Raw genomic sequence first — 144,179 nt, forward strand, 5'->3', positions numbered from 1 at the left:
AAGGCACATTATTATGTGCCTAACATTAGAGAATAAGGATAAAATTTTATATACTACCAGAGAAAAATAACAGCTCACATTTAGAGGCACCCAATCCAGATCTCAGCTGCTTTCTCAACCCAAACCCTCAAAGCTAGGAGGTCTTGGAGTAATATACATCAAGTTATGAAAGAAAATGAATACCAGCCAAGAATACTATACCCTGCAAAATTAAGCTTAGAATTGATGATGAAATAAAAACCTTCCATGATAAACAAGAGTTAAAAGACTTCACAACTAGAAAGCCTGCTTTACAAAACATCCTCAATAAAATAGATCATGAAAAATAAAAGTAAAAACCAGCAAAGGGAAAAACTACACTAGAAGAATAGTCAAGCAAAGAAGAAGCTAATTAAAATTAAAAATCAGAAATGACAGGGAAAAAAAACTATTTCTCAATAATAACATTGAATGTAAATGGCCTGGTAGATACAGACTGATAGATTGGATCAAAAAACAAGACCCAACAATATGCTGTCTCCAAGACACTCACCACATAGGCAAAGACATCCATAGACTGAAGGAAAAGTATGAGAAAACATATCGTTCACATGGATCTCATAAACAAGCAGAGGTTTCCACCCTCATATCAGATAAAGTGGACTTCAAGCAAAAGTTAATCAGAATGGTAAAAGAAAAGGAAGGGAATTATATACCAACAAGACAAACAATCATAAATATTAATGCCCTAAACAATGGAGCATCTATAGACATCAAACAAACCTTTCTTAATTTCAAGAATCAAATAGATCACATCACAATGATACTGGGAGACTTTCACACACCTGTTTCACCACTGGCTAAGTCTTCCAAACAAAAACTAAATAAAGAAGCTATAGAATTTTTTTAAATACCTTAATAATTCAGACTTAACAAACATAGATACACCATTTCATCCATCAATGACTGAAGACACTTTCTTCTCAGCAGTACATGGGTCCTTCTCTAAAACAGACCACATCTTAGGACACAACACAATTCTTAGCAAGTACATTACATTCTATGAGATCATAGTGGAATGAAATTAGAAATCAATGACAAAATAAAAAATAGAATCTACTCTTATACCTGGAGACTAAATATACACTATTGAATGACCAATGGCTAGCAGAAGAAATCAAGGATGAAATTAAAAAAATACTTAGAGATAAATGAGAATAGCAGTACAACATATCAAGGTCTCTGGGACACTACAAAGGCAGTGCTAAGAGGAAAATTCATTGCATTGAGATCATTCACTGAAAGGATAAAAAATCAAAAATAAACCACCTAACATTATATCTCAAAGCCCTAGAAAAAGAAGCACAAACCAACACCAAAAAGCAGTAGAAGATAGGAAATAATTAAAATCAGAGCTGAAATCAATGGAATTGAAACAAAAAAGATCCAAAAAATTGATGAAACAAAATATTACTTGTTTGAAAAATAAATAAAATTGATAAACTCTTAGCCAAGCTAACAAAGAAAAAGAGACAAATTACTAAAATTTGTTATGAAAAAGGAAATATCACAATGTACACTGCTGAAATATAGCAGATAATCAGAAAATATATTGATAATTTATACTCTAATAAAATACAAAATCTTGAAAACATTGACAAATTTCTAGAGACATATGATCTAGGAAATGGAAAGAACTCCCTTGTTCTTAGATAGGCAGAATTAATATTATCAAAATGGCCATACTACCAAAATACTATTCAGATTTAATGCAATTAATCAGGCGGACATAGAAAATTTAAATAGATTAATTCCAAGCAATGAAATTGAGGATGTCATCAAAAGCCTACCAACAAAGAAAAACCCAGGACCAGATGAATTCTCAGCCTCGTTCTAATAGACCCTCAAAGAAAAACTAACACCAATCCTCCAAAAATTATTCCATGAAATAGAAAGGGAAGGAACCCTTCCAAAATCATTTTATGAAGCTAGTATCACTTTGATACCAAAACCAGAAAAGACACATATGAGATACAGTTATCTCATACTAAACAAAACTTCCGACCAACATTCCTCATGAACATAAACACAAAAAATCTTAATAAAATACTGGAAAATCCCATACAAAACATACTTAAAAGATAGTGTACCATGATCAAGTGGGGTTAATCCTAGGGATGCAAGGTTGGTTCAACATACAGAAATCAATAAACATGATTTATCACATTAATAGACTTAAAGATAAGAATCATATGAGCATCTCAATAGATGCAGAAAAAGCATTTGACAAAATACAGTGGCCTTCATGTTCAAAACACTAGAAAAATTAGACATGGTATGTGCATACCTCAGCATTATAAAAGCTATATACACTAAACCCAAGGACAATATCATTCTAAAGATAAAAAACTGAAAGCATTTCCTCTAAAACTGGAACAAGACAAAAATGTCTCTTTCACCACTTTTGTTCAATATAATCCTTGAAAATCTAGCCAGAGCAATTAGACAAAAGAAAGAAAGTAAAGGGATACAAATAGAAAAAGAAGAACTCAAACTATCTCTATTTGCTGATGACATGACTCTATATTTAGAAGACCCAAAAAAACTCCACCATAAAACTACTAGAACTCATAAATGAATTCAGTAAAGTAACAACACATAAAATTCACACCCATAAATTGATTGAGTTCCTTCCTACACATCAGTGAAGAATCAACTGAAATAGAAATTAGGAAAACTACCCTAATACAATATCCTCAAAAGAAAATAAAACCCTTGGGAATCAATATAACAAAACAGGGGAAAGACCTCCACAATGAAAACTACATAATACTAAAGAAAGAAATTGAAGAAGACCTTTGAAAATGGAAAGATCTCCCTTGTTCTTGAAAAGGCAGAATTAATATTATCAAAATGGCCATACTACCAAAAGTGCTATTCAGATTTAATGCAATTCCTATTAAGTTTCCAATGATGTTCTACACAGAAATAGAAAAAGAAATCATAAAAATCATTTGGAAAAGTAAGAAGCCAAGAATAGCCAAAGCAATCCTTAGTGAAAAAAGTGAAGCAGGAGGCATCACAATACCAGAACTTAAATTATACTACAGAGCTACAGTAATAAAAATGACATGGTATTGGCACCAAAACAGACATGAAGACCAATGGTATAGAATAGAGGACATACAGAAAGACCCACATAAATACAGTTATCTCATACTAAACGAAAAGAAAGCCTCTTCAACAAATGGAGCCGGGAAAACTGGAAATCCATATGTAGCAAAATGAAATTAAATCTCTATCTCTCACCCTACATAAAAACTCAACTCAAAATGGATTGAGGACCTAGGCATTATATCAGAGACACTGCACCTACTAGAAGAAAAAGTAGGTCAAACTTTCCATCATGTCAGCTTAGGAACTGACTTCATCAACAAGATTCCTAAAATTTAAAAACTAAAATCAAGAATCAATAAATGGAATGGTATCAACCTAAACAGTTTCTTCACAGCAAAGGAAACAATAATGTAAAGAGAAAGCCAACAGAATGGGAGAAAATTTTTGCATGTACACTTCAGAAATAGCATTAATCTTCAGGATATATAAAGAACACAAAAACTAAACACAAAAAAACAAATAACCCAATCAACAAATGGGCAAAGGAACTGAACAGGTACTTCATAGAAGAAGTACAAATTGTCAACAAATATATGAAAAAAATGTTCAACACCTCTAGCAATTGTAGAAATGCAAATTAAAACTATACTGAGATCTCACTCCAGTCAGAATGGCCATTATCAAGACTACAAGTAACAATAAATGTTGGCAAGGATGTGGAGGAAAATGTACACTCATATGTTGCTGGTGGGACTGCAAATTGGTGCAACCACTCTAGAAATTAGTATGGAGATTCCTCAGAAAACTTGGAATGGAATCACCATTTGATCCAGTTATCCCACTTCTTGATTTATACCCAAAGGACTTAAAATCAGGATAATATAGTGACACAGCTACATTACTGTCTATAGCAGCTTAATTCACAATAGCTAAGCTATGGAACCAACCTAGGTGTCCTTCAATGATGAATGGATAAAATGTGGCATATATATTACTAAGCCCTAAAGAAAAATGAAATTATGGCATTTGCCAGTAAATGATGGAACTGGATACTATTATGCTAAGTGAAATAAGCCAATCCCAAAGAACCAAAGGCCAAATGTTCTCTCTGAATTGCAGCTGCTAACACACAATAATGGGGTGGAGGTAGGGAAGAATAGAAGTAATAGTAATTTGGATTAGACAAAGGCGAATGAAGGGAAGGGAGTGGAGATGGGATTAGGAACCAAAGGCCAAATGTTCTCTCTGAATTGCAGCTGCTAACACACAATAATGGGGTGGAGGTAGGGAAGAATAGAAGTAATAGTAATTTGGATTAGACAAAGGCGAATGAAGGGAAGGGAGTGGAGATGGGATTAGGAAAGACAGTAGAATTAATCAGACATAACTTTCCTACATTAATACTTGAATACATGCCATGTCATGTACAATCACAAAAAAATGAAAAGTTATATTCCATGTATGTATAATATGCAAAATACATTCTACTGCCATGTCTAACTAAAAAATAAAAATAAAAATTTTAAAAAGAGCTGGGGTCCCCACAAGGAAGGCCCATGTGGACAGAAACTGAACCCCCACCAGCCTTTAGTCAGCATCAACTGGCAGACATGCAAATGAACATGCGCTGGTCTTAGGGTCTCACATACATTATGGAGCAGGCACAAGCCACACCTCCCACCCTTTCCAAATTCCTGACCCAAAGAATCTATATGTACAGCAAACTTTAATGTCACTAAGTTTGGGGAAAATATCATATGTAGTGATAGTAACTAAACCACACATAAGAAGAAAGTATTATGGTGAAACAAATTGATCAAAACAAACTATTATTAAGGCCTTTGAAAGGGTATGTGGGAGTGTTTTTATTATTAAATTTTTATTATTAAATTAATTATTTTATTATTAACTTTCTAGACACTTGCATTTTTATGAAAATTGAAACTTACTAAAAGACAGACAGAAAGACAAAGTGACCAGAATTTCTAAACAGTTGCAATGGAAGAGAATGAAATTATATCTTCAAAGTTTGAGCCGATAAAAACACAAAACACTGAGCAAGACACTTATACCCAGCCAAACCACATTTTAAGAATAAAAAAGTATGTTTTACAAAAAAAAATTATGAAATATAGTTTAGTAAGGAAAATTGTAAAGGATATACTTCAAGAAAAAAGATGATTCCAGAAGAAGGGATGAAAAGAAATGGTAAGCAGGAAAAAAAAAGATAGAAAAAAATATCTGGTGGACATGGTGATAAAGGGCCGGCCGACCCAGCAGTCAGCATCATCCATGACCAAGTGGTATCAAAATAATTGAGTAAAAATATTCATAAATAACATTAGAAATGCAAAAAGAAATGAAACTATATACATAGGAAATATATTTGAAAATGTAATAAAATACTCTATGCCACCACTTTAATATGTCATCTTTTGAATAATTTTCTGAATAAATACATATTGTCAAAGTTACTTCAATCTAAGGAAGAAATTCTGACTTTGTTGATAATCACATTCTAAAGACCACTAATGAGGCAAGATGCTTTGCATCAGTGAAAAAGAATTCAAGGAAGATCTATATGCATTTTATGAAAAAATCTCCAAGATATTTTAAGTGAAAAAAGAAGATAAACAGATTTTACAAATGTCTTTTGAAAAATTGCAATAAGTGTTAATGTGTGCAAGCAAATACATGTAAATAGAAAATGAACTGGAAAAATGTATACCATCAAGTGGTGCTTGCTTTTGGAAGAGAAAATGGTATTCAAGCAGGGAGAAAATACTCTCAGCTTTTTATTTCCTTTTCCTATAATGTTTAAAATTTTAATCATGGGAATTTGTTTATTTTGGAGTTCAAATAAAATAAACAAGAAATAAAAACCTTGGGTTATGTAATTTTTAATTTGTGTGTCATTTTAGTGTCTTTTATAGATACATTTTCCTCTGATTAACTTCTTTAGCTCAAATGATTTCTGTGAATTATAAAAAAATATTCTTCCAATAACAGAACACCAGCAGGTCCATTTAATTTTCACTCCTTAACTTCACACAGTTGATTTGATGGCCAAACAAGGTCACCTGTGCAAAAGTCCCATATTGTTTATAAATCACTCTAAAAAATCAATTAAGTGTAGTAGCCATATTTTTACCAGCTAAAATAGTATGGAAAGACAAAAAAAAAACTCAAAGAAATAAATTTCACCAAAAACAGGTCAAAACTTTTTAAAAATAAAATATTTATGCTATTCCTTGTATTTCTAAATCAATGAAACAGACATCCTGTCTTTTTATTTATATTGTTACTTGTCAGTATGTAAAAGTTTTATACAGAGTACACATATTTCATGTTCCAAGTGAAATCTGCTATGTAATGAGAATTTTGAATTTACAAACTTTTTAATTTTCCAAATTCGATTATGTATCATATTACAACACAAGGGGGCAGTATTTCTTTTAAAAAATTCCTGTCGTAAGAGCAATGTAATTCACTGAGGTGCTGCAATAGAAGAGCATCTTTTAATATATCAAGATTAAAACAATTTAGCATCCATGTCTAGTCTAACTCACAACCATCAGGGGGGAAATCATGGTGCTACATATCGGAAAATACTCAAATAATTCCCTAAACAAGAAGTTCTTGGGTCAATACAGCTGTAGGGATGGAACATTGCCAACCAGAAGTGAAAAAAAAAAAAAAAAATCCACCGTTCTGGTGCCAGCTGCTCAAGCTGTCTTCATCCTAGAAGCAGGTTAGGGAGCAAGCTGCTGTTTCAACAACAGCAGCAATTAGTAGGTGCAAAAGAACAAAATCAAGCGTTACTTCACCATCCTAATAGAGTCCATTTGGGAAATGTCAAATAAGCTAAATTGTTGTTTCCCTGGAAACAGGCAGCAGGAATCCTTCCAAAGAATTTCTCTACCACAAGCTTAATGTGCTGACTTATAGGAAGTTCAGACTGATATATAAAAGTACCAGAGATATATAGCCCAATACTTCTTTTTATGATGGCACTAATGGCATTTTATTCATGGGTCAAGCCAGTAAATTAATGGGAATAACCTCTCTAATGGGCTGAAAAAGTAGAATACATAATGCTACAGCAGGACCTGAAACAACTAAAAGCTGAAATGATTCCAAATACATGTCACATGGCAGAGCAGCCCAGCCTCCTCAAGACCACCTGGTGTTACTAACGTTTCTTGAGTTCTTTCCTTGCCAGACCACCTTAAGCTCCATTTTGCTCATTTGCTCTTCTCATCAAGACTGCAAAAACAGTACTGGCACTGAGACACAGGTTAAGCCAAAAGCAAAGACTGACTGGAGTCCAAACTAAACCCAGAGGGCCACTCCAGAGCCTGGGCATGCAATGGCTACATGACACCTTGCTCTTCACCAGTTAAGTTCTGGGCTAGAATCTGGCAGCATGGATTCCAATCCCCCACCACACTGATGAGGCTGGAGAAACTGTGACATTCCTGAACCTCAGGATTCCCTACATTCTAACCTACAGCCCATCACCATCACCTCTAAAAGTAAAAGAACAGGGCTAGATAATACACAAAGCTTCTTTTCAGCTCAGTAAACCTTGACAATATCATGAAGGCAACCATGGTTGGAGCAAAGCATAGTATCTTTTCATGGTTCTAGACACCTGCCCTCAGTGATCACTGATAGCAGCAAAGAAAACTTAAAATAACTCAGCCAGAGATGTACAGTAAATCACTAATTTACTTGTTTAAATAAATGTATGGCTATTACAAATGCATACGGTTACAGAGGGATGCATGTGAGCACTGTATGTCAATAACTAAAAGTGGAATGGGGGTTCTGCCACCAGAAGGTGGAAAGGACATCAAATATGCAAGTTCTGGGCAGTAAGTATGAATTTCATCTACTATGCTTCATGCTTTGACTTTGGCTCCAACATTCCCATGTAACTTTAAAAGGATGACAGTTTTGAGAAGCTACTCAGCAAAATAAATCATATGTTGCTTTAAAAAGATATTCTGACTACAATTGCTGACCTTCCAATAAAATTCCCTGAAATTTAATGCAAAAGACTGAGATCTTACTAGGTAATCATATAATCATTTGAAGAGGTCTCTGGACATTCTAATAAAATGTCAATATAACATTAAATTATACTGCTTCACATTCATCATGAGTATTAAAATTATATCTTACAAGCATGATTTCAAACTGGATATGTATACATATTGAAGGAAATACTTCATTCATTGAGTGCATTTTTCATTTCTGAGTATCATCCATTTATTTCTGCCACATTCCTCTTCTTGTTAGAGATGTTGCCAGAGGCTTTTCTGAAAAGCAATAATATTATTTTAAAATATAAAAAAAATAAAATTTAGAACACTACTAAGTCTTAAAAGTACCAAATTTTCAGAGTTGAAATAAATCCTGGTGGTTAAAAAAAAACCCACAGAGTAGTTTTTTAATGAAATTTAAAAGTCTGGCAACCCTACAAGTATAGGAGAATATCCAACACAATTTTAGTTATCTTAAAGATTTATATGGGTATTAGTCTCTTTATTTATTATTTATTTTGAGTAATATAGAACTAAAATAATCGTCAAAACATTCACTGAATTCTTCCCTAAAATGCACTTGAGTCTACTAGTTCTCAAAAAGCCCATTAGACCAGACCAAAAAGCTTTTCCCAGTCATAAACTAAACTAAAAAAACAGAATCCCAGACAGTGATAACATAACGAGCAAACTAACTCTATTTGTGCCAAAATTAATTGAAAAAGTTCTTTGGATTGATTCTTAGCTTGATTTGAGCTACATTTAAACAAAAAAAAAATCAAAAATATACCTAAGCAAGAGTAATCAACTTCAATAAACTTTAAAAGCCATTTTGAATTTTATTACCTTATTCTCATCTTGTGGATTGTGCTATATTTTTTTTCCTAAGTTGTCACGTTTGAAAGGAGAAAACTAGCTAACGTTATTATGTTTCAGCAAAGTGCCAAAAACTGTGAATTATCTAGTTTAACAGTCATAACATCCCTGCAAGGAATATGTCATTTTTCAAAGATTTCTGATGAGGGACTTCAAATCTGAAAATAATGGAGCTACTCTGTCTATTGATGCAACTAAAAAGACTGACCTGGGAGCAACAATCCTTCCGAGAGCATATTTTTGAAACTCTTTATGTGGAAGCAAATGCCTGAACCAGGTGATTCATTCAGACTTTAGGAGCCATGATGAGATTAGTTGGTGAGAACTCACCATTGGATGCATGTGTGCTAACAGCCCATAGAGGACTGGACTGGGAACCAGGACAGAAGGTAACCAGTGTCTCCTCCCTTAAGACACTTATAACTTAGGACATGTGTAGAGGATTCCTTAAGAGTATAGCATTTACTTAGGTTTCCATACAAATCTCATCCCAGATAGGTCCTCTTTCTAACTCAAATTTCTCCCAAATGCCTTCTAACTACAGATAACTACAACAAAGCTCACTTTTTTTTTTTTCTGGTAAATCTCCATGCCAGTGTAAATAGACCCCTCTTGGAGCATTGTGTTGTTCCTTCATGACTGCAGAGGCTCCTGGACCTCTTCCCCAATTACAGGAGGACACGATGCAGTTATCTGAAATCAAGAATCTCCGGACTGGGCTGGGGATGTGGCTCAAGAGGTAGGGTGCTCTCCTGGCATGCGTGCGACCTGGGTTCGATCCTCAGCACCACATACAAACAAAGATGTTGTGTCCGCTGAGAACTAAAAAATAAATATTGAAAAAATTCAAAAAAAAAAAAAAAGAAGAAGAATCTCTGGACTGACAGCAAGAAAGTGTCGAGAGCCGATCATGGGCTGTGTGTGTGAGTTATGCACATTTGAGCACATGAGGGGACTGGACTGACGTTACTGCTCTGGCTGGGCTGTGCAACATATGTGTCCTTTTCTCTCTCTGCCTATGATCCCGCACAGCACCTGAGATGGGTGTGGCTTTCCAAGATGTCAGTCAATCTGCTGACCACAAGACATCACCAAGCAACCCCCTGAAACTCAACCTTGCCTAATTTGGGTGGAACTTTCTTAAATGTCTTCCCCCCCACACAATAAACAGAAGGGTTTCAGGTATGCTCTCTCTCTCTCTGTCTCTCTTGCCTCCTTTGTGGGAAATGAGGCCAAGGAGACATCACTGACCCCCCCCCCAAAGGTATTTTCTGTCCCTGTGTGGTTATTTAGTAACCAGCCTAACTCACCTGGAATGACCCTGACTGATTTGGTCATGTATCACAGCAAGAAAGCTTGGTCCTGCTGCCAGTATGACACACACCTTGGAGATTATATGGTTTGGTGGCTCTGTGGGATCATCTGAAGAATACCAGAACTACAGCTGCAGCCGTGCCTTTCATCTGGTCTAGAACAGAGATGCAAACACATGGAAGATGCTCATTCTCCTATGCCACAGCAGGCATCAGTTATTGACAGCAGTAATATCTCCAGTTGAGTGACAACACCACCTTTGGATGCTTCCCAATTCAGCATTACATCTGTCTACTGAAGGAGGCTCCCAGGCACATCCTAATGTAGAGACTACCTACTCACCAGCCCCAGCTAAGAGCCCTCTCAATATGCAAATATCCAAACTGGCCTGGAAACACACACCTGTAATCCCAGAGAGTTGGGAGGCTGAGGCAGGAGGATAGAAAGCACAAGGCCAACCTCAGCAACTTAAGAGACCCTGACTCAAAATCAAAATTTAAAGGGGGGGGGGCTGGGGTTATAGCTCAGTGGCACAGCACCCTGGGTTTAATTCCCAGTAACACAAACACACACACACACACACACACACACACACACACACACAGAGCAAATATCCAAATCCAAAAGGAAATTACCATACTAAATCCCAAATAAGGACAGTGTTGCCAGTTATAGAAAGAGGGTACTGCCCAGCTAACTCTAGATGGACACATGCCAGCAGAACCTGAGGTTCATTCTCTGACCAGCTCCCTCACTCAATTGGAGCTCCAGTCTGACGTAAGTAAGCACCACCAGCTCAGAATCTGGAGGTGAGGACAATTTGGGGCAGCTTTGGGGCACAAAGATGAAGAACCAATTCCAGAGAGAGCAATGGGCGTCAGCATAGGAGCAGCAGAGGAAGAGACCTCATTTGCCATAACCATGACCAACGGGTTCTACTGTGACCTCTGGCAACAGACGGCTCCAGTGCTGTTTCACTCTACTCTCTTGGCAAGAAAATCTTTAATCCAACAAATAAAGATCTTAAAAATGTAAAATTTACTCTGTTTTTGGACTACAATTTTCACTAGAAAGCTATAAAATCTTCTCTGATTTTAATCCCTAATCAATTTTAAGTCCTTGTAATAGAAATCTCCATGTATAGATAAGAAAATCTGAAACTAGCATATGAACAACTTCAGTAAATGAAAACCAAGCTATTGCTTTTGGGGCACATCTCCTCACCTCTTCTTCACATTCTTTGCTCTAGCAATAGTGTTCTTGCTGTCATTCTACATGATAGACACCCTCATGCCATAAGGACTTGGTTCCTCTAGAGAACAGAGTCTTTAGCTACCCACATGGCCCACTGCCTCACCTTCATGCCTCAGCTCAAACATTACCTGCTCAAGGAAGCCCTTTCTGACAAACAGTTGGAAACTAGAACCTATTTCTTATTGTCTCCCTACCTGGCCTCGGCCATTCACCTTAATCTGCTTAGATTTTTTTTCAGGGCACTTATCATGTTACGTGAAAACTACAATATTTAATTATTTATTATTATGTAGGAAAGAGTTAACAAACCTGGTGTTGCTCCTTAGAATGGCCTACCTGAAGGACTGACCCTTGGCTGCACCTGGGAATTTGAATTTTGGAATTATCTAGTTTACTAACTGACTAGGTTGTTTTGTATGCCTGGAGCACAAAGCTCTGCTTGCCTAGATGTTCATGAAAACAAAGTGACTTATAGTAAACACCTGCTTTGTTTTGGGGAGTCTGAAATCTCAGTAATTGTTGCTCAGGAAGAATGCTTATAGGACCAGCAGCTAATAAAAACTCTGGACTCTGAGTCTCAAATGGGATTCCTTGGGAAGAAACATGACTATTTTGCCCAAATAGCTGCCTTTCACTGCTGCAAGATGAAGAAAGTTCTATGGGACACCTTGTACTTCCCACCTACCCTGGCCTCCCAACAGACAATTCTGGAAGAGAGAATTCCTAAAAGCTATTCTTTGGCTCCTCCAAACTCTGCCTAGTGTCTTTTTTCTTGGCAGATCCTGATGTGTGTCCAGAGTACAAGCATGTCTGAGTCCCATGGGTCCTTTCAGCAGATCATGATACCCTCAGAAAACTATGTTCATTGCTTATCATGTTTGTTTCCCGCATTAGCATGTAAGCTCCTCCAGGCAAGGATTTAAAAAATCTCTTTAGCTCATTGATATACAACATAGCAATAAAAAATATATCAAATAAAATCTCTTTGGTTCATTGATATATCTCAGGTGCCTGGAAAAATGTCTACCATATAATGAGCATTCAATAAACACTTGTGGAATGAATGAATGAGAAATAAAGCCAATATTCTCCAATGAAACATTTATTTTAACAATAAATAAAATATAAATTTATGTTCACAAAGGTCTTTAAAAATGTATTTTTTTCATAACAAGAGAATATTTCTATTAGAAAAAAAAATTGCTTTTAAATGAAAAGAAAGAGTCAAACTACAAGCATTATGGTGACAAATACATACTGCAGAAATACCACAAACATGAATGAGATTGACTTGAGAAATTTTCTTCAAACTCAGAAAAAAAAAACATAAAAAGACAAACATAACAGGTAAAAAAAATTTCAACAATCAAAAATCTAAGGAGCAGAAATCCAGTTTTTACATGAGTAGGCTTGTGATAAGTAATTGTTCCATAAATTGAGTGAAATAAGAAATTTTCAGATTCGCATCATATCTCCTCCCAAAACAGAAAAGCAAAGAACTCAATAGCCAAGTAGATGAGATGTGAAGGCAAGAAAAAGACATTTCCAGATATTTAGTAATATAGCAAGTCTAACAATTACGAAGAAGGCCCATGTATAAGCACCAGATATCATATGACTAAACAATTAGAAGTTACAAATTTATCGAAAACGATGCTAATTGAAGTGTTTTACTCATGAGTGAAGTCACTGTCTTAGGGTGCTTCCTAACACAGCTTTCTAGTTCATCCATGGTCTAGAACCAGTTTCTTGGTTTCACCTACTTACCATCTCTGATGCTTCCAAAAAAGTAGCATGTGGAAATCAATGAGTTTATTACTTAACTTTCATCAAAATATCAAAGACTGCTGGATTTCATTAGTAATGCACCTGTTTTGGCATTATGTTTATGGGATGGAAACATGTGAATAAGTAATAAAATAAAGATGTACACAATTGATAAATTATTATAGATCTATTCCATAACTTTATTCTCTTAATTTCAGTGAGATCACTTAACTACACTGTTGTGATCCAGACTTTCATATAGTTTGCATTCTATTAAGAGTAACACCAAATTGGACAACCTTCCTTGAGTCATTGTAACTCTTAGGTCATCCTTAACAATTCCACTTGTAGAAACTTCATTGTGCTATGACAAGAGAAACCGGAAGTGTCAATAAAAATCTTAAAGTAATGTTTAGACTCAGAAATATCCAGAAATTCTCCACATAATTTTCAAACAGTGTAATGGGTCACATATTTCAAACTATCATAACAGAAAATACAACAAAATAATTATTTTTTTAAATATTTGTTTTTAAGTTGTAGTTGGACATAATACCTTTATTTTATTTATTTATTTTTATGTGGTGCTGAGGATTAAACCCAGGGCCTCATACATGCTAGGTGAGCATTCTACCACTAAGCCACAACCACAGCCCACAAAATAATCATTTACATTATGGCAATTTATAACTCATTGCAATTTTTACCATCTTTAAAGCAATATCAGATGCAAAGATTATGTTTGTTTTCATAGGTCATATGTAGATCTACCTATATACCAAATTTAGAATCACATGAATTGTTTCAAACTGTAAAATATTCCTCAGCTGCTATGTGCAACTGTTGCAAACTTTGTGCTAATTTGTAAATTGATCCAGAATTATGAATTAGAATATACAGGGAAACAAGAAAATGAATGCTCAGCATGAGAAATAAAAATAGAATACACAAAATTTAATTACACCCGTGTTACAATGGAAAAAAAAAGATTATTTTAGCTAATTAATGTATCTTTCATGACCAAGAGCCTACCTTGTTCAAAGCCTCCTTTCCTTCTAAAGCACTGTCCATCACCAAGGTTGGCAATGGCATAAACCTTAAACCTTCACAATGGCACAAACCCAGAAGATCTTGTTGACTTTTGTTTCAAGGACATCAAGCAGATGTTGGAGAAAAGCATTTCTCATTTATACTCCCGGGGCCTGAGCAGCATTAGTCAGAAAACTAGGCATTTAAATTTACAGATCATACTATATCAGCATTGAGTTCAGAGTTATTTAATAAATTTATTATTGTGCATCTAAGATAAGCAGGGCCATCTAAAGGATAAATCTCAAGAACAGCACCTCTTGGGCGGTGCTAACCAGTGTATCTAAACTTGGAAAACTCAGAGTTATAAATTTTGGAAAGAAGAAAGAGTGCATATGATTTTCTGCCTAGAAAATACAATTATATTGTTGGAAAGGCTATGATAATTATTTAAATAACCTGCCTAGTTATAAATGTACTCTGAAAAGCGTTACATAACAAGCAAAAAATATGAAAAAAATATCATTGACGAAAGCAATAAAGATAACAAAACCACATGAAACACACATGACTAAAATACAGAGTTATATAAACTAACTTATAAAACAGCACTGAATGGTATAAAAGGAGACGTGAATGAATAGAGAAATAAACAACAGTCTTGAATAGTGTGCTGAACCATTCTATTTTCAACTTGGTTAAACTAGAGCAGTGTTCCCAGATGCCTCTTCTCTGTATGGTTCTGCATTAGAATTGGTTAAAAGAGGTATTTATATGGAACTTGGGAGGTGTAAGTGAAGCAGGAGCTGTTGCTGTTTGAAGCTGTTCATAGTTCTTTGCAGTGATAGACACAAAGTTTTGATGAGCTCCAGAGTATCCTCACTCTCTTCTGCTCCATGCATAGCTCCTTTCCTAATTGTTGACCATGCTGACCAGTGTTCGTCCCAGCCCATAACTGGATGCTTGGATGTTCTCTCTCTGCTTAGCTCATGAAATTTACTTCCTTTGCTGGGAGAAAGACTCATTTCTTGAGGTAAAGAGAAGATCTTCTATGTTCATAAATTCAAACTGACAAAAAGCTGTTGAGATCAAATAGCGATACAGTTATTTCACAGATGAAGGAACAGATGCCCAGTGCATCATGTGTCTCACTCAGGTTCATGTATCACGGCCAGACTGTCCTCAGGACCCTAAATCCCATGCTTTCCCAGAGTTATTCCTTATCTATGCCCTTTCTATACAACACCTACTTGAGATTCAGCCTCTCTCTCTCCAGCTGCTGAAACTTGAGGTTTGTGAACCAATAGCAGCTTAAAGAAGGAAGACGCAAAACCAGGGTCTTGTTCCCATTGTCTCTTAGCACCTGGTAGTTTTCCTCCCCATAGAACACATGCAAGAAGTATTGATCAAGGGAAGGAAGGGAAATGCTTTTAGTCAACAGTTATCCTCATCCTACTCAGTAAAGGCAAGCATTTCATAAAATTAATTTTGTTGAATATGTCAATCATCTTTAATGCACAAATATTGATTCCTAGCTATGCTAATAAGTTGTAAGACAAGATAATCTTATTCTTCAAAATTAAAGATTCATTTTCCAGTATAATTGCGTTTTTTTTTCTTTCACAATTGAGATAGTGATTAAATACAAAGAATTTCTTCTTTTGATGAATCACCAAGAGGCCAAGGTGTTTACTTATAATTAATGATTAAAATGCTTGGATGTGGGCAGCCTGCACTTTGCCTGAAGTGCCATTTCATCTGCAGGAATGTTACTCCCAGTTCATGAAGCCACATTAAAACCATATGTTTCTTTATTTAGAAACACCTGTTCACAAAAGGCAATGCCAGCATAAAATTAAAATTCAAGCCATCAGAATGCATTACTAACAAAAGGGTACTTCAAGGTCACGGTATTTTTTTAACTTCCTGAACAATGAAAATTCCCCTTGAAGACTTCAAACTGGTCAAAATATGCACCATGTCATAATAATTTCTTCTCTAAATATGTATGCTCCTTGCGCTTTTAGGAATTGTTCTGTCCTTGGTGTCACAGTGTCATTGAAGTGTAGAGTCTCAGACGTTCCTTAACCTTCCTTGGCATTCTGGGCAGACAGCATCTATCAGTGTTTCCCATCAGTGGCACTTGCATTATTCAGTGAGGAAAATGCTTTACTATTCAGGACTGTCCCATGAATGACTGGCTACTTCATGTCACAGCATCCTTAGTCATAGAGACAACTGAAAATGTCCTCATTTCTCAGCCCAGGGAATCTGCCAAGCTTCACCTGGGTCCCCCAACCCTGACGGTGTGCTATGGTCTGCACACTCTTCCAAGGAAGTAAGTTGAAGCAATTGTAGGACTCACCCCATTTATCTCCTGTTTCTTTGGGACTACTGTCTTTTATCATCTGATATCTTCAAAATCATTGTTTCATATATTTTGTCCAGTTTTCTATTTTTTTTTATTTCAGTCAAAATGATAACTCTCATCTCTCTTAACTTCATCTTGGCTGTAAGCAAAAGTCAGTAGTTATTTTTTAACTTAATATGATTATGACCTTGATGTTTTGAAAAAAAACAAGATACATATTTTTGGGGGGACGAGGAAGGAAGGAAACCTGAACCTAGATTGAATAAGAGGGACAAGTATTAGGGGTAGAAAGAAAGAACAGGAAGGCATCACTACTCACCTGCTCTACCTCGCAATATTTTATGGGGATGGCTTGAAAAATAGAGTTCAAGAATTTCAGGGTTGTATCTAAGATCATATTTGTGATTCAGCATTCATAATAATTAAAAAGGGAATTCCACAAAAAGACTACTATAAGTACCTTCTACTATACAAATAGGAAACATACCCAAGCCTCCTTCTTTACTACTAGTGTTTTTGTACACTGTCCTGAGATCTATACCTGTAAACAGGCAGCTCTCTGCAAGGTGTCCATATTCAAACAGGGATCAGCTCCCATAATAGAATAAATGTATTTCTGAACCTTGACCCCACCACCTCCTCCCACCATCCTCCTCAATATCCTTCTGATCGCACATCAGGTAATCTTACTGACCAAAATCAAACCCTGGAAGATGATTGTCATTCTAGTACCTATAGCTTCTTCTATTTCATTACCTTAGAGGATGAAACAGGTGTATGGAAGAGTTTGAACATACTTAGAGATTCCAAAACTGCAGTAAACAGAAGGGACACTTAATGAAGTTTTTAATTAGTTGTGTGCAATCTCCCAATAATAAGAAACACAGTATTATTTACCCCTCCTGTGATGTTTTCTCTATAAGGATACCAGGACCTTGGCCTAAATGCCTTGGGAGGCTAAATGAAAAACCTTTGGTAAAATAACAGACACTGATTCAGTCCAGTGAGAGGTGAGTCTTCTCCAGTGCTTGCCCATGAACCGGTCCTTATCTCCTTATTTGAATAAAAAGCACATTTCTGTCATCTGAATGTTAATCCATGCAAATCTCACAGCTGTTATTTGAATGAACAGGAAACTGTCGGCATGGTTCCATTTAAACAGCATGTTGCTTGGACTTTTGTGCATGAGAGAGCAGGGCTGAAATGTGGCAGGTGTGGATATGCCAGATGACACACTAAGACAGACTGTGCTCAGGAGAATGGGTCTGATGATGCAATCCTTTAAAAGAGAAAGAAAAAAAAAACTACCAGATAATAAAAATGTCTTCCTTGAAGCACAGGCTTATTCGCTGACTTACAGGAGAAAAATAAATCCAGGCCCAAGAACTGGTTGATACAAAGTATGTACAGGGAAACAGCAGAACATAAGGAGCTCTTCTCTGCTCTTCACTAAAAACAGCAGTGTATAAGATACCAGTTCTGTACAAAGTGACTTTATGTGTGGCCTTCTATATAAGGAGTAAATGCTACACACATAGCTTTTCTATAACTGAGTACAAGTTTATATCCAGAAATAAAATAAATGCACAAGTACCATTAACTCTTTACCATAGTCAACTATGGTCTCTGAAACTTTTTACCTAGTGGTCTGAACTTAGAAATTACTACAACAATTATAAGCAGGACACGAAGTATGAAAATTTTCCTTGATGCTTGTAAATTTAGTTTGCTGCTAAAATATGATGTTTAGTAAGCATAGTCTTTAGCTCCAGTGGGCCCTGCAAATAGCAATATTCTCCAAATCCCTACCAGGTTAGCCTAAGCTAGAAGATTTGCCTCAATTCTTGCTTGATAGTCCAATCTGTTATTAGGGCTGTCCTGTTCAGTAGGGATCATAAACCTGGTTAACTATTTGAAGCTGCTTACATATGGAGAGATGGAGACCTGCCCCCCTGTACTCTCAGCTCCAGTCTGATGTCTGGTGAAGAATAATGAGATGCTTTGGAGAATGTGTTATGATCCCTGCACAGCAATGCATGACAGGACTCCTCTCCTGCTGTTGTCTGCCATCTTTTAGTCTGGACCATCATTGAGCCAAAATATACATGGGGCACTGGATTACTGATAACTTAACTTTAAGGAAATCCCCAGAGCAAATGTCTTCTCTAGGTCCACAGAACTTTAAATAGCTGTGGATGAGTTTCAGGCAATCTGTGAACCCCAAAACTTAATTTGATGTTGGAATTTTAAACATATGCATATTCATTTCCATCAAAATCTCTGTAGCCCCAAAGAAGTTTCAGATCACCTTCAAAAGAGAGGCCCATTTTAACTCTTCTTGCCCTCCTAATTTTTCTTCTCATTAAAGAGGGCTGCTAAAATCCTAAAAAGTACTATTGTATTTATGAGCTAGACAGAATTACAGAAACCTCAGAAAAGTCCCCTCACTCCCATTTCTTCTTCACATTTACCACTGTGGTTAAGAAAAATCAGCCACTGCCATTATTTAATGATACAATATTCTGAAACAGCTCCTTAATGGATGATCGATTGATTTGCACCCAAATAAAGAATTTGCTTTCAAATTACACAGGATGTTAGTGGAGGGTATCAATTTCCAAGAGTATTATACCTCTTCTTCGACTTTCCGGTGCTTTAAAGCTATCATAGTCTAAAAGGGAGAAATGTCCAAACTTAACAGCAGTTAGCATGGAAGAATGTTAACAAATGCTAATTAGCATCTTTATTCAAACAGCCATCCTCAGATTGAATATGTGATCTTCAAAAAGGAAAGTTCTCCTGTCAACTCACAATTGAAGATTAGTCTCAGTTATTACTGATTTCTAATGGTTATCATTCACAGGCACAACAACTCACAGCTCAAATAATAAACTGTGTTTTCCCCAACTGGAGTAAAATTGATAAATAAAACTATATACATTTAACATGTATGTAAAATGAAATAGCTTAATATATGTATATATGTAAATTGATTACAACAATCAAGCTAATTAACATGTCCATCACCTCATATACTTATTCCTTTTTTATGGGGTAAGACATTTAAGTTACTCTCTTAGCAGATTTCAAGTATACATACATTATTATTAACTGTAGTCCCATGCCATACTTGAGTTCTCTGGAAGTTATCTATCTTATAACTGAAATTTTGTATCCTTTGAGTAAAATCACCCTCATTTCCCAACCACTCCCCAGCCCTTAGCAACCACCGTTCTATTCTTTTTCTGTAGGTTTCACTCCTTTGTATTCCATATAGAAATGAGATCATGTAATATTTACCTTTCTGTGTCTGGCTTATTTTATTTAGTATACTGTCCTCTAGGTTGTTCCATATTGTCGCAGATGGTAGAACTTCCTTCTATTTTAAGGCTAAATAATTTACCATTCTGTGTTGGGAGCTAGTTAGCCATCAGTAAAAGGAAAATAAGGTACTGTAAGAATGAGGTTAAGGTTTTAAATTCCATAAAGAAATACTTTTCTGTTTTATTATATTAAAGTTATTGATAATTTATTAAGAAAATGGTATTTCTTTGAAACCTTAAGTAACATATATTATTTTTTTTCCTTCTACCAAAACACAAATGAATAAATTAAAATTTTCAACCAAGTTTCTTTTCAGCTATTTTTCTGGATGAAAAAAAATCACAAAGGTCAACAATATGTGAGGATGTATGTCAGAATTTGTACTGCTCTATTTTCTTCTTAATTTATATATATAAATATATATATAAATTTATATACATAAATTTTTATATATATATTTATAGATTTTATATATTTTCTTCTTTAATTTATATATATAAATTTATTTATTTATTTATTTATTTATCTAGCAATAGTTTCCTCTTATTTTCTGCCTTTATAGCATAGTTTGGTTGCCATAAGATTCTAGACTCAAATAACTATATATGTAAATTTATATATATAAATATATATTTAATATATATTTTTATATTTTTTTCATATATATATATATATATATATACATACATACATACATATATATTTAACATTTGCTTTCAAATTACACAGGATGTCTGTAGAGGGTATCAATTTCCAAGAAAATTCTCTGCCACAAGTTTCATTTTATATATATCCTTATATGTGATGATATGTATATGTATATATACATACACACATATACATATATATACACAAACACACATATACATATTTGTATATGCATTTATTTTTTAAGCCTTGTAGTGTCAGAGAATGAGCGATGGATGAGGCAGTTTTGAACAAGCAAAAGAAAAAAAATGGCACAGGGGAGACAATATTTTAGGCTGGAGAAAGAAGAAAAGTTGAAGCCTGAGCGGAGGGGACCACGTCTGTGCAGTCTCTCTGATGAATAGGAGATTCATCAACCATTCAGGCCAAAGTCAGTGTCAGCCACACAAATATGTCATGGTCCCTCACCCATATTCATGGTGAATAAACACCACTGCAGTGATGTTAACTAAGCATCTTCAATAATACTCATACTTAGACCCTCCTTTAGCAATAGTTTCCTCTTATTTTCTGCCATTATAGCATAGTTTGGTTGCCATAAAATTCTAGACTCAAATAACTAAGAATAACATTTGAAATGTTCATTTGCCTTCAAACACAAGGCAAGGCACATATGTGTGTTTATTCTGGCTGTTCTATGTCACTAAAGTAGAATTTTTTTTTCTGTATTTCTTTTAAAAACAGTGTAATGATTGAAAGGCAAAAATTTTGTTACCAAATCAATCTAAGGAAGTAAGAATAAAAAGAGGGCAGGGATTAGACTGTAGCATTCATTTCTATAAAACAAACCAGACCATATTAACTGGAACCAATGACCTTTACTATGTCAACAGGAAAAGGGAAGTCAACATCTCAGACGGACAATTTTCCTTGGAAACCTCTCCTAGTAATTTTTAACTTGGTACAAATATATTCTGCCAATTAAAATTATGTAATATTCTCAAAGATTAAAATATTCTCAGCAACCACATCTTGAAAAAATAAAATTATGGGTTTTTTAAAGTGTTTAAGAATATCTTAAGTAGGTCCAACTACTAAATACACATTTTAAGTATATCATAAACATCATCTAAATTATTATTAAAGAACATTGAGAAAGAAGACCAAAAATTTTTTCCACCATCAAAACATAAAACATATGAAATAGTTCTTTATTGTCTACTACATAATAATTTCATAAGCCTGAGCATTTCTATAAATCATTAAGGTCATTTCATGTTGCTCCACTACAAGTTGGTCATTTGATGTACTACAAGTCTAAAAGGCATTGGAAACACAATCAAAAACCTTCACTCTTAGGGAATAAAATGTCATCAAGTTGTTATGTAAGTAACAGAAGAACAAAGTCAAAGGGACAGGAAACACACCAAAAAATCACAAATCATGGTTCTTAAGATCACAGAGCTCTGGACTAAGGTGATCTAACTTCAAGCTCAGATTATCTGTCCCAGCTGACCTCAACAGGTCACTGATCTCTCTATGCCTCATTTTCATCTGCAATATGAGGATGAATACATAGCACCTCACAGGGATACTGTCAGAGTAAAGGACGCAATTCACAAAAGGGATTTAGCAACTAATTGCCATGGAATATGCATTCAGACGTGTCAATTATTGCTGTTATAAGGTCTACTCAACCTCATTATTAATTAGGAAACTACATAATAAAATGAGATTTTATTTTGCCAAATTAAAGTGGCAAGATTAGACAAATAGTACCAAGTATTGGCCAAAACAAAAGCAAAGAAATTGATACACAAATGTACAATCGGTGGAAATACATGTTGGTTCTGCCTCTCTGAAAAGCAATTTCTGATTAGGGAAGGGAGTCAATTGTAGGAATGAAGAGAGAAAAAATACACACTTACAGACTTCCCAAATTCTCAACAGGGCATATTTTTTCAACATCATCATTTGTTATAATCTACTCTTTGCAAACCATTTACTAAAGTTTCTCATTTAAGTATCATATTTGTAAAACCAAGATAAGATCAAAGCAAATGGAATACAAAAAGACATACTATCTTTTTATCAAGGATCTTTGTTAATCCAATAACAGATACCACATTCCTTTCAGTAAATCCCTAGAGACATTTAAAGTTAATCTATATTTAATAAAACAATTATGTCGAATCTATTATAAGTGTCTTTGATATATAGTACTTATCTACATTTTTTCCTCTCCTTCTTTTTCTTTCTCTCCTTTTTATATTGGGAAATTTTCCCAAGACTTCGTTCCTCTGACTTGAATCAGACTAACTTCATACATGACGATGAGGAAATTTCCTTGGCCATAGACTTTGAAAAAAAATAAATACGACACAAAAATAATAAAATGTTAAGTAGTAGTCAAGGAAGAGTGAAAAGAAAACTACTCCAGTCAGAATCCTGAGTTGTACCATTTTGAGGTCTCAGGCAAACCTTGAAATCTCATTAGGACTCAATTTTCTCATCTTTAAATAATAGGAAAATGGTTTACTGGGCAAAAACATATCATGTCCAAGTTACTATTTTAAATTTTGAAACAATTTTCCCTTTCCCACAGTTTCTATGACCATAGAGATACTGACCTTGCAGAATCTTCCACCCATCCCTCTCCAAATCTAAGAAAGAAAAGACATCTAATGGATTTATGTTGAAATGGCATCCTCCAGTATTATATCATTGTGGGGAAAGGCTAGTAGGGAAGAAAGGGCTGAAGGAGGGAAGAAGGTATGATTTTTAAAGGGAATCAAAATTCTTTCCTCCATTGAACCTTTACAAGGAGAAACAAAGAGATTATATATTAAGCCAGAGGGATCAAGTTTCTGTTTGTTTGGTTTTGGTTTTGACTTTTTGCTTTCATTTTACACAGTTTGTTGTTGTTACTTTTGGTTTTTACCACCCCTGGAAAAAATGACATCCAGAGGAATCAAGGAGAGATGATGGGGAGAAATGATGGTTGGAATGGGAAACGGAAGAGAGCTCAGTCCTAAATCTATATCCCAGATCTAAATCTAGTAATTTAGGTCTAATCCTCCAAGTCTCTGATTTGGGGAATAGGAACTAAGCACTGCAGTGGTTGAAGTGGTGGAAATTCTCTGTTCTTATTCTTGGTTCTCTCAGCACTATTCCAAGTGACTCAAACAAAATTCAATGATTATGACAAAGACTTGGCTTTAACTTGCTATATAAAAGTTTCAAGCAATGAATGAAGTCAAGCAAGATCTAGAATTGACCCCTCCTTTCTTCCCTCCTTGCTGTTCCCTTCCAACACCTGTAAGGTTCCACATATGCTTCCTGGGGTAATCTTTAACTCCATCAGTCTTAATGAAGACTTGAAGACCAATACCCAGAAATCTGGTCTTCAATTCTTTGTTTGTCAAGATGTGGGACAAACTGTTTTAGGAAAATTCAGAGCTTCAGGAACAGAGCATTTAGGTATTATTTTTACCTCTTATGATCCATATCACCTGTCCTGTGATTACTTCAGTCAAGATACTAAAAGTTTCTAACAATTCTAAGTTTCTAACGAGTGTTTTTCCAACCAGATAGTCCTAGAAGCAACTTAAAAGTGAATATTGCATAGAATCCCTCTATCCCCAAGGACTTATTCTGAGTAACCCAGGGAAGCCACATGAGGAGTACATGAGTGCTCATTTGGATCACTAAGAGTGATAAATTTCCCCTGTTACTTGTTTTTATGGATGATGCAATCTGAGAAATTGTCCAAAAGTAGTAAATGGTGTTATTTAAAAATTAATTAGCTAATATAACATTTTGACTTCTATGTCTTGAGATCCAGAATTCGGTGACGGCCAGTTTGATGTCAACAGGGCAGAGCTGGCTGTAGGCAAATTTATGAAGAAGTGAAAGTTTTCTTTGGCCTCTCATAACATCATTTACTTCATGTTTTGTCTCCCCATAAAGACTCCCAGCACTCAAATCTCCTCACTGTGTCTTGGGATGGGTGCTCCTATGTGGTGTCTTCCTCCGACTGGCCCACCCTGAACACTGCTTCATTACTTACTTTGCACTGACTTCTAATCAAAAGCTTAACTTGTCATGTGGTCTACTATTATTAGATTCTCTTTTTCTTGGCTTAAAATGACTTATTGTGAAGCTAAAGTCCATTCCTCAGTGATTCTACTATTAAACACTAATATAGTCTTTATTTATTTATTTTTATGCGGTGCTGAGGATCGAACCTAGTGCTTCATGCATGCTAGGCAAGTGCTGTACCACTGAGCCACAACCCCAGCCCCACACTAATATATTAAAAGCAAATGTATACTATTCGCAGTACTTCTCCATAAGACCATTTTCCAAGTTAGTGAGCAAGCAATCTTTAGCAGTGCTCCTCCTTCTAAAGCAAAGGGTTTGTAATGTATCAAGGCACGATGTGATGAGCATAGATATGCCACCACGAAACAATGCCCTGAACTCACTCCTTTCCCCAACACAAACAAATGGAATGTTTTAGGGGTTAAATTAAAGGATTATAAGGGACTGATGTTACATCCTGTAATTTTCTTCTCCTTTGGTAAACTTTGGTGATTTTCCTTCAAAGCACCTCTAACTATATAGTCAGCTGAAGGGACAATATATTGGTAGGTTCACACCTGACTCTTAAGGAAACTTTAAGGGCTTGTTGTAAATGAGGTGTTTGTGTTTACCTCATCTGGGAAAGTAACATTAAAAAAATATTCAAGATAGAAATCCTGCAAAGGAATTGACTAGAGGAATTTTTATTATTAGATTTCTTGAGAATCTAAGTATAGCAATAATGACAAGAGGGTCTATAAGTTCCATAACAGCAAATAAGCTTTTTAATGAATTACCCAATTATCCTCTCTAATAATAAATTACATTATTTCATAACTGTCTCTTATTCTTCCTCGTTTTGTTGCTTCAACACACCATATCTAAGCAGTAAATATCTCTTTTTACTTCCATTTACAAACAGACTATCTTCCTGTTTTAAGTTTTGGTAAGCTGGGAAAATAAAAGTTTTCTTTCTCTTCTCCTTGCAACCAAAATTCTGGGCTACCATTTGATCATGGGAAATGAGATCACCAGAAGCCCAGAGGTTTTGGGAGCAATAAGATTTACAGAATAAGTTCATGTACTTTGCAACACAGAGACCTGCTCAGAAAGAAAGCTTTTATCTTGTGCCATTTTCCCATTAGGCAGCACAAACACAGTGACCATGACCAGTGATATGTGAGGATCTAAAAACATTGAGAATGTGAAAGAGTTATTAACTGACAGATATAAAGAAACAGTAGACAATTCAATAGCAATTGTTGAAGACTTTAGTACTCGACCTTGCAAAATGCACAGAACAACTACACAGATTAACAGGAAAACAGAATATTAGAACTAGTGTACCCACTGGACCTAACAGGTATCTATACAATACTTCATCCAGCAATAACAGAATATGCATTCTTCTCAAGTACACATGGGACTTTCTTCTGTAAAACTAAACTCAAAAATCATCAAAGGGCAAATATAATACAGAGATAATCTCCTATCAAACTGGAATGACAGAAAATATCAGTAACAGAAAAAAGGAAAAAATCACAAATGTATGAAAATTAAACAGCATGGTTCTAAATAACCAATGGGTCAATAAAGAAAAGAAAGGGAAATCATAAAATACTTTGAGATGAATGAAAATGAACGCAACATACCAAAACTATGGCATGTAGCTAAACCAGTGTTTGTATAGAAAGGTTTACCTGCAAAGCCTATATTAAGAAAGAAGAAATTTTTTAAAAAGAGAAATAATATATCAAAGCAAAACCCTAACATTTTCTTAAAATCCAGGAAAGAGAATAAAAAGTAAATTTGTAGCCAGCAGAGGAAGGAAATAAAAAAGACTTAGGGCAAAAAATGATAAAGACAATTAATGATACCAAAAATCAGGTTTTTAGTAAATATCAACAAAACTGAAAAAATTTTGGATACATCAATCAAGAAAAAAGGAGAACTCATATTACTAGAATCATAAATGAAAGAGGAGACAGACATTACTACCACAGAGACAAAATGCATTATGGTGGAGTACTAAGATGACAAAAATGACATTTATGCTACGTGTACCAAAAAAGTGATGAAAAGGGAAAATTCCTAAAAAGACATAAACCAGTGGAACCAACTCAAAAAGAAAGAGTTTGAATGGACTTATAACAAGTGAAGAGAATGAATTAGTATCAAAAACCTCACATAAAAGAAAGCCAAGGCTCAGATAGTTTCATTGGTGAATTCTATTAAACACAGAAAAATTACTACTAATTTCTCATAAACTTTTCTAAAAAATAGAAAATGATAGAATACATTCCAACTCATTCTACAAGGCCAATATTACCTGATTCCAAAGTCACGCAAAGATAGTATAAGAAAAAAACACCATAGGCCAATATCTCTTATGAATACAGATGCAAATATCCTCAAAATATTCAAAAGCTGAACCTAATAACTAACAAAATCATATATCATAACCTAGTAGAATCCACCTCAGGAATAAAAGTCGGTTTAATATTTGAAGACCAATTAATGTAATACATTGCATCAGCAGAATTTTTTGAATATCAGGAATGTCTCAGCAAATACAGAAGATCATTTGACAAAATTCAAGGTTGTTTTGTGAAAAGACAATTAGCAAACATGGAATGGAAGGTGACTTCCTTGACTTGATAAAGGGCATCTGTGAAAAATATATAACGTATGTCCTACATAATAGTGGAGAACTAGGTGTCTTCCCCCTAAGATTAATGTAAAGGATAACAAAACCCAAAGTATTTTTCCTGCTTCTCACCACAGAATATAATATTCCGGTCACCAAAATGTGTGTGAGTTTACTCTCACCAAACAACCAGTTTCCTAGCAGACAGCAACTGAGTATTCTTTAGTTGAACTCAATTTTGACACCATCTACCTAGAGGTAGCATCAAATCCCCCAGGTAAAGGGCTTAGTCTCAGGGGCCAATTGCAAGTAGTTGGTTGCTACCTATTTTTCTGACTGTGTGGCTATATAAATTGGGGGTTCCCACAACCTCCTCTTTGGGTTTAATTAATTTTCTAAAATGGCTCACAGAACTCACTTATATTATAAGATGCACTTATATTTGTGTTTATTGTAAAGGGTATTAGAAAGAATAAATATGAACAGCCAGATGGAAAAAAAATGTATAGGATGAGGGATTGAGAGGTGGAAGAACGTAGGGTTTCCAAGGCCTCTTTGAGCACACTATCCTCCAGCACCTCCACGTGTTCAGCCGTCCAGAAGCTTTTCAAATATGCTCCTTTTGCATTTTGATGGAAGCTTCATTATATTGGTGGGACACCAAGCTGTATTCAAACCATAGCAGCACATTTCCCCAATTCCTAACTGTATCCACAAATTCCATATAAGGTGACCTCTCCTTGGTTTCCTGGTTTTGCACACCAGCTTGCCTATTTACTGGCTGGAACTCTTGGCTGAGATCCTTCTTCCTTCCTAAGCCTTAGGCAATTTTTCTTCCCAGAAACTGATGGTCATTCCCTGACATCAAGCTTATGATTGCAGCACAGTTTGTCCCGGGCTTCCCATGAGTCCTCCCACTCACCTATCTCTTAGAAATGTTCCCACAAGAGGTTGTTGTAGCCACACGCCAAGACTAACTGACTTTCCTCCAGTAAAGATGGCATCCTTGAGTTTCCTTTGGGGGTACTGAGAATTGTCCCCATGAGTTGTCCCTCCTCTCTGTGAAGGGCTATCTACGCGGTACACTTAATCCTTCCCACATCACATTGTCTCTGCTGATCCAGTGTCCTCTCCGCTATGCCACACATGTCTGGATCTCTCAGATAATGACAGTCTGCTTAGGAATTAGAATTGTATACCCTCTAAGACATGTAATCATCTTCTTATCCTTCTCTGCAGATAGAAGCAAAGAGATTCTTGGGTGACAAGGGGTGATGGTAAGATGTTAAACTACAGAATGGAGAATTAAGATAATACCCTGTTCGAGAAATTGACATCCCCAAACTAATAAAGTAAAATGAAGTGAGGTTCATTTTGTTTATAGTCACTAACATTGGGTTTTATATTAGTTTTGTCACCAAATGAGTGGTTCCTAAATATTTTGTGAGTCAGGGTTGTTTTAATCTTATGAAATGCTGAAGTCACCATGGCTAGGTATCGGGAGGATGCTGGCAGTGAAGTGGGTGCACAGCAGAGGAGCACCTCCCTGTGCATCTCACTCGGCCTCAAATCACATCTCACTCTGCCTCAAATCACGTAAACCTAGCAAAGAAGGGGAAATCCTCACAAGGAGAAGGGTAGCTAATGGAAAAGATTCTATTTGATGTAACAATGAACAACCCCCCAAAATTAAGAAAATTATTTCAAAATAAAAAATATTTAGAAATAAGTGTTACAAGGAGATGAAAGACTCAAAACTTTGAAAACTAAACACATCATTAAAACATATTAAAGAAAACACAAGGAGGTGGCGCATGCCTGTAATCCCAGTGGCTCAGGAGGCTGAGACAGGAGGATCGCAAGTTCAAAGCCAGCCTAAACAAAAGCGAGGCCCTGGGGCTGGGGTTGTCACTCATTTGTAGAGTGCTCGCTAAGCACATGCAAGGCACTGGGTTTGATTCTCAGCACCACATAAAAACCAAATAAATATAATAAAGATATTTTTTGAAATGAGGCTCTAAACAACTCAGTGAGACCCTGTCTCTAAATAAAATACAAAATAGGGCTGGGGATGTGGCTCAGTGGTCGAGTGGCCCTGAGTTCAATCCCCACTACAAAAAAAAAAAAAAAAAAAAAATATATATATATATATATATATATATATATATATATATATATATATTCATACTACTTAAAGCAATCTACAGATTCAACTCAATCTATACTAAAATTTCAATGATATTTTTGGGAGAAATAGAAAAAAAATCATCCTGTACTTCATCTAGATTATTAAAGGAACTTGAATAGCCAAAACAACATTTGGGGGGAAAAATCTTTGGAGGACTTACACTTCCTGTTTTCAAAATCTTTGTGATATTACAAAGTCACAGTAATCAAAATCGTGATAACTGGTATAAAAACAAATATACCAACAAAATAGAATAAAGAGAACAGAAATAATCCCTTGTAATATATACAATCTAATGATTTTCAACAAGCGTGCCAAGACCACTCAGTGAGGAATAGGTAGGCTTATCAACACATGGTGTTGGGGGAAACTAGACATCTGCAGGCAAAAGAAGGAATGTGGATCCTTCTGTTACACCAACAAAAACCAATTAACTAAAATGGATTAAAGAGCTAAATGTAAAAGCCTTAACTATAAGAGTTCTAAAAGAAAATATAGGGGAAAGCTTCATGACTTTGGACTTGACAATGATTTTTTTGGCTCTGGCACCAAAATTACAGACAACAAAAGCAAAAACAGACAAATGGGATGACAGTTATTTGATGTTATACATGGATCCATGAGAGATTGGTTCCATAGGAGAAGATAACAAGTTCAAGGCCAGCCTCAGAAATTTTACCATTGGCCACTTAGTAAAACCTGCTTTAAAATAAAAAGCTTAGTGGTATAGCACCCTGGGTTCAATCCCCAGCACCAAAAAATTAAATTAAATTGTCAGAGAATTTGCTTATACTCTATGGACATCTTCCCTAACTATCTCTAGATCATTTAGAAAATCTACTACAATATAAAAGCTATGTAAATATTTTTTATCCTGTATTGTTTAGAGGAAATGACAACGGGAAAAAGTCTAGTATGTTTAGTACAGACACATTTTTTTTCAAATGTTTTTAATGTGTAGTTGGATGAATCCATGGATATAGAACACGCAGATATGGAGTATATAGACTATATATCAAACTTAAAGAACTTTTGTGCATCAAAGTTCACAATCAACAAAGTGAAAAGGTAACCTATAGGAAGAAAATATTTGCAAGTCACATATTCTGTCAAGGAGTGAAAATATAAAATACTTTTTAAAAACTCCTGCAATTTTATGACAAAAAAATCAACCTGGTGAAAAATTGAGCAAAGGACTTGAGAAGGCATTTCTCCAAATATATCCAAATGACCAAGAAACATATGGAAAATATTCAACTTCACTAATCACAAGGGAAATACAAATCAAAACCATAATGAGATGTTACACCACACCTATTAGCCACTATTTTTTTTAAAAAAAGCACAAAAAAATTTCAAATGTTAAAGAGGATGTTGAGAAATTGGTACCTCTGGTGAAATTTTAAAATGGTGCAACTAGTAGAGAAAACAGTATGGGGTTTCCACAAAAAGTTAAAACAGAACTATCATGTGATCTAGCAATTTCACTTCTTAGAGTATATTAAAAAGACTTGAAGGCAAGGTCTCATAGAGATATCTGTACAGCAACCCAAATGTCCATTGGCAGATGAATGGATACACAAAATATGATATATAGATACAGTAGAATATCACTTACCCTCAGAAAGAAAATACTGCTATGTGCTACACCATGGATGAACTATGAGAACATTATATTAGGATAATAAGGCAGTCACAAAAAAAAGACAAATATTGGATGATTCTACTTATATGAAAATCTAAACTAGTAAAATTCATAAAATAGTAGAACACTGGTTACCAATGGCTGATGTGAGGGAAAGAGAAACAGGCATTATTTAATACATGTGGTTTCAGGTTTGAAGATGAAAGAGTTCTGGTGATCTGTTTCATAACAATATGATTATATTCAATACTACAGAATTGTACATTTAAAAATGGTTACAATGACAATTTTTTATTATTAAGTATTTTAAGCCTCAGTGTAAGAATTTAAAATTTATCAAGTGATTTTTCAAGATCCACTCTGATATATTCTGAATACATTCTGATATATTGGTTGAGCATATGCCACAAATCATTTCACAAATCCTTCACAAAGGTGAAGATCACCTTTGTCTAGTATGAATTATCTGTATTTATGTGGGTCTGTCACTGTGTCTTCAATTCTGTTCCATTGGTCTATGTATCTGTTTTGGTGCCAATACCATGCCATTTTTGTTATTATGGCTCTGTAGTATAATTTAAGGCCTGGTGTTGTGATGCTTCCTGCTTCATTTTTCTTGGTAAGGATTGCTTTACCTATTTTGGGTCTCTTATTTTTCCAAATGAATTTCATGATTGCTTTTTCTAATTCTATAAAGAGTATCATTGGGATTTTAATTGGAATTGCATTAAATCTGCATAATGCTTTTGGTAGTATGGCCATTTTGACAATGTTAATTCTTCCTATCCAAGAACAAGGCAGATCTTTCCATTTTCTAAGGTCTTCTTCAATTTCTTTCTTTAGTATTATGTAGTGTTCATTGTGGAGGTCTTTCAACTGTTTTGTTAGATTGATTCCCAAGGATTTTATTTTCCTTTGAGGCTGTTGTAAATGGGGTAGTTTTCCTAATTTCTTTTCAGTTGATTCTTCACTGATGAACACAATCAATTTATTTGGTGTTAATTTTATGTGTTGCTACCTTACTGAATTCATTTATGAGTTCTAGAATGTTTCTGGTGAAATTTTTTGGATCTTCTAAACATAGAATCTTGTCATCAGCAGATTGTGATAGTTTGAGTTCATCTTTTCCTATTAGTATCGCTTTAGTTTCTTTATTCTAATTGCTCTGGCTAGAGTTTCAAGAACTATGTTGAATAAAAGTGGGGAAAGAGGGCATCCTTGTCTTGTGCCAGTTCTTAGAGGGAATGCTTTCAATTTTTCTTCATTAACAATGATGTAGGCAACAAGTACATGAAAAAATGCTCACCATCTCTAGCAGTCAGAGAAATGCAAATCAAAACCACTCTAAGATAACATCTCACTCCAGTAAGATTGGCAGCCATTAGGAAGTCAAACAACAATAAGTGCTGGCGAGGATGTGGGGTACATTGCTGGTGGGACTGCAAATTGGTGCAGCCAATTTGGAAAGCAGTATGGAGATTCCTTGAAAAGCTTGGAATGGAACCACCATTTGACCCAGCTATTCCCCTTCTTGGACTATTCCCTAAAGACCTTAAAAGAGCATACTATAGGGATACTGCTACATCAATGTTCATAGCAGCACAATTCACAATAGCTAGACTGTGGAACCAACCTAGATGCCCTTCAATAGATGAATGGATTAAAAAATGTGGCATTTATACACAATGGAGTATTACTCTGCACTAAAAAATGACAAAACCATGGAATTTGCAGGGAAATGGATGGCACTAGAGCAGATTATGCTAAGTGAAGCTAGCCAATCCCTAAAAAACAAATGCCAAATGTCTTCTTTGATATAAGGAGAACAACTAAGAACAGAGCAGGGAGGAAGAGCATGAGAAGAAGATTAACATTAAACAGGGACGAGAGGTGGGAGGGAAAGGGAGAGAGAGGGGAAATTGCATGGAAATGGAAGGAGACCCTCATTGTTATACAAAATTACATATAAGAGGAAGTGAGGGGAAAGGGGAAAAAAACAAGGGGGAGAAATGAATTACAGTAGATGGGGTAGAGAGAGAAGATGGGAGGGGAGGGGAGGGAAGGGGGATAGTAGAGGATAGGAAAGGCAACAGAATACAACAGACACTAGTATGGCAATATGTAAAACAGTGGATGTGTAACTGATATGATTCTGCAATCTGTATATGGGGTAAAAATGGGAGTTCATAACCCACTTGAATCAAATGTATGAAATATGATATGTCAAGAACTATGTAATGTTTTGAACAACCAATAATAAAAATTAAAAAAAAAGAATGATGTAGGCCTTGAGTTTAGCATAGATAGCTTTTACAATGTTGAAGTATGTTCCTACTAGCCCTAGGTTTTCTAGTGTTTTGAATGTGAAGAGGTGCTACATTTTGTCAAATGCTTTCTCTAAGTTGCCAAAAACACATATTGGAGAAAAGAGCCTCATCAGCAAATTGTGCTGGGAAACAGTTAAATCCATATGTAGCAAAAATCCCTATCTCTCACCCTGTACAAAACTCAACTCAAACTGGATCAAAGACTTAGGCACTAGATCAGAGACCCTGCACCTAAAAGAATAAGAAGTAGACCCAAATCCCTACCATGTCAGCTTAGGACCCGACTTCCTCAACAAGATTCCTAAAGCACAAGAAGTAAAATCAAGAATCAATAAATGGGATGGAATCAAACTAAAAAGCTTTCACAGCAAAAGAAACAATCAATAACGTGAAGAGAGAGCCTACAGAAAGGGAAAAAAATCTTTACCACGTGTACATCAGATAGAGCATTAATCTCCAGGATGTATAAAGAACTCAAAAAATTTAACACCAAAAAAATAAATAGCCCAATCAATAAATGGGCAAAGGAACTGAACAGACACTTCACAGAAGAAGAAATACAATTGATCAACAAATATAAGAAAAGATGTTCACTATCGCTAGCAATTAGAGAAATGCAAATCAAAACTACTCTGAGATTTTATCTCACTCCAGTCAGAATAGCAATTATCAAGAATACAAGCAGCAACAAATGTTGACAAGGATGTGGGGGAAAAAGGTACACTCATACATTGCTGGTGGGACTGCAAATTGGTACAACCACTCTGGAAAGCAATATGGAGATTCCTCAGAAAACTTGGAATGGAACCATCATTTACGCAGTCATCTCACTCCTCAGTTTATACCCAAAGGATTTCAAATTAGCATACTATAGTGTCACAGTCACATCAATGTTTTTAGCAGCTCAACTTACAATAGATAAACTATGGAACCAGCCTAGGTGCTCTTTAACAGATGAGTGGATAAAGAAAATGTGATATATATACACAATGAAATATTACTCAGCCTTAAAGAAGAATGAAATTATGGCATTTACAGGTAAATGAATGGAACTGGAGAATATTATGCTAAGTGAAATAAGCCAATCCCAAAGAACCAAAAGCTGAATGTTTTCTCTGACATGTGGGTTCTAATTTACAATAAGGGGGTAGGAAATAGAGGTATTTTGGACTAGACAGAAGGGGGTGAAAGGAGGGGAGAGGGCATGTGGGAAGGAATCATAATAGAATAAATCAAACATTATTATTCTATATATGCATATATGATAACATGACCTGTGTAACTCTGCATCGTGTACAACCAGAAAAGTGAGAAGTTATACTCCATTTTGATGTATCAAAATGCATTCTACTATCATGTATAACTAATTGGAACAAATAAAAAAATTTTTAAAAACACCTTCAAAACTTTATCTGATTCCTTCCTCCTCTAATAGGAAGTATATGATCCTTAATGACAGAAGGAAAAATAAAAATGTAAACAAGAAAGCCCATTCCTCTTCCACATGGTCTATTTCCAGATTACTTTAGAAACTGACTTAACTGACTTGACTAAATCAATCCCCTATTCTCCCAGATTCCAGCTCCTGTAAGCTTATCTTTGGGAGGGCACAGGGTAGGTGTCTCTACACTATATCAGAAATTTCCTCTCTAGGTGTTAGCATTTATGAGTACAAGTTAGCTTCATACAGTTGATACTTGACTGGAAAATAAGGAACAGAAAGAAAAGCAAGTTGAGAAACAAAACCACATTGGCATTATGTAAACATTCAGAAGTCTTCTCTCAACTATTCTACTAACATGGGTCTTGATCTCACTCAAACTGCGTTTTCTTTATTCCACACCTAAAGTTAACTTGGTCTTATTTGTTTCCTACTTTATTTCTTTTCTGCTTTGTTTATTTATTCTTCCAATAGTCATTGGGTATCTATAATCAGATATGAGTTTCCATAAGATCTTTAATTCTTACAGCATTTCTGTGACGTAAGGCAGTCTGTTGATTCAGTGCTACACCAGAGAGGAAAAAATGACTAGAGACATTACTACTAGCAAAATTGTTGCCTATTTATCATCAATTATAATTCCAGTGACTGCCCTTCTCTTGAGTCTATTCTTCTCAATTTGCACAGGGATCTACACTAGAACAATTCATTGGATGTTGTAAAGGGTTAGAAAGCAGGAAGGAGAGGGTACACATGTAGTCTACTATTACTGTGTAGTCTACCCCTGGTATTCAGAACAGAGTAAGTGTGCTTAGTTACTAGGAACCAAGCTGCATTTATTGAATGGCCCAATGGTATCATTAATAATGTTGTCATATGGATTTTAGAATATTAAGGTACACAAGTTTTTTGATTATCTACTATTGTTAGGCATATTTTTGTTTTTCTTTATTATATTGTATGTATAACTTTTGTCATATTTTATGAATTTTAGGACTGAGATTCAAAACCTTAGGCAACTTGTTCAAATTACATAACCAGTAAATAAAAGATGAGGAATCTAAACCTAGAACCTTCTGTCTCCAAAATCTGTCCTAGCTTTCTATCTTAATGAAGGGCCAAATTAAAAATACTAAAAAGCTATAATTTGGCCTTAATAATTTTATATCCTCTCTAATTGCTCAGGCATCCATAGATTCGTCCTTTAACTATTCTTTCCTGACAGAAAGACAGGTTCTCTTAATAAGGACATCTACATGAAAATGAGCTGATTTCTCATTGGTTTATCAGTTTATTCTTTTTCCTTATTTCTTATATGAAAGTACAAACCTCGGAGTGTGACTGATTCCAAATAAAGAATTACTGATCAAAACCTGGAGGAGAAAGCTGGAACTGAGAGCCCTAGAAATCAAAGTATAAGTCAAGAGGAATGATGTTGAAATCAGAAAGAGTTTTTTCTTTTTTTTTTTTTTAACTGTCAAGCAGAATGTCTGGACATGTGCCTGTGGGGAAAGACCAGAAAAGCAGAAACATTACAAAACACAGCTAACTCCCAACACTTGCTTTTAGAAATCCTGTTTCACATTACATCAAACTCTCTTAAATATACCCACATGCCACATTAAGTAAAATATCTTTGCAGTGAACAGAATGAAAATGCTTTTTATAGTTTTGTTTTTGAAATTATTTAATTTATGGTTAGCTCCAGTTTCTAAAGAATTATTGTGCTTACCAGGGAATTATCTTAAAATGAAATGATCTAACCTATGAATTTCTCTCCAGGGTAATGAAATTGTTATTAGTATTAAATTTTATGATTAATGAAACAAACATAACATTCCTTTTGTAGATATTTAATTATTTTGTTTTGTGTTTAGAGCCAATAACTTTTGTTTTTTAAAATAGAGCGGTGATTTTTATAAAACAGCTTTGTTGAGATATCAATCACACACCACACAACTCATTTTAAGTGTACAATTCAATGGTTTCTAGTGCATTAAATGACATATGTGACCATCAAAACAGTGTTAGAAATGTTTTAATCAACTCAGAAGGAAACCCTATGTGCTTTAGCTATTTTCTCTCCTACCCTCCACCCCATCTCCAGCCCTATACAATCACTGATCTCTATAGATTTTCTCACTTCAGATATTTTACATGAATAGCATAATATAACATGTGGTCTTCATTACTGACTTCTATCATTTAGTTAAACGTGTTTAAAAATCATCCACAATGTAGAATGTATCAGTGGCTCATTACTTATAATGGTTGAATAATGTTCCACTCTATGAATATATGACATTTTATTTTTCCATTCATGAGTTGATAGACACTTGGGTTATTTCTACCTTTTAGTTATTGTGAATTGTGCTGCAAATATGTCTGTAAAGAACTATTTGAATTCATGTTTTTATATTTTGGGAGGTGGGGAGGGTGGGTGGGTATGAACAAAAAATGTAATTGCTGTGTCATGTGGTAACTCTTATGTTTGAAGAAATGCTGGATTCTTTCTAAGGTGGCTGTACAATTTTACACTCTTACCAGCAATGTATAATAGTATGATTTCTCCACATCCTTGACAACACTTGTTATATTTGGCTTTTAATTCTAATCTTTCAGCGAATGTAAATTGATATCTCATTGTGGTTTTGATTTGCATTTCCCTGATGACTAATGTGGTTGTGCAGGTTTCGAGTGCTTATTGAACATTTGTACCCTTCCTTGGAAAAAAAAAATGTCTATTCGGATCTTTTGCCTATTACTAAGTTAGGTTGTTAGTTTCTTTTTTGAGTTGTAAAAGTTCTTTGCATATTTGATACCCAACTCCTTTAATAGGTATCTGACTTGCAAATATTTTCCCTTTACTGTGGGTTGTCTTTTCACTTTCTCAATGACAGTCTTTGAAGCACAAAAGTTTCTATATTTGATGAAGTCCACTTTATTTTTCCTTTTGTTGCTTGTGCATTTGATGTCACAGCCAAGAATCATTTGCCAAATTCAAGGACATGAGATTTACCCTTTAGTTTCTTCTAACAGTTTTATACTGTTAGCTCTCATATTTAAATCTTTGATCCATTTTGAGTTACTTTTTGTATATGAAGGGAAGGATCCAGCTTCACATGTAGCTAATCAATACCCCCAGCACCATCTACTGAGAATGCTCTACATTAAATGATCTTGGTAACCTTGTTGAAAACCATTTGACTTTACACATAATTTTATTTGGGGACCCTCAATTCTATTCCACTTCTCTCTGTGTCTATGTGTTTGCCAGTTCCCTACGATATTGATTACCATCACTTGGTAGAAAGTTTTGAAAATGCAAAGTGTGAATATTCCTACTTGGTTTTTCTTTCTCAAGATTGTTTTTTTGGATCACAAGCAATTCTTTATGAATTTTAGAATCACCTTGTCAGTTTCTAAAGAAGTCATCTGGAATTTTCACAGGGATTGTATTGATCAAATTGGTAAATAATGCCATAAGAGCAATATAAAGTTTTCCTATTCATCATCATTGATGTTTCCTATTTATTTATATACTTAATTTCTTTTAACTATATATCATAGATTTCAAAGCTTAAGTTTAGCACTTCTTTTGTTTAGTTTATTCCTAAATATTTTATTCTTTTTTGATGCTATTGGGAATGTAATTGTTTTCTTATTTTTATTTTTGGTGTATTCATTATTAATATGTAGAAATAATATTGACTTTTTTATATTGATTCATATCCTGCAATCCTTGCTGAACTAATTTATTATAGAATGCTGAGATCTGAACTAAGGTTCACCCTAGACACAGCAGAACTACAACAAAGAATTCTATTCAGAGACAATATGCAAATAAGCCCCAACCATCACAAAAGATGCTGGGAATAAACACACTATCCATTTCTACCCATAAATATACCTTCAAGGTAGAATATCTTCAGTCCAAAATAATTGAAAATCCCAATCCAAATCTAAAAAATTAAGTATTTCTTAATGAAAAGCATTCTATTAGCATTTTGGCTAGAACAATTTTTTCTTATTCATAACTACTCTTTATACTTAAAAAAAAATGTTTACCATTCTTGATCTTAGGAGCTAACTGCTGATGGTAGTAGCTCATAATCCCTCACAACAAAGGATGCTCCCACATTTCCTCCTGTAGTGAATGATACAAACCTTGGTTTAGAAATTCTGCTGAATAGTTCAACAGTAAGCTTCAGATTAGGGTTAATCTAGACATTGTAAAGTCAATAATACATTGGGTTTCTTGTTTGTTCAACTGTTCCCTCCTTCACGGGCCTGTATTCTCAGTTGGATCCCCATTGCAAGAATGGCTGCAGCAATTTCAGATTTCACATTCCTATGACATAATCCAAAAAAAAAAAAAAAAATAGTATCTTTGTCCTAGCATTCCCATCCAAAGTCCCAGGGTTCCTTGTAACTTAATTTTTTAACTTTATTTACTACTAGAAAGTTTAAAACTAAATTTGTGATTTGTATTACATTTTGTTGTATACAGTTTGGTAAAGGGTCTCCAGCTACTATAGTCCACAGTAACAACCTGATCATTAACACCATTACTGAGTTTCCTTCATTTCCCAACTCTCACTCTGCTTCCAAAGATCACAGAAACCACATCCTTATCTAATCATTTGAATCTGGAGGACCCAAGCTAATACAGTGATATTGTTTAAGATTCCTTATGATAGGAATTGGAGTGCAGTACTGAGAATGGTGTGTTTTGCTACTGGGTGAGTGAAAAAATGTTTAGAAGCTTCTCTCTTAGCTAACAGGATCTACCTGGTACTCTGAAATCACCCAATTTTTAAGAGGTAAACTGAATAGGAAAGACCCACAAGTCTTTTCAGATCATTTTAATTTTGATATCTTTTTCAATAAGCCTGAAACTTCCCCAAAACACTTTTAAAGACAGATACACAAATGAATGATACATTTCCTCAATTGATGAATGTCTATCAGTGCCTTTTTGTTGTCATTTAATAATAATACAACTTGAACTGATAGGAACTTGCAGAATCCTAACATTTCTTCTTGAGAGTCCTAAGATGTCACTTCACTGTCTCTTTGCATTTAGTCTCACAGAGAAGAGTCAGCTATACTTTGTGCTCTTTGTAGCCAACTCACTTTTTCTAGGCTGTACTTCTTGGGTTTTTCTCTTTATCTTCTTGTGGTATGGTAGAAAGATATCTGGTTTTTGTCCCCTGCTCCCAGAACAGAACTCCTTCGCAATCTCTGGAGTGAAGAGTGTGCCCTGTGTGCTAATGAGACACCTGGCAGTAGGGCACCAGATATATTCAGGATCTGGCTGGATCACGCAGACCTGAATCAGAAGTTTGGAACTTTCAACATCATCCCCCAACCTCCGAGGAGAGGAGATGAAAGTAAATCATCAATGGCCAATGATTTAACCAATGATGGCTACATAGGGAAGACTGGATAAATACCCCCAAGCAAATGGAGTGCAGAGAACTTCCAGGTTGGTGAATGCATTGAAGGGCTTCTGCCTGTCTTCTCTTTGACTGTTCCAGAGTTGTAACCCTTATAATAAGAAAGAAATAGTACAGCACTTTCCTGAGTTCTGTGGAGTCATTCTAAGTGAATCATCAAAACTGAGGAAGGGAGGGTCATGGATCACTCAGGAGAAAACAACAACAACACAGAAGAATCCAGACCCCTCAATGATCTGATTATGTATAGTCACCCCACCAGCCTGGATCAGTCAATTTGTTCCATGAAAAAGAAGTAAACTATCTGAGTTAAGCCAATGCGTGTTTTAGATCTTTCTGTTACAATTGCTTAGCTTATATCCTACCTAATACAAAACGGGAACTTATTATAAGGAACAAGGAGGCTCATCTCGAATTAAAACTAGGAAGTCATCAACAACTAAGCTTCTGTCTGTCTTTCTCTGTTTTATTCTCTTTTTCACATGTGGTACTTTGTCTCTATTTCTTTTTGCATATCTATTTCCTTCTGCTCCTCAGGAAATTGGTTTTTCATCTTAAGCAACCCATGGGAAAATGACAACCTCCGATCCCCACGTTTGCATGTTTCTCTGAGCCTAACTAGTTTTCCCTCCAGTTCAGTTCCAAGCACTTTTCTCTATTTGGATCTGGTATTTTCCCCAGTCTCAAACTATCACCCCAAACACACAGTCATACATTTTATATATGGTCATTGATGGGTATGAAGAACAGAGTTATTATAGAAATCATCAGGTCATTGTGACCTTGATCACTTATTTTAAAAGTATAAAATCTGTCTTTCCATGTTTTCTTGATCATTTGCAAAAAGCTTCAATATACAAACTGCCAGCTTCCAACTACCATACTCACGATGCTATAGGTAAACCAGGACTGGGCTATCAAAACTGATAAAATTATTCCCCTCATACCTTTCCGCTTCTAGCCATATGGAAGAGATCCTCTCTAAATACCCTTAAGATATTAATGGGTAAACCTAGTTTACCTAGTTTGGAGTGAATTTCCCAGCTCCCAGTAAAGTAGAGATGCCAGATTAAATACACTCAGTTAAATTACAATCTCAGGTACAGTGAATAATTTTCATTATCAACATGTTACAAATATTGCATGGAATATATTTATACTAAACATTATAAAACATTTTTATTATTTATATGAAATTAAAATTTAGCTGGATGCCTATATTTTTATTTGTCAAGCCTGACAACACGGATCTATAGAAATTGTTCTTTTTCCTCAACTGCCCAAACTACCTTTTGCTCATTGCTCTTCAGTGATACTATTCTTTTCACCTTATTCCAGGAGATTTGGATATTCCACAGGCTCAAATGCTGCCCCATCTGGAAAACAAGTTGTAGAAGGAAAGCTGCTTTCTCCATGTGTTGAGGTACAACCACCAAACTTCTACCTGAGACAAGAGATTACAACACACTAGACTAAAGAGGTTACCATCTCGGCAGGCCAACTTTGACTTCTCAGCTCTGTTCAACTAGGAGCTTAGTTGCAATGGTGGAAATCCCTGGCTTACTTCCCTGGGATTACAGGATTTTACATAGCTGGGCACTGCACTGTGGGGAGCCCCCTATCGCCACTGGGCCGAGCTTGCTCCTCCTGCCTTCAGCAGTGGGGTATGGGTTTGGCACATGTGTAAAAGCTGTGCAAATCAAGTGGTCTTTACCGTCACTCAGCAGCAGAGCCTGCTTCGAGCCCTATCTCGGCGTTATCTAATGGGGATGGGCAACCCCCTGAAACCCTATCCCTTGCCTCATTTGGGTAGAACTTTCTCGAATGTCCTTCCCCCCAATAAATAGAAGGTTTCAGGCATGCTCGCTCTCTTGCTCCTTCCCAGCACTGGAGCTGACCCTTGGGTCACGGAACCATCCCGTCTTAGAAACTTATGTTTGTGTGCTGCATGGTTTCTTTGCCATTTTCTTAGTTATTGATACAGCTAGCCCCTTTGAACCCAGTTCATTTCACCAGTCCAGCCAGCCATACTGCACCACAGTTCAGTTATCTCTAGTGAAGTTCCCCAACATAACCTCAGCATCATGTTCCTCTTTCTAGAATGGAAGCACCACCCATAGAAAAATAAATGGAGAACCAGTAAAATGTTCAATCGATGTTATACTTCAACTCAAACAACAAACTCTAACTCACCTACAGTCCAGGAGTCGGTGGAACTGAAGAGAGGTTTTCCTCATCTATTCCATATAATAAAGAAAGAGAAGATGTTTAATCAGGAGCACAGACTAGTTTAAAGAGGCAATGATAACTGATAAGCTTCAGATATCAGACAAGCTATACCATATGAAAAGAGACCTGGACTTGATAGAGGATAGACATTACTGAGATATGGATTTTGATTCATTATCTTGGAAATGAATAACACCATGGAAGGTAGAAACACTAATTCAGGAATTATGACAGAGTCTATAAAAAAAGTTTGTTGGGTGGAGTTTGGCAGAGACAAAATCAGACTGAAAATTTTAACCTATGTTCTAAGGATGGAAAAAAATTTATTTTGGAGGAAAGACAACTCTTCAGTTTAAATGCATTTTTTTATGGGCCATTAGATTAGGAAAAGCAAAGGAGAAACCAAGAATGGAGATGCTTGAAAAAAGAGGAAAAGAATCTCTTGTGTTTTTTTCCCCTAGTGAACAAGTGTTATCTTTGAAGAGATTATGAAGTTGGCTGGTTTTGGGAGATCCTAGACCCTGAAAGGGTAGGGTTGATGCAAAAATAAACCAAGCCCCAGACCCTGACATCAAAGCAGAGAACAGTATAGAGATGGCTTTCTGGGGAGTCTCCTGGAAGAACACACATACACACACACACACACACAAAAAAAAAAAAAAAGATTCTAGAAGGAAGGGCACCTAATGCTTTGTAGATTTTCCATTTCTGAATTATAGCCTTATACATACTTATGCATGCATATATTGCTTCCTATATATTTCAGTAAAGTGTTATAAAATGCTACAGCTGTGTTTTGGGACAATTATGTGTTAGGAAGGCTCTTTGAGGCATATGTGGGAAGAAAACAGTAACTACATGAAGGATTAATAACATGGCACTAGGTAAAAAGCAGAAAAGCCTGAGCAGTCATTTTGTGGAGAAAAATTAGCAACACCCAGTGTGTTCATCAGCTTTTCATTGCTGTGACCAAAATACTTGACAAGATCAACTTAGAAGAGGAAAAGTTTATTTTGAGCCGATAGTTTCAAAGGTTCAGTCCATAGCTGGCCAACTCCATTGCTCTGGGACCAAGGTGAAGCAGGACATAATGGCAGAGGACAGAGCAGAGGAAAGTTGCTCAGTTCATCGTGGCTAAAAAGCAGAGAGCAAGCAAGTTTCCACGAATAAAATATAATCCCCAAGGGCATGCCCCCTGACCTACTTCCTCCAGCCATGCCCCACCTGCCTATATTACTATCCAGCAATTCACTCAATTAATCTATCAAATAAATTAATCCACTGATGAGATCACAGCTCTCATAACCTAATGATTTCAACTCTGAAACTTTCTGCTTTCTGGAGGATATCTCATATTCAAACTATAACAACCATAAGTGGATATCTCATATTCAAATGTATAATAACCATATGTTCACTAGTCCATTCACTTTTGCACTAATAGTTTTAAGAATTTTCACCAAGTATCTCATTTGATTCTCATAATAACCATGTAACCTAAGTAATATTATTATTCCTGCTTTATAAGTAGGAAAACTGAGGTACAGAGATGCTACAAAACTTAATCAAGATCAAACAGGAGGTAGCAGGGGTAGGGTATAAATTCTGACAGCTTTGCCTCAGGCCACTAACCTCAACCACTCTGATATCCTGTCTCTCAGGACAGGTTTGTGGAACAAGTTTCTATTCTATGCAGATTTTTAAAAATCAGAAGGAAAGCTAATAAAAGAATAGAATGTCAACTCAGGTCCTTCACTTCAGGAAAGCTCCCAGCTAGGCAAAAAATTTAGAGGAGAGATCAATTTCCTCACAATGCCTCTGTGCCCTATGCCTGGTAATAATTCCCCTTTTCTGATCAAAAACATTAATGTAAGAAATGTGTTTCCTTATCCCAAAATGTCCCAATATCAATATCAATATATTAGGGCATCTCAGGAAAAAAAAATAAAAATAAAAGCCAAAAGCTTTTCCTAGAGCCAGTCTGATTGACAGACTATTTGTCATATTTTAATATAGTATTAAATAATTTGCTGACTACAGATACATGACTTTTAAAATACTATCAAGTGATATTAAATTTTAATTCAGTCTAAGTCTAAACCAGGTAGCAAAATCCCCATGATTGCTTTTTCAGGGCACTTTCATTCTGACTTAATCTAAGGATTACAGAACACATGCAGCAGGGATCAAATGAGATTGTAGAGACCTTCCTATTTGATAAAGTCAAGCCATTTTCCTTCACTGGATTGCTTACTGAAATGCCCATAATTTTCACCATATTGTTTTCAAAAGAAATGGGAAACAAAGATTTTTTTGGGGGGGTGGGGGGATGTATATTATACCTGAATTGAACAAACATTCAGCATTCACCCAACTCTTCTTCCTGGGGCTTGTTCTTACCTGCTGTTTTCTCTAAATATTTGGTCTCCACCCCAGAATTCCTAGTTCCATAAAGATTTAAGATTTTCTGGAAACTAAATCAGGTAAATCAGATAAAACCAGTAGGCCCTCAGTTTCTGTCCTATCTCTCTTCTAGGAAATAAGCAAAAGAAACTGATTGCATCAAAGGAAAAGAAAGTCCCCAAGAGGAAAAAATGCCAAATACGTTTAAAATGTCCTATGTACGGACCATGCTCAGAATTTTAGATATATTACCTTAACTCTACTATTTTTTTTTTTTATTGTTTAACTTTGTAAGTGCTATTATTTACTCTCATTTTAGAGAATGTGTTACCCCGCTGTGGTTATGAAGCATTCTCTGAGATGACCTTCTGGTATTCACACCCTTGGATTCATCATTCCCTCCCACTGAGCAATAGGTTGACCCTAGTGACTTGGTTCTGTCAAGAGAAAATTATAACAAGTTTAAAGATCTTAATTGGCTTTACTTGCAATTTTAAAATGTAGCAACACCTCATTTCATAAAGTAGGTGAGTGCTTTAATGAGCTGAACAGAGAGGTTGGAATCATAATTGAAAAGAGGTGAAGAAAGCAGAATCAAAGAACAAAAAGCAGATTGGTCATTTCAAAGGTACTTTCCTTGGAAGGCTGGAACATAGAGACAGAACAATATAAAAACTACTTGACTAGCTAACATCAGGATACTTCAGGTTACCTTGAAATCGGCCTTTTTGGGACATTTGACTCTCTCTTCTTAAGGCCAATTAACAATTCAGTTTGGGTTTGTTGACATGGAATCTCAGCATGAGTGACTCGGTTTTGATCTTCCTTCCTTCCTTTCTTTCTCTCTTCCTCCCCCACCCCCTTTGTGTCCTTGTGGATTAAACCCAGGCCCTTGGTAGGTACTAGGTAAGTACCCTACCACTGAGCAACATGACTAGTCTTCCTTTCTGATTTTTCACTAGGTTTGTTGGAGCCTAGTGAAGGAGTTCAGGCCAAAACAACAGCATCCTTTCATTTTTATTTAATACTGGGGTTCAGCAACTATGACCAAAGACTGGCACCTAGACATGCTGAGAGGCCTTAAAAGCTGCTTCAAAAATCAGTCCATCTAACTTTATCTTTTTCTTCCCCTGAATTATAGGGAAGGACTCTCTCTCTGAAATCCTCTTATGTAACTGAGGAAAGATTCTTCCAAAGCTAAAGCAAACAAAATAATAATAATAATGTAAAATATGATAAAAACACTTTAAAATGTTTTAAACAAAGAAAAGCAATTATCTTAAACCTCCTCTCTAAGAACTTTATCAAATAACCAGGAAAGATAAACCAGAGAAAGAAGAAACTGTAAGTCTCTGCCCAGGATACTTCCCCTGGAGAGACTTTTCATCCATTCTTCTAAGAGTTGACCTAAGAGGCTGTAGACCCAGGCGACCTTTGTTCCACCAAGTACTGCTTCTCTCACCCCTCCCATGGCTTATCAACACCCCAACCCCTACACAGTACTCCAATCCCCTCTCTATCCAAGCTTTAGCTCCTTTCTGCCGCTGGGAAGTTATTTAAGCCTCATCCATCTGGCCCTCGGATTCTAACTCAGCATATGATTCCCGGACTGTGATTTTTTTTTCCTCCTGTGGATGTTGACAAACTAGTATGCCATTTTCTCCTACCAATCTGCCTAATATCAGTTCATTTCAGTGAACCTTCAGAGGGTCAGGGGAGGCCTTTCCTTTTACCATATGTCAATAATTTTAACAAGGGGAATATTACAAAAGAGATGAATGTCACTTTCGAGATTATGCTAGGCCCTCTCCCATCCTTTCCCACTAGGTCACTCTGAGGGAAGCCCGCTGCTGCTGTTTTGAGCTGTCTGAGGGAGAGGTCTACATCAGTAGCAAGGAGCTCATGTCTCTGGGCGACAGCCAGTGAGGACCTGAGGCCTGCCTGTGACCACATAAGTGAGCCTGGAAGCTATCTTAGTCTCTTTGGTCTGCCAAAACAAAAATACGGCAAACTGGGTGGCTTCTAAGTGGAAAAAAACGTAAAGCAAGAGAAAAACAATCAACATTTGTTTCTCACAGTTCTGAAGGCTGGGCAGTTCAAGATCAAAGTGCTGGCAGATTTGATGTCTACTGAGGGCCCATTCCTCATTGATGGCAACTTCCAGCTGTGTCCTCCAGGCCAGGGAAAACAAGCTTCCTTGGACCTCTTTTACACAGGCTCTCCTCACATTATTGAGGGCTGTTCCCTATGACCTAGTCATCGCCCCAAATGCCCCACCTTCTAATACCATTGCTTATTGTGGGATAGGATTTCAGCAGCTGGATTTTAGGGAGATATAAACATTCACCTCATATCAGAAGCAATTCTCCTATCAAGGCCTGTCACGACCAAAGCCCTAATTGATACACTGACGGCAACCTGTGAAAGACCAAGAGCCAGAGGACCCAGCTCAGCTGTACCTAGGTTCCTGCCAGCTCAGCTGTACCTAGGTTCCTGACCCACAGAAACTGAGATCATAAATATTTCAGTGTGCTATGTGGAAACAAATAACTAATTTAGCTGATACATTCAAACTCAATCTGGCCCCAGAAACCATCATTTAACCACCATGCTCTACTTAGGATTGATCCTTTAAGCTTCCTTCTCAGAAGCCAAATGTTCTGCCCATTCCCTGCTGCTTCCCCATGGCTGGGGTAATGCTGGGATTCTGGCACGGAGCATGTATCATATCAACTTTTTCTCAATTGCTAAAGAAGATTCCTGTCCACTTGCCTGAACCACAGGGTCATTGCTGATTATTCCAGATGGATTATGACTTCAAGCTGTCACCTCCTATGTCATTTCATTTATTTCTTTTTCTCTGCTTTCTCTTTTTTCACTGCTTTTTGCTCCATTTGCTGTTCTCCATTCAGACTCCATTTTCCTCTTCATCTCTACTTTCTCTGTCCCATAAAGTGTTTTCTCCTGCCTCTCCTGTCACTTACAGAAGCTGGCACTGTTTACTTTCTGGAAACATTAACATTTGTCTGCAAATAAGAGCTTTCTGGAAAAAGCCTCAGAAAGAAAAACACAGGTGGGGGGTGGGCTTGGAGGGGTGCAAAAGAACCCTCTCTAGTAGGTTGTTTTTGTTTCCACCCACCTTCCATATCAAAACATCCCCTGAGGCAGTTAAAAGCTGTTGGCTACCCCAATTAAAGTGTTTTTGTAGGATCTGTCAGAAATAGTTCCAAGAGCACTTTTAAGTTATTGCATGTGGGTTACATAAGCACTAGGGACTTGTTAAAACATTCAACACGTGATAGGAATTGAGTCACCAACAGTGAGTCAAATCTTTAGCTTTTCAGTGTGACTAACATGATCATCTGAGATTCAGGCACCCAGCAAAAATACCTTATAAAAATCGATTAAAGAATATCATTTGTTCCTTCTGGGAATCTATACTCTTAGATTTTAAAAATATGAGCATGATTATCTTATATTTGGATTAACTGTACTTTTAAAGACAGGTGTAATTGGACTAATCACATTAGAAATTGCAGATGGGAACAAAGGTAATTTTTCATGTGCTTTAAACTTATCTGATCTTCCTCAAGAGCCCCACTCATCAGGTTGTGCAAAATAAAAAAAAAAATACTATTAATCTACTCCCCTAAACCAAAATTATGGTATGATATAAACTACACATTTTCATATTTCTCATGATAATTCAATAGTTCTTTGCCCACTCCCTGTCCCTTCCTCCTTCCCCTACAAAATGCCAGAAGCCACCATCTGGCATGGGGACAACTTCAACACACTTATACAATTCCAAACAGCCCTTCTGGGTTAGTGCTGTTGTCACCAGCAAACGAAAGTCCTAAGTAACACTCAGGTATTTAAGGAGACTGTCGACTATGTCTAGCTCATCCATCCTCACCTCCCCTCCACACTGGTATCTGGGCTTTATAGGAAAAAGGATTAGTGAGGATCCTTACATCAGATTAATGTCCCTAGGTCCTTTGGTCTCCAAAGCAATGGTCATTACTCAGCTGGCTGACCTTCACAGTCAATGTTAACAGCTAGTGTCATTCATGAGCTGCTCTTCACATATAAAGTCAACCCTTGTTGGTACTTGCTTCAGTGAGAAATCTTTCCAAATGTGACACTTCATATAAATGTTTATTATAAAATGATTTGCCCAATTATATCTTGGTAAAAAGGAAAAAATATATTCTTTTGGGTTTTATGCAAAATTTATATTGATATGAAAGTAAGAAAATTGGTAAAAATAGTTGTTACTTAATCCTAAGATATAATTTAGAAGTAGATCCCAAAGGCATAGCCTACTAAACTTAGATTTTGAAATAGTTTCCAAAGAAAAAGAAAGGGTGGTCTTGTTTATCTGCAAAAAAAAAAAAAAAAAAAAAAATAGAGCAGTAAAACATAATCACATTATAACTTCCTTCAATAGTTTATTAAATCCAATGTAATTAATTCTCCTTCCACAGGAGCATGGATCAAGCAGTTGGATTTGATGAAATGTCTACTTCTCTTCTGTTCTGGACAGAACAGACTTGGAAATCCTGACTTAGTCTACTGGTAAAGCCTGGAATTTTCTAAGCAAACTTATCATGGAAGAATGTACCCAGAGTCTCTTCTTACTCTTCTTAATTCAGAGTACCTAGTAGTGTTTTTTGTTTTTTTAAAACAAAACAAAAAAAAACACAAAAAAACAGGGCTCTGAGACTGTCTTTCACGAAGACATAAAGACTAGCTTATTGTCTAAACTAGAGTTTTCATTCAAAAAAAAAAAGAGGGAAGCAGAAATCTATTTGGTAATGAGGTTGAATGGCAATGGCCAATTTATTATAGCACCAATAATATCACAATGAAGGAGTGTAAAATTCTCTGTTAGCTATTTCATAAGGGTTTGACCAGTGCTTCCCATGAAGGAAGAACTTAGGCCAGTGAGGACAGTGACAAATCTTTAGGACTTTCCCTTAAAATCTGCAATCTCTGAAATTTTTGTATTGACTTAGTCTAGGCAAGGTTGAACATCTCTCTGACTTGACCATTCTTCCTAATAGTGTTGAGCTAAGTAAGAAATCTGGAGCATACTAAACAAACCTAATTATTTATAGCATGTCCCTACTGCCAGTACCTATTGGCTTAGATATAGAAACACAAATTTTGGATGTTCAGAATTTGACCTGTAGGTGTTTACTCCTTCAGGGTTTCCTTAGGATACAAGTCCTGCCTTTCTTAAGGTGGCCCTTGCCAATGCCCAAGTAAGACTGTGGTATAAGGTCCTACAAGACTCTTCCAATAGGCATTCTTGCTCTGAACCTCTCAGTTGCACTTAAAGAGATATATCAAACTTGTATCATGTCCCTACTTGCCTTGCCTTTCACAGATGTTCATCCCTAAAAAAATTTTTATGTCAGTGCCTGCTCACCCAACTCACATGGCATCAAGAATTATGAAAAAAAAATACACTGTAATTTGAGATTCTCAGATTGGACATTTCATTGCCTGAATGGCAAAGAGCCTGTCCTCCATGATTTAAAGAGCCTGACTAGTCCCTGACCCACCACAGTAGCTCAAATGCTAAAAGTTCACTGGCAGAGAACACTGGAACATGATAGTAGATAAGGGAGAGTTTGTTGACTTTGGGATACTCTCTTGGAATACAGAATTAAGCATCCTGTAAACGATCCCAAGGAATTGGCAGCAAGGGGGACTCTAAACACCTGAGAAAATGATGGCCTATGAGGAAAATTGAAATGCATAAATTGCCATAGCTGACCATGGGGGAAAGAAAGCAAAAATCCTAGGAAAGTGGACATGCTGAGTGGATTGGAGGGCATAAAATCTTCCAGAAAATTATTTTCCATAAAAGGACAGAGGACTCATCATTCCCTATGACTACTGGGAAGGTGCTGATAAGTGGGGCATCAACATCACCAAGACACCCAGTGCTAGTTCTTCCCCACAGTTCGGAGATAGGTTGTCAAAGAAACTGGATCATTAGCAACCATTGTTATTAATGGATGTTGGGGCCCAGAGACAAGAAAGGTCCGGGCAACACGCAACCCCCAAGCTAGGGATCACAATTATAGTGACCAGCAAAATCAGAGCAGCAGCCAAGAGGGAGTCGTGAAGATGGTTTAATGGAACATGGTATCACTAAGAGCAAAATATATGAGCATTCAATGAGGAATGGATGAGCAGGAGTTGAGAATGTGACCCCAATAAAAGTTGCAATCTATTCTTCAGTTTCTGGACCTGTGCCAATTTTAAAGCCATTGACTGAGACTTCGTTGGGTCTTAGAAAGAAACATCCTGCAACAACACATCAAGTATATGCTGTAATGATTCCTCTGATTTCTTTTCAAAGAAATTCACTTCCATGACTATATACTAGAGAAGGGAAAGTACCCATACATCTTGGGAATTATTACATTCAGGGTCAGAGCAGACATTGGTACCTGAATGTCTGAAGCAACATCATAGTTCTCTTGTTGGAAAAAGTCATATGGAGCCCATGGAGTCCAGGCCAGAGTCTGGCTCACAATAGGTCCACTGGATTCAAAGACCAACCCAATGATCATTTACCCAATACTCAAGTGTATAACTAGAACTGACCCACTTCATAGTTGGAGTAATTTCCATACATTGACTTTGACAGTTGGACTAAGAGCTATCATAAAGGGGAAGACTAAGAAGTCTAAAACTACAATGATCATTTACCCAATACTTAAGTGTATGACTAGAATTGATACACTTCGCAGTTGGAGTAATTTCCTTACATTGACTTTGACAGTTGGACTAAGAGCTATCATAATGAGGAAGACTAAGAAGAAGTCTAAAACTACCTCCCTTGGCCAAGAGATTAAATCTAAAATAATATCATACATCAAAGGGAATGGTAGAGATTTACGATATCCATAGAAATGCAAAGATGTAGCGGTTACAACCATCGTCACATCTCTACTTAGACTGTGCAGAAACCAGGTGAATTATAATAATTGTAGATTACCACAAGCACAACCAAGTAACATCGATTACATCAATGACATCATTATGCTGAACAGAAAGACTGAGCAAAAAGTGGCTAATAAACAGAAGGTTTGAGTTCCAAGGAGTGAGATATGACCCCTCAGAATCACCAATTCCTTGTCTTTTTATAAAAGTGTGGGTGTGTTTTTGCTTATTTGTTTTTAGTGTTGATACTGAGGTCTGGACCCAGGAGCATTTTACCATTGAGCCACATGCCAGTCCTTTTTATTTTTTATTTTGGGACAGGGTTTTACTAAGCTGCCAAGGCTGTCCTCAAACTTGCAATCCTTCTGCCTCAGTCTCCCAAGTTGCTTGAATTATAGATGTGCACCACTGAACCTGGCTTAGTTAAAGATCCTAAGGGACAGTATTCAGGACAAGGCTAAGATGTCCCCTTAAAAGTAAAAGACACATTGCTACATCCTACATCCCCTATAAAAAAGGAGAAAGCACAGCACAGTGCTTACAGGCTGTGTTGGATTTTATAGGCACCATAATCCACACCGAGTAATATTTTTTTTAAATCTGGCCCATAAACCAGGTGACAAAAAGAGCTACCAGCTGGCACAGCTACATCCTGACACAGGAAGGAATCTGAAATGTGCCTGAGCTATAATATAAGCTGCCTAGACACTTGGGCTATGTTTTAGTCAGTTTTCACATCACTGTGACAAGAACAATTAGAGGACAAAAAGCTTATTTTGGCTCATGGTTTCAGGGGTTTAGTCTATGATTAGCTGACTCCAAGTTCTGGGCCTGAGGTAAGGCAGAACATCATGGTAGAAGGGTGTGGTAGAGGAAGCAGCTCAGGACATGGGAACCAGGAAGCAGAGAGAAAGACAGCTCTGCTCACCAGGGACAAAATACAAACCTCAAAGATAAGCCCCCAGTGACCTGCTTCCTTCAGTCATACCCTGCCTGCCTATAGTTACCATTCAGACATTCTTGCTTGTCTCACCCATGAGCTTTTGGGGTACACTCCATATAGAAACCAGAAAAGACTAGATCCTACCCTGTTGTAAATGTCAACAGTAGAAAAAGATGTAGCATGGAGTTCATGGAAATCTCAATGGAAGAATAATAGGTCAGGTGCTTGGAGGGTCTGGAGCAGGGTTGCAGGTCATTTGAAAAATAGCTTTTTGGAAATGCAAATCAAAACCACCCTAAGATACCATCTCACTCCAGTAAGATTGGCAGCCATTATGAAGTCAAACAACAAGTGCTGGTGAGGATGTGGGGAAAAGGGTACACTTGTACATTGCTGGTGGGACTGCAAATTGGTGCAGCCAATTTGGAAAGCAGTATGGAGATTCCTGGGAAAGCTGGGAATGGAACCACCATTTGACCCAGCTATTGCCCTTCTCGGACTATTCCCTAAAGACCTTAAAAGAGCATACTATAGGGATACTGCTATAGCAGCACAATTCACAATAGCTAGACTGTGGAACCAACCTAGATGTCCTTCAATAGACGAATGGATAAAAAAAAAAATGTGGCATTTATACACAATGGAGTATTACTCAGCACTAAAAAATGACAAAATCATGGAATTTGCAGGGAAATGGATGGAATTAGAGCAGATTATGCTAAGTGAAGCTAGCCAATCCCTAAAAAACAAATGCCAAATGTCTTCTTTGATATGAGGAGAGCAACTAAGAACAGAGCAGGGAGGTAGAGCATGAGAAAAAGATTAACATTAAACAGGGATGAGAGGTGGGAGAGAAAGGGAGAGAGAAGGGAAATTGCATGGAAATGGAAGGAGACCCTCAGGGGTATACAAAATTACATTTAAGAGGATGTGAGGGGAAAGGGGAAAAAACAAGGGAGAGAAATGAATTACAGTAGATGGGGTAGAGAGAGAAGATGGGAGGGGAGGGGGGATAGTAGAGGATAGGAAAGGCAGCAGAATACAACAGTTACTAATATGGCATTATGTAAAAATGTGGATGTGTAAGCGATGTGATTCTGCAATTTGTATACGGGGTAAAAATGGGAGTTCATAACCCACTTGAATCGAATGTATGAAATATGATATGTCAAGAGCTTTGTAAGGTTTTGAACAACCAATAAAAAAAAAAGAAAAATAGCTCTTTGATGAGCAAATCTGGGTTCAATCCTCAGCAACACACACACACACACACACACACACACACACACAGGGTCAGGAGGAAAGTTTGCTACTTATAAAGAAGGAGTGTCTGACTATAGAACACTAAGTGACATAAATTAAAATGTGCTTTATAAAGCAGAGCAAGATAGCAGCTGAGTGAGATCTTCTAGCAATCATCTTCCCATAATCAAACTACCTTCATCAGAGCTATGAAAATCAGATGAGAGACCATTCTGCCTGCTTTTAGTATTTAAAAAAAATGAAAAGGTGCATTGAAGAAGGCAGGAAGGAAGGAGGTGGCTTGGCCATTCTTACTCCAAGCAGTGCAGAGTGGGAAGAGATGACTCCCACATGAGAAAGAAGAGGAAATTAAGCCCAGGCCTTACACCTGAAACCCATCAACAGATCTGCCACAGTGAAACCCAGTGTCGGGCAGTGCCCCATGATTGCTACCTCAGGCCCAAACCAGCAGACTGAGCTCCTGGAACTGCAGTAGCCGGACAGCAAAGACACAGCTCCACTCCTTCAACTTCAGGTAACAGAGGGAAGAGCAAGATTCCACTATATAGGGAGCAGGGAATAAAACCAGTAGAGGATTCTATTCCAGAGCTCAGTGCCACGCCCAATGCAGTGAAATCTCAAACCAGACAGAAGCCAAAGGACCTATTCCCAACCAGAGCCCACATACAGAGCCTTTAGACCTGCCCTAACAGCACACAGAGACCTGCACCACTATAGCCCAGACTCAAGTTTGGTCTACAATATGGCCAACCTTAATAGTGGGTCTAGGGCACACACTCAATGCACACGGAGATAGACAGGTCCTTGTGACCATGACTCAGGTATAATACAGCTTAGCATCAATTTTTGAGGCCAAGAGATTGTATCCACCAGTTGTTCCCCAACCTTGGAAGGCACAGTACTTTCTAGAGCAATGCTCACAGAGCCTCTAGACTTGCCCAGCACCAGGCAGAGACCGGAGCCCTGGTAGGACAGACTTGTGTTTCATCCTGCATTACCACCAGCTACAGTATGGGCCTCAGTGCACCCCTGAGAGTATACAGATCCTTGCAGCTGTGAGATTTACACATGAGCCAGTTTGGCATCAGACTGAGTGACCAAGAGACTGTCTTCCCCAATATTATGCCAACCTTGGGCAGTGAAGTATGGAGTAAGATCTCAACCACTGAGAATAGGACAGGGCAGTAAGAACAGGACTTTGCTCTAGAATTTAATGCTGGGCTGGTGAAACCAACACTGGATAGGTCCTAATGGCTCCTATTTCAGGGCCTGCCCAGAGGTGGAGCCTCTGGAATAACATTGGTGCCAAAGGAAGGCACACAGCCTCAGTCTATCAGACTTCTATTCTGGCCAACACCACCTGCGACTGGTTGCAGCTCTCTTAGGCCATGAGTGCAGTTCAGCAGAAAGTAGCTTGTGATCCTTGGTCTTCCCCCAGTGTGGTAATCTTCGTGGCAGACTGAGAGCTCAGGGCATGAAGCAGTTTGGTGACTTTGGTGGGCACAGGCATGGCACAGGAGCCTGAAACTGGTCCATTCAAGATGATTCTGCCCAGAGTCAGACAGAAGCCTGCAGTGCTTGACCCATAAGTCACTGATTGTGTCAATGGTATCTGTACCTATCCCAGCTCCAGGGAGAAGCTTGTGAGGACAGACAAACTTTTCAAGGTGTTCTTATGATTCATTATATACAACACACAAACTGCAGGTTTGGAACAAACCTGTATTTGGATTGGTATAGAAAAAATTAATCTCAACATAATAAAGGCTACATATAATAAGCAACAACTAACATAACACAGAGTAGAAAAAAATATGAAAGCTTTTCTCTAATATCTGAAACAAGACAATGATTCCCACTCTCACCACTATCATTTAATATTGCAACAGAAGTCCAAGGCAGAGAAATCAGGCAAGAGAAAGAAATAAAGGGAAACAAAATTGGAAAACAGGAAATCAAGTTGTCATTGTCTAAAGGTGACATGATCTTATACTCAGGAAACTTGAAAGACTCTACAAAAAAAACTAAAAGTTTTAATATACAAACTCAGTAAAGTTGCAGAATACAGAACTATTATATAAAAATCAGTAACTTTTTTAAAGACACCAATAGTGAATTATCTGCACTTGAAACCAAGAAAGCAATCCCACTTACAATAATTACAAGAAAATACCTAGGGATAAATTTAACTGAAGAGGTGAAAGGTCTCAAGGTCTCTGTAATGAAAGATATAAAACTCTGAAGAAAAAATTGAAGAGGATATAAAAATTAGAAAGACATCCTGTGTTCATGGGTTGGCAGAGTCAATATTATTAAAATGCCCTACTACACAAGGTGATCTACAGGTTCAAGGTAAACCCTACCAAAATACCAATAACATTCTTAACAGAATTAGAAAACACAAACCTAAAATTTGTACGAAACCATACACATACACACAAAAAAAAAAAAAGAAAAGAAAACCCACCAAATAGCCAAAACCAACTTGAGCAAAAAGAAGAAAGCAGGAAGTACTATGTTACCTGATTTCAGACAAGATCAGAAGCATTCAAGGTGGTATGGCCATAGACATTTTACCTGATTTCAAAATACACTACAAAGCTGTAGTGATGAAAGCATCATAGTATATTTGATAAACCAATGGGCAATACCGAGTCTAGAAGTAAACCGACACATCTACAGCCAAATGATTTTTTTCCCCCAAAGGACCAAAGGACACACATTTGAGAAAGTATAATCTTCTCAGTAAGTTAGTCCTAGGAAAATTAGATGTTCCCTTGCAAAAGAATGAAACTAGATCTCTCTCACCAGTGACAAAAAATTAACTAAAATTAGATTAAAGACAATGTAAAATGCAAAATTGTGACACTAATAGAAAAAACATAAGAGAAATGCTTCAAGACATTGCAATAGGCAAGGAATTTTTGAGCAACACTCCCAAAGCCCACAAAACAAAAGCAAAAACAGACAAGCAGGGTTTCATCAAACTAAATGCCTTCTGCACAGCAAAAGAAAACAATTAACAATGAGAGACCTACAGGTTGGGAGGAAATATTTGCAAACTGTGACAAGAGGAGATATCCAGAATATATAAGGAACTCCAAAGTCACAATAACACTAAACAAAAATTCATCTGAACCAAAACAAAGAAAAACCCCGATTAAAAATGGGCAAAAGGCCTCAATAGACATTTCTCAAAAGAAGATATACGAATGGCCAGCAAGAATATGAGGGAAAAAAAAAAAAAACTCAACGTCACTCATCATCAGGGAAGTGAAAATTAAAACACAATGAGAGTTCACCGCACAATAGTAAGAAGGTTATTATCAAAAAGACTAAAAATTATCGGTGCTGCTAAGGATGTGAGAAAAGGAAATTCCTGAATACTTTTGATGGGAATGTACATTAGTGCAGCCATTATGGAAAACAGCATGGAGGTTCCTCAACACATTAAAAGTAGAACAATCTTATGATCCAGCAATTCAACCACCAGGTATATATCCAGGGGAAATTAAATCAGTATGTGGAACAGATGTCTGTACTCCCATGTTTATTGCAGGACTATTCACAAGAGCCAAAAAATGAAAACATCTTAAGTGTCTGTCAACTGATGAATCAGTAAAAAATGTGGGACATATACACAATAGAATACTATTCAGCCATAAAAGAAGGCTACTCAATAATTTGCAACATGGATGGAACTATAGGTCATTATGCCAACTAAAATAAGCCAGACACAGAAAGACATAATGCCACTCTTATGAGAAATCTAAAAAAGGTGATTTCACATAGAAGTTAAAAGTATGAGGTGATTACCAGAGGCTGCAGAAGTAGAGGGAGGACTGATGGGAACAAATTGATCAATAGGGATTAAATTACAGTCAAATAGTAGTATGAAATTCCAGTGTGCCAAAACTCAACTCAAAGTGGATCAAAGATAAAGGAATTAGACCAGAAACCCTGTACATACTAGAAGAAAATGTATACCCAACATTCCAATATGTTGACTCTGGAACTGACTTCCATAATAAGACACCTAAAGCACAAGTAGTAAAATAAAAAATCAATAAATGGGATGGCATCAAACTAAAAAGCTCTTCACAGCAAATGAAACAATCAAGAATATAAAGAGAGAACCTACAGAATGGGAGAAAATCTTTGCCACCGGCACATCAGATAGAGCATTAATTTCCAGGATATATAAAGAACTCAAAAAACTTAACACACCTACAAAGAAAATGAATAACCCAATCAATAAATGGGTAAAGGAACTAAACAGACACTTCTCAAAAGAAAAAAAAATATGTGAAAAAATATATGAAAAAGAAGAAATATATGAAAAAAATGTTCAACATCTCTGGCACTTAGAGAAATGAAAATTAAAACTACACTGAGGGCTGGAGTTGGCTCAGCCTTCCAAGCTACTGGGATTACAGATGTGCATCACCACAAAGGCATCCTAATTCTATCTTGTTATCTACTTCCTGAAGGACCAAACTGACAAACCTAGTATTTCCCAGCTCCATTCAGCTCCTGGAGGCTCAACCCTAACTTTCCTTTTTCCACTGATAATTGTATAGGTATTGTGTATGTGTTTTGTTGTTGTTGTTGTTGTTTTCTTTTTTTCAGGTATAGATACAAATGTTTGCCAGATTCATCTTCTGTGAACTGTATTGGTACAACTTTTTGAGGATGGCCTTAGGCCTGAGCCTAAGCAACTCAATTTTTAAAACTCCAGTTTGAAACCTGCAGTCTCACCAGGCACTCCCACAGAGCACTCCAGTATGGCCTCAAACAAGTTATTTCCCCTCACCCTGAAAAACAGTGAAGCCCCTGGCAGGCTGTTTCCCGCCTGATGAGAGGGAAAGGTGAGAAGATCAGGGTGGAAACCACCAGGCCAGATGTTTCTGACCCCAGGCTAAATGATGTCATGGAGAAATCTGGTGGTACTGATAAGGATTGAAAGAGGGGGTCAAAAGCCCCAAAATTTAGTATAAATAATAGAGCTGATGGACAGGGATTCAGCCAGCCAAAACAAGGATGTACTTGAGCTGGAGAACCTGATGAGGACTTAACATCCCATCACTTGTCATTGTTTCTGATCCTCTGTGTGATCCTCACCACTCTCAAACTCTACCGCCTCGTCTGGACCTTGGTGAGAGCCCCAACCTCTCCCTGTGAACCTCTCCTCAACCATTTGTTCACTCCACAACAGGAAAAGCCTGCTTTGGTTCTGGATCTGGTCACTGCAGTCTGAGTGAGTGTGCATCTGCTGGACATAAAGCCTAAGGCTTAAGACTTTTGAACTTAGCATGCAGAGGGAATGTCTGTCATTAGCCTGTCATGATTAAGTGTGTTTTGCAGTGCCTAGAATTAATCTAGAATTGTTTGCTGCGAATTGATTAATCTAGAATTGTTTGCTGTGAATTGATTATTTCTATCACAATGCCTAGCATTAAGAATGGTCGTTTTCTTGATCAAGAACCTATAGAGTGAAATTGTATTGAGTAATTGGAGTGAATAAAGCATTAAAAGGGTCAGAAGCTCATGGACAATCTTTATTTCTCCCCCTTGCAATTTTGCCCCCTCACAACAAACTGGAATGTATTCACTTAAATATTTTAAATTGCCAAAATGGACCTTTAACAATAGCCAAATATCTTGAATATGAAAATAATAACTGTTATATACTAGTGATCATCTAACATGCACCATGTGTATCAACTAATTCAATTCTTAAAACTGTGGTATAAGTGGCTATTACTATTATTCTTATTTAACAGGCAAAGAACGTGAAGAAATTTGTCCAACATCAATAGTGGATAAATCAAAGGGCACATGATTCAAGCACAAATAGTCTAGGTTCAGTTTTTAATTTTAATCATTATCTTCTTTCAGAAAGGGCTGAAAGCACGAGAACCTTAAATTGAGGAGTTTTAATAAAGAAGCCAGACCCGGTTTATAAAAGGTTGGGGAACACAAAGATAGCTTTGTTTTAAGCAAAAAAGAAGAAGAAGAAAAAAAAAAAAATCCCACGACAGTAAAGTTTAAGGAAACAGTTTGATTGATGCCCTATGGTTGAACTCTTTACAGACTGCTATTTCCAACTCTGCTAGATAATCACCTCCTTATCCTCACAATGTCTTAATATTTGGCACCGTCGCTTAAAACAGAAGAATCATATGCTACGGAATTAGCTTCTCGTTATTTCATTTTATTTGTAGTCCGGCTTTCATTTACTTAGTCTTAAAATCTTGGAACGTAATAAGTACTAAACATTTGGTAATATTTTGGACGAACTATTGCAAAAAGTTTAAAAACGGGTTTATATTTTCTGTGAATATTTTCAGAAAGGGCTAAGGTTCATCTTAGTGGTAGAGTGCTTGCCAAGCTTGTGTGAGGTCCTGGGTTTGATCCCCAAGACCAGAAGAAATTATTTTCACGGAAATGTGACCACAAAGGACTTTTTTTTTTTTTTTTTTTTTTTTGTAATGTTATAAAAGCAGTTTTGGATTAAAGTCAGCACCATTTATCAAGTCCAGAATGGGCAACCTGCAAGTGCTTTTTTTCCGCGTATGTTTAAAAACTACAATTCCCACGGTGCCCTGAGGCCTTCTCACGCCCAAACCACAATTGCATTCGTCATTTCCGCCCGCGCAGCCGGTGGATGCTGGGCTTTGTAGTTCCTATCCACTTTTCTTTTGTCGCCGAGTTGGTACGGAAGGCGTGTGGCCAGATCAACTGCTTTGAATCTGGTATTACTTCATGTTATCAAACTTAATTTAATGGGTTGATGTCCCATAGCCTACTGCGTCAGGTTTGCGTTACGGTCCGCCTTCCTCCTGCTGCCAGTCTGTGGGAAGGGGAAGTGATGTACATCCGGTGTAATGGCGGCGCGGTGGAGCTTTAGGTAATTATGGAACTCCGTAGACTGGCCACGAGCAGCGACCCAGAGTGGGGGTGGCGGATGGCTGGGTGGGGTGGCTAGTGAATGAAGGGCTTACGAGGGGTGTCGGCGGCGGTACGACCTTGGGTGGCACTGGGCCACTCTAGCCCTGTGGGCCCGCGAGGTCGGGATGTGAGAGCCGGTTGGGCCGGGGAGTCCAGAGAGGGAGGGGAATGGGCGGCCGTGAACTGGCTTTCCGCCTGCGCGTTCGGACCCTGCTTGCTAGTGTGGTTTCTGGGTTTCCTTTCGCAGCGTCTTTGTTGCTGAAATCCAGCACCAGCGTTGGCTGCTTCCTCCATGGTGTGCAGCGTGTTTCAGACGCGGATCACCGGAGCCTCTCGAGCCGAAAGGCTCACCAGTGCCCCTTCCTAGTGCCTGGGTCCCGGGACCAAGGGGGTGGGATCAATGAACTGTGGTTAATCAACCTTGTGGAAGCTTCGCTCTTGCCTTTTCCCAACGGAATATCCCTGTGGGTGGTTTTGTTTTGTTTTGTTTTTGTTTGTTTTATTTCACTAGATGTTTCTTTCTCGCTGTCTTGCCGGGTAAATACTGACCCTTCAGAGGGGACGCTGGTTTTCATTGTGTGGTGTTCCTCTGTGGACCCTTGTCCCTCCGTAGTGATACCTCAATAATGCGGTAACTCCTAAACTTGGGTCGCAGTCTCCACCTCTCCACCGAGCTGGTTCTACAATACGCTTTTATAATGGCAACACCATAGTTATTTTCACTGAGTCTAACTGCAGTAATCCCTTCATCACTTAATCCTCACAGTTTTCTGAGGTAAGTGAAAAAGGGAAGATTTGAGAAAAGGCTAAATTTTAGGTACAAGAATTAGGTGATTTACATTTCAGTAAGAGGTCTTGGATGTACCTCATTGTAGCATGCATGAGGCCCTGTGGTTCCATGTCTAAAAACAAAAACCCAAACCAACAATTTTAAAAAGGTGGGGTAAGAGTTTCCCTTGCATGTCTGTAGACTAGAAATAGCAGGTAAACATGGAAGCTTGGTCTTCAGATCAGTTAATCTGCCTCTTCCTTAGTCTGTTTTATCTGTATTTAAATTTATCTGCCTTGTTTTAGGATTTCCTGTGAATGCAGGAGTTAACAACATAAGTTATTATCCTATTATGAAAAGACACATTTAGAATTGGCACTGAAAGTGTGGTTTTGACCAGGAGATACATTGCTACAGGCAGCACATGTAGGAAGAGGAAACCCAGTTTTGATGGGCCACCAAGCCAAGATTTCAGTCTTGGTGAAGCATATTCACATATTCACTCTAACACTTGGGAGCAAGTTACCCAACATTCTAGTCTTCTCTTCCTGATGTGGAAAAAAAACATAAGGCAAAAGGCCTGTATAAAGCATTAGTGATTATTGTTTTTACTATTGCAGTGCATTTGATGCATTCTTTGTGCACAAGTTCTTATTGTTTAGTTCTGAATATTGCCCTTCTACTTTTAAGTGTCCTTGGCACCCTCATGGAATCTTTTCCAACTCATTTGGCTGGGGTTTCAAGACTGTTCTTGGTCATATTTGAGAAGCTAAGAAGCTTGATCTAATACCCTTTCTTCAGAGTTCCAAAATGTGCTCTCCTAAACCAACACTATCAGTATCCCCTGGGAATTTATGAGCAATGTAAACTATTAGACTTTATGCCAGTCCTATTGAATCAGAAACTGGGGAATGTGGGCTCATAAAACTTCTCTTACCAAAACATCCAAGTGGTTGTCATGCCAGTTAATTTGAGAAGCACTACTCTAGCCCATTCCCTAGTGCTATGCTATGGTCCTTTCCACTCCCCAGTCTGAGTTTCTGCCCTCCTTGATTTGAAGTATTTGATCAATGGCCAGCTGGTTTTTCCCTATTTTGCTACCACATCATTCCCCACTTTGGAGAATTTAGCTGCAATCATTTTTGGAGTTCTGACATTTCCTAGACTACTTAACTGTTTTTTTCTAAGCCAGCTTTCTTAGCTCTGTCAGTTCTGCCAGAGTCTTCAGAGGCTGGCTCTTCTCGCTAATAATTGTATGTAGCCAAGTGACCTACAGTTAGTTCCATCTGAAACTACCAAAAGAGGACATAGTGACACTTTGTGTATTTGTAATACTGTGTCCTAATTTGAATTCGTATTTTCTGTTTATCATGTACTAATGTATAGACTAATTTTGTACTACCTAGAATACCCATGACTTGTTTATGGCTGGCCTAGAGCTAGTAGAAAGAAATGGTTATTAGTAATACAGCTAATCCCAATTGATAACTTTGAGGGTTTCCCTTTCAATTTTCCCTACTTTTCTGTTTAAATCTGGAACTCCTAGCATGAGAGGGTAATGGAACAATAAGGCTTCTGGCATACGAATTTCACCAGTCCCCCAGAGTTATGCTTTTTTCTCAGTATATACATTTCCCAGTTGGACAGTGGAAGAGACATTTAAATGTTCACAAGAGAGTGCAAACTTTCAAAGCATTTTCTTCAAAAATAGTATATGAAGAGAGGAATGGATTGTCACCAGGTATGGTGGCACATACATATAATCCTAGCAACTCAGGAATCTGAGGCAGGAGGATTGTAAGTTACAGCCTTAGTGAGTCCCTGTCTCAAAATGAAAAAGGGACTGGAAATATAGCTCAGTGGTACAGTACCCCTGGATTCAGTCCTCAGTACAAAAAAAAAAAGAGAGAGAGAGAGAGAAGGGAATGGATTAAATTAAACTTTCTCTCTTTGTAGCCAGGCTAATAAGTCTTTCCAAGTGAACAGATAGCAGAAAGGCAATATGGGCTGCCCTGGGTACACACTAAAGGCTTCTGTGATTAAAGAATGGATTAGTTAATGGAAGATAGAATGTGTGCACTTGAGCCAGTCAATGTCAACTCAGGTTTAACCTGTCTTTGAGCCTAACTCATGAATGGATTGAGCTGGACAGTATAGTACTTCCACCTGAAATGGTACCCTGTGAGTTCTTACCTGAATTAGTTTATTAGACAGCTTCATTCTAGATCTGGTGACAAGAGCTTCTGCAGTAAGATGTAGTACTGTGAGCTAAGAGGCTACTTCATAAATTTCTCTATAGAGCTCAGTCCTCCAAATTTTTTTTAATCCTGATTATGGTTTACTAAATGGCTCTCTGATAATCAGAAAGGTTGTTTTCAAAGCTGTTCTGTGAGAGTTGGCAGAATGTATTCAACCCATATAGTTAATTAGGCAAACTGAAAAACAGACTTGGTGGGTGGGGAGGAGATAAGGTAGGATGAAGGTCAGATGAAGGCATAAGGCATTGCTATTACTTAGATATGTTTTTGTGAGGTTGAAAGAATTCCTTTAGGGTCACAATTCCTTTTGCAATGCTTGCAATGGAACTGATATTTTTTTCATCTCGCCCAATAGGGAAATTTATTCAAGCTGCTCTCCAGGTTAACATGAGTGAAGACAAATAGAAAATGTCATCTCATAGTGCTTCCTTGAAGCAGTTACTACAAAGCTTGGTGGTTCCAAAAGGAGTTAATAGTTGAAATTAGACTGCCAACGTATTCCTTGATAAGAAAATTATCAAAATAGCATTATAGAATTTTCTGTGTAGGAAGAAATGGGGAATAATCATCAAAAAGGCACACTCCCCTTTTTTAAAATTTAAGTGTGTCAGGTACTCTCCTAGCTTCTGGGTATGCAGCAATAGCTAAGAACTTCAAGGATTCAGTGAGTTCACACAAAGCCTTTCACACCTCAGTTTCATGTTCCATCTCATTTGTTCAGTTCTCTACATGTGTCCTGCGCTCTACTCTTAACAACGTGGAATTGCCTAAACTCTTTATTGTCTGTCTTTACACATACTGATTTTATTTCCTGAATGACCTCTTCCTCCTTTCCATGTGAATAATTCCTACTTATCCTTCAGAAATCAGCCTTAGACCTGCTTCTTTTTTCATGTTCCAGACCCACTGGTTGTACTTCCTCTTCCGGCAGTGCAGTGTTTACAGCATAGCTATACCACTTAACATTTCCTACTCCACCTGAGGATAGGAACGTTTACCAGTGTGCTGTTAACATTATGTATCACCACAGTATACGTAGGCACTTCCTTTACTAAAAAACCTTGACCATACTTCTTTCTGTTAGCTTTGTATTTCCTTGTTTCTTCTGGAAGTACTTTTCTGAGCCACAATATAATATAATTATCATTTATGGCTCCAGCTTCATTGTTTTCTGGTCCTGTTTTTTAATACAGTTTTCACATGTTATTTCACAAAGAGACTCTTTGCACAAACTAGCCTGAAGAAGGAAACATTCAGTGGGTGATTAGAATTATTAGAGCTCTTTCTTTACCACAAGGCATTCACTAAGTAGAGTGATGAGAGTTGTGATACAGGTTTGAAATTTAATGTTTTGTTTTGTCTTTCTTATCATGAAAATAGGTATATATTTAGCTTAATCATTAGACCAAGAAAAACCATACTGACACCATCTCAGTGAATGAGATGCTCAGGTTTATCAGGCTGCCAACCAAGCTGTTAACCAAAGGACGTAGGGGGAAAGTAAGACAAGAGGAGGAAGTCTTAGGAGCATTTGTCAGTGCAAATGATTGAGAGTATAGTAGCAGGAAGGGTGTTCTTTAGGATTTATTTTATTTAGGAGCTGGACTGGTATTGAGGAACTGTTTTTGTTATGAAATAATATATGCGGAAACATTGTTGAAGCCATGAAGACAATTTCTGTTTTACATAGGACATTTTGAAAATATGACGTATCAAATATTTAGAAATGGAATAAACTTTTATAAAAGCCTGGGTTTCCTGTGAGCAGCTTTATAAATATTTTTAAAAATCTTTTTACTCTATACAATGGAATACCAGTTAGTAGCATACACAGGGATATAAGTTATTACAACCTACAGATAAAGACCTTGTGAGAAAAATTTGTAGGGAGGTCAAAACCAATATGTTTTTAAGACGAAACTGTTATAGTCTCATTATGCTATCTTCCCTGAATGGAGCCTTTTTCTAAGCTCTTGTATACAGAAAGAATGCAGTAAAATCAGGAGCAAATTTATTTCTAAGCTTTCTATGACATAGGATTTGGAACCTTATAGAGACTATTGAGCTGGAGTGAAAAGTTGTTCTCACATATGGGTTGAAGCTATGAGATTACAGATGGTCTTCCAGGGAGAACATGGAGAAAGAAAAAGTCGAGGCTCTTCATTTGTTAATCTAACATATGTGTTGAGAGCCCCCAGTGTTGAGAATATAGCAATGAACAAAACACAAAAATACCAAAGGAATGGACCAAGAAGAGAGGAGGAAAACCAAATGAAGGTAATGTGTAGGTCAAGAAGTGAGAGCTTCAAGAAAAGGGGGAATAGCAATATCAAATATTAGAGCAGTGTCTGATAAGAGGAAAGTTGCCTCTGGATTTACCAACCAGGAGGTCATTCTTTAGGTCTACAGTTCTTTATTTGTAATTCTTGGAATTAAAACTGTTTCAACACTCAGAATTGTTCAGAATTTAGAAAAGAAATACAGTGCATGTAATATTTATTGAGTATTCCCTTTTGGGCTCCCAGTCAGTATCCTTTAATCAAACACATTTGTATTCCTGCATTGTTTCAAGGGTTTATGGGTTAAGTCTCAAGTTGATGCATGTCAGGGTTCTGTTGTTGTTTTTTGTTTTGTGTGGTGCTGAGGATCAAACCCAGGGCCTCTCACATGCTAGGCAAGCAGTCTACCACTGAACTACATCCCCAGCCTCACATGTCAGGTTTTTTTATTTATTTATTTTTTTCTTTAAACCTTTATTTCATTTTTATGTGGTGCTGAGAATCGAACCCAGTGCCTCACACATGCTAGGCAAGTGCTCTACCACTGAGCCACAACCCCAACCCTTGTCAGGTTTTGCTGCTAAATATTTTCATATTTCAGAATTACAGATAAAGGATTGTCAACCTGTACCTGGTGACTCTTCTGAAAAGGCAACAGGAATGTTGACCTTTTTTTTCTCTTGAAATCGTGAGTCTACACTGAAATCAAATTTCACATCACTTTTTTTTAATGTGGCATATCATGAGCAAATTTCTCCTTAGTATATAAACTACAAAAAAAGAGTAAGATACATTTTCCAAAACAAAGAAATTTTCTTTCAGTACAGATATAGAAATTACATAGCAATCTTGTCAGATTTTGCTTAAGAACTATGGCCAATTAGTTATTCCTTTTTGTTCCCTGAGAAGGAAAAACAATATTTGGAAATGATGGAGGCTTGGCTTCTGTTGGGGGATTTTCCAGAGAGTCCTGTCATTTTCCCTTCATTACATTTTGGCATTTAGAACCAATTTAAGCAATTTTAAAATTTTGAATATTGTTACATATCATTTTCCCCATTGGGTAACCAAGAGTTTTTTTGTTGTTTTGTTTTGGTTTTTAACACAGAGATGTTTGAAATTCACCAAGCCTCTATCAGTCTTTAGAATGAATAGACTAAACTAAAGGAAATTCACTTTGTTGATTTCCCTTTTCTTTCTTTCTTTTTTTTTTTTTAAAAAGAGAGAGAGAGTTTTTTAATATTTATTTTTTTTAGTTTTCGGCAGGCACAACATCTTTGTTTGTATGTGGTGCTGAGGATCGAACCCGGGCCGCACGCATGCCAGGCGAGCATGCTACCACTTGAGCCACATCCCCAGCCCCAATTCCCCCTTTCTTTAGCAGTTTTATCATATTACATTTCAGTGAGTTTTTCTAACATGAATGGAAGACCCCAAGTAACGGGTAGAAGTGTTCTGTTTTTGGAATGAACTAGAAAACAGTGTATTCTAGCCATCCGTTTGTTTTCTCATGTTCTAAATTTTTTACAAAATTGCAGAATTTACAATTTCATAGCTTATAGTTAGCAGTCTGAAGTATTTCTTAGAAATGTTATTAAATATTTTGCCTTCTGATGCTTGCTGAAGCTGATAGAAAATCTTCATCGTGTTAAAACTAGTGCTCCCAGGAGTGCTACATCTCCTGTTGCAAAATACCCTACTTGCTCAGGGAAGCAGGAATGGTTTTGCTGATTTGCTTACTTGTGACAAGGGGAGAAATTTAATAATTCATCATAAAATCCACAATGATGCTAAGAAGAGCAGAGAGAACTATAAACTCTAGATAAATTACTCTCATTTCAGGAATTTCCAATTAGTCTAAATATCAAGCATGCACATGTTGAGCTTCCAGAATTTCCCTACAGGCATATTCTGTATAAATCTGGACAGTTATAGTACTATATGCATTTTTTGTTACAACTGAAGTAAGAGTCTACTTTTATAATATTATCGATTTTACTCTTAACATTTTGAGGCATGGACATGTAACAGACTATACTTGGTTGCCAGAAATTATTTGCTGCTGAAGGTTGAATAGTAGAAAGGGGGGGAAAAAAAACACTGATCAGAAAGAAAACTCATTAAATTTAAATAAGTAAGGCAATTTGAAATAAAATACATAGAAAATTGGGAAGAGAAAATGGGTTTCATAACCCAGAGGGAAAGTAAAAGAAAATACTTAATCTTCCACGATAAAGTGATTTATTCACTTATACTGTACTTGGTCACAGTGAAGCATAGGTGTGCTAATTAAGTAAAGGAATCCTTAAAATTATTATGCATGTTCCAAAAGTAGTGCTTCATTATATTAGCACTACAGTCTTTGTTATCTGAAAGGAATGGATGCATTTAGGATAAGGAAGTTTTCTGGGTAGTACAGACTGTACCTGTTTGCATTTTATAATTTATCAATTTGACATCAATTTATTATTTGAGATCCTTTGAGATGCAATATTAAATGATATAAGCATCTGATACACCTAGGTTTGAATTTTAGCTCTATCATTTACTAGCCATGGTTTACTTGGATAGATTGTTTCAACTCTCAGTAACTTAGTTCTGCCATTGAAAAATAAGGCCACCAATCAAGGTAATTATGAGGACTGAATAAGATTATAAAAGTGATCATAAATTACAGCGTGATTTCTCAATTATAAAAATTACCGATACACATATTCTTATTTTTTAATATTTATTTATTTCTTAGGTGTAGATGGACACAACACAATGCCTTTATTTTTATGTGGTGCTGAGGATCGAGCCCGGGTCCTGCCCTGCTAGGCGAGCGCTCTACCTCTGAGCCACAATCCCAGCCCCACTGATACACATATTCTTTTACATATATCTGCAGACTTCTTACCAGTGAATTGGTAAAGATAATACATTTGAAACTTGGATGTTTCTTTCCAGTTAGCTTATGACTAAGTTTCTTACTATAAAGGAGTTAGACTGTGGGGGCCCTGTGTTATACCTAAGTGGTTCATGGCCTAAGAAAATTGCGAAACTGTGTGCTTTTGATTCAGAATTGTAGAGCTGAAGAGACTTGGGGATGAGTTGGATATTGGAATTATCTTGGGAATGTTTTCATAAAACAAGTAGGCCTGAGCCTTCTCTTCTCCCATCCCCTGTCTTCTGATTTAGTATATTAGATGGGCTCCAATACACGTACAAGTAATTCCCCTATCGTGTAAGTTTCATCATTCAAATTGTTTTTTAACATAGTGACTTAGCAGACCAGTTTTGGAATATTAAGTAATGATCTGAAACTGACATGTAGAAAAAAGTACAACCTGCCACTTTACTTGAGGTTTTAGGTGTTTCACTTATTGTGAATTTGCTTTTGACACCTATAATATAGCGTGATATAAGCAGGAGAATTTGTTAGGATTATTCTTTGTTATCACCCATTACCTACAAAGGTTCTTGGCAAATACTAGAGGCGCAGTAAATATTTTTTGTGGTTGCATGACTTATGTGTTAATACATAATAAAGGTATTAAGAATATAGAAATGACCCAGTGATTATGCTGATACAGATAGAAAAAAATCCTTTGCTTTTGGGCAGAATTTAGTTAAGTTTCTAGTTTATAGCTCTATCTATAGCTTTAAAGCCATAAAAACAGGACTTTTGAAGGGAGTCGTACTACTTGTGTATGGCACAGAGTCTTCTTGTTGAGGCAAGTGGAGCCTAAAATCCAGCCAAGATAAGCATTGTCCCTGCAGAGTTGTGTCTACCCAATGTGAGAGAGAAGTAGCTTTTGTTAACTGGAAAGATTCGTTCATTTGTATTTTATATAACAAGTTAGCTGTAATTCATATTGGTTTTTAACATGGTGACTGAGCACACCATTTTTACAATATTAAGAATGACTATAATTTGAATTATATGTGATGTGTTGATTTTTTTTTTTTTCTTCTTACTAAGGATTTTCTCATTATCTTTGATCCTCAACAGTTTGACTCCAGATTGAAGATCCTTTTTCTGAAATGCTTGAGATCAGAAGTGTTTTAAAGTTTGGATTTTTTTTTTGGTTTTTAATATTTGTATAGAATATTTGCATTTTACTGTTCTACCATCCCTAATCTGAAAATCTGAAACCTGCAAAGCTCCAAAATATGAAAGTTTCTGATTGCTCAAAAATTCTTTTGAACATTTTTTATTTTTAGATTATGGATGCTTTGTCTATATTGATTTATGTTGATGAATATGTGTGTGATTGTAGTTTTCTTTATATTTATCCTATCCTACGTTCTCTGAGCTTTTACAATCTGTAAATTTAGGTTTGTCCAACAAATTTGGGGAAAATTTGCCTGCTGTTTCTCAAAATAAAATTCCTTATTCTTTCTCTCTTTTGCTTCATGGACTTTTTATTTACACATATGAGGATCCTTTCAATATTGTCCCACATTTCTATAAATATTTTCTCTCTGTTCTTTAGATTGAATTTATCTTCAAGTCCCCTGACTTTTTGTTATTTTCATTCATCTATTCTAAGCATATCCAGTAAATTTTATATTTCATATATTTTTCAATTCTTGAGTTTATTTGGTTCATTTATTTTTCTTTGCTGGAATTCCCCCAGGCAGTTTTTCCCTCTATTGTATCTTTCCATATGTTTTCAAAACCCTGCTTTTAGAACCTTCTATACTAACCCCAGTATCTGTATCATTTCAGCATTGGTTTCCTCTGATTGTCTTTTGAAACTGAGCTACTTTCTTTAATAAGTTGTTTTTAATAATATCCTGGATACTGTTACTTATAGAGACTTTGAATTCTGTTAAATTCTGAGAAGTGGTGACTTTTTAAGCAGTTGACTTAGTTGGACTAAATTGCACATTCTAGTCTCCTGAGCTGGTTCAGTAGTAATCTTCCTTCTTCATGTTTTGGTTCAGAGGCAGATAGAGATTTGGGGAGAGTTTATACCATGCCACTGGAGGCTTCCCTTTTCTGGCTGTCTCCCCTCTGATTCCTCCTTGCTTTCCAACAATTGTGGTTACCTCAGACTGTTCTTCAAATGAGAATGACTGCAGTTTTTCTATTGGTTTTTGGCTGCCATGCTTGGTACAGATTGCAGCTTGCACTCAAGTTTACATTCATAACATGGAAGATAATTTCCTCATGTTCCTTTCTCCTAGGCATCTACTCCTGTCCACAATTAGCCTGTTTTTGTTTGTTCTCTGTAGTGCCTTCAGATTGTAGTGTATTTTGTGAAGAGTTTATAGTTGTTATCTTTGAAAGGTTTGGCACCAGTAGGAACTACATAGCCATTTTTAAATTGAAAGTACAGGTACCCTTTTTAAAAATTTGCACAAAACATGCCAAATAAGGCTGGGGTTGTGGCTCAGTGGCAGAGCGTTCGCCTAGCATGCTCAAGGCACTGGGTTTCAGCACCGCATAAATGTAAAATAAAGATATTATGTCCACCTAAAACATGCCAAATAAGCTACAGTGGTCTTGGAAATCAAAACACCTTTAGTATTTAGATTCTTATAACAAAATAGTGTTTTGTTATTATTACTATTATTTGTATTGTTGGACGTGAACTCAGGACCTCACACATGCGGCAAGTGCTCTACCATTGACTACATCCCCAGCCCCCCAAATAGTGTAATTATTATTTGCCTGAATTTTCTTAGTCTCTACATTCCTTTTTCCCCGTTGAAACTTTCTTTCTTTCTTGAACTCAAGGCCTCATGCATGCTAGGCAAGCAGTCTAATACTGAGCTACATCCTCAGCCCTTATTTTTATAATCTGATTTGTTAACACAGGTTTATTAAGATTGTAATTCTTGCATTATATTAAATAGGCTATTTAAGGAAGGGGAGCATATTTCTCCTCTCCATACTACTACCACCAAATTTGATTTTATAACGTGTAATGTAACTTATTGTGAGATTTTTTTTTTCAGTTGTCTACCTGAGGTATAGACTCTAGTAGGAAAAGTTACTCTGAAACTGAGTTTAAACAATAATGTTATGGTCATGGGCATAATAAGGTACTAGATAGACTGGTGGCTGATGTAGTTGTTAAGATTTAAGATTATAGTCATTCCTTGAAGAAAAATACAAAGATTTGGGACATCTTGCCAGCCAAAAAATAAAACTAAGCTTTGCCCACAATTGTAAATTGTGGCAAATTTTTTCTAGTCAAAAGAAAGAGGCTTCATATGAACTCATTATGTACAGTTAGGCACGTTAATCTGTTTAGCTGTAGCTGTAGATACATAAGTGGTAATATGCTTTTAGATTTCAATGATATTTCATAGATTAATAAGTTTGTAAAGAATTATGTGTATATTGCTTTTATTAACCTGGATTCCATGCTGACCATTTGACTTAATGATTTGTGTACATCCCCATAAATGATAGTAGCTGTTTTTCATTTACAGTGTCAAAATTATTCATGTGTGAAAAGAATGTATAACTAGGTGTCATTAGCCTGGGTTTCTACTTATAGGTCCACCACTAACTGAAGTTATCATTTAGAATGTTGAAATGACTTGTCTGACTTTTAGTGTTCTAATCTTTAAAAAGAAGAAAATAGACCAGATAATAGCTTTTCTAGTCCTCAAATTAAAAATCTTTTTCCTAGTTATTCAGTTACTTTGGTATTGAACACAGTCCTTTCTCTGTATTCTGTATATGTGTTAATTCTACTTAATTTTATTTTTATACTTTCTTTACCTCACACCATAAATCATTTGAGTTTGTAATTCCAATAAAATGCTTAAATGGCAGTTTTATGCGAATATAACATAGCATTTTGCAGAAATTGCTAAAATTTATTTTATAGAAAGACATTTTAGCATTTAATGATGAGTAGGTTTATTTGGAGCCAAATATTTAGTTCTCAAATGTGCATATTTATCTGAAGTATTACTAGATCACATTGAGGCAATTATTTTAGTTTAGTACCTTATATATCTTATGGAGTCAGTTTATTTCTGAATGATTATCATTGCCTGAGCATCAGTTACTTCATTCTTAGTTTATGTAGAAACATTGGCTATTTTATACTCCCTTTATGTTGTTTTTCTATGACTGTTTCCTCAGTTCATTTTTTATAATACTACGGTACTATTACATCATATAGGTAATCCTCACTGAGAGCATATTTAATAAAGTTATAAGACTTCTATTTTTAAATTAATTTGTTCTTTCTTTATAATAAAGCCTATGTGCTCTTTTGTTTGTGGCATCTTTTTCAGTAATATGTGCTAGGTATACATTGTTTTGTGGAACTATTTAGGGATTTAAATTTGTTATTATTGATTATGTCTGTGCTTATTGATTAAGAAAAATTAGGTGTTCAAATGTCTAATATGTGGAAAGAATATATCATTATTTTATACACAATTTATCATTGTTAACAAAGCTTTCTTTGCTCTATTTTATAGGTGATGTTTGCAGACAGAAAAAGTAAACTGTCCAGCAATCCAAACTATTGTGTACTTACTACTTGGACCAACTTGAGGAACGATTCTTTGATCAGACTAGTTGGCAATAGAAAATGAAAAGTAGTGTGGCACAGATAAAAGTAAGTGTTTGAAACTCTTGATAGAAGATGCAAACTTATAGTTAGTTACCTATTCTTTAAACAACAGTGCATTTATATAACTGGGGCATTAGAATTAGATAGTAGAGTGATATTATACGTGCTTCAAACTCCACACAATTTTAAAGGTAGCTACTTGGCCAGATGAGAGTAACTGTGTGCAAAAGAATATATGAAATGTTTTCTTTGTGTGTGTTTGTGTGTGTGCATACATCAGTGTGTCTACAAATCATGTGTGAGCACATGCAAAAGAAAATATGTACCAAATGACAAAGGAGATTCCACCATCATTCTTAAGGAATTTGCTTCCCTGAATGAGTGTGACATGGAAGGCAGGTATTTCCTTCCTTCAGTGGTGTAGGTCCCTGTATATCTTTCTCATAATGTGAGCTTCTTGCTGCATATTTGATATGTATATGCTATATTTGTTCAACAAATGTATATTGAATTCTTATAATGTTGCAGTGACGCTTTTTAACCTATTGAGCAAAATAGTGAACTAAACAAATCCTTGTTTTCATGGAGTTTATATTCTAGTGTGAGGATACAGAAAATAAACCATAAACTTAATACATAGATAAGTTATATGGTATGTTAGAGTTTTAAGAACTTGATTTCTGCTGTGGAGAAAAGAAATAAGCTAGGGTATGGATATTTGTGGCATTAAGAAATTACAGCTTATAATAGGCAGGTTAGTGTAGAGGCCCATTGAAAAGAAAGGTAGCCATTTGAGCAGAGGCATGTGCTCTGAGGGAAGAGTGTGTCAGGAAGAGAGAACAGCAAGTATAAAGGCAAAGAGTTTATTGTGGCTGGAACTTCTCTGGGTTGGGAAGAGTTGTAGAAAGAGTTGCAGAACAGTACCAGGGAGAGTAACTCCATGTGCTTTCAAAACTCTCCTGCCTGTGAGTGGTCTTGGCAGGAAGGCAAACTAGTCAACCTCCTCCTCTTTTCAATTGTAACATTTCTTGGGCTCAGAGTCAGTAAAGAGAGGGTATATTTTCATAAAAAATCAATACTCCTCCCTTCCTCTCCTCCACTAGCTCTGTACCCTAAACTTACTTCTTTAAAGAGAACCAGCAGACTACAAGCTCCTTGGCAGCAGGAAGTAGGGACAAGGTCTGGGACGTGGAAAGTGCCTATGCTGCCATCTTTTTCATCCTGTTATGTATTAAGAGAACAACCTTTAGCCTCCATGGTATGTAGACATCCAGCCTGTGCTTTCATATCACCACTGGCATGGGGCTAACTGACTTCCTTTGCTTTTGGAAACCTCTTCCCTGAGCCTGTTGGATGCTCACAGCCACTGGACTTAGGCTCTTATTCCACTTGCCTCTTCACACTGCTCACTACATTGCTAGAGACCATGAGTGACTGCATAGTGTCATCATATTTGTTTTCCTTAATGAACAATTTGCAGAATTTTAAAGGTAATTTTGACTGTTTTCATTAACTATTATTCTAACTTATAAGCTAAACTTATAAGGGAAGTAGGGAAATTCAGATTCTTAATATTTGAATTATTTCACTAAGTTAAAAATCATAATAATTATATTATGATTATAATTATATTATGATTTTTAACTTAGTGAAATCCTATTCATTCATCAAAGCTGAAGTCAAGTCCTACTGTAATTGCTCTGTGCTATGTGCCCCAGTGATTATTTCCTACTCAAGGTCTCTTGTTACAGTACTTACTGTCTGTGCCTTTTTACTTGATCATGTTGAAGAAATTCTTCTCTTTCAGTGTTTTTGGTTCTTCCCTCTTATTCACAACAGATGTTGCAGAGATATGTTAAAAATCATTACCACAGAATTGATGCCTTCTCCCTAATGTAGTCAAAATAATTGGCTGTGTAAAAGAAAAACTAGATAATGCAGTTTAATTATTCTCTCTCTTTTTCTGGAATATCTAAAGAATATATTTACTTGTGGAAATCTTATAGATCATAAGCTCCTTTAGAATATCTACACAGGAAGGGCTATGTTACCCCTGAATGGGATGGATTTTTTGTTCTATATTTGGCTTAGGATTTTTTTCCCCTGTATTGGGTGTTGGGGCTTGTACACAAGGCCTCATGCATACTAAGCATGTGCCCTACTACTGACAGCCCTTGGCTTAGGATCTTGATGTAAAGTTTTATAAAAACCTATGTCGTTAAACAGTTCTACTTTATTGTGGTAATAAGTAAATTAAAAACTTCGTTAGGGGGGTGTGTGTGTATTCAATAATATTACCATTATTGATCACCATGCATCATATTCAGATCTTATGATGCTTGCGTTTAGTGTAAAATAATAGCAAAACTCTGGCTACTTTAAATTATTATTTCATGTTTCTTCATAGATTAGTCTAGTTAGCGTACATTATTCAAAAATTCAATAGTTGATGAGATCGGCCATTTACTTGTGATAATATTAGATTCATACTGCTGTTAACTTGATAATCACAAAATCAGAGGAAGTTGGAGCTTGTTTGCATTTCCATTCAGAACAAGTTTCTATTTTTAAATGTATCTTTTTCTCATTAAAGAGGCAAGCATGTAAGTTTACACAACTCATTGTTTGATATGTTCTGTTTTTAGATTTCAAGATCAATTGTTTAACAAAATCTTTTTTTCTTCAAGTTAAGATTTATTAAAATTATTTGAGGGGCTGGGATATAGCTCAGTTGGTAGAGTGCTTACCTCCCATGCTCAAGGGCCTAGGTTTAATCCCCAGCACTACCAAAAAAGAATTATTTGAATTTTTTTAAAAAAGCTTGTCAATACCAATGTTGGCTAGTTGTATAAAAAATTTCGCATGTATGTCTGAGTAAAAATAAGTATTTTGGCCTCTTAATGTATTTGGATTTTTTAATTAGGATATGTGTTGAAACTGAATTGGTTTATATCTGTCTCATATCACATGTCCTGTCAGTCCTAAGTTACATGAAGTTATTTATTTGTATGTTAGTTCTTTTTCAGAGGATTTGGCATAGGATGTTTTTCTTAAGAGTCGAGTTGTTGTTGTTTTAAATTCCTTAGTGTCTGACATGGTACTACACATTTGGATGCTCAAATAATGTTTATTGAAAAAAAAAGAATTTTTATAAATATAGAGTTAGAGTTTGTTTCTCCTAGCTCTTTATTTTACCCATCTACAGTAATCTTTCCTATTTGTGTTTTTCATATAGGGAAGATTGGGGTAAAAGCAGTAATATAAGACTTGAATATAACCAAAAATGTGAGCCAAAGTACTTGCAATTTTCTGAGACATGTTTTTCATTATCTATATACTTTTTAACATATATTTTTTAAAAAATGTTTGCTTCTCCTTTCTTTTTCCTTTGAAAGCATTCTTCTGGTCATGACAGAAGGGAAAACTATAATTCATATCAGAGGACCTCTTCTCCAGAAGACAGGTAAATAAGCTTTATATGTTCTAAGTGTAATTTAAATTTTTTATAATAAATTTGCAATAATTTAGCGCTTAGCTTCCTAATTTTAGGGTGGATGTTGAAATACTGGTTTTGGTGTTTACTGCTGTCATTTCTATTTTACATAGCTCTGTATAGTTTACAAAATGTCTTTATATACATTATATCATCTTATTATAATTAAGATTTAACAAGAGACCCTGTCTCAAAGTACAAAAGCATAAAAAGGCCTGGGAATGTAGCTCAGTGGTAATGTGCCCCTGGGTTCAGTTCCCAGTACAAAAAAATTAAAGGAAAACATTTCTGGAAGGAAAAGCATCCTTAATCTCTATATACTTTATTCTTATTCTACTTTGCTAAATCTCTCAAAAAGTTTTCATTATAAACACCAAGTTTATTTCCCTGGTTTATGGATTACTCACTGTCTTCCACCTATCACGTATTCTATACTCCATATATACTCATTCACACATCCTTATACATAGATATTTATTTCTGTCTCTACACACACACACAAATAATATACATGTATGCATATCTTAATTGTAGATGCGTATATAAAATATGAAATATGTTAATATCCATATTTATAATGTATATAACTTCTCATAAAATTCTCTGGTTTTATTGACATCAAAGATTCACATAATGGATCTAAAGCAATGAACCCTTGTTTGCTAATAATTTCCATCCTTTCTCACTATTATCTAGTTATGCAATTTCAAGAATAAAATATAGTCTTTTGCAGTAGAGTTGAGCCTTATGGAGACCCAACTAATGACATTGGTCTTATTTGTTCAGTGCTTTGATAAATGAACCAGGTAAGTAAAAGAAATTATTTGTAGGATAGTCTTTTTCCTGACAATTATAATTGATTTCCCCATAAATTTCTCTCAGGACAATGTGAAACAAGATGAACAAGTTTGGTTAAGTGAATTCCAGGCAGTTTTCTATATATAAGCTGAAAGTTTGTAATTCTGACTGAATGGGTGTTAGCAAAATAAATTGTTACTTAAAACTAGTTTGAGAATATGGGCAATCATAAATGTGGTTTAGCTACTCTCCTAAATATTTATAAGGTAATTGTTTTCAACTTACAACTTTGGCTTTCTTATTTTATATGTTAGATATGCAGAACAAGAAAGGTCTCCTCGGGATAGAGATTACTTTGATTATAGCAGGTCAGACTATGAGCATTCAAGAAAAGGACATTCTTATGATGCTGGCATGGAATCACGGTTAGTATTGGGAATTTTAACTATAGAAAAATTGGTTTAATTTTATTTATTTTATGATAAAAACAATAATAATAGCAACTAGCATTAATTGGATGTCTTTGTGTGCCAGGCTTTCTAATAAGGACTTCATGTAAATTAACTCCTTACTATAGTCAGTTGGAAAGTAAGAACTGTTATGTTTGCTTTATAGCTAATGAAACTGAGGCCTAGAGAAGTAGCAGTTTGTATTTCAGAAACAGTAGTGGCAAACACTAGATCTGACATAAGGCCTAAGTTTTATTCATTATATTATACAGCAAGAAGGATTATTTTATGTGATTGTTTTAGGGAGTCTTTTTACTAAATCAAATACATTTATGTTATGACAGTGATCTAAATTTTCTTTCGTGCCCATGCCTTAGGAATATTGAGAATGAAGGTACTAATTTGTAGACTTTTTTTTTTCTAAATGTATATGATTTTTACTTGAGTTTTGGAGAACTTGGCTACCTACCTGTATGTTCATCTAGCAACAGGACCTACAAATGAGTGTTTGGAATCTTCTAGGAGTGGTATTTAAGAGACAAACCTATGTACCATTCATGTTGCATTCAAAACTAAGCAGACTATTATAATCTGTGTTGTTAATTTTTGTTTTAATTCTTTTTCTCTCGGAGAAATTAGTAAGAATTTTTATAATGAATATTTGACAGGAGTCAGCATTTGAGAATTCACTTTGAAAACATGAGTAAAAATTCTTTGTATTTGCTCAAGAGAAAACATAATATAGAAAAAAAAGTTACTTAATGCATCTGGGGAAAGAAATCCTCAATTAGAAGTAATAGGTGCCACAAAGAAAGTCAGCAGGTACTGGGGATGCTCAGTATAAGGAAAAAAGCTTAACTGAAACTCTGCAGAAGGTGGGAATATTCTCAACTTCTTGAAACAGAAGTCACTTTGTAGATACTCAAATATACTACTCAGTTTAATTTACACATACCCATACTTATGAGAGAAGTAGTAATGTGGACAATTTAGTCATTTGAAATTGACTTTGGGATGTCTGTGTCTTATTCTATTTAATGAGGCAGTGTTACGTATAGATTTCATAGTCATACGTATTCAGATCTTAACTCTAGTTATACAAATTTATTAGTTTCTTACCAACTTCCTTCTGATCCTCAGATTCCTCTTGTATAAAATTAATGTGATGACATGACTTTTCTGGTGTTTTAGGTTTAAAAATAATTTGTCACCTACTACCATGTCTGAACATAGTAAATACTCAGAAAATGATAACTTTAAAAATGTTTTTTTAGCATATCTATTTGAGTAGTGATAAGCAGTGAACCATTTGCACTTTGAGTAGCATATAGAAAGTAGTGGAATGGGGATGTGGCTCAGTGGTAAAGCACTGGGTGTGTGAGGTACTGGATTTGATCCTTAGTACCACTAAAAACAGTGGGGAAAAAAAGTGGAACAATTCAGATTTACTAATGTAAAAAGTGATGGTTGATAAATTTTATTATTATTTTAGTATTAAGAACTGTCCTCATATTCCATGTTTTTCTCCAACAACTATTTTCATATCACTATGTGCTATTTATAGACCTTTGTTATCATTTTCATAAAACCAGCTGTCCTGATTTTTCTGTTTGCCTTGTTCTCCAGTTTCAAAAACTTTTCTGCCGTGTTTTTTGTTCACTAAGGTGTGTGCCCTTTGTGATCTATCTCTTACTATCCATTCCATAACCACCAGGACTAACCAACTCACCACTAGAATTTTGATCAAATTCTTCTGCAATTTGGAGCTAAGTACATTATTGAATATCTGCAGTCAAAATATCCTTCTCATTACATTCTAATTTATACCCAATCTTAAAATGTCAGATTAAATTAGCCTCCAAAAGCCAGGCCTATCAGCTATTACGTTAATGACAATAAAAGCAACCACTCCAACATAATTGTTAAGCTAAGGATTTTGCATACTTTCTCATACTGTCAAAACTCATACAAACTTAATACTGTTTTTTTCTAAAAATTACAAATAAGGAATTGGATTTGAAGTAATTAAGTAACAACCACAGTTGCAGTTACCCATCTCGTAGATATAGACACTAGGACTGGAACTCAATTCTGACTCCAGAGCCCATGTCTTTTTGCAACATTTGAGTGTACTTCTCTAGTGTAACTCCTTATGTGTGGTCCAATGTATGAACATAAAGTCTCATGTGACCCACAGTCACATTGTGAAACAAGCAGGCTAAAATATGAGGGCTAACACACCAGAAACATATGAAGATTACAGGTATTTCTATTTAGACTAAGAATATTCTATTCCTTCTGCACTATAAAAGAACAAACACAATAATTGTAAGGGTGTGATAGCTAGCCATCTGAAGTGGTGTTTCTCAGAAGAACAATTCACAGTAAGAAGCAACTCAGTTGCAAATCAATGGATAGAATTTGGAGCATCTATATTTGTGTCTAATTGGGATTTATATTTGAAACCACTTTTCTCCCCTTTTGACTCAGCTTTAGTGTATACTGTCTCTGTCCTTATTGGCAGTCACTCAAAACTCTTCCTTCATAGCAGCCTGGATAGGTGATTGCTTTTTCTCTCTCCATGTAAATTGAAATTATTTCAGAACAAATCATCTCAAACATATCCTCTTGATTTATCTAAAGTCTGGAATTTTTCAGTGATGCTGTGATGATATGAAACTCACTTTTATTTATGTATGTATAGCTTATTGTGTAAAGCAGGAACAAAATTATCTGAGTTTCTAAGACAATTTATTAAAAAAACAGCTAAGTGTACTAACTCATCTCTGGGGGGAAATAATAAAAAGTCAAGACTGTTTTGTGAGTTCTTGATGGTTTCAGAGAAAATAGCAATCTGATTGTTTTTTAAGTGTTAAGAAAGGATAATTACTTACATTAAAGGGAAGCATAATTTTGGCTAGAAAAATTATTTTTTCCCCACATTGCCTCAAACAATCAGATGCTTTTGAGGCTTCTAATAAAAATATGAATTCTATCAAAGAGCAATTTCAAGTATTACTTTTTTTTTTAGCAGTCTTACACTTAAATTTGCCATTATTGAAAATAAAACTGAGTTTTCTTTATCCAGTTTATCATATATACCATAGGTCAGTTTGTTGTCTTTTTTTCATGTCACACTCTCACTTGGAAGCTTTTCATGATTCCTCTTCATCTCCAATATAAAAAACTTAAAATCTTGGTTGTCTTTAAGGTTTCATAATCTGACTCAAACTCGTCTTTCAAACTATTATCATGCATGATTCTTTATTGTTTATTGGTCTTCCCATTCTAGCTTCAATATTCATGCTCAGTTATTCAGTTGTTATTCTCTCTTCTACCAGTTGCAGATGTCATTCTCCTTTCTGTCCTCCTTCCCCACATATTCCCAGTCTAAATACTGTGATGCCTTTGAAGCCCTAATATAAGTTACATTTTCTTTGTGAAGCATACTTCACCATCCTAAACCACTTTTATATATAGAAAATATAATATATATATATATTATATATATAAATTTTTTTTAACAGAAGCAGGGATCGAGAAAAACGCAGAGAGAGAGAAAGAGATATGGATCGGAAAAGGTCCCGAAAATCCCCATCTCCTGGGAGAAGAAGCCCAGAACCATCAGTAATCCAGAGTTCTTCCCAGGATGAACCTACTGCAAAGAAGAAGAAGGATGAATTGGACCCTCTTCTTACTCGCACTGGTGGAGCATATATTCCTCCTGCGAAGCTCAGAATGATGCAAGAACAGATTACAGATAAGAACAGGTATGTTGAGGTACTAGGTCTGCCCAGGCAGAGATATGTCAAAAAATCAACCATGATCTAGTCAACCTTGGTTACTGAGACTTTGCATTGGTCCACAACAATAGAGATCTCAAATTAGAGACCTTTTTACTTCTTTATTCCACACTCTGAACAAGAACATTATGTATAATTTACCTGGATATTAATTCATAACTTTATTATTTTTTAATGAATTAATTTAAAATTTTGAGAAAAAGTTATTCATCTTTTATTTTAATATTTTTTAAAACTGTGGTTGTGTACATTTTTTTATATATAATCAAGAATACCACTGGTATTTTGATCTAAAATGAATCTTTTGAGTTGTATTAAACTAGGAGTCAGCAAACCTATAAAACGCCACAGGACAAATATTTTAGGTTGTGAGTCATTCTGTCTGTATTGTAGCTATTTAACATCATTATAATTTGAAAACTGTCTTAGGTAATATGTAAACAAATGAGTGTAGACATGTTCCAATAAAACTTTATTTACAAAAAGAAGTGGACAGCTTTTAGCTTAGGGGTATAGTTTGCCAATCCCTCTATAAATCTATGAAGATGACAGTTTTCTCCTTTTCTTGCTTTTATTTAGACTATAATAGACTATTTTTCTGCTACTCAAAGGTAAACAAACAAAATTCATATATGAACATTTATACAGAAATACCCCCTCCGTTTTCACAGTAATTGAAATGGTGAAAAGTGTTTTAGGAAAGTACAGCTAAGTTTTCAAGACTTTTTCTCCAGTGGAATGAGATGGTAATTGGAAAAGTATGGTCCCGGAATGAAGTCATAACTCAGTTGCCAGGAAGTTAGTAAAAAGATTAGGTTAAAAGGTAGCCACACTTGTAAGAAAAACAGATTCAAGGTGAACCAACAAGGAATGTCCCTATACCTTTTCATGTGTGTCTTAATGACAACTTGCAAAATACTTGAGAGGCTTAGATAAATAAAATATAAAGTATTTCAATTAGCTTGAAATAGAAATGTCACATAAAATAAACCCATGAAGATTGTGAAATAAATTAAAACCTTAAGAACTAGAAAGGAGTATTAAATGACATTAAATTCAAACCAACAAATTCCTCTTTGTGTGCCATATTCCAGGTGTGGTTGTCGTATTTGGACTATTAAGGAGGAATTTGGGGATGGCTTATTAATGGGAGCTTAATGATTATCTAGACATTCTCTTGCAGAAGGCAGAAGGGGTAGTATTAATGAAAAGTATTCATTTTCTCCAATTCACTCCAATGCATTTTATCCTCATTGTGAAAGACTAGAAACATCATTGTCATCTAAGTCCTGCTTCCCTTTAAGTACAGTACAAAGGGGAGAATCAGCAGTATATGCAACTTTAAGAAGATTCCTGGAAAGTACTTTTACAGTTGAAGTCTATTCAGAGCTGAAAAAGGGACAATGAGAATTAGATATCTGAAGAGAAGTCTGAAGTCTTAGTCTTTTGTTTCAGTAGATAATTGGGTGAATTGCAGGCTTCCTACTTAGGAAATATAATAATACTTGATATAATTTTTTGATCGATTTAATGGGAGAGGTTGTAATTAGATACCAGGAGTATCTTATTGATTCGGCTAGTTGTTGAGCCACAGGTCTCATTTCTCTAGAAATAGGGCATACAAAAGGGTTGGAGTTGTGGGACAGGGAAGTATTCCACCTGGGAAGCAGGCAGTAGAGGGTAGATGTAGAGAACTTAGAAACAAAAATTAGATGAACTGCAAGTCAGTCTGTCTTCTAGCCTCACCATCTACTGATAATTTAAACAGTCACTGATTAAATATTCTTGCTCATCAGGCACCATTTTTGACCCTCTTTGGTATACTACTTCAAGCAGATTTTTCATATAGAATTTCAAAAGGTCAATGGATAGGCAATCAATCCATGAATGTGAATGGAAAAAAGTTGTATTTGTTATTACTAATCTCACTAAAATTTAATGTTTCTTTCTGTTAGGAATATAGGCCACAGACTATAACCTTAACAGTCTGTTGCAGATATCTTTAATATGGTTTTTGGCTATGACAAAAGTTGTTACTTGGCCTACTGTCACTTCATTATTGAATATGTTAAGGAGCTCATAGATTACTATATCAAACTTAAATTTTCTATGTTTTAAAGACTATATTTCAATATTCTTTGTAATTCTGTATTTCTAGAAGCCTCTGTCTTCATCAGACTTCCAGAGAACAGTCTAAAAAGAAAAAGGTTAAGACTTCTGCAGCTGGAATCAAATTCCAGATAATAGTTATAAAATCTGTAGAATTTTAAAAAAGTTAAGACATTATAAATTTTAGTTTAACCCAATGAAACCTTTGGGGCTAAATAATTGAAAGTCTGTAGCCATCTATCATTTAGCTGGTGTATATAGCTGTAGGACTACTGCTTCAGCAGATGTAGTCTTTAAAATCCTTAGAACAATGTTCCATGTGACTTTCCCTTTTTCTGTAATTATTACCATTTCTTTAAAAAATTAAAACATTTAATTTTGTTGTCTCTCTGATACTTTTATGGGTAGAGTCATAATAAAATTTCCTTTCTGTGGCCTGTATTTGGGTTATTTTCATTGTGGTTTCAAATTTTTTAAATTGCATTTATTTTAAAAGGTTTCCACAAAAGACAAGTTTAAGTGAAGCAATATAATACAAAATAAGCAGGCATTGAATTTCACTAAAAAATTGTTTTTTTAGTGAACATGGACAGAAGAACAAAATATCCTTACTTATTTTTACATAATCTTACCATATACTGAAGGGAAATGGTTTGTACTTTGGTATTATATGTACAGTAAATCAAATATGATTTAATATAATCTGTTTAATCCTATGAATATATTTTACTATACTTAAAACTCATTTTGTGAAAACAGTGTTAATAAAAAACTACTTAAGAGCCTGTTGTTATTGTAATTGTTGACAAAGTTTTAATTTTTATTGAAATTCTTTTTAGCTTAGCATACCAAAGGATGAGCTGGGAGGCCCTAAAGAAGTCAATCAATGGTCTTATCAATAAAGTCAACATTTCTAATATAAGTATTATTATTCAAGAGCTTCTTCAGGAAAATATAGTTAGAGGAAGGTAAGTTAATTATTTTATTTGTAGTATTTCATAGTAATTTTTTCAAAGGAACATAATATCTGTTATGTCCCATAATTATTGGTGTATTATGCTGATTCATTTTAATAGTAGTTGAAAATATTTAATTAAAATATAGTTCTTGGGGCTGGGGATGTGGCTCAAGTGGTAGCGCGCTCGCCTGGCATGCGTGCGGCCCAGGTTCGATCCTCAGCACCACATACAAACAAAGATGTTATGTCCACCAAAAACTAAAAAATAAATATTAAAAAAATTAAAAAAAAAAAATATAGTTCTTACTGAGCACAGTAGTTCATACCTTTAATCCCAGAGGCTCAAGAAGCTGAGGGTGGAGGATTGCAAGTTCAAGGCCAGCCTCAGCAATTTAGTGAGATCCTGCCTCAAAATTAAAAAAAATAAAAAGGGCTGGTGGTTCAGTGGTTAAGCACCCCTGGGTTCAATCTCAGTACCAAAAAAAAAAAAAAAAAGTACAGCTCTTATAAAAATATAAGCTACTAAAAAATTACTTATACCCCACTGTTAACGGTCTTATGGAATTTTTTCTTTTTTGAGAAACTTTTGTATTACATGATTTCTGCACAAATATTTGTTTACTGAATGTCTTCAATAATTTAAACTCGTGAGAATAATGAATATTACAACATACTACCTCAAGCCAGTTTAATTTCTTTTTTTTTTTTTTTTAGTCAACAGGTAGAAATTGTATTTGTCATAAATGACAATGTTTTAATGTATATATTGTGAAATGGCTACATCAGCGTATTTAACATATGCATTAGTTACTTTTTTTTTTTCTTTCATAGGGCTAGGGATTGAACCGAGGGTCTTGTGCAGGAGAGGCAAGCATTCTACCAGCTGAGCTACATACCCAGCCCACCTTAGTTACCTTTTTTTGTAGTGAGAACATGTAAAATCTACTCTAAGTAATTTGCAATTATATATTATTATTAACTATAGTCACTTTAATATATAGTAATTTTCTTGAACATATTCCTTCTGTCTGACCAAAATTTTGTATATGTTCATCTCCTTGATCTTCCTACCTTCAATCTCTGGAAACCACCATTTTATTCTATTTATATGAGTGCCACTTTTTTAGATTCCACATATAAGTGAGTTCACATCATATTTGTCCTTCTGTGCCTGACTTCTATCTCTTTTCATTAATGTCCTCTTGATTCATTCATGTTGTCAAAATGATAGGATTGCCTTCTTTCTTAAGACTGAGTAGTATTTCATTATGTGTGAGTGTGTATGTGTACGAATGTACACACATGTATGTGTATATATGTATACACACCCATCTTTTCCTGTCTATTCATCATAGACATCTTGGCTATTGTAAATAATGCTACCATGAATGTGGGAATGCAGATATATCTTTGACATAATGTTTACGGATTCTTTGTAGTGGGGAATGCCGAATCATATGGTAGTTCCATTTTTCATTTTTTGGGAGAACGTCCATACTTTTTTCTGGCTAGACTATTTTACATTCCCAATAACAATTTACAAGAGTTCCCTCTTCTGTAAGCTTTGGCAACACTTATATTCATTTCCCTGATAATTGGTGATGTTAAACGTTTCATTTATCTTTTGGCTATTTGTATGTTTTCTCTTGAGAGTGTCTATTCAGGTCCTTTGTCCATTTTTAAAATCGAGTTCTGTGCTTTTTTATGATTGATTTGAGTTCCTTATTTATTTTGGATATTAGCCCCTGATGAGTTGATGGTTTACAGATATTTCCCCCCATCCTCTAGGTTGTCTCTTGTATTTATTGATTATTTTCTTTGCTATGCAGAAGCTTTTTTAGATTGATGCAGTTTTATTGATCTATTTTTGGTTTTGTTACCTGTGCTTTGGGGGTCTTATTAAGAAAAATCATCACCCAGAGCAGTGCCATGGAGCTTTCCCTCAGGAGTATTTTTGGTCTTATATAAGTCTTTAAGCCACTTTGAGTTGATTTTTCTTAAATATGTTATAAGATTTGGGTCTGTTTTTATACTTCTGCATTTAAATATCTAGTTTTCTGGCTCCATCTACTAAAGAGACTATCTTTTCCCTATTATGCATTTTACCACCTTTTGTCAAAAATTCTTTGACTGTAAATGTGTATTGTTCTGAGCTCACTGTTCTGTTCTCTGTTGGTCTCTGTTCTGTTTATTTCAGTACCATGCTATTTTGATTTCTATAGCTTTGTAGTAAATTCTATTATTGGGTAGTGATGCTCTTTGTTGTTTTGCTAAAGATTTCTTTGGGTACTTGAGGTCTATTGTGGTTCCATATGAATGATTAGGTTTGTATTTTCTATTTCTGTGGGAAAAAAAGTAAGTCATTGAGAGGAGACTGGGGATATAACTCAGTTGGTAGAGTGCTTGCTTCGCATACACAAGGCCCTGAGTTCAATCCCCAGCACCCCACACACCCACAAAAAAAAGTCATTGGAATTTTGATAGGAATTGCATTAAATTTATAAGTTGCTTTGGAAAGTGGAAGCACTTTATACCATTGATTCTTTCAATCCATGAACATGGACTATCTTTCCATTTATTTATATCTTCAGTTTCTTTTGATAGTGATATATAGGTTCAGTAAAGATCTTTCACTTCCTTGGTTAAATTTATTCCTAACTTGTGTGTGGGTTTGTTTTTTTGTTTTTTTTTTTTTTTCCTTTTTTTGTTAGTTGTTAAAATTAGGATTATTTTCTTAAAATTCTTTAGGGTAATTCATTGTTAACATATAGAAATGCTAAGTTTTGTGTGTTGGTTTTGTATCCTTCAACTTTATACTAAGTTTATTCTAACAGATTTTGGTGGAGCTCTTCCCATCTTAGAAAATAAGTAGACTTAAAGAATTTTCATGGATTGCTTAAGGTCTTTCTAGATTGTAAGCTGGGTTCTTTTATTTTCTGTCTTAATGATTCAGTTCTGATATATAAACCTGCTAACAAGTAAGACATTTTTTCCCCTAGCCTTTGGCAGTCCCATAATTATTTGTCTTTATAGTACCAAAAATAACTTCAGTTAGCCCACTTTGCATCTTTTCTGTTCCTCCTCAGATGCACATAATACCATGACAATTTCAGGGAGTTTCATTTCAATGAGTTTTTATTGTACTGTCATTGTTTTCAAATTAATCTTGCAGTGCTTTTATTGTGTCTTTTTCTTTGATAGCAGTATTCCAAATCTTCATTTTTACTCCAATAAATTAGACTTAAAATTGTAAACAACTCAAATTTGTTTTTAATCACAATATTACTTTGCATAAATATGGACCCGTATTGGAAACTTTATATACATCAACTTTGTACTTTTTACATAGGTCATTTTTTTAATCATGTTTTTAAAAATGTTAAATTATTTTTTTTGAACTTTAAAAATTCTCAAGTTGATGATTTTTTATATGTAACAAATTCAGGAAAAGAAGAATTACATTTAGAAAGGAGTTTTGAGAGAAGTTGCAGTAAAATCTCTCTGTTTTACAAAAGTACAAATTCAAGTTCTGTTTTTTCAAAGGCATTTATATTTATTAATAAGACATACTCATTTTCTAGATAAAGTGGTGAGAAAGTAGTCTTGATTGAGGTTTTAGGATTATTTACAAAGGAATAATATTTCTTAAGTATTTGTTTCCCAATTAATTGATTTTTTTCATTACTCATTTTTATTATTTTTTAAACAGAGGACTCCTGTCCAGATCTGTTTTGCAAGCCCAGAGTGCTTCTCCAATCTTCACCCATGTTTATGCCGCATTGGTGGCAATAATCAACTCAAAATTTCCACAAATTGGAGAATTAATCCTCAAGAGGTTAATTCTTAATTTTCGAAAAGGCTATAGAAGAAATGATAAGGTATGTATGGATGGCTTGTAAATAGACTGTCACATAGAGAGTCTAATAAACCAGGATCAAAAATAAACAATGGTGATTGTAGGAGTGCTTTTTAAAGACCATATTTCATGAGAACTTTTTTGGTTCTATTAAATGTTTCTGACCACTAATTATGAGTCACAAAAACGATGGCTATAATTCCTGACTTGTAACTTGCCAGTAATGGCAGTGTTTCACATATATTACTTTCACATAAAAATTAACCTTGTGTGTTAAATATCTTAAGAGTGTCTTCACAGACTACAGATTTTATAGATAAATGAAAATTGTTTTTTATAGATTAACTTTGTGTTTACTTTCACTTTTCAGCAACTTTGTCTGACTGCTTCAAAATTCGTGGCACATCTTATTAACCAAAATGTGGTAAGTAATTATCTTCAAAACTTGTTCTTGTTTAGTGGCATTAGACCATGGTCTTAATACCAGGTAATACATCTGATTTTGTTTTGATTGTAGTCCTTGAGATTAAATACCTTGGATGATATTTTAATTTCTAAACTGCAATAAATGCATTTAATTGAATCAATACTTTTAACTACTTTGTAGAATTGATCTCACTTAATACTATACATATATATATATATATATATATATATATATATACACATACACATACATATATATACATAACTGCTGTTATTTCAAAGAATTAATCATTTTCTAAAACAATGAAGTTGTTTGTGTCTGGTGTTCATGAAAACCTAATAAATATCTGACATTCTACACAAAACTTGATAACCTGCAGCAACTACATATATGTAACCATATATTTTTAATCAGTTTATAAAATATAGGAGATTCAATAATTTTAATGTTTTGAAATGCAAATCATTCTCTTCTCTCTCTGTACTATCCATTGGAACCTAATAAATATATTCTTAAAAATCTCTAGTCCCTGTAAATAAACAGATATTTATAAAATATGGTAGATCAAATAATTTTAATCTGTTTAAATGCAATTCATAGTATTTTTTGTTCAGTTTTATTGTTCATTTTATTTTCATCTGCTACTTGATAGCTTTAATTTAGCTTCTATTTAACCATGAAAATGGTAAAATTGTTCTTGTTCATATTCAAAGGTTTTCTTTAGATCTATATTATATTTTTACTGTGCATAAGAGGAAGAATTTTGAAGTCACGCTTTTTCCTTTTCAATTTATTTTTGTTTAAAAACTTCTATTATAATTATTGACATATTGATTGTAGAAATTAATAGGTTTCACATCATTTCTATCCCCCCTTCTTCTACCCTCTTCCATTTTCCATTCTTGTTCCCTAATAGTTCCTTTTCTACTTTCAGACTTTTTTTCTTCCAGTTTCCACATGTAAGAGAAAATATGCAATATTTGTCTTCCTATGTCTGTCTCTTTTTATTTAACATGCTGTCCTCCATTTCCATCAACATTTTCTTACAAATGACAGGATTTCATTCTTCTTAATAGCTGAATAGTATTTCATTTTGTATGTTTGTCATATTTTCTTGATTCATTCATTTGTTGATGGTTACCTATACTGATTTCCTACATTGGATATTGTGAATAGTGCCCAGTTAATTTTATTTCTCTAACATTATTTCTTACGTACCTGAAAGTCTTTCCGTTCTTTGAAATCTTTTAGATGTTAACCTAAGTGCTTGTTATATTATTGCATGAATAACTTGCTACTGAAGACCATGGAAACTTAATTTTGTATATCTGTAACTACAGAGATATGCTTCTTTTGAGTGTGTATTATACTTTGGAAATTTTTGGCCTTGCCACAAAATGTAAAATACTTAGAACATTAAATATTTTGCATCTTCCCAGCTATTCTTGTCATTGATGTAACACTGTTTGACCCTCCTTCTTCCCTTCCCCCACAAAGCAGGATGTATTTTTTGATGGTGTACACAATGTGAAAAGGATATTCTGACTTGAGACTTTGTCTCGTTCCTTCCCCATCTCAAAAAAACATGTCTTATAAATGCATATGGATGGCATTTCAAATAGTGTTTCTAGTTAAATTTTTTTTCATAGCAAACTATTCAGTAGATTTTTATACTCTCCCTGCCATTATTTACAGATATTAATTTTTGAACATGGCCCATGTAAATACTATAGTTTATTGGGTACCAGAAATCATTAATTTAATTTTGTGGTAAAATTAGTATCCATGTAACTAGGGAACTATTAACTATTTAACAATTATTTATAGAATGAATTAAAAATTAATATAAAGAGTATGATCCTAGAGAAAGGTATTATAACAAAAATCCTATTTCTTATAGTGATTATGAAAAGATTATTTCATTAAAAATTAGTACGTGTTTTTTCACTTAGAGTTTTGAGATTATCTATGGCATTTCTTGTACTTAATGTCTAAAAAGAATATTTGCTAAAGTTAACTTAGTTGTATTTGATGTTAAGATTTTGGAACAATCATCTATAAATTCCTAAAAGGTAAATAATGAAAATGATAAAAAAAATTGTATCATCATATGTTTAATACAGTTATTGTTGAAACATATCCTGGTTTTTAAAAATTATTTTTAATAGTAGGCTAATATATGTAAAAGCGTTTTTTTTTTCTCCTATATTTCTGCATTCTCTTTAAGGCGCATGAGGTTTTATGCTTAGAGATGCTCACTTTGCTCCTGGAAAGACCAACAGATGATAGTGTTGAAGTAGCCATTGGTTTTCTCAAAGAATGTGGCCTCAAATTAACACAAGTGTCACCAAGAGGTATCAATGGTAAGTGTATATTCTTGGTTTGTGTATACGTGTATTTTTTTTTTTTTTTTTTTAGAATCATACTATTTATTGCTTATTTTGCTCTTTTTTTTTTTTTCCTGTGTAACTTAAGCTATCTTTGAACGCCTTCGAAACATTCTGCATGAATCTGAAATTGATAAAAGAGTTCAGTATATGATTGAAGTGATGTTTGCTGTCCGGAAGGATGGATTCAAGGATCACCCTATTATCCTGGAAGGACTTGACTTGGTTGAAGAAGATGATCAGTTCACCCATATGCTTCCTTTGGAGGATGACTATAATCCAGAAGATGTTCTTAGTAAGTCTAGGGGTTGAGGAATGGGAAGTGAGGCACCCAAAAAATATAAATATAGAAAATAAACATTTAACTTTTAATTTCTTTTTTTTAAGATGTTTTCAAGATGGATCCTAATTTTATGGAGAATGAAGACAAGTACAAAGCTATTAAGAAGGGTATGTAAAATATTATTAAAAAATTTATTTTGGATAAGTAGGAGCAACTTAGGTAGTTATATAATTTTGGTAGAAAGGAATATTTATAGATCACTGATCTTCATCCTGTGAGATCTGTGCTCTTATGAAGCAGTTCTCTTCACTGCTTTTTCGTTGTAGTATTTGGTTAACATATTATTGCTTAGTTCTGAATCATTTATCTTATTGTCTCTTCTTACACTCTTTATAAGGTATTCAATCCTTAAGTCTCACCCCTCTTAAGAAATATTCATAAATTACCAGTGGCCTTTATTTAACCTCTTTGCCAATTATAGTCTGTGCCCCCCAGTTTGATATTCAGTTAATTGGTATGCATTATTATAACTGCTATACTTTATTTCATCTTGAGAGCAGGTTGATGTCCTGACAAAATTAGTCTGAGATTGTTACCTAATAAGTTCATAATTATTGTTATTTGTACATCATTAGTATATTGTAAGCATTAAATCTGGACAGATTTTGCGTTTTTTTTTTTTTCTTTGACATTACTGGCCACATGACTTGAAACAAGTTACTTGTTTGATGTAAGCATGAATCTTACTCATTTGTAGAACGATAAATGAAATGCTTTTGTGTGCATTGTGTGGCCCCAGAAGAAGTATTCAGACAATGAATATAGATAATATATATAAGCTATATTACTATTATTATTTTCCTAAAATTAATATCCAGGCCTACTTATATAATAGTTTTATGAGTTTATTTCCCTTCAGTTGTGAGTTTTACTTGAGAAGAACATTCTCAGGGAAGCTCTTAAGAAAGCAGAGACATGGAACTCTATCTTTGCCTGTATTCTTATGCTATAGTCCTGCTTAGAGTGGAAGGTAAAAGTATAAACAGCCTTCTATTTCTATGCAGTATCCTAAAAACCTGATACAGTAATCAGGTCTTTGCTTAGATATTAATTTCTGGAGAGCTTTTCACTGCCACTGGCCAGATTCCTTTTTTCTCTTATTAGTTTCTAAACATGGAGAACTTGATAAACCCATTTAGCCTTCATTTTTTTTAACTTCTTTTCCTGCAGTAGAGGTACCAAATGTATGTTTATTTGTTTGTTTGTTTTCTATAACTGTTTTACCTGGTATGATTTCTTTGTTTTTTAAACTTGGAAATTCTCTATTTTGTTAGGGTCTAGGCAGTTGGCCAATACCTGGAAAGGTAGTTTTTTTCATTTATTACAGCAGTTCTCAAATTCTTTGATCTCAAGATCCCTTAGCAGTCTTGAAAAATATCATTGACTCTAAAGAGCTTCTGTTTATGTGTGTTATATTTATTATTATTTATTATATTAGAAATTAAACTTGAAAACACAAAAGAATATTCTTTTCAAAATAATAGTAAAACTAGATATTTTTATTAAAATAAGTATTTTATAAAAGTAATTCAGTGAGATGAATAGAATATTTTATGTGTTTTGTCAAATTTAGTGCCTAGCCTAATAGGAATCTAAAATAGTATCAATGAATTTTCTGTTACATTATAAACCATTGGTATGGTATATCAGTAAGCTAGGTCTCTAAGCCAGAAATGATTTTGCAACTTGTTGTATTGGTCATTTGGAAAATGATACTGATTTCCTGAGTTATGAGCATCTTCTAAATGTTAACAGATTAAAATTATCAAAATCAAATTAACATTAATTAATATAATATCAAGAAATCACACTTGTTAACTTATTGCCTAGCTCAGCAGGGAAGTCCAGTTATTGAGAAGTGAACAGGCTCAGAGGGATAGATATAGGTTTTCCAGAAATAAAATATTCTCTTGAAATTCTGAATTTTATCATGGTGGCAGATATTGTTAGTTGTTTTCCTTGAAGTAACAGTGTAATTTTATTTATATTTATGAAATTGATGGCCAAATACCTAACAACTATAGTTTGTTAGCCATTTCTTTTAAGAAAAACTGGAAAAAGGAAAGTAGCAATTCATGTTGCAACTCAAGCAGTCACACTGTTTCTTATTCTTGAGATCACCATCACCTCTGTGCATCTGGATTTAACAGAAGTGTTCATATATGAACTTCATATTTTGTTGCTCAGAGAGTGATAAAGACATATCCTCAAGGACTGAGATTTAATAAAATTAATGTTTTACTTGTTCGTCAAAGACAGTTTTTAAGTGAAACAGCCTTTTTTTTTTTCCTACTACAAGTATGGCCCTAAAGAATGCATTGATTGTTAGTACAGTTTAGTGCCTTGATTTGCTCTTAGCTTATAGCAGTTTTAAACCCAGTACTTATGAATCATCTTTGGATGTATCAGCATGGTGAAAATGGAGGTAATGTCTTGGTATTATTATGAGAATTTTGACCTCATGGACCACCTGAAAGGTCTCAGCAGACCTCTAAAGATTCATAGACTATTCTTTGAAACCACTGCTTTATTCATTTAATGAAATCCAATTGCCATTGCCTATGTGATTTCAGTAAGTAAATTCTGAAGTAGAGAAATGAGAAGAGGATGATGTCAACTGTTAGAAAATTCATTTGACCTTCATTCTGTAAAATGTTCTAGAGCTGGCATAAAAAAAAAATGACCACAGCAGGAAGTGAGCACAGCTTTAGTAATTAGCACCTTAGAGTGACCCAGGTGTACTTGTGTTTTAGGTTTTACAGCATTTGGGAAAACAGCAGGAGTGCCTGTCTTCATACTATTGAATATTAAATAGTTTCTTCTTTTTAAAGTCTGCTTGAGCTGTGTTGCATAAATAACTAGACAGTTTAGTTTATTTCTTGAAGTCATATTTGTTAGAAATATTCTTAAGACTTAGATAAGAACTGAATGACCCCATCACATTTTTGTAAAGTGATTTGTTCTTCATGGTATGGAGTTCTCTGCTAACATTAAATATGTAGTTTCTGATATATATTGCTTAGTTAAATAAAAAAGAGGTAGAATTTTCCTAAAAATGAATTGGCTCCAAAATTGTATTAAAAAGCTCACTGATTTTAATAGAAATGTGAAATATTGTCTAGGTTTGTAAAATCTTGATCAGGCTACTAATAGCACTGTTAGGCAAAATATAAATTTTAGTTTTTGTCATTTGTTTACTATTAACATTGATTTTAGTCTCTCAAGTCATTTTCATTTAATATTAAATATGAGCTGTATCATAAGAAGTTACAAATGCAATAAAATGATTGTCTTACTAATTTTCTTAAAGGCCTTAAAACTTCAGTTTTAGTTTTACACATAAAAAATCTTTGATCGTAACATTCAGTTTAATAAATATACATTTTAATAAAGATCTTATTTATTAAAAGTGAGCAGGAAATTATACAATTATTTCCTTTCCCTTTTTTTCCCCAAGTACATTGTTACCTTAAAACCTTGTTTTCTATATCAAGCCTTTATTTTTTCATAAAAAACTGTCCTTTTGCTGGTGATGAGATACTTTGACTTCCATATGCTAGCTTCCATTCCTAAACTTTTCAGGGTTCCTACTCATTTGGAAACCTTCATGTATTTTTTCTTGGTTCTTTTCATCTCTTCCTTGATTTGTGGCCACTTTTTAATATAGCAGAAGAATAATTCGTGTGGCACTCTCTAGTGAAATCACTCGTAATGCTTTCTGACCATTTGGACATTGACACAGGTTTGGATCATCTTTGTTGGCCGGTAAACTGGTACAACACTATAGGTTTCCATGAACTTAGAATTATTTATTGTCTCAGAATGAGATATATGTATATTACTTGCTCATTAATTTTTTTCTTAAACTTATTTGGTCTTATAGAAATTCTTGATGAAGGAGATAGTGATTCAAACACAGACCAAGATGTTGAAAGTAGCGAAGAGGAGGAGGAAGAAGAGGAGGAAGGAGAAGAAGATGAAGAAGGTAAAGCTGTAACATATTTAAATAATAGTGTTGAATACTCTAAAATTAAATTAATTCTAATATAATACTACAAAACAATGATGCTACTGCCTCTAGTAGGTGAAGACTAGGAATACTGTTAAGTCACAAGCCTGCCCTCCACTAGAAAATATTAATACAACCTCAAATGCCAGCATTGCTAAGATTGAGAAATCATGCTCTAAAAGGAAATTCATGTTTTTAACAACATAATTTTAATTTTGCATTTTATGTCTTTGATAATATTAGAAACTAGAGAAAAGGTATATTCATGTGGAGTGCATGTGATTTATGTAACCCTGGCAAGAATGTGACAGATGTGAATGACTAGATATTTGCTATTCATTTTGGCAAAATAGAGTGGGGAGACCAAAAGCTATATTTGTACAGAAGCAGGCATGATGTTCTTCCTATTCGCCTTTGATTACATCATTTCATAGAAAAATAAGTAGGAACTTTACTATGGTTAAATCTGTTAATATTTATTAGAATTTATATGTAAACCAGACATTATTTACAGGCATTACTTATTTGAAAATATTAAAAGTATCTTTTTCTTTTAGGGAGTATAATATATTTTAGTTCTTTCTTGCAGTATAATTATTTCAATAACATATTTTACAAAAATAGATTTAATTTTTCCAGCATTCTCTTTAAATAATCTAACTATCCGTGTACTACAATATACTTTAAAAGTTTCTTTGTTTTATATGGAAAGACTGTCCAGATAACAACAAATATGCATAAGGCAAATTTTCATGTATTAAATAGCAGACAATTTTGACAAATGCACATATTTATAGTGGATCCATCCAGCCTGTCAGGATTGCAAAGCATTTTATTAAAATTAATATTTGCCTGTAAGTTATAGTTTTTCCAAATTATCAGAATATTATTTATAGTTATAAATAATAGCAGCATGAATGCAATCTTCCCTAATATCTAAATGAACAGGTGACTCAGAAATAAAAATAGTTTTCCTCGCTTGATTCTGGACTACAAGCTAACAAAATGATATGATAACAGACTTGAAGTATTATTACCTTTAATTAGGTAAATACTGATTTACACTGTAGAAAGGATTATTATTTTTATTATTAAAGTATAAGAGACTCTAAGTGGATGTATTGAAAAATATTATATCAAGATACCTTTTCATTTCTTATTTATTATTCTGATTTTGTAATTGTTATGTTTAATTTCTTTCAGGTCAGAAAGTGACTATCCATGACAAAACAGAAATTAATCTAGTCTCATTTCGTCGTACAATATATCTTGCTATTCAGTCAAGGTAAGAGGATAATTGCTCAGGTTATTCTTTTTAATTAATTTATTAAAATATTGTTGTTGGTGGTATTGGTGGTGGTGGTGGTGGTGAAAGAGATTAGGGATTGTTTAGAATCTGATAACAGAAAACTAGAGAACATTTCAGCATTCTCAGCTCCCATGTTTATGGACCCATCCAATGTCATCTCTTATAGTTAAATACATTTATAAAACAACTCTGTTAAAAACTAACACAGGATTTAATTATGTAATGGGTACTTAATGTTATTGTTTGTTTTCTCTAATTTGGTTTCTAATTCTGGTTCTAAACAGAGACGCTCTGTTTTGATGACTTTGGGATACTGATTTGCTCTGCAGATAGAAATAAATATAAATGGAAATAGGATTTGAGACTTGGGAAGGTTTTGAGGATCCTTTGAAGTCATATTAAGGAAGAACTACAATGAAGTCATAAAGACAAAAACTTATTTCCTTTGAAGACTATGAGTTTGGTTTTGAAGATAAATAAGAATATTAAATGCTAGTGCATCTGTTAGGTTGTATGTGAAATCAACCTATTGATTTAGTGGGCAATGTTTACATTTTACAGTGTAGGAGGAATGTTTTCTCAGTTTTGTTTTGTTGCTAGGTTTTGTATATTTCCATTTAGTATGATGTAATAGTAATAATGATTCATAAGTAGGAGTCATCCTGTTTTCAGTCTGTCTGAAAACTTTTTGGCTTTAGATTCATTTTCAAATATTAAACAGCAGAACATGGGTTAGAAATTATTTTGGTTTGTCCTTACGTATTTCTTTGCCTTTTACATGAAAAACTATAAAGTATCATTTTTCTATAAACTAAAGTAGAAGAAAAGAAATTTTTTGTTAAAGGTAAATAGTCTCAATAATAGTTTGACCTTTCATTTGTGTGTTCTTTTGAGGAGTTACAGGTAAACTCTTTGAATAATTATTTAAAAGAAATCTTTTGTTGTTGACCTCAAACTTTGTGATCTCTGGATCACATAAATAAATGAAAAATTAAAGCTTTGGGAAACAGGACAGCTTCTGTCTGCTTCATAGTGGTACGGATCCTAGTTGTGAGTCTCTTATATTAGTATTTATTAGTTGTGCCAGTTCCTAAATACTGAATTTAATATATGACAAAGGTTAGAAAAAAATAAAAAACACTTTAATGCATAGGTATTTAAAGAACTTGGATAGGAGAATTATCAAATTAAATAATAAAACATGATTAAAATGTTATAAAATATGGAGACAAAGAAGTGCTGTTATTGGAAAAAGTGCTGTTATTGGTCATTAAAATAGCTGAAGTGGCTTCCTTTTAAAAAAAAAAAAAAAAACAATGATACTCAGTCTTGATAACTTGTGAGATAGACATACACATTATTGATGGGTAGACTATCCAGGTCATTTGACCCTTTCTCATTATTATATTTCCCAAAGAAATGAATGTTGATAGAGAAGTATATGTGGAATTTTTCTGGGGAAAAAAAAAAAAGAAGAAGAAGAAAATCAATCTAAGATAAATAGTCTAGGGGTTGCAGTTGTGGCTCAGCTGTAGAGTGCTTATCTAGCACATGCGAGGCCCTGGTTTCGATCCTCAGCACCACATAAAAATTAATAAAAAAATAAAGGTATTGTGTCCAACAACAAATTAAAAAAAAGATAAATAGTCTAAATGTACAATTTATGCCACATTGAAAATCAGGTTAATGATGAATTATTATAAATGTGGGCGTAGTCTGATACAGTCTTAGGTGAGGAAAAGTTTAAACTATTTGGAACTGCAATATCTTAACAAAAAAAATAGACAAGCAGAGTAGAAATGATACAGCAACTTATTATCAGCAGTTATCCTGAGAGGAGTTTGCATTGTAGTTTGGATTGTTTTAATGTCTTTTTCTCCATTGTGTTTTAATTTTCTAAAAGTCTTGCGGTTATAGCTTACCAGGCTAGAAGTCAAGAATACAATATAACCATCAAGCAAGGCACATGACTTTGAGGGCATTTTATGCACACAATTTACTTTTAGAAATCGTATGATAAAACTAAGTTTTCACAACTCTGTGGTGGAGATTTCAGTTCTTAAATTTTTGTTAACTAATCTCTCTAGTACTCTTATATTCTTATTGTTATGACTCCTTAAAATTATTCCTTCTTACTTAATACAAAACATAAAACTACATAATTGTTTTCCTATTGAAATAAAGTATTCCTATTCTTGCTTTTAAATGATGTTCTAGTCTGATTTGACATTACTAAAGTTGTAAGGTCATCACAGGGAGTCCTACCATGTCCTTGCCAATTTAAAAATTTCTTAAAATGGAAAAGTCAACAAGCATTTTTAAACACAACTTGAAAAATTGTATCATATCAAGGCAGTAATTCAGTTCTGTCTTCTTTTTTCCTTACCCTCTCCTCAACCATTACTAACTTAACCTATATTAAACCTAGAAGTCATTTTATTTAGCAACCTGAGAACTAAAATATCATGCAAATTTAATTCATTTAATAAGTATAATAGTGCAACTTGAAAACAATCTTGTGTGTAAGAATCATCAAGTACGTTTTTGATAAAATAAGAACACTTTATACATATTCAGTTTTGAAACAATAAAATAAACAATATGGATGATTTTAGGAAGAAATCTTTTGACTTTAGAAATAGAAAGATAATGATATTGCCAAAGTTCACTCATAGTTTTATAGAACATTTCATAATTAATATCACCTATAACAATGCTGTTAATTCTTATAACTAATAGATATGGTATATATATTTGGCTGTGTATGATTAGCACATAAACTGTTTATTATATTACAGAAACATGGCTTGCTCTACAAGTTGTATTATTCTCTACCACAGTTTATTTCATTAAGTCTATGAGGTAGGCAGATGAATATACTATTCTCAATTTAAAGGGGAGATTTTTGGGAAGCAAGAAGAAACCTTGTTTCTATAGTTAAGGGATATTACAAATTCTCAACTAGAAAAGAATGCAATCATTTTTATTTATTTTTCAAATTTTATTTGCATTCTTTCCTAGTTAGCAAACTTTCATTACTTTTACTAAGTAAAATATGTAAGTATAATGACTTATACGGACACTTTTGTTACTAAATTTTTATTCCATGAATTTTAAGTGTGTTAACTTGAAATAATCAGTATTATTTTTAGAACTCATACAATTGTACTCCTTTTATTTGTGGCCACCTCCTACTTAACATAATTCAAGGTTCCATCCATATTACATAGTATATTATTGGTGCTACATTCTTTGTAGAATTAGAACTATGTTGGCTTTATATACATAATAAAATAATAGCAATAACAGTTTATTCAAAACTGTAGTATAGTACAGTTTATTCAAAACTGTAGTATAGTAGTATTCCCATATGACAGAGTGGTACAGTTCATTGCTGTAATCTTTTACCTATTGTTACCATTTTATTTCCAGTTTAGATTTTGAAGAATGTGCTCACAAACTGCTGAAAATGGAGTTTCCTGAAAGTCAAACAGTATGTTAACATTCTTTTTCTCTCAGTAGAATGTTCATATCGGTTATGAAAATCTTTAAGGCAATAAATAGATTTATAAATTGAAATAGTAACACAGTGCTAAATACTTATTTTTAAAATGTACATTTTCTCTAATTTTCTAATAACTCAAAGCTCAGGAGTCCTGGGGGTGTTTCATGTATGCTATTCACTCCATTGAATTAAACAGGATGTTTGAATGGAATATTGGAAAAATAGGATGATTCTCTGAAAATACCATACCTGATGTAGGATTTCTGAATGATTGCCTATAAATCAAGTTGTAACTTAAATATAGTAGGAAATTTGGTCCATCTTTTTATGAACAAATGCCTTCTTTTGTGGTAGGGATTACAAAGATCACACTTTTGCATTGCTCTAAATGGATACAGAAGAATCTATCATTTTTTTCACTCATTAATTCATTGAACAAAAATGTATTCAGCATATACTGTATGTCCAATACTCTGCAAAGTATCAGGGATTAAGTGAATCGTAAATCACTTGATGCCTTCTTTTAGCCCCAAGATACTCATTTTTTTTTTTCTCAGTATACTTCATTATTCAAAGTCTCTGAACCCTAATGCCCGGATAATAAAGATTAGATTGAATAGATTATCTTGTAATTTGTTTTAAATTGTTTTCACTTGCTCTCTGCCTGTATAGATTTCAGGTCCTTGGAACATGAACCAAGATTTTGGTGGTTTTTATTTTCATACCTTGCTTTATATAAGTGGTAGACCCAGTACAGATGCTTCAGTGAGTGTTTGGGGCTAAAAGGCTGTTAAATTTCTAGCTCTTTTGCTTTTCTTGATTATTTGAGCTAAGTCACTTTTAGATAAAAAAGTTCTTTGTCTTAATTCTTTAAGCATGATTCATTCTTAACATGACTTTTTTGAGAAAAATGAATTCCTTTGAAGTTATAAAAAATCTTCAGTTTGTTTAACAATATATAGTAAGTGTCCCTATTTATACTCTGCCTGTACTTGATATGCCATCCATAGAAGGAAATAAATATGCAAATTAGCTTTTAAAATTATAATTGACACTAAAATTACTGTATGATCTTATTACATGATTTGAGGAGTATAATTAAGTTATAAATTTTATTAATATTAATCCACACGGTAGTTATTCTAGCACCAACCTCAACATATTTTGATATTTTGAAGCATCTGAGTGCATTTATTTTCAAATGACTCTTAAGATCACTATAATATTTAATTGAAATGTTAAAATATTTAATTATTATAAGCCATAGGGAATAAACTTTTATAATTGCATTTAGCCTAGGGAAGAAAATAATTTGTTTTGCAAGTGGTACTGTTAGCAATACTATCAGCATATTTTCATGTTTTATTGTTTAAAACCTGATTAACTGCTTTATTATTGTTAAACTCAATGTTGGTAGGAAAAGTTTAAAGTAAATTGTAACATATCAAGTTAACATGGAAGAATTTAGGAAAGCCTCATAAATTTTCAGAACTGTGAAATTTTGGTAAAGTATACCTTTCACAACTCATTTATAAACATTTAATTGAGTTAACTTGTTGAATGATATTGTATTTAAAAAATTTAGCAACATAATGGCATTTGAAAGTAACTCCTGTGTTTTAAAATGAGGATTTGGAGTAATTGTTTCATGGCAGATTATCATCTTCTAGTGCAGTACTATATAAAATATTATGCACTGTCAAGTCATTTAAATAGCCCACAGTTAGCTATAAACTATCATGCAGGGTAGTAGAATTTTGTAACATGTTCTTTGCTTCTCCAGGGTTCCCTTTGTGTCTCTTTACCCTGAGACCCTACCCCTAGAGTCTGTGACATATAGGTGTATACAATAAATTCTTATTGACGTAATTTTTAGAATATTTACGATTTTTATTTAGGTCGTATCTGTGTAGTTAAATTTGACAAAATGTCAAGATTGTTAACTGAAAATATAAAAAAACTAAAAATTAGTTGAAAGCATATACATTTTCTTAGGTCTGCTTTCTATTTAAAGAGAGAAAATATATTTTAGTTACTGTATTTGGAAAAAAATGTTTTAAACTTTCTAATAAATGTTTTATTATGAAAAACTAATGTTTAGACAGTTCTTTAGTGGTGGTCAGAGAATGATTTCTCCCTATTTTGTCTCCATTCACTGTGTTGCCTGAGTTTCTTCATCTGTGAAATTGCTACAATCAACACATATTTTATTAGGATTATTTCTGGAATTAATAAATCACATTTATTAATTAAAATCTGTAATTACTTCAGTAGAAACATTTGTGATGTGGTATTTTCTGATCAGGGACTTATTCATTCATTAGATCAACAGAATTTTTATAGAAGTTTTCAAGGTATCTAAATAGGTGATTGGACAGTATATTCCAGCAGTTACGGAATGATTCCACCTATTTATCAAGATCCATCTATAGATAGATCTGTATGCATAGCATTTATTTTGAGGCTAAAAAATTCAGCCATGCACATTTTTTTCTTTGTTCTTTTAAATACATATGTCTGTATCATCCAGAGGGTCATTTAAGTTAAAATTGAAGTCACACCCATTTGTACTTCTGTAAAAGACTCATCATGTTCTGCCTTATCCATATTACCTACATTTATTTTTTAACAATTTTTTGTATCTTTTGGAGTTATATAACTGTTATATATTGTGTTGGTGAGTCTTTATTTTAAAAATTCTATTTCCTTTTAGCAGTTTATTTGGTCTCTACCTGAGATAATTAATCTAATTTGCATAAATGGCTATAGATGTTATCAGCTAGACTAAAGGCTTATTTCAAAAAACCCTCAGTCTTTGCTTAAGCTTATAATTTTTAAAAGTTTACAAAGTTGTAAAAGTTTTTTAAACTTATTTAACTATCATATTGAGAAATTATTTTGGAGCGTAGATCCGTTGTGTTTCAAATGGTTAATGTAATTTTTTTTTTTCTAAATAGAAAGAACTCTGCAATATGATACTTGATTGTTGTGCCCAACAAAGAACATACGAAAAATTTTTTGGCTTACTAGCTGGGGTGAGTTCTAGCCTTGTTTCTCATCTCAGAATTTAATAGAAGTACTAAGGGTCAGAATTTTGACCACCAACATAGTAAATTAATAGTTCTGCTTTGTGGTCTGGTCTAATGTAACAATGTGTCTTCGCCAAAGACAAATTGTTCTTTACTTCCTTAGGTTTCCCACTATCTTTAGCTTCCTTTATTCCTATTTCAGTTTTTCAGTGCTTTAACATTGTATATCATCCTTCAAGAACTTTTTGAAATTCTTCATGCTTTATAACAATTTCTCTATAGAGGACAACTATATAATGTCTTTTCAAAATTGTAAATCAGTTAATGAAGTCAAGAACATGTTCAGGCAGCACAGAAAATCATGATCTAAAGTAATTTTTATTCCAAACCACCTATAGAGGTAGAAGTATATATTCTCAGTATATAAATGTTTGTGTCTCAGATCAACTACATGTCTAATTTTGTTTTAGGATATGTAAATCCGGGTAGAAAACGTGTGTGTGTGTGTGTGTGTGTGTGTGTGTGTGTGTGTGTATGTAATGTCTTTTTTTGAACGTCATGTAGAAAGATTTAGTGATAAGACTTTTTGAAGATATACAAAATACTTAGTTTTGGTTCAGTAAATTTAAGAATATTAATGTGTTCATAATTGTTTTGACATTCAGTTTTGCTGGTATTAACATTCAATTTTTTACTTATTAGCGATTTTGCATGCTTAAAAAGGAATACATGGAATCCTTTGAAAGCATATTCAAAGAGCAGTATGATACAATCCATCGCTTGGAAACAAACAAATTGAGAAATGTTGCTAAGATGTTTGCTCACCTTTTGTACACTGATTCACTTCCATGGAGTGTAAGTTGTTGGATCAATATTTATACTTCTTGCCTAATTCCCTTTTATTCTCAAATATGTGACCATATTTATTTTATTAAGAAGTATGCATTAAAATGAAATGGAATACCTTTACTCTGGCTGCTATCTTTAAAATTATGTTAATGTAACAGAGGATTAAAGCAAAGTTAAATAATACACAAGTATAAGAAATAATATCCTTGATATATAACAGTCAGATGCTTTTAATAGTGATGACAGTATTTTCAGAGAAAATATTAATATTTTCATCTTCTGTGCACACATACATTCACACATACTCGCATCACAAAGGAGAGAAATACATACCCCCCATGTTGGTAGCACATGTATCTCTGAATTACTGTCCCTTTTTCTGAGAGAGTAAGTTTCCATGGTTCCTCTTGTTAGGACTTGAGAGAAATGATTGTGATAGCAAAATCTGTTCTTTTGAGCAGACATTTTGACATTGGGTAAGGGATAGAAGAGAGCTCCTGTAGTCATACAACAAGGAAAGATATCCTTTAAAAGGAAATGTGCACCGAATTGAAAATTTGAATGTCTTTATTAGCTGGGGTTTTTTTTTTTTTTGTACAGTTATTATTCATTCACTGCCATCATTTAACTACCACCTATGGGTCCAGTCACGAGAGGTGCTAATCAGTCAAAGTGAATTAGATATGTTCCAGCTTTATGCAAGTGTACCATATAATAGAAGAGAGATATATCCATGGCAATGATACAGATTTCAAACTGGTAGATTATTTTTAAAAGCCAAGCTTCTAAAGGAATTTTAAAAAGAAAAAAGAAAGGAATTATATCCAGGTTGAAAGAGAGGAGCAACATATGATAGAATAACATAATGATAGAATAAGGCAACACAGATCTTAAAACATTGGATAATTTTTGTGGTACCTTACATACCAAGTATACTCAGTTACATTAATAGGCATTTGTAAACCAACCCAGCTGCCTAATCATAGTAATTTTTTACTTCCTTGTTTCCCAGTTTGAGAAAATGAAATCAAGTTTTGAACAGTTGACTAACAGATGGACTCCTGGAACACATAACCCATAAAAACTGGAGATTACTTTCATTTTTTTCCCCCCTAAACTATGTCTTTATGGTTTAAGTTTTTAAGCTACAGTTTTAGTGTTCAGAATATACCATCATTGTTTCTGTCTTTACTTTTATTGTGTATTGTTATATGCTGTACAGAACTATGGCCTTATGCTCTAAGTGGCATACAGACCATATTTTGATGAGTGAAGTTTAGGAGCTAGTAGTGATCTTCACTTCAACATTATGTGCTCAAGCAGCATATCTTCCCTGCTATAAAAAGCACATTACACAAGGAAGAAAATGAAATCTATTTCTGCAGCATCTTAACATTTAAAAATTAGTATAGAGAAGTAGTCTTAACTTTGCCAAGAAATAATACATGTCAGCATAAGAGAAGATATTTGAATATAATTATGGTTGAAGATGAAAATATGATAATTTCAAGAGAGGTTTAAATTTATTAGTCACTTTGTCCTGCTTTTTGAGAACCAATAAAATTGGCTTAAAAAACAGTAAAGATAATAAAATCATCTATTTCTATTTTAATTTTCAGGTTCTAGAATGTATAAAATTGAGTGAAGAAACTACTACATCATCTAGTAGAATTTTTGTCAAAATATTTTTCCAGGAACTCTGTGAATACATGGGCCTTCCTAAACTTAATGCAAGATTAAAGGATGAGTAAGTGTGTTTTAGTCTTATTATCCTTGAGGGGTTTGCCCATGTTAGCAGACAGTTCGCCCTTGGTTGTAAAACAGTTATGAGTTAATCACCCCAGGGCTTTCTTTATCCATTAGTCTCCTCTGCATCTGCTGGTGTGTGGCACAAGACAACTAAAAATGTTCAGGTGGTAAGAACACAGAATCATGCCTCTTTTAATTTAGTTGGAGTATACAAAATTATTTTTACATGTTTACTGGAATGTTTCGGTGATGAGAATTACAGTTTTTGTTTTCATTTTTACCCTAGTTTTGGGTGTTGAAATGATAAATAATATTTTGTTATGAATGAATGGTTATATTTATGTACAAATAAATATTAGTCAGGTAATTTTCAGATTATTATATAATACCAGGGTCTTATTCTAGGACTATTATGTAATCTCTGGCTCAACTTTCTTATTTTCTGTTTATTCACATTGTTCATTTTCAGTTAGATCAACTACTAATTCACATTACTGACTGTGTCCTTTGAAATTTCTCAGTGACTACCTGCCAAATCCATTAGTCTTTCTCAGTTCTCGTGCTCCTTCACGTCTCTGTCCCATTAAACTATTTGCTCATGTAGATCCTGCCTTTCTTTTCATTCTTCTCAGTCTTTGTGTCCTCCTCAGCCTGCATCTCCAGAGTTACAGTTCACCAAGATCTATACTGGGTTTCTCATGCTGTTTTTGACCTGTTCCTCCTTCTTTTGGCTTTAGATATTTATTTCATGCCTGTCTACTTTATCAGGCTCATTTATTTCCTCTTCAGCAAGTTGTACTGTGGTCACACCAATTTTGCCAAGCTTGCTAAGCATGTCGGGCTCTTTCATGCTTCCTTACCTCTGTTTCTGCTACTGCCAGTCCCTCTCTGCTTGACCTGTCTAGCAGATGCTTAATCATTCTTATATTTTATGTTATTCTATGAAACACCTTTTTCTGTGAAACACTTTTCCCTGACTCCATTGGATTGTCATGCAGTGTGGAGCTCACAACCACATGTCCCAAATCAAATTGTATGGTTAATGTTTTTCTGTTTGTTCCCCTTCATAGATAAAGCAATTATATACAGTCTTCATCCTTGCTCTCTCCCTTTGTTGACTACTTCCCCTATTTTCTCTATGTCTTGCTTGATGCTTTGTATGCATATAGTGTATGTATAAAAACAAAAGAAGTTTCTCTAATTTTCTATATTCATATTAAAACATATATGCACACATATATGTGTATGTGCTTGTTTATATGTTTATATTTAGTCTCTGTATTAGTGTGTATATAAAGAAGTTTTTAATCTTAATTGTATAGTTGTAGAAATCAAGTTGAGTAAGTTAATACTTGACCTTATTCATTTCATTGACTAATTTAATATGTAGGCTGAAAAATGACTGTATAAGAATTTTCTATTTTTATTTGTTCTCTTTTATTAATGCTTTTTTAATTTTTTTAGAACTCTACAACCATTCTTTGAAGGATTATTACCACGAGATAATCCAAGAAATACTCGGTTTGCCATCAACTTTTTTACTTCTATAGGTCTTGGAGGTTTAACGTAAGGATAATTTCAGAATTTTATTTTCAGTTTAAAAAATTATCTTACAGTTGCCTTTGAGGCATAATTTAACAGATTATATTTCTAATTAGGGATGAACTTCGTGAGCACCTTAAAAATACACCAAAGGTTGTTGTGGCACAAAAACCAGATGTTGAGCAAAATAAATCCTCCCTGACTTCTTCATCTTCAGCATCGTCCTCTTCTGAGTCTGACTCCTCTGACTCTGATTCTGACAGCAGCGAGAGCAGTTCAGAGTCTTCTAGTGAGGAGAGTGACTCTTCATCCACCAGTAGTCAGAGCTCTGCCTCAGGTACTGAAGCCCATTCATAATTCATTCTGCTCTTTTCTAACAACTGTATTTCTGGTGATGTTTATGAGGAAATAAAATCATATAATTGCTTATTTGGTTTAAGAATTTGATTGTTTAAAAGCCACAATTAATTACTATAAATGATGATCTATTACTGTTGTTGTCTGTAGTGCATTACAGCATTTATAGTGCTGAAATTATATTTTGGAGTTCTTTTTATAGAAGTGAAGATATTTCCTTGGCAAGTGTTTATTTGACTGTTGACTGAAATATCATTCATAATTTTTATATAGGGGCTGTAGATTTTCATTTTTAATAATAAAAGTTTGTCTTAGTAATTGACAGGTATCACACATTTAGTGCATTCCTCATATGCCGTGAGAATTTTCAGAGATCCCACCCAAATAACAAGCACTCAGATCAAGAATTACCAGTATCTAGAAGTTCATCTGGTTTATTTCTTTCTTTGTGTTTGTGAGATTTATCGAAATTATTGCATTTATAGGTCATTTGTTCCCATTGCTGTGTAGTTTCCTACTCTGTGAATGTGTCACAACCTTTTTACTTGATGGACATTAGATTTACAAATAATATTCTCACAAATATTCTATGTATCATTGATGATCATATGTGTATGCAGAGAGTCCCTGACTTACCATGATTCAACTTAAGATTTTTCAACTTTACAATGATGCCAGTACTGTATGAATTCCATAGAAACTGTACTTCCGATTTTAAATTTTGATCTTTTTTCAGGTAGCAATATGTGGTATAATATTTCTTGCAATGCCCAATTGTGGGTTAATGTAAGTGTTCTGAAGATGTTTAAGGTAGACTAGGCTAAGCTATGATATTTGGTAGGTTAGGTATATTAAATTCATTTTACAGTATTTCCAATTTACAATGAGTTTATTAAGACATAACCTCATTGTAAGTTGAATAGCATCTGTAAGCATCTGTACACATTTCTTTTGGGTATGTACCTATAGATGGAATCACTGTTGGAGGATGTGCATTTATTTGATTAGTAAATACTGCCATTTTTTTGATCTATTCTAAATTATACTCTCACCAGCTAGGTATTGGCCATCTTTTCATTTTAGCCATTCTAGTGGGTATGTAATGGGATTGCATTGTAGTTTTAGTTTTGATTGGCATTTTCTTAATCACTAATGAAGTTGAGTATCACTTGTTTTTTATTGACTATCTGGATATTTTCTTTTTTGTTAAATGGCTGCTCAAACACTGTTATATTTCCTATTGATTTACAGAGTTCCTTCTTTATTCTGGATATATATGTCTTGCCAGTCACTGTCCCCAGTCCTTTTTCTCCAGTCCTGTGAGACTGCCAGGACCCTGCTGTCTTTCTGTCTCTTCCCTCAGCAGCAGCCCTGCATCAGCAGATGCTTCCAGGGAGAAAGTGGCTACAGAATGTCAGCTTATTTCTCTGTGCTTCTGCGTTCTCAAGTTTTGGCCTTTCTAGTCCTCATTTCTTCATAGATTCCCTGATGCCTTTTAATGTTTCAGCTTCTTATTTTGCATTATTTTAGACTTACAGGATAGATGCAAAAACAGTACAGAGAAATCTGCATCCAGCTTCTCCTAATGTTAACTTTTGACATTATCATAGTTTTAGTTATCAACTGAACTATGGAAATTCACCTGGGAATATTATTAAAAATATTGCCAGCCAAAACTTCAGATCTTATTTGAATGTCATCAGAGGTAAAAAATGTACATAAATTGATGACAAACCAGCAAAGTAATGTTCTTTTTTTTCTTTCAGGATCCTACTTGCATTTCATTGCATTCTCCTCTATTGTAACCTCCCAGACTTTTTGTGTTTAATGGCTTTGACACTTGTGAAATCCTCTGCTCATTTATTTTGTAGTCCCTCAAAATAGATATGTGTTTTCTCATGATTAGAATGAGAGTAGGCATTTTGGCAAGGCTACTATAGAAATGGTGTGTTCTTTCTTGTATACCTTGTCAGGGGGTTTATAATATTGGTGTTTTAGTGACATTAACCTTGATTGCTGAATTGAGATGATGTCCACTAGATGTCTTCATAGAAACTATTTTTCTCTATTAAATTAATATTTTATAGGGAAGTGATTTAATACTATGCAAATCTCTCCTTCAGCTTTCCCTTACTAATTTTGGCAACCATTGTTGGGTCTTGTCCCCAACACTTATTACTGTGGTTTTAGCTAATGATGATTTTTTTTCTATTTATCTCTCTTTTTTTTCCCCCTACATTTAGTAATTGGATTTGTTCTATAAGAAAGAGTTGTACTCATCCCCTCCCTTTTTTTTAATTCAACCATATTTTTAGGTTAGTATGGACTCATGCATATTTATCTTAATCTATGGATTCAAATCCAATATTGTTACTTCATTTTGTTCAAATTATGTCACCTTTGGAATGAAGAGTTACTTCTGTTATAGCACCACAAGTTGCTGCAGATCTTCAGTGCCTTTAAATGGAAGATTTTAAATTTTGTCTGGTATTTTTAATTGTTTTCAGCAGGAGCACAGATCTTCTACAGTCTTCTTTATCCTACTTGGAAATGAAAATGCTGTAATGTTTTCAAAGTTTAATTTTAATTCATATTTTCTGAAAAGATCTATTTTGTTTCACCCAAGATCAGCTCTGCTTTCTTGCATTATAGTGTCTTGGTTGGAATTATCTGCTTATCTAAAATGCATGTTATTTCTTGTTTGTTATGTGTGTGCGCGTGCCTGTGTATTTTCATGCTATATTTCAGAGAGATAGCACTTATTCCTGAGCTTTATATCAGAAAGCTGATCTATGTTCTCCTTTCTAGCTTATTTCAAAGTGTTTCACATAGTATCACATAGATTATGTGATACTATGTTTCATCATCTATGTGTATATATTACTATATAGTTTTACATAGACTGTGTATGTCACATAGTTATGTGACATCCAGAATTGTGGGGCTCTCAGTGTTTTGTATTATTAGAGCAGGATTCCATTTGCTAACAAAAACTTTTATTCTTGAATTGAAATATACAAACACTGTTCATTTAACATTTCCCTCTTTTAATTCTACAAAATTTATTTCATAGTCTTCGTTTTGAGAACAGATGACAACACAGCATGAATTGCTGCAGTAAGGAAGCTTGCTGGTTCAATGTTAATTTGCCTTACCATATAATTCTAGTAGAGAACTTTGTTTTATTAATAGCATGTTTAGTAGCATAAAAGCAGAATGAACTGCCCTCATATAAAAAATTGTAAAGCAAACATAGCAGAGGGAGAGGGGATGGCATACCATCATGTGGCTGGGTTTCAGCGTCAGCAAAGCCCTGGGTATAGAGCAGGGTCAGGAGGGGACATTGATTTAGCACAGGGCCAGATGGCTTCTGCTGGGGTAGCTGCAGATCAGCTGAGATGTTTGAAAGGAACCAGAGAAATAAGTCCTTAGTGGCAAACCAACTGATTATACTGTGTGCCAGGGGTAGGCATTTGGCTCAGCAAGATTTGGGTAGACTTTGAGCAAGATTAGGCAATTTTCTTCCATGTTTTCTTCTTTCTGTATACATATAAATTTTTGAAAGAAATTTTAGTCATCTTAGCACTTTTGATTTATGTACCCAAATTAAGACAGGTAAGGTGATTAAATTTTCTTTATAGCTTAAATGGCGAGTTGTTTGACTGTATTTATATTTGTGGTTGTCAGTAAAATTGAATTGTTCAAGAGTTTTTAGAAGACTGGTTTCAGAAACCGAGGCTTTGTAGGTATACCTATTGCCTCTCTCTGATAGCACCAGAAAGCAGAACTATTGTTTTCATAGAAAAAGAGGTTTTTTTGAAAAACATATTGATGTTGTTAAATAAGCCCAGTTGTACCATTCTTTCACCTTTAGGAAATAATGTTGCTAGGGAATGTAATCACTGTATTTTGATTATGTACTGGGGGACCTGTCATGATATTTCATATGATAACATAATGCACATCGGCTGGAATTTCCATTTTGTCATTAAGTATGTGTGAGTGGAAATGTACCATTTCTAGTCACTTCCTAAAAACTTCTACAGCATTTGCTATAGAATTTAAAGTTTCTGCATACTGTCTTGAGTATGAAACAGTGCTTTGGTAACTAATTGTGAGATATTGTATATTCTTAAAAATTATGCGTCATGTAAATCATTGTTTATCATCAGACTTTCTATTCATTTTGACTTTGCATCCACTTATATGACTGAGAAACTTACGATGTATCAGTAAATGTTATTGTTAAATTATGAACTAAGATTAAAAAAGTAACTATATTTCATTTTACCTATGCAGCTAAAGATGTAAGAAAGAAGGGACAAGGGAAGACTAGAAGTAAAGAAGTAGATAAATCAATCAGGAACCAACAAACAAATGATAGAAGACAAGAAGAAAGAAGACCAGAACAAAAGCACCAGGAAACAAGGACTGAGAGAGAAAGAAGGTCAGAAAAACAAAGAAGTCAAAATTCAAGAGATCTGAATTGGAGAGATCCCATAACAAAACACATGTCAGACAGAAGTATTCCTTCCGATGGAAATAATTATAGTAGAGTTGGGAATAACCGAGATGAGGACATGTACATTGATTTGGAAAATAGACGTGGTGATCCAAAAAAGAAGAGAAGAGAGAGAAGAAATTCTTTTTCTGAAAATGAGAAACACAGACTCCAAAATCAGGACAGTGAAAATTTTAGAAGAAAAGATAGATCAAAGTCAAGGGAAAAGAATAGAAAACATTCAGGCTCTAAAAGTGATGAGGATAGGTATCAGAATGGTACCGAGAGACGATGGGAAAAATCTGGGAGATACTCTGAACATTCCAGAGAATCAAAGAAAAATCAGGACCGGCGAAGAGAAAAATCTCCAACGAGGCAAAAATGATTCTACAGAATAACTTAAACTGAACATGCCTTATATTCAGTTCAAACAAAATATTTTTTACATTGATTAACAAACTTTGTAGAGAACTGTTGTATAAAGTACTGGTTTGTATTTGTAAATTTTAAAAATGTTTTCAACATGTTTTGTAATTGATATATCTCAAGGCCCTCCACATAAAATTATTGGGAGAGAAAAGTCTCAACAGAAGGAGGATGTTAAGTCTTACTTATATTTTGTGAATAAAATGATCAAATGCTTATTGAATCAGTGATTTCTTTTCATTGACAAAATAGTTTTTCCTGAAAATAATGTTTTTGTTACTTAAAAATGTACTATAATTATTAGTGGCTTTTTGTGTCTCACTGAAGACCAAAATAGATGAACCATTTTAATTTAGTATTTTTACTTTAGTAATGAAATGTTATGAACTTTTTACAAGTTACCACATTTTTTTCAGAGTAGAGGATTTATTACAAGTTTCATATTATGTCAAACAAATTAGGTAATGTGTAATTTTTTTCTCAAGTATTTTGGTGAAGCAGGGTATTTGTTAGTCTTTAAAATGATGCATGGCTATATTATGTAAAATTATTTCTCTGTTTGGTAACAGTTCTTTCTCTCTGAACTACCACATATGTTAACTTAAAACTCTTCTATTTCTCAGCCCTGAAGTTCTATCATTGGTGAGTTAATGTGTATTTAATTTGGATTAATATATCTTTGAAAAACATATGGTCATGAGATATGCAAAAAGCCTATGATATAATTCCAATTTTTTATAAGATTTTTAAAGGTTCCCATCATTGTAATTTTACTAATTATTATGTGACCATATTATTTATTACCATTGAAATAAAATATCACCTCTGAGATCTTAGATTTGGTGACAAGTATTTAACTCTATTTACTAACTGAACTTCTTGTGTTTCCCTGCTTTAAAAGTAGATATGGTCCATTCTAGTCAATGTCTGGGCTCAAGACTACTGGGGCCACCATCTTAATGTTAGCCTTTAGGCATCCCCGGATTCAAAATGTCTTTCATTTTTGTTATTTAAAATTTAGCATAGTTAATAATAAAGTCCATGTAAATAAACTTACCTGCTCCCCTCAAAAAAATATTTTTTTTTTTTTTAGAGAGAGAGAGAGAGAGAGAATTTTTTTTTTTTTTAATATTTATTTTTTAGTTTTTTTTCGGCGAACACAACATCTTTGTTTGTAGGTGGTGCTGAGGATCGAACCCGGGCTGCACGTATGCCAGGCAAGCACGATACCGCTTGAGCCAATCCCCAGCCCCTCAAAAAAATATTAATTGGATACAATAGCTTAGAAAAAGAGTTCTTCTTTAGCGTTTCTCTACTAGGATGGTTGCCAGGTGGTGAGTGTCTCAGAAGAGATCATCACAGGCATTTCACAGAACTAGCTAAGCAGTTAGATTTAAGGAGCTTGTTGGTTCTTGAGTCCTAAAGGAATGCTGATCTAGACTAGAAATCTTAGTTTACTTTCTTTATTTTAACTTTAGCTTATAACTTTTAAATGTGAAAAATAAGAAACTTTTTTTTTTCTGAGTACTCAAGATCTTAATACTTATTTTGTTTTGTGTTTTGTGGTTTTTCCAGGATGGCCTCAAACTTGCCTTTCTCCTGCCTCAGTCTCCTAAGTAATTGGGATTACAGGAATGTGCTACCATGCCTCAATTAAGACCTTAAAAAGCTATTGAAGTGAATTGATTTAAAAATATAACTTAAAATTAACTTTTACTATATGCCTACGTTTGTTTTATGTACTTCAGGTAAAACAGTGAACAAAAGTGAATTTTCTATCCCCCACATCACCTGTTTTGATACTACTATTTATTCTAAGAATTCTTTCACCTCATCCAAACTTCTGATCCATTGACTTTGTTCCACCTCTGTCCACTACCATTTCTTCCCTTCCTTGTTCCATGGCCTAATTGGACGGATGAATGAACAAATCAACTAATTTAAATAAACAACCCTATGAGAATTGGCATTGTCTCCCAAAAGAAGAGACCAAGGTCCAGAAAGGCTAATTAGCCTCATAATTCTTAACTCCCAAGGCCAGTTTTTAACCCCAATCAGCGTCATTGCAAAACATGTGTAAAGGATAAAAGCTTAAAAGAAGTGTTTATCTGCTGTGGCATCTAGCAGCTGTGAGATCCTTCTCTCACTTTCAAATTCATCTGTAAAATTCTTACCTTGTCTACCTTACATGGTTGTGATGATTAAATGAGATATTGAAGTCAAAAGGCCTACACTAGTATGTAACACAAAATGGGCACAGAACAAATAGTTGTCTTCTCACCACCCTGGGGCCCCCCACTACACAGCGAAGACTTAGAAGGACATTCAGGCTCATTGACTGGTGCATTATTAAGTGATTTCTTTCATCCCACCTATAATAATATTTATTATAATTTCTTTAAAAATTGTATTACGGTATTTACACAGAAAATGAGTGGGTTTTCTGGAGTTAAGGTGTGACGGAGTAATTCTGTGTCACTTATAGTACTTTTCCAGATGTATGTATCCTTTTAACTCAAGCAACCTGCTGCTTATATCATACCACTTACTTCACATTTCTCAAGTGTGTTGTCAGGAAAAAAACATACTACAATAGCAGGGACCTCTAATAGTTATGAGTGAGTTTTTGATTCTTAAATGCCTTGTTTACACTGCTCTTGATTTGACTTAACTCCTTAATTTCATGACTGCTTTTATGCCTTGTGATTTTTTTAGAGCCCTACTGCTTATTTTTCAATCCAATTCTCACTTTTCCCAATTTTTTCATTCTGTTCCATGTATATTCTACAGAATGTCTCATCAGTCAAGTCAAATTTCTTCAGCTCAGAGTGCCCAGTGTTACCTCTAGGAAGCCTCTGTTCCCTTAATGTGTGTGACATTTCTGTGCTACACCCTAGGGTCTCCGGCTGAACACCACCAGGTGGTGGTCCTCCTTACTCTTGATTTCTTGTGTCTCCTCAGCCTGAGGTGTTACAACTTCCAATCATAGCCATTCTCATGTTTCTTTCTAAATGTCCTTAAAAACCTTTTGTTTCATATCTTGTTAGAAAGTATTTTTCTTAAGGTTAGTCATATCTTAGTGTTTTATAAAACACTGTAAAAGTGAGGTCAAGTCTCTACCACTACCACCTGCCCTCTGTACCACGAAGTCCATGCTTTGTATGAGGAATTCAACTGGAGTTCACCAGAGATCTGCTATGCACAGTTAGAAGAAGGAAAATGTTTAACTGCACACAGTCTCATAGGGGTGTATGTATCTCTGGACACACTGCAGAAAAGAGTAGAAGTTTTTGGCTAAAGCAGAAATGCTTGCTTTTGGAAAAAGACTCAGGTCCAGGCAGAGTAACTTATTACCATTGAAATCAAATACTGTCTGGCAACAGCTCTGACAGTTTTTATCTCACTTTTGCCACTGGCTGGCTGGCTGTTGACATTTAGATAGGCCCTTTAGCAGCTTTCTTAAGTTTTTCTGTCTTTGCATTCGTACAATAGCAGTATGTCCCTCTAGTGGTAAAAGACCTCTGTGGCATACATAGAACAGTGTGTGGAACTAAGTGCTTTGCTGTTATTACTGTTACCAGTTTTATTATTATCATTGTTGTCAACATAGACCAAGTGCCACTAGACCAGGAACTTCAAACTCTAATATCTATAGGAGCCAGGGGGATAGCACAAGTGAGAGACTGAATTGAGCCATAAGATGAAGTCATTTCAAGATAGGTAGAAACCCATGCTCAGCTCCATCCAGTCCTGAGTGAAGAAACAAAGACCTTAAGTTGACCACTTGGTGTTATAAGACAATTAAAAAAACAATTTTTATGTAGTTTCTGATTTTTAATTGTTAATATTAATTTTTAAATTCCAAATGGGCTTGAACTATGCAGACCAAACAATGATGTACTGGTAAAGTAATTTTTGAGTAGCTAGTTTGTGACTCTCCTCCCTACATCCTCAAAAACTATTTACTTAATTTTGAAATGTCACTTTGTTAAACAGAGGTCCTTCTTCAGTTTCTGCCCTTCATCCTTCTTATTAACTTTGCTAACCTCAGCAGTCCCCTCTAGCTACATTGCTCTTAAAGTTTTGTCAAGTTTAATTCACTGGCCTACTCCCTCCCTATAATTCTGGTACCCACAAAACAAACCATTTCTTCTCCAGATCTGCATCTTTTCTGTTTAGCAGTTGGTGCCACCAAAATCCCATCACTTAAGTTTTTACTCTAACTTCCCAATTTCCAAATCAGCAAATCTTACCAACATTGCTTTTGTCCCTATCTCTCCACCTCATTGCTATCACTATGATTCTGCCCTTTTTACTTTGTATTTTGTAGCTACACTGTTCAAAAATAGTTTGCTGATAGCTACTGTGTGCCAGGTACTGTTCTGATTCCTGAAGATGCAACAATGAGCAAGTAGGGGGCCAGTTTTCAGAAGAACCTAAATTCTTAGAGGAAGAAAAGAAATGAGGAATTTGAAAAAAAAAATAAAATAAAAAATTTATACTTTTAAAACATGTTAGTGATTCAGAAAAGCTGAGACTAGTGACCACTTGCACATCACCTACCTAGATTCTGATTAAAGCATTATTTCCATCCTGTCACTGCCTTTATATTGAAGTTCAATGACACCCAGACAATAGGATTAAAGTAAATTCCCAGCCTGTTACTTTAGTTTCTTCAAAGCTCAAGTTCAACCTGTCTTCCCTTGATGTTTGCTCTAGGAGCTGTCATTCTTGGACCAGGATTGTGTGACAGGCATTTTAGTGTCTGAATTCTACAGGAACACCTAAAAGGTTCGAGATCCCAGTTTTGCAGCCCACACACTGGTTTCTGTCCAGCTAAGATGACAGAGCCAGGTCTCCATTGGCCACCTTGGCCTACTAGACAGGCAAAAGAAAGTGTTTTCTTATATTGCCACACAAACTTTACATTGGCTGAGCTGGTTATTTATTGCCCTGAAAGCCCTGCTTGCTGTTTATGATCACTGAATATCTGCTTACATGTCTCATACCACCTAAAACATCCTTTTGCATTTGCCTGTCCAAATCCTTTAGGATTCAGAACATTTATGTTGCTACTCATGCCGAGTTTTCTTTGATGTAGAACACAGCCATGGCTCTCCTTTCTATAGCACTTAAGCTGTGTCAGAGCACATAGGTTAAAGGCTTTGTAATTGGCACTTACACATTGTACAGTGAGATCCTTTTTATTATTTATCTTATGCTTATCCTGTCCATTCATGGGAAGCAGGAGTTTTGTCTTAAACATTGCCTTTTCCTTTGCACTGTGCTGCAGACCAGGGTTTCTTAACCTCAACACCATTGACAGTTTGGACCAGTTTGCTGCAGGGCCTAAATTTGGACCCTCATGGAAGACTCTTGCTCATTGTGCAGCAGTCAAGTCCTAACACAACACTATGTTTTGGGACAAACTGCTGTCAGAATACTGGCAAACACAATTTCCTTACTCCTTTGACAAGGAGTTATTCCCCTGTTGGTGCCGGGTGAGCTATGTGGCAGTTTCTGGACTCTTGGTATCTGGACTTATGTAAGATGATATGTATGTATATCTCTGGCCTATCGTCACTGGTATATGTAAACCGGCACATGCCCACTATAAAAGCTTGAAACTGTCTCCAGAGGGGTTTCCTCCATGTCCTCAAGCTCCCCACACTCAATGTTGGAGGGATAAGCCCCCCAGCACCAGTTGAATCTCTGTGGCCCTGTGCACTGTAGGATGTTGAACAGTGTCCCTGACCCTATCTTCTAGATGCCAGGATCACAAATCTCCCAGTTCTAATAATGACTCCAGACTTTGTCACTTGTGTTGGGGATGGGGGCCTGAGTCATCTCTAGTTGCCTACCTCTGCCCTGGACCTAGAGTTAGGAAGTACTTTGCAGGGGATGGCCATGGCAGTGCTTGTTCTGAGCTACATTACCACTCTCCCTTCATCTAAAACATGCTGACTTACACAATCCTCTTGTTAGAGTAGCGGTTAGCAATATTCCAACTGGGAAGATATTCTGTTGTCTCATTCTAGGGAAGTCAGTTTGGTTGACATCATAATGGTTCTCTGCAGATGGAAGTGTGATTAACCTACTAATATAATAGGTCCCATGCAGGTTTTGATTTCTGCTATTATAACCAACACTTGTCTCAGGAATGGAAACAACCAGCTGTGGCTATTTACTTATTTTTTATTCTCTATTAGAGAATTAGGGCACTCAACACCCAAACATCTTGTCTTTTATCTATTTCTTAAATGCTTTAATAGGTTTTGTTAAGAGCAGTTTACAGTTCACAGCAAAATTGAGCAGACGGTACAAAAATCCCCATGTAGCCCCTGTGCCCAACCCATACAGCCTCCCCCATTATGAATATTCGTCACCAGAGTGGTTCCTGGGTTACAATTAGTGAATCTCATCGATCTATCATCACCTAAGTCCATAGTCTACATTAGGGTTCACTCTGACACACACCTTTATTTATTTATTTATTTATTTGTTTGTTTGTTTGTTTGTTTGTTTGTTTATTTTTATCAAGCACTTTGGTGACAAATGGTTGTTAAGTGAGTTAACTTTTGTTTAATCAGTAATTTTATTTCATTATAAGATCTAAAAGATTGGGCAAATGGGATTGAATCCCGTGGAAATCAGTTTTCCTCCTAAAAATAAGGTTTTCTGGAATAAGCATCTCGAGTTTGAATAAGGCGACCTTGTGAGTTGCATTCTTTCATAGCACCCAGTTTTGCTTAGCTAGAGATCTTCCCTCTCCAAAACTATTTTTGTGGCCAATACATGTGAAGCCCCTGTGAGGACTGTATTAAACATTTACTCTTTTGTCTGAGGATTGATTATTCCTTTCCACAAACAGATGATTCTAGTGAATCTGCCATCTGAAGGACTCCCCGGCCTGGCATACATAGTACCCAGATCTCCAGGGCATTGTAATTAGTTCAGGAAGGACCCTATGGCCCAAGTTGAGCCATTCAGAGTCCTTCCCCAGTAGTTTTCAATTCAAGCCTGAAACAGTGCTATGTCTAAGGGTCTGAAGAGCAGGAAGGGAGCTTGCTGAATGTTTGTCATCCGTCCACTGCCCTACAGGAAAAGCTAGTTTGCAGTAGGTGAAGAAAGTTCAAAAGAAAGCACAGCCAGGTGGAGGAGAAGGTTTCAAAATCATTCTTTGAGTCTCTGAATTGAATCATTCTAAAGCTAGACTTCCCAGTTACAGGAGCCAATGAATTCCCTTTTCTACATAAGCTGCTTTGATTTGGATTTATACCACTTGCACTAAAAGCATCCATGTAAATTCAGAGTGATTCCTATTGAACAGGTTGGAATCACTTCAGTGGCAAGGATACTATTCCCACCAGCTTTTTTGTGACTGACCAAAAGACTTAACAAGAATAATTCAAGGAGGAAGAGTATATTTTGGCTTATAGTTTCAGAGTTCTCAGTCCAGAGATGCCTGACTCTGTAGCTCTGGGCCTGAGTGAGGCTGAGCATCACTTTGGAAGGGTGTGGAGGAGGAAAGCAGCTCAGAACACGGCCACCAGAAATAGAGCTCTGCTCATCAGGAACAAGATACAATCCCAAAGACATGGCCCAAGTGACTCACCTCCTCTAGCCACACAACCCGAAAGTCATGGCCCCAGTGACTCACCTCCTCCAGCCCACATTACCACCCAGTTAATACATTCAGTGGATTAATCCACTGATTAGGTTACACCTCTCATAATTATGATTTCACCTCTGAACCTTTTTGCATTGTCTCACACAAAAACTTTTTGGGGACACCAAACATTCAAATCATAATACCACCACACAATATTCTTGCTTACAGCCCTTCCTGTTGACTGTGAATGGAAATAAATATAGACCCAATAAAGATGGTTGTGAAAAAATACAACAAGGACTTTTGAGCAGCTCTTAATACTTTATGAAACATCCAAATAGGTGATTTTAGGTGAAGTTAATTGTATTACTAGAAATTAGCACTATTTTATAAATTACAGCAAATTTCTCTTTCCTACGCTTCTCTTATTGGATGTCTGAAACACAGATGCAAGAATTCGATTTTCAAACAAAAATTGGTTTAATATTGCCACTGAAAAGGATTAACTGCAGCTGTTTTGGAAGCTCTCATACCTCCTTTAAGCCACAAAGATACTTGAACCTATTACTTTAACAATTAATATATTATCCTGATGGCATTACAATATGAAATACTGAATAGTAGGAACACTGGGAACTTTTTATAACATAAATGTAGTCTGAAAATCCCATGTGCACACATGCATACAGAAATCCTTCCTTCATATACAGGGCAAATGTGGAAACTATTACCACCATTACTCAAGTTTTGAGAATAACATTGCTTCTGTCCTTGATATAATTTTTATCTAAAAAAAAAAGAAAACAATGAAACTTTTATGGATAGTTATGCATAGAGGTAAATGTGAGCAGGAAAACTGTGATTGTAGTTAATAAAAGATGCTACCTATAGTAGTACAAATAGTCCATTCATAGCTGCCAACCTGTTATACATTGCTCACCTGAGTGGAAGGCAAATATTGGTGAAGCAATAAGAGGGAGGCACTGAGAGGGCAGACAGTGATGAAGAAGAATCACCAACTACTATAGACACTTGGAAGTTCAATGGTACCTTTCTATCCCCAGGTTCAAATCTAAAGTCATTTATTGGTGTTCAAAAAGCCTTTGATGAATTAATGGAGAAACTGTTCAATTATTTTCATTTATTTCTAGGCCAAGTGATTTGATACTTTAGGATTCTTGAGATTTTATTGAATTTTAAATGCAGGGTCAACTACTGTTAACCCAGTTGGAGTTCCAGTGCATTTTATGGTAAGATAGGAGAAAGCAGAAATCAGAATATATTAACTTAAAATCCAAGACATCAAAGAAAAGACAAAATGTATGCATAAAGTATGATAAAACTCTGACAATATCATCCAAATTTGAACACGTTTCCTATGATTTGCCAATTCAGTGCTAGGCATATATTCAACAGAAATGTGCACCAAAGGCCATGTACAAGAATGTCTGGAGTAGCAATATTCATAATACCAAAAATTGGGAAAAACTTGAAGATGCAAATTCGTGTTATATTCATGCAGTAGAATACTATACAGAAATGAAATTTTTAAGATAAAACCACAGCTGTGTGTAACAACATGGGTCAATCTAGTAATCAAAAATGTTGAGCAAAAAAGTCAGGCTTAAAGAAATCCACACTATGACCAAGAATGTAACAACAAAAAAAAAAAATCACAGTGTTATGTGTAATTATAAAGTGTCAATAGAAATACATAAATATAAAAAGGAATGCACACTATCTAATTCTGACTAAAACTAATGTAGTCAGAATAGTAGTTATCTTTGGGGAGGAGGATATGGGAGAAGGGATAAATGGGAGAACTGGAGTGTTGGAAATATATTTCCATATGTAGATATTAGTTACACAAATGTTTTCAATTTGTCCTAATGCATTGGATTCTAAATCCTGATGATTTTTATACTTTCAATTCAGAAGCAAGACTAAGGGGAAAATGTTTGTAAAATCTATGATAAACTGTACTTCTTCCAACTCAAATACAGCTGGAATAATTACCTCTTTTTAACCATAATCAAAAATATACAACATGGGAGATTACAAAATGTCACAAATTTCTATAATCTCTTCATGCATGCCCCTTATCACCAAGAGGTATACTCTGTGATTGTACCCTTGGGACCAAAGAGATACCCAATGCTGAATCTGAGTTTTTATCTAAACTGTAGCTGGAATTCTAGTCTTTTTACAACTGAAATACATTGTTACACCTCCTTGAGTGGCTTGAATCCGGACATGTGACTTACTATGGTCAATGGAACAGTATTAACTGTCATGCACATAGAAGCTTGAGTAGTTCTTGTCCATTAGAGTTTGGAGTCTCCTTGATGCCACCAAAAGAATGAGCCCAGGATAGGTTGCTGGATAATGATATTGTGGTGATCCCTGTAACACTGAACCAACTGCACACATTTGAGTCTCTACTAGACCAACAAGTGACATGTGAGCAAGCCCTGACCTGTCTAACACAAACTGGAAGGACCACCCAGCTGGCTCTCAGAACTTTTAGAATCAAGGAATGTCTGCTCTTTTAAACCACTAGTTTAGTTTGCATGACAAAAACTAGCAAATACAATGATGGTCCCTGAACTTTTTGCCTAACAATTAGTACACTACCACCTACTAATAAAAGTTTCTAATAATGATGGAGACTTTTCCATGTTCTTCTAGTCTTATCTCCTAGGTAGTCAGTGTTACAAAATAAAACTTCAATATTTATCTTAACAAATGTTAAAATATTTTTAAATGCCTGCTTTATTATTTTTATTATTGTCAGATTTTTGTTAGTTTGTCTATTTTATATACCAAGCTCTTAGAAAGCCCCAGAAAGGATCTTCAGATATATTAAAAGTTTCCCCCACAAACCATGGTGATTGCTCTTTCTGTTTAGAAAATAACAGCCTAAGTTGTTCTTCAGCAGCTGCATGATTTGTTTTAAAGCAATGCATTTCTTTCCAGAGAAACATTGAATAAATTTACGATGGAGGGCTGTGATATCTCCATTAAGCCTTAACGACCACTCTCCTAATTGGACAAACAGGGCATCTTCTCTTTGATCTCTCAAGTCCTACTGATGTTGTGATTTTTACCTTATGCCACAAATGCAGCAGCATAAAGAAGAAAGCCCAGGAAAAAATGGCATGCATCTTTTCACAATATAGTGGGGCTGCCATCAATTTTTATAATGGTCTTAACTCTAAGACACTTGTGTTTTATAATCTGAGTTTTTAGGAGAATCCTATATAATCAATAAGCTCTGTTGGCTGTACCGTTACAGACCATACCTCTATCTCTTGGCCACTATTCCTCAAATGTGTATTACTCATCAGAGATGCAGTGGAGAGACTGGTGAATGATTAATACAACTATGTGGCCACAATAGGAATACCAACCTGAAAACATGCTCTACAGATAGAGTCTCAATAGCATCATCTTTAAAAAATTGCTAACAACATTGCATAAAATGCTATCTATGTTCTTGCTTTTTTTTTTCCTACTGTCGCAAGCACTTTAACTTGAAAAGAATAAAAATAATGTGGTAAATGTTTTGAAATGTGAACCAATGTTTCTCTTTCACCTCCTTCCAATATTTTCCATGACACAGTGTACCAGGTCTGCTTTGAAGTCATTAGACAGAAAACCCCATTGTCCTCAATGGGAGTTGGCCCAGTAGAACAAGAGAATAAAGATGTCAAGTCTTGGCTTTTCAGTCTCAAAAGTTATGGTTCAAGAGCAAGACAGAGATACTTGCAAGGATGTGCAATGAGGCAGAATCAGTATTATCACTTCCATTAAGATAAAATTTTTCTTAACTTCAAGGGAAAAAAAAGAGCCCCATACATGTTTGAAATTATCAGAATTAGGGAGTCCTCTCCCCTGCTGCCTTCATGGGTTTCCTGGGAAATTGACAAGTCCTTCAGAATTATTAATATCCCTATAGCATAGAGAGTACATTAGAAATTTCTGAATACTACAGTGAATAGAATCATAGAAGTAGTAGGAGTAGAATCTCATGGATTCCTTGCAAGGCACAACCAGGAGACAAAAGGAACCAAAAGATTTTTTATTTTTCCTGTGGCTTTGACCCCAAGAACTTGCAGATTTGTAGTACTGGACCACCTGAGAGGGTGAAGAAATCACAGCAGCAAATACAGTGTGAAACAAATAAAGGCAAGACGGAGACTCCGATATCACAGGATTTTTCTGTGAAGAAGAGTGGTTAATAACTGGAACATTCCAAGATGGACCCACAACAGTCAAGAAAGAGACAATCTAGGGGAGAAATGGGAAGCCAGAAAACTGTGACTATTATGGTTTAAATATGGTGTTCCCCAAAAGCCCACATGTGAGACAATGAAAGAAGGTTTAGAGGTGAAATAATTGGAGTATAGCCCTAACATAATGAGTGAATCAATCCCTGATGGGATTCACTGAGTGGTAACTAGAAGCAGGTGGGGTGTGTGAAGGAAGTGGCTCATTAGGGGCATAGCTATGGGGTTCATATTTTGCATATGGAGAGTGGAGTATCTCTGCTTCCTGATCATCATGTGAGCTGTTTCCCTCTGCCCCACTCTTCCACCATGATGTCCTGCTTCATCTCAGTTCCCCAGGAATGGAGCCTGCTGTCTATAGATTGAGACCTCTGAAACCATGAGCCCCTAAATAAACCTTTCCTCCTCTACAGTTGTTGTGGTTGGCTCCTTTGAGTCACAGCAATGAAAAAGGCTGACTTAAAACTGTGACTTCACTAGGTTCACTCAAAATGAACTAAATTGACTTTTCTGCTACTCGGTAGTTCAAAGTAGAGTGTTGTTGGATAAAAACAAAATTGCACATCTTGTCATCTGGAATGCAGGGGGTGCAGAAATAATGAAGATCATGAAGGTCACCGTGAACTGTGGAATTCATTGAAGGGCTTTGAAGTCACGGAGTTACAGGAGCAGATCTGTGTTTTAGGAGTTATTTCTCAGCCAGTGCAGGATGGATTGAAGAACGGTCAACATTAGAGGAGCCTAAGAAACAGAGTCTGTGGTGGGGAGGCACTGGGAGACAAAGGAGTCACAGCTGAGGGCCTTGCTTCACTTACACTGGACATCTTCTCTATGGTAGTCATGAGGACTACCTGGGATTGAGGACTCCTGGGATCAAATCCAAGTTAATATAATCACAATGCTGTCTGGAGACAGGAAAGTCACATAAACTTATCTGAAGAACTTATAGGAGACTTTAAGGGACTGTCTTGTGGAAACATGTACACTGGTCCTTCTGCATCCACTTAAGGGGTAGGATGTACCAGGTCACGTGGAAACAGTGCTCCCACCCTCCCAAGAACAACTGGACCACTTACAAATTCATGGTTTTGGTTCAACAGAAGGGCACTAAGGACACACACACACACACACACACACACACACACCTAACAAAATTCAGAAAGTGAGAGAAGAGCTCCACAGCTGCTGTATCTTAGTAGAACAGCTGGAGGAGGAGGAAGTTGCCACAAAAGCAAGTAAGAATAAAATGGCTCAGCTTTTAACACATTTTTAAAGGCTGAGTCAAGCCTGGCATGTTAATTCAGAAACCCTACAAGTCCCGAACACAAAGGCATGTCTGCTTGGGTTCCTTAAGCTCCTTGGGCCTGAGAACAAGGAGCTTTCTGTGGATCAAGGAGGGGTAGAGCAACTAAGAGATCTCCCTGTGGCCAGAGGTGTGCTGGGCCTGCTGAAGGCTGATGGGAAATCATGACGGGGGGGGGGGGGGGGGGGGGGGGGGGGACACGACTGCCAGTCACATGACACCTCCCAAGGCAGCAGCCCCATTCACAGCAGTGGGAGGGTTTATAGAGCCACAGATGATCCCCTGCAGGACAGGTGCCTCACACATGCTGACAGTGAAGGCAGGGAAGGGAAATAGAGTCTCCATGTACTCAGACCACCAGCTGTGCTACTGGGACGCCCTGATCCCATCCTCAAACCTTTGAAATCTGTGGTGAACCAGATCTAAACAAAGCACCAACCAGGCTGCACTGCCCCCAGTGCAGATAGGCTGGCTCAGCACTCTCCTTCACAGCCTGACTGAAGAAAGGGTACCCTTTTCTGGAAAAAAAAAAGATGTATTCTGTTTCCCTGTTCTTTTGTATACAATGGTAGCGTTTAAGAAAACTTGTGATAAATGCAAAGAAGCAAACCTGGGGGACTCATCATCAAGGAAGAAATGGTCACTTGAACAAGAACCAAATCAAACATGGTGGAAATGTCAGGTAAAGGACAGAGGGAATTTAAAACACCCATGTAAAGATGTTAAAGGAACTAACAAATACACGGGGAAGAAGGACTAGCAGAAAAGCTTTGGAAAGATGTACATTAAAAGACCTATGATTCTAACTTAAGCAGCTAGGAGTAGGGGTGTGGCTCAGTGGTTGAGAACTAGCTTAGCATGTAGGAGGCCTGGATTTGATCCTCAAGACCAAGAAGGACAAGGAGAAGATGATAAGGAGAAATAATCAGAGCTGATTAACCCAACCTACGTAAAATAAGTAATATAGAATTCTGTCAAGTAAAAACACCTGAAAAAAATAAAATGTTTTTCTTTTTAAATTCTTTTTAGTTTTACATGACGATAGAATGTATTTTGACATATCATATATACATGAAGTATAACTTCCCATTTTTGTGGTTGTGCATGAAGTAGAGTTATACTGGTCGTATATCCATATATGAACATAGCAAATTTATATCCGATTTATTCTACTGTCTTTGCCATTCCCATCTCCTCCCTTCCTCTAAATCCTTCCCATCCAATTTGGTGAATACCCTTCCTCCACCCCCACCCCCGCCCCCCAGCCTATTGTGAGTCAGCATCCATACATCAGAGAGAATATCTGTTGGGGATTGGCTTATTTCACTTAGCATGATAGTCTCCAAATCCATCCATTTACTAGCAAATGCCATAATTTCATTCATCTTTATGGCTGAGTAATATTTCGTTGTGAATATATACCACATTTTCTATATCTATTCATCAGCTGAAGGCCACCTAGATTGGTTCCATAGCTTAGCTATTATGAATTGAGCTTGTATAAACATTTATGTGCCTGCATCAGTGTAGTATGCTGATTTTAAGTATATGCTGAGGAGTGGGATAACTGGGTTAAATGGTGGTTCTATTCCAAGTTTTCTGAGGAATCTCTGTACTGCTTTCCAGAGTGGTAGTAACAATTTGCAGTCCCACTAACAATATACCTTTTTCCCCACATACTCACCAACATTTATAGTTTGTTTGTATTCTTGATAATTGCCATTCTGACTGGAGTAAGATGAAATCCCAGTGTTATAATTTGCATTCCTCTAATTGCTAGAGTTGTTGGACATTTTTTCATGTATTTGTTGACTGATCATATTTCTTCTTCTGTGAAGTACCTGTTCAGTTCCTTTGCCATTTATTGACTAGTTTTTGTTTGTTTGTTTTTTGGTATTAAGTTTTTTGAGTTCTTAGCATGTCCTGGAAAGTCATGCTCTGAGGTGTAGGTGGCAGAGATTTTCTCCTGTTCTGTAGGATCTCTTCATGTTCTTGATTGTTTTCTGTAAAGAAGCTTTTTAGTTTGATACCATCCCATTTATTGTTTCTTAATTTTACTTTTTGCACTTTAGGAGTCTTGTTGAGAATTTGGTTCCTAAGCTGACATGAGGGAGACTTGGGCCTACTTTTTCTTCTAGTAGGCACAGGGTCTCTGGTCTAATGCCTAGGTGCTTGATCCACTTCAAGTTAAGTTTTGTGCAGGGTGAGAGATAGGGGTCTAATTTTATTTTGTAATATATGGATTTCCAGTTTTCCCAGCACCATTTGTTGATGAGGCTATCTTTTCTCCAATATATGTTTTTGACACCTTTGTCCAGTATGCTATAACTGTATTTATGTGGGTTTGTCTCTGTGTCTTCTATTCTGTACTATTGGTCTACATGTCTGTTTTGGTGCCAATTCCATGCCATTTTTGTTACTATAGCTCCGTAGTAAAATGTAAGTTCTGGTATTGTGATGCCTCCTGCTTCACTTTTCTTGCTGCGGGTTGCTTTGGCTGTTCTGGACCTCTTATTTTCCAAATGAATTTCATGACGACTTTTTCCATTTCTATGAAAATATCATTGGACCCTTAATAGGAATTGCATTGAATCTGTATAGCACTTTTGGTAGTATAGCCATTTTGATAATATTAATTCTGCCTCTCCAAGAACATGGGAGATCGTTCTATCTTCTAAGGTCTTCTTCAGTCTCTTTCTTTAGAGTTCTGTGGTTTTTATTGTGGAGGTCTTTCACCTCTTTTGTTTGATTGATTCCCCAATTTTTTTTTTTGAGGCTATCGTAAATGGGATAGTTTTCCTTATTTCTCTTTCAGTGGATTTATCACTGATGTACAGGAACACAATTGATTTATGGGTGCTAATTTTATACCCTGCTACTTTGCCTAATTCCAAAAATAAATAATTTTAAAGACTGATTCTTTGAAAAGATTCATAAAATCAGTAAATATCTAATTGAGAACTGATTGAGAAAGAAGATAAAGCCCATAATTCCAATATTAGGAATGATAAGCTATTACCAAAAATTCTATAGGTATTAAAAAACAAAAAAGGGATATTATAAACATTTTTAAGCCAATAGTTAAACAAATGCACAAATTCCAAATATTCACAAAATATAAAAACTAACAAGAAAAAATATGGAAAACTGCAATAGCTTCATATTTTTAAAGAAATTGAAACTTTTATTTTAAACAGAATGTAAAAGTTCTGGCAGTTCCATGAAATATAAGAAGAAATGTCTCCCAACTAGTTTCATGAGTTATCCAGATTATCCTCATGGGCAGATGCCACAAGAATGTTCAAAAAGAGAAAATTGCAGCCCAGGATCCACCTCCCAGAATGGCTAAAATGAGAAATGAACCACACAATGGTGTCTGAGAGTGGGTCAGCCACAGCTAATACATAGTCTTGGTGAGAGTAGAAAATAACACAGCTGTTTTGGTGAAGTCCCACTAAGTTTTAAAGGCAGCTAAACATGTATTTATTCTATGATTTAGCAATTTCACGCCTAGGTACTTAATCCAAAAGAAATTAAAACGTATTGCTCATCAAAGCCTTATGCAAGAATATTCATAACAGCTTTATTTGTAATAGCAAAAAACTGTAATCAGCCCAAGTGGCCAAAAACAAGAAGAAAATTAATAAAACTGTGGTACACAATATAATATATTTAAAACATCATGCTTAGTGAAAAAAGCTAGACACGGCAATGAATATTATGATTCTAGAAAAATCTAATCTAGCTGGGTGCAATGGTGCACACTTTTAATCCCAATGCTCAGGAGGCTGAGGCAGGAGGATTGTGAGTTCAAGCCAGCTTCAGCAAAAATTGAGGCACTAAGCAAATCATTGAGACCCTGCCTCTAAATAAAATACAAAAAATAGGGTTGGGGTAATGGCTCAGTGGTAGAGTACTTGCCTAGCACGTGTGAAGCACTGGGTTTGATCCTCAACAACACATAAAAATAAATAAAATAAAGATATGTGTTCATCTACAACTAAAAAAAACAAAAAATAAATAAAAATAAATACAAAAAATAGGGCTGGGAATGTGGCTCAGTAGTCCAGTGCCCCTGAGTTCAATCCCTGGTACCCGCCCCCCCAAAAAAAAATTAAAAGAGAAAAATCTAATCAAATCGATGATATCAAAAATCAGGACACTTGTCCTCTGGACTTGAGAGCTGACATTGCAGGGGCACAAGGACAATACCTGAGGTGATAGAAATAATCTCTATAGGTTTTTTGGCTTATGCAGGTAAATGCATTTGTCCAAATAGATCAAACTTCTGATTAATATTTATACCCTTCATTGTATACAAATTATACCTCAGTAAATATGACTAGAAACCAACAAAATAAATGATAATTTAATTTTGGACTTCAAGTAAAATTTCCTAAACTGTTTCAAATAGGAAACATCTTTAAGTAAATTACAAGATAGCTTATTTTTTGTTAGAAAAGCTGAAGCAACATCCAATGAAAAATTTTTTTTAATTTTTTTAATCTGTTTAATCTGTTGATTTTTTAGTTCCCATTACTTTATTTAAATTTTTAAAAATTTTATCTGTTTCCCTTAAATTATTTGAAAATTGTAATTTTATACCAAGTGAAATTTAGAACTTTAAAAAAGTTATCTCTTCTCTTTACGATTTGATTACTGATTAGTTATTAAAAATGCTTTGAGCTGGCACGGTGGTACACGCCTGTAATCCCATTGGCTCAGGAGGTTGAGAAAGGAGAATCGCAAGTTCAAAGCCAGCCTCAAAAACTCAGAGACCAGTCTCTAAATAAAATACAAAATAGGGCCTGGGGACGTGGCTCAGTGGTTGAGTGCCCCTGAGTTCAATCCCCAGTACCCCTCCACCAAAATGCTTTGAAGCCTAAGCAAATTCTCTCTATGAAAACCTATTCATGTCAGTGCTGTCTTACCAACAGGCCTTATACTCTTTCCATAACCACATTAAGTAAAAAATATTTAATCAGTGTTATCTTTGCCACAGACTTTATCTGAAACAGATTTAAATCTCAGCAGTGTGATTGTAATTTTGTCAGCCCCACATCTCTAATTAATTTGTCATTAAATATAATTTAAAAACTGAGGTAATTCAGTTTAAGAACCTCCATAAATCCCAAGAAGTAATTAAAAGGCTTCCTTAATTGATTAGGAACTAGAGAAAAAGCAGAGTCCAAAGGAGCCTTCTCACTTTGATGCATATAGCATTTGAAAATTTTGTCTATCTGTAAATAAAAGAGAAGAGCCTAGCTAACAGGGTCATTTGAGTTTGCCCTTTATGCAAAGACATTTATTATGATATAGACAGATATGCTTCCTTCTTTAAAAAAAGTGTTTTATCATTATATTATTATTGTAAATATAATAGTCTGTTGATGGGATATTTGAGGATATTAGAAAAGATGGGAAAAGAAAAATAGCCAGAATTTTATGACTCAAATACAGTCACATATAACACTGTGAAGTGTTTCCTTTCCAGCTCCTTTTAAAATGCTTTTATTAAACATGAACAATATACCAAAGAATAATTATAATATATTTTATGGCATTAAAAAAAATGGAACAACTCTGAATGAACAATCTCTGAAACCTGTATGTTCCATGTGGTCTAATGTCACATTCCATCCCCTAGGTAACCACTTTGTAATGTTTACAATCTCATGCTTTTATTTTACCTATGGATTTGTCACACATTAGATACACATATATATCTATTGGATCTTGGATTTGCCACACATTAGATGCATGTATATATCTACTGGATCTTCATTTCTCTTACATATTTGCCACCTCTTTCCTTTTACTGCCTCTGAATACTTTCCTTACATCTGCCTTCTCGTTTTTCTAATTCTCTTTTCAGTTGTATCTAATATTCTGTTTAATTTGTCTGTTGAGTTTTTAGTTCCTATTACTTTATATTTTTCATAACTAGAATTTCCATATGTTCCCCTCAAGCCTTTTTATTTCTTCATTCTTTAATAGACTTTCACTCCATTCTCACATTTACAATGCTCTTTTATTCCTTTAAATATATTTAACGTATCTATCTTAAGCCTAGATTAAGTATTGAAAACTTTTGCAGTTCTGGTTTTCCTGTCTATTGTTTCTTACTCAGGCTGCTATTTTCTTGACTGTACTTTTATGTATGAACTAATATTTGTGCTAATACTTCAGGCTGAATTGTAGATTTATTTCCATAGAAAGAATTTGTGTTGGAACCAGACAGGAGCCTGGGGTTACTATCAACTTGGACCACTTTCAAATTGTGGCTTAAAGAGTTTGGTGGGTTACAATAGGTAGCTGGAATGTCAGGTCCTAAAACCTACATGAGGGTCAGCTTGTGGTTAAATTTTCAGGAAGGATGTTTTGCTTTTCACCCAGCATTAAGTTTGTTTCCTTGATAATTCCATCTGTGGAACGGGTTCATTCCCCCTCCTGAATTATAATGAGTATATAGCTCTTTAGAGCTCAAATTCATGTGGTGCCTATAATTAGGCACTTTGTTCTATAGGATCCTAGGATTTGTTCCTTAAGCTTCAACTTCAATAATGTAGCAGTGGCTTTCTGAAAAATAAATCCTGATGTATAGCATTTACCCATCTGTATGTTGTAAATACATCCAGGTTGATTTCAAGCTATCCATGTGATGTCAGTGAATATGAAATTGGGAAAAGGTGTACCTTCAGCTGTCAGGCTGGTGGTAGGGGGCTCCAACACGCCATGGCCACAGGACACTGGAGCAGTTGATCACACCCGGATCTCTATTCTGACTTTGGTTAGCCCTCTGTTCATCTCTACCTACTTGGCAGTGTGTTTTCAAGGCAGGCGTTTTCTTGGTTTTGCTTTTGTTTTAGTCCTTAAGGTATTTCATCAATCTTATTGCCAAAAATAGAAGTTCTTCTTTACATCATCATCTTCTCTTAGAAAATAATGATTATTATTGTTATTTTGCAATAGTAAAAATAATACATGTTAAGGGCTGGGGATATAGCTTAGTTGGTAAAGTGCTTGCCTCACATGCACAAGGCCCTGGGTTAAATCCCCAGTACCACCAAAATAATTAATAATAATAATTATAATACACGTTAATTTATAGAAAACTTAATATCCAAAAATACATAGAAACATATTAAAACCAGCCACAAGCTCATAACCTGGAGCTAAGTACTGGGAACATTTTGGTGCTTATCTTCTCCATCTTTAGATTATATGCATGCATGCAAAGATCTCTGCGTGTTTTTACCTAATTTGCATCATGCTATATCTACAATTTTGTAAGCTGGTTTTATATCTTTATAATATTTCATAAATTTTTCTCACATTATTAGAGGTTTCTCAACAATTCATTTTTATAGCTGAATTGTGTTCTCTCACAAGAGTGAACTCATGGCTGATCATTTATATTGTTTCTAAGTCCTTGCCATTACAAATAACACCAAAATGAACATAAAAGACATGCTTCTGGTCAGTTCCCTGGGGCCTTGAATGTTTTCCCCTGGCCTTGGAATGGAGAAATTGTCCTCTGTGGTGTTAGAATACTTTCTGCCTTTCATATTTCTGCCTTGCTCAGCTATATCTCATTCTGCAGCAACTTACTTTTCTCCTACTGTATCTCCAATTCTTCATCATTAATAATCCTATTTATAGGACTACCTTTGCTTTGTCAGCCAAATATATTAACCATTTAAGAAATGGTGCTGTGATAGGACACATTGTTAAAAGTAACTTTTAAAGGCCAAAGAAAAATATTTTTTCCAGTTCCGTATTCACTAAAAATCAATTTTGCTCCTGGATATTGATGACTCTATTAACTATTGATATGGCTTCCTTGTAAACTCTCACAAATATTGCTTCCCAGCAAATAGAGATACAGCTAGTTTATTATGGCCATCTCTGGCAAAGATATAGAGAGAGCAGAGCACCTTCCCTCTTTGAAGCCAGTGTTTGCGACAGAAGTGTTATCAGTTTATGAGAAACTGCAATGGGGTGATTCCTTTATCCCCAACAACATCTCTCCTGCTGCCTGTGATATATTTTGATGGACTCTTGTGACTAAATCATCTGTCAGGAAAGGACAAAGCAAGAAGAATCCAAAGAATGACTGTAGGTTGACTCTTTGGAAAGAGCAAAATATTTTAAAATATACTATGATCTTGAAGTAGGAAGAGTAGGTTATGTTTCCCAAGAGATTTGTGATCAAAAGGAAAACACCCAAAATTGTTATTTTTTAGTAGTGCATTAACAATGGACTATGGAATGTCCCTTATATCAGAACTGCATCATCTCAAGAAGTTAAATCCTAGAAAGAAAATAAAAGCTACTTCACTTCTCCAATAGAAATGGTTGACAATATTATAAGAAATCAGAAACTACTTGTATGTCATACTGTAATTGTAGAAGGATCATAGGTAACATTCTTGTTCAGTTCAATTTTCTTTCTCCCAAGTGAGTGATATAGATAGAAGGAGGCTCTTTTATGCATGTCCTTCTCCTCCACTCCCTAGCAGGTTTCCAATTGTCAGTAGGACAGCTTCCTCATATTCCATGCATGTACTCAGACACAGAGCGTATATCAATGACACATAAGCAGTATTTTGTATTTGGTCAGTTCTTGCCAACTCTTTGCCCTACAGCAAAAATAATTTTGCTAATATCGTTTGTACTAACAAATCCCTAATCCATCAGTATAGTAGATGATAAGAACAAAGATTTTTTAGACAATTTGGATCTAAATCTCTGACTATCACTAGCTACCTTTGTGACCTTTAACATTTATCCCATTTCTTCATTGGTAAATGAACATGATAAAGCCTACTTCAGAGGTTACTCCAGAATTAAATAAGGCAACACATGTAAAGTACAAACAATACTAGGATATCTATGCTACATTCCTCAATAACAACACCTATTTTAAAGATTATACTCAATTATTTCCTCTTGTATTTATTGAGTACATATGTCTAATATAGTATTTTGGTAAACTAAGAGTATATAGCACATATTAAGCATGAGTTTACCTTCATGAAGTTTGCAATCCAGTTGAGAAACAAGTTTTATACATATAAACGTGTATCACAATGTAAGGTAGTATACAATCAAAACGTGATCAAAATAACGAAAACTTTGATTCAGAAAAGAGAGTGAGATCTGTGTAGACTGAGAAGTTGGCATGTCTCTTGAAGAAGATGGAACTTCAAACTCTCAAAAACATGGTAGAATAAGTGAATAAGGCTCTGGAGTTGAGGATAAATTCAATTTAAATTCTAATTCACCTCCAACTATGTTCTAAGGCAAATTATTTCAACTCCCCATCATGCCTCAGTTTCTCCATCAGCAGCATGTTGTGTACCTAGCTATAGGGTTCTTAGGAATGTTAAGTGAGATTATGCTTTTGAGTGCTCAGCATGGCTCTTGACCCATGAGAATGCTTCAAAAACATTGTCCTGGGGGGTGGGAAACACTGTAAATGAATATCAGGAGGAAGTGAAGGTAGAAGCAACATAGGGGTTGAGTTTTAATACACTTTGTTGTTGTTATTGATGTACTTGACATGGTTTTTAAAAAAATTGTCAGAAACTCAATAAATACCACTTAGAATTTGTGATGATTATCCTTTATTTGCTCTTCTTTATTGAACTTTTTAATAAAATAACAAGGATTTTTTACAGGCTATTTTAATTATTGAATTTAAGAGAACTTCAGAGCCAAAAGACATTCATGACTCATTTTAATTCTTTTTAGGGTTTACAATTTTTTTAAAATACCTTCTATATCACAATGTTTATTTTAAAATCAATTTATTTTCTGTTTCTATTAATAATTTTTACTTTATTCCATTCCACTTAGATATCATTCTACTTTATGTAATTTTGTCTCTTTCCTTTATAAAATTATATTTATTGTTCTCATAATAACAAACATACAGTTGAACATAAAATACAAAAGCCATCAACGGTGAAGTTATTAATGTACCCACAAGATACACATGATTGAATTAGAAGCATTTACATCTCTGATGGATAATCCAGTGGCAAATACATTGGATAATAAAAACCTGTTTGCGCTCTCCATTAAATTATTGAAAATCCAAATGGTAAATGTTAGTATATTATAAAACATGAATATTCATTTTATTTCTTCTACTTTTTATTTTTCTTTCACTTGAAAAATATTATTATTTCCAGATCCTTGAAAAACTAGATATATAAAGAAGTATCTTTAAAGCATAATTTTATTATCAAAACTCAGGATGCTTTCTTTTTAAAAATCATTATTTTACAGTTCATTCCTCCTGTAAAAGCCTAGATGAAACAGGCATCATGGTGCATGCCTGTAATCCCAGCTGCTTGGGAGGCTAAACCAGGAGGATTGCAAATTAAAGACAGCCTAGGCAATTTAGCAAAACCCTGTCTGAAAATAAATTTTGCAAAGGACTGGGGATGTAGCTCAGTGGTAGACTGCTTACCTAGCACGCCCAAGGCCTGAGTTCAATCTCCAGTATAAAAAAGGGGGGAAAATGGATTACATTAGCATTTACTCCCCAGTTAGTAAAACTAAGAAGGAATTATTGTCACCTTCATAAGAGATACTTGAGCAGATGACAGAAAATTCATCCAGGAGTTGTAAGCTGATTGGGTTAAGGTTAGAACACAGCATGGATAAAGAGAAAAAAGAGAAATAAAACCAATCACAGACAAGACTGGAGCTAAGGACTTTGTATAACAAAGGGTGAGAGGTGAAGAGATCAGGTCAGAGTGCTGGGGGCAGCAACATGAGCCAGATGCATGGGGTCAGTAGAGTCAGCACTGGGCAACGGATCTGCAGTGATGCTCCCTTGACAAGAATCGTCTGTAGAAATCTTCCCTTTCATCTGTGATAGCTCAGTTATGTCTTAACTCAATTGCTAATATTGACTTTTAGGCTCTGACTGGTCTGACCTGGGATGGGGTATTCAGGTATTTACTCTCTTCAAAGATATCTCTGATTTGGGGGTAGGTGTAGGGGTCTTAGGGAATCCTTTACATTTAAGCAGTCTGGGTTTCTTTTTATCAGCCCTTTATTATCTTTGGAGAATTTTCTTTCAGACGATAGTTGTGTCCTTGAGTTTGGTATTAACAGTTGTTTCTTAAATCCTGACTCCAAGATACTTCTTGGTAATCCATTAGACACACAAGGAGAAACATTACTCTTTCAGGTCACTGGGACTACATTTATTGAATTTCTGTTTTAAGGTATTAAGTGCTTAGTCAGTCAACCTTTACTGAACACACATTGAGTATCCAGCAGTATATTAGATGCTGTAGGCAGGCCAAAAGACATAACAGAGGAGGTTTATGCCTCAGAGTAGTTTTGATACAGAAAAAATAAATGCAAAAGAGAAAAGAGACCTTGAAATGAAACATACAAATATAGAAGTTAACATAGTAATTCTTGTGTATATTCAAGGTTACCATTTATCACTCATATCATTCATTTAACAAATATTTATCATTATACATTAAATGTGTCAGAACTTAGGCTAGTGCTATGATGTTGTAAACTTAGAATGTAACCCAGCCTGCCCTTACAAGGCACATAATCTAGAAATAGTTGTGACAAATAAACAAATAAATACCTGTGGTGTGCTAAGAGGATACAGAGGTCAGAGTGGTGTGATTAAGAAAACCATTATTTAAATAGATGATATTTGTGCTTTACAAGGTGAGAAAGATGGAATGGGAGAATATATGCAGAGGGATTTCCAGTTAGAAGAAGAGCTTATAATAGCAGGAAAAAAAATAGACTATCTGTATTAATTATCTAATGCTAGGTAACAAATTTCACCAAAACTCATTTGCTCAGAATTGTAAAAATTCACTTGCTCTCTCTTGTGGGTATCTATAAGTGAGGAATTTGAGGTGGTTTGGCTGGGTAGTTCTGGACTGAAATTTCTCATGATGGTGTAGGCACTTGTCAGCCAGGGCTGCATTCCTCTGAAGGTTTGACTAGGGCTGGAGGATTTGCTTCCAACTACTATGACTGCTAAGGTAAAGGTAGCTATGTCCAGGGTCTTCAGTTCTTTAAGTGGTCTTTCCATGGGTCAGTTTAGTACCCTCGTCATATAAGGTTGGCTGAAGAGCCATTCAAGAGACCACTGTGTAAGTTCTGATGCTTTTTATTACCTCAGGAGTCACTTCTGCTGCATTTTATTGGTCCCACAGGCTAGCACTGAATTAATGTGGGAGAGGGTGTTACAAGAGGATAAAGACCTGGAGGTGAGGATCATTGGAGGTCATCTTGGAGACTGTCTAGAACACCATCCCAAATGAAGATGACTTAATATATAATATAGCTGGCTTTGGAAGTCTTTTCAGATCTCTACTGGGCGATTCCTTGTATACCTTCCCAGCTAGAATGTAAAATCCTTGAAGATAAAATGGTGTCCTTAGTCCCTCTTTTCCTCAGTACCTGGAACACTTCTTTGGTAAATAAAACACACTGTCTGCCTGTTTCTTGAAGGAGCGAATTAAATGAGTGAATCAATGGGAATGGATGTGATCTCAGAAAAGATTTAAAATATGAAAGACCAGGGATGAAGTCTCAATTCAGGAGAATGTGGGAAGCTGCATAAATGAGCCAGAGTCTGCCTGGCATCTAGAGAAAAAAGTGAGGCAAATGCTAAGAATTGTAGGTGTGTCCAGCATTAGCCAACACTTTGTCTGGGAGAGGTGATTATCCCAGGCACTCAGGAAGTCTACATTGTGGTGTAGGTGGGGGAACACATGGATGAAATAGTCCTCAGGGGAACCAGCAAGTTCAATCCAGACAGGTCTCGGAATCACACTGTTAAATCAGCCATCAAATGTATTGTAAGAGGGGCCACTGCACTGACAGTTGCTGTCACAGATGGCCACTTTTCACCTTAGAATGGAAATGGCAGAGAATTAGAGACAATTGTTTGCTGTGGAATTTGGGTTTTTTTTTTTCCCCTTCGTTTCACCCCTAAGAAAGTGTGGTGGTCTTTATTCTTAACACATACAATAGGTCCTGGCCAGGCCAGTTGCACTCAAGTCTCAGGTAGACCTATGGCTCAACCAGAGGCCAAAGAGGACAGAGGAGATGGTGTAAATGTGATGCAGGAAGAAATCCTGACGCAGGAATCTGGATGATCATCTGAATGCTGCAGGCTGCTGAGCCCCTGCATCTTTGTCCTGCTTCTCCTTTTCTAAAAAGCATACAGGACAGTGAACACATCTACGTGCTCTTCTGAACTCGTGGACTCCTCATTCTGTACAACTGCCAGGACTCCAAATTTGGGGAGTGCTTCCCAAAGAACAGAAGAGCCCCAGATCACTCTCACCCTTGCATAGCCTTCATCTTGCATAGGCTGTGTCCTGGTTCCATGCTAAAGCCACAAGAAAGCAGCCTTACTAGGGTCTCAGTCAGCATTTGCTGAGTCCTCGAACTGGGACAAGACTTTGTGGTCTGCCCTTGTTCCACCCCTAAGCATAGGACTGAATAATTATATCCTATTTTTATGCACAAATGTCGCTTTAAAGGTCTAGGTGATGCAGATGGTACAGGAAAGGTACAATAAATGCAGACTGTCCCTCTGTTTCCATAACAGAACTCTTGGAGTTATGTAGCATTCCTTTTTTCTTCCCTCTTACAGTTGTTCTTAATAACTCCATTACAATAGGAGAGGTGAAATATTTTCTTTTTATGCAGGTTCCACTGCTGGGAAGCTGGCCCAGATAGCATTGTAAGGTAAAATGCTGCTTCCCCACTAATATGCTGTCTTTAAGAGGTGTGCTAAGGAGCCACCTCCTCTCACAGGAAGAGTAGAACAGAGTAGAGGCAAGGGTAGGGGAGCAGCAGAACACAGCCCTTACATGGGGAAAAACAGGCTCAGGTGAGACTAAGTATATACATAGATAAAACTGATTCTGTTTTATCCTTCATTGCTAATGAGATTGCTGTTATCTTTTCAAATTAAAGGGTTGGAATTTGGTTTTAACATTATCATCACTATTTAGAGAAAGAGAGTCCAAAAGCAGTGCCAGGGGTATCTGATTCCAAGGAGAGGACATGTCCAAATCTGAGAACAAGGTCAGCACGGATTCCCTCTGAAATGGAAATGAAGCGTATCAGCCTCTGTTCATGCACGCCCTCACCCCTCACCCACGCACCTTGTTCAACTTTTCCCTGCAACCCACTCTGTGCTGGAAATAGATCGATAGACTGCTTGTCAGACTTATGCAAGGCTCACAGGCTCTCTCAACTCTTTTAGACTGATGTTCAGAGTGGGAGTTTACCCAAGAGGTTAAGAGTTGAACCTTCACAGGTTTCTTAGTACACAAAGAAAATATCTGGAGTTGATACGGGAACAAAACAAAGCAGATTTGGGGTGATTACTGCCTTTGAATTCTCCGTTTCCTGAGTACCTGTCCGGTGATCTCGCCTGACCTCATGAGTGCAGCTTTGTCCCATGGTAGGAACCAATTTTGCCCTATGTAGAGCGTTGAGAAGGAACACTGATTCCACACCACATCAGTGCCACCACTGGTCCCTCTCTGACTTTGGGACCCAGGCTTGCAGAGACTACTTTAGTTGCCTCTGACTCCCAGCATCTGAGTCCCAGGCATAAGTCCCTGTCCTGCATATTCTTGAGTTTCTTGACAGGCATTTGACAAGGGAGTCTCTCCCATGCCTTGCCTGACCTGGCTTAGCCTTCTGAACTCCGGCTTATCCTCGTTTTTGAACTCTGGTTGCATATACACATTGTCTAGGAAAGATATTTATTTTGTTCATTTTGTTATTATAGTAAATAATACCTGACATAAAATTTACCATTTTGACCATTTTCAGGTTTATAATTAGGTGCCATTAAGAACATTCACATTTTCATGCAACTATCACTACCCATCTCCAGAACTTTTTAAGTTTTTCCAGTTGAAATTCTGTATTCATTCAGCAATGACCTCCCTCTTCTCTTTTCCCTATTCTCTAGAAACAACCTTTCTACCTCCTGTCTCTATGAACTTGACTGCTCTAGGTACTTCATATAAGTGGAATCATTCAATAGTTGTCCTTTTGCATCTAGTGTTATTTGACTTAACAAAATACTCTCAAGGTTCACCCATGATGTAGCATATGCCATAGCTTCACTTCCTATTATTGCTGAACAATATTCCATTGCACAGATCTACCATGTTTCATTTATCCATTCACCCACTGATGGACATGATCTGCTTCTACCTATTGGGTGTTATGAATAATGCTGCTATTAACATTGATATAAGACATGATTCCCTGTTTTCAATTGTTTGGAGTATATAACTTGAAGTAAATTTGTTGGATCATATGCTAATTCTATTTTAGTTTTTTTTTTTTTTTTTTTAAGAACTACTGTACTACACATTTCAAAGTACTACCCCAGGAGCTGCACCATTTTATATTCCCATTAGCAAAATACAAACGTTCCAATTTCTCAATGTTGTCAACACTTGTTATTTTCTGTTTCTGTTTATTTTTGTTTTTAAAATAGTCATCTTGGTGGATGTGAAGTGATGTTCAGAGAGTTTAAAAATTATCAGGGCTCAAACCCAGAGACTCTGACTTAATTGCTCAGAGGTGAGGCCTTGTCAACAATATGTTTTAAAACTTCCCCAGTTGACATTAGTGTGCAGCCACACGTATGTGTTCTTGACTTTTTCTACCTACCTTCTGTTTCATATTTCCGGGCTGATTTCCTGGTCTCCACAGAACAAACAGAAGCCTAGAGAGGGACTTAAAACCGTGCAGACAGCAGTAACTAACAAGGTCAGTGTAGTCCAAACCCACTGTGTACTCCGTACCCCGCTGTGCCATAAAGGGTGATTTTATAGGATTTCTCATGTATACTGCCAACACAGAGCACACAACTCTTTGGGGATGGACTGTGGGGTATATTCATTTTCCAGGATGACCATAACTGAGCATGACAAACTGATTGGCTTAAAACATTAGAAATTTAATCTCTGGGAGTTCTGGAGGAGGGAAATCTAAAGCTGAGTCATTGCCAGGGGGTTCCTTCTGGAGACTGAGAGAATCCCTTCCATGCTTCTCTCTTAGTTTCCAGTGGTTGCTGGCAATCCCTGGTGTCCCTCGGCTTATAGACACAGCACTCCACTCTGTCTCCATCTTCACATGGCTGTTCCTCTGTGCCTTTGGGTCTTCTCTCTTTCTGTTTCATAAAGACACTGGTCCTTCAGTTTAGGGACTACCCTCAATCCAGGATGGTGTCATCTCTAGAGCCTTTCTTTTTATTAGAACTGCAGTGATTCTTTTTCCAAATAAGGTCACATTCACAGGTATTGGGGGCTAAAAATTGACATATCTTTTTGGAAGCGACAATTCAACCACTACAAGGAGTTTTCTATTTGTCTTCTAAATTACAATCAGTTCCTTTGTGAGTCAAGAGCTCAGCATATACCAAAATTCAATCTGTTTAGATTAAGGCTAGAATTGGACTTGCACTGGAATAGAAAACACAAAGTGATCCACATGCCCATGTTCTCTGCAGGATTATTCCCAATAGCCAACATACAGAAACACCCCACCTGCCTATCAAGAGATGAATGGGTAAAGAAAATGTAGTGTTTGCATCTAATGGAATATTATTCAGTCTTGAAGCAGAAAGAAATCCTGCCGTTTACTACAACGTAGCTGGAGCTGGAAGACATTGTGCTAAGTGACATAACTTGTTCACAGAGATCCTGTGCTGCACAATTCCTCCAATATAAGGTATCTAAAATAGTCAGATGTATAGAAGTATACAATAGAATGGGGGTTACCAGAGGATGAGGTGAAAGGAATATTGTGTTGCTTAATGGGTATAAAGTTACATTATACAAGATGAATAAATCCCAGAGATCTGGTAAAAAACATAGTTCATATAGTTAACAGTGAGATATTATGCACTTAAGAATTTGTT

The 144,179-nt window shown here is 35.4% G+C and overlaps 1 protein-coding gene and 1 non-coding gene across 5 annotated transcripts; both read left to right on the forward strand.

The window, feature by feature from the left end:
• Nucleotides 1-61,044: 61,044 nt before the first annotated feature.
• On the forward strand, nucleotides 61,045-114,229 carry Cwc22 (CWC22 spliceosome associated protein). 4 transcript variants are annotated; one of them, XM_076866893.2, is made up of 20 exons: nucleotides 61,045-61,228; nucleotides 74,013-74,152; nucleotides 77,503-77,570; nucleotides 78,713-78,823; nucleotides 82,375-82,617; nucleotides 85,599-85,727; nucleotides 89,427-89,595; nucleotides 89,944-89,997; nucleotides 92,228-92,363; nucleotides 92,476-92,682; nucleotides 92,775-92,837; nucleotides 96,614-96,715; nucleotides 97,943-98,024; nucleotides 101,481-101,541; nucleotides 104,511-104,588; nucleotides 105,285-105,437; nucleotides 107,051-107,178; nucleotides 108,645-108,746; nucleotides 108,839-109,059; nucleotides 113,379-114,229. In XM_076866893.2, the coding sequence occupies exons 2-20, from the start codon at nucleotides 74,126-74,128 to the stop codon at nucleotides 113,963-113,965; spliced, it is 2,721 nt and encodes a 906-aa protein (XP_076723008.1). In that variant the 5' UTR covers nucleotides 61,045-61,228; nucleotides 74,013-74,125; the 3' UTR covers nucleotides 113,966-114,229. The 4 variants fall into 4 exon arrangements, with proteins under 4 accessions (XP_076723008.1, XP_076966351.1, XP_076723010.1 ...); XM_077110236.1 differs by having other exon boundaries at nucleotides 78,721-78,823; XM_076866895.2 differs by lacking the exon at nucleotides 61,045-61,228 and adding an exon at nucleotides 61,555-61,733.
• A 19,977-nt stretch (nucleotides 114,230-134,206) lies between these two features.
• On the forward strand, nucleotides 134,207-134,279 carry Trnav-cac (transfer RNA valine (anticodon CAC)). Its single transcript has one exon. It is a non-coding gene; the product is annotated as a tRNA-Val (tRNA).
• Nucleotides 134,280-144,179: the final 9,900 nt, after the last annotated feature.

The sequence above is a fragment of the Callospermophilus lateralis genome, chromosome 9 (assembly GCF_048772815.1).
Source record: "Callospermophilus lateralis isolate mCalLat2 chromosome 9, mCalLat2.hap1, whole genome shotgun sequence".
NCBI classification, from domain to species: domain Eukaryota; kingdom Metazoa; phylum Chordata; class Mammalia; order Rodentia; family Sciuridae; genus Callospermophilus; species Callospermophilus lateralis.

Bases quoted from the DNA above. Each gene is read 5' to 3' on its own strand.
- Cwc22 (XM_076866893.2), top strand. From the start codon at position 74,126: ATGAAAAGTAGTGTGGCACAGATAAAA. The intron at 82,618-85,598 runs GTATGTTGAGGT...AATTCTTTTTAG, and splicing joins CAGATTACAGATAAGAACAG to CTTAGCATACCAAAGGATGA. The intron at 105,438-107,050 runs GTAAGTTGTTGG...TTTAATTTTCAG, and splicing joins CTGATTCACTTCCATGGAGT to GTTCTAGAATGTATAAAATT.